Here is a 144,179-nt window from a genome sequence, read left to right as displayed (position 1 = left end):
ACTCTTTAACTCCCCTCCTCCCTCATTTTATGTTTTTGATATCATATCTAACCTCTTTTTTGTGCATTTGTATCTATTACCCTCTTGTCATGGAAATAGATAATTTTTCCTATTTGTAGTCTTCTCTTTTCCCCTTAAATCAGTCACTTTAACATTTCTTGTAGCACTGGTTTCTTGGTGACAAACTCCTTTAATTTTTGCTTGTCTGGGAAATATTTGATGTCTCCTTCCATTTTGGATGATAGCCTTGCTGGGTAGAGTATTCTTGGCTGTAAGTTTTTTCCTTTTAGCACTTTAAATATATCATGCCACTCTCTTCTAGCCTGTAAGGTTTCTGCTGAGAAGTCAGCTGATAGCCTTATGGGGTTTCCTTTGTATGTTACTTGTCTTTCTCCTGCAGCTTTTAGGATTCTCTCTTTATCTTTAATTGTGGACATTTTGATTATGATGTGTCTTGGTGTGGGCCTCTTTGGGTTTATCTTGTTTGGGGCTCTCTGTGCTTCCTATACCTGGATGTCTGTTTCCTTCCTTAGGTTAGGGAAGTTTTCATCTATTCTTTCTTGAAATAGATTCTCTGCCCCTTTGTCTTGCTCTTCTCCTTCCGGGACACCTATAACATGGATGTTAGGTCGCTTGATGTTGTCCCAGAGGTCCCTTAGACTGTCCTCACTCTTTTTAATTCTTTTCTCTTTTACCTGTTCAGCTTGGGTAATTTCTTCTAGTCTTTCATCCAGCTCGCAGATCCGTTCTTCTGTATCCTCTACTCTGCTTTTGAGTCCCTCTAGTGAATTTTTCATTTCCAGTATTGTATTCTTCATTTCTGATTGGTTCTTTTTTATATCTTCCATTTATTTGTTGACATTCTCACTGAGATCATCTATTCTTCTCCCCAGATCAGTGAGCATCCTTAACCCTCTTAGTTTGAACTCTCTGTCGGGTAGGTTGCTCATTTCTGTTTCACTTAGTTCCTTTTCTGGGGTGTTGTCCTGTTCCCTTGCTTGGAATGTCTTCCTTTGCCTCCTCATTTTGCCTCTTTCCCTGTGCTTGTGTCTATGTATTAGGTAGGTGAGCTACGTCTCCTGCTCTTGGATAGTTTACCTTATGTAAGTAATGGCTTAGGAGTTCTGCCATGTGCTTCCCTCAGTTCTCAATGTTCCAAGGTTGACCCCTATGTGGGCTATGTGTGTCCTTCTGTTGTGGCCTGTTTGCTCTCCCTCTGGGCACCCAGGGAGGCCGAGTTATGCTCCTGGCCAGCTGTTGTAATGCTCAGCGGCTTGTAGTTGTTGTGGGCCCTTCAGTCTCTTTATCAGGTGTGGGGAGCCCCAGAACAGTTGGCTGCAAGTTCTAATACCACATTTGTGTTGCAGTATTTCTTTTAAGTGAGTAGGCCCCCAGTGTGGCAGCTTGTTAGGCTCAGGGCCTTACAATTGCTATAAGCCTCCAGCCTTTAGGTCTCTTGTCAGCTCTCTGAGGATTGCAGCTGGGTGGGGCTGGCCTCAGGCACGGGAGGACCCAATTGTCTGAGGCTTTGGAATGTGTGGCTAACCCCCTATGTGGGTCTTTGAGAAGCACAAGTCTTCTGCAGCTGACAAGCCCTGCCACTCACAGGTCCACACACACAGTCAACACAGTCCTGCCCCATGTGCGCGCCCCGACCTCCCCAACGGACCCAGTCTCTCCACGTCGGGAGCCCCACACACTCCACCACCGCCCCACACTGTCCACCCGCTCCTTGTGCATGCCCTGCCCCACTGAAGTGGGCTCAGTTGCCAGGCTGCAGAGAATCCAGTCACCAATCTATACAGGCCCACAAGTTGCCTGAGGGCTTGTTGTTGGGTGGGGCCAGTCTCTAGGGTGGGCTGCCTGCCCTGGCTGATCTGGATTAAGTTGGTGTCTTAGCGTATGGGGCAAACCCTGGGCTAGCAGGCCTCAGGGAAAACTCCAATGGCGTCTGTGTCAGCATGCCCACACCAGGCCACAACAATGGCCGCCGCCACTGTCCCGGTCCCTGGAGAGGTCTCACCTCTCACCGAGATGCACACAGGGCCTATTAGGTGAGTCTCTTTTCACCAAAGCACTGTGCACCTTTCTTTCTGGTGATTTTAGGTTGCTTTCTGAAACGGGTGAGTTTGTGTGTGGGCCCTTTAAGAGCCGGTTTTAATTTCTTTGTGAATCAGCTTTTCTGTGGGTATTCCCCAATGTTTTAGTAGCAGGCAAAGTCAGATATTATGCCACTTGCCTCGATTGTGCTGGGTCCACAAAATGCCCCCAGTGGGGGGGCTCCCAAGCTCAGGGCCCCGCTCCTCCAGGGAGGCTGCGTATCTTTGGGCTCCCCCCCCCCGGTGGCCGTGAGGCGCTGCAGCTTGTGAAGGCAGTGTTTTTCCTCTCCAGAAGGGAGTTTCTGCCTCTTCTACGTTAGTTGGGATTGTCCGTTGTTACAGGAGTTCCTCTTATCCAGTTTTCAGTTCTGTCTCAGGGGTAATTTTTCCACGAGTAGTTGTAAATTGGCTGTGACCGCGGGAGGAGGTGAGTTCAGAGTCTGCCTACGCCACCATCTTGACTTCCTCTCCTGGATATTATGTTTTAAAACAGTTTTTCATTCTTGGTTAACACTAGGGACATTGTTAAATAATCACAGTACACTCATTCGATAGGCCATTATGCACCTATTAATATGGCATTTGTGAGAAATTTGTGTTAACACAAAAATGATGTTTAAATTATGTTAAAATGATTAAGTGAAAACAGAAACAGAAGAGTTACAGCATTGTTTGCAAAACCAAAACCAAAACCAAAACAGGAAAATCTAGACAGAATAGAAAGAATGGAAAGAAATGTCCAGAACATTAATGATTAACTTAGAGACCATTTTTTACTCTTCTGAATTACCCAAATTCTAAAATAAATATGCACTAAGGAAAAAATGTATATAAAAAAAGGAGAAAACCCCTGAAGCAGGTGTCCAATTATGTTAGGAAGATTAACTCAGAGTAAAAAATGTTAGAATAATTTAAATAGTGCAGCGATTGTCTTGGTGTGTAGAGACTACACATTGAGGTTGAGTTCTACTGGTGTGCCCTTGTCCACTTGTCATAGGAACCAGCTACTTCTGGTGGACCTAGAACACTTACTATCCGTGTTCTCATAATCTTCCAGGTCATAGTGTTTATTGTTTTTAGGAGGTACACCAAGATAAAGAACTTGAGTTCTTGACTTAATCATATGATCTCAAAAGAGATTGCAGACCATTGATGCCTAGAACAGAATTGTCACCAGAAGATGAAGTTCTTGTTTGTAAAGGCTCTGAACTGGCCTGGATTCTAGCCATCCTCTAATTCCTGTCTTCCAACCCCTGGTCTTTTGTAATAAATAACCACTCTGTGGTTCAGTGCTCTGGGACTTCATCTGGGCACTGTTTTCATGTTGTTATAGACCTAAGGAAAGTTTGTGATTTTTTTATCCAAGCCAGAAGTCGAACTCTCTAAATTCCTATCAGCTTTTTATTTTGTGATGTTTTATTAACTTAGCTACTTGAAGATCTAATATAAAGTACTAAGATTTTTCAGTGAAAAACACAAAGCATCATACTCTAAATTCTCGATAGAGAAAATAACCCTGTTATCCTCTCTAGCTCTTCTAAAACATCAATTAAGACAATTGATATTGCACAAAGATTAATGGACTTGTGAACTCGCAATTGATAGATTTTCATGAACTCTAACCTTCAATTAATATACCACGAGGAAAGATGTAGTATTTTAGCTCACTAGGAGAAGAGTAATTGACATGTGTGGTTCTGGTATCCTAGTATGTATAAGGCATTTTATAAAATTTTTATCATTTAGTCTTCAAAATAACCCAAATACTATTATGAAAATTTTACATATAGGTAAGTTAATTTTAGGTTTCAAAGGTGAAGTACAATTTTCAATGTCTTATAGTTGGTAAATACCAGAACTATGATTTAAAACCTTGTCTTTATGATCCCCAAATCCCCATTTTTACCACTTTCATACAGTGTTTATTTATAAAACTTTTTCATAAAGCCACAATTTAATATGATGCACTTAAGTTTCGTCACAGATCCAGATGATAAATATACAGATAAAAATATATTTACCTTTTTTGGGGCCAGCCTGGTAGTGTAGTGGTTAAGTCCACATGCTCTGCTTCAGCAGCCCAGGGTTCACAGGTTCGGATCCCAGGCATGGACCTATGCACTGCTTATCAAGCCATGCTCTGGCAGGCGTCCCACATATAAAGTAGAGGAAGATAGGCATGGATGTTAGCCCAGGGCCAATCTTCCTCGGAAAAAAGAGGAGCATTGGCAGCAAATGTTAGCTCAGGGCTAATCTTCCTCACCAAAAAAAAAAAAAAAAACCCAACCAAACAAAATATATATATACATTTATCTCTTTTGAAAAAATTGAAGACATTGATTGTCTTCCACTTATGAAGACATTATCCACAATAATGAATTCAAACGAAAAATATGCCCCACATTCGTTTTGGGTGTGGTGTGGAAAATAAAAGTCTAAGTGTTATTTGCTTTATTATATAAATGAGAATATTTTTTCCTTTGCCCTGGTTGCTTGAGGCTCAGACTAACACTCAGTTATAATTACTTCAGCTCACTGTTACATATTTTTTGCTTCTAATCTGATTTTTGCCATAAACCCCTTTAATTACATGTTTCCTTAAACCCTTAAGGAAACACAATTAATAATGTGTGTGAATAATGTATAAATCACAATCACTCTTTCTCCGGATAATTTTTACTTAAGAGTTTAGTGAACCAGATACTTAAATGTAGTAGCTATTAGCCTATTGTTTATAAGGGTCTGTTGCATTGCAAACAACTTTCTCTTCCTTACTAGTCTTTTTCATGGACTATTTTTGAATTAAAAAAACATTTAAAAATATCCTTGTCTTGGAGATGTTGCTTAGGTTTTTGTATTTTTTTCTTAAATTCGTATATATTTTTTCAAAGTCTCACCAGCAATGATCACCTCAACTCAAAAATCTTTACATTTATTGATAGGATGTTTTTCTTTTGAAATAATTTTCGTGAAAACTTCTATCTTTCTCTTACTTCCGGATTGGTTTTTAAAATCATCCCCACAATTGCATTCTATTAAGTAATAGAACAGTTCCTGGGAATTTGAATTTCATTTGAGTTTTTCAGCTGAGACCAGAAGAGTCTCAATTTGAAAGATGGTTGTTCCTCCTTTCTAAAAAGAAAAATGAGAAAGAATAACCACAATCAGAGAATTTGTCTGTACGTAAATATTCTTAAGAGAGTGTCAAGAAAATAAAATGTATTAAAAATAATGATCAATGATGCAACTCTAGTTCCCCCGATTTGTCCTAAAGTTGACATTTACTCCAGAGAGACTCAACTTTTTTTGGAAGTCATCTTAGCACTCATTTTCACAAACTTCTTCAGTCCCTAAGGCTGAGTTAGAGACTTAAGATTCTCTATAGATAAAGTCCCTGACTTCTGCACATTCCAAAGACCCAATTATCTTGATTTAAAGAAAACTTTCCCCAGCCATACCTTGATCGGAGTATTCATTGTATATGTCTCTATTAGGTGGCCTCATCATAAGTTGGGGCTGGAATCAGAGTATGTCTAAAGATTCTCAGAAAAGGTTAAACCCCAAGAATTTGTTTTTCTTTTTATTCCACAAATAATACTAATAGAGTTACCAATCCTAATAGAATCCTAAATAAGTCATTTCACCTCTTTAAACTCTTATCTTTCATATTTTTGTTAATTCTACACCACACACAATTTTTCTTTACACCGATATAGTTTTGTAGTGTAGGTAAATTTTAATTAGTATTTGCCACTTTATACCAATACTTTTCCGTGATTTTTCACAGTTTTGTTAATGTTCCATTTTAATATTTGAATACTGTTTTATTAAGTGGAATTACTATAGTCCAGCCTACAATTTTAATATTATTGGATAATTTAATTTGTTTCTAATTTTTTTTTTTTTTTTTTTTTTTGTGAGGAGATCAGCCCTGAGCTAACATCCGCCAATCCTCCTCTTTTTTTTTTTTTTTTTTGCTGAGGAAGACGGCCCTGGGCTAACATCGGTGCCCATCTTCCTCCACTTTATATGGGACGCCGCCACAGCATGGCTTACCAAGCAGTGTGTCGGTGCGCGCCCGGGATCCGAACCAGCGAACCCCGGGCCGCCGCAGCGGAGCGCGCGCACTTAACCGCTTGCGCCACCGGGCCGGCCCCTGTTTCTAATTTTTTGAGATTTTGATATGATGACCATTGATATCTATGCATCAGGCTACCTTTTCTGCTTTTCCTTCTACTGCAAATAACGTAAGGTAAATTTCTAGAGGGAGGACCATAAAATGAAAGGATGTGAATGGAGAGTTCTCTGTACACATGCAAAAATATTTTTCAAAACTTAGCAAACTTTACACTGCTGTTGAAGTATTTGCACAGACCATTTTTTGGTATATTTTCTAGAACTTGAGGTATGTATTCTTTCATATTTGCACAAAACATTACTTTGTTTTGGGGCCTGTCTGGTGGCGTAGCGGTTAAGTTAGGTGCACTCTACTTTGGCGGCCTGGGCTTTGCTGGTTCGGATCCTGAGCGTGGAACTACACCACTCATCAGGCCATGCCTTGGTGGTGACCTATATACAAAATAGAGGAAGATTGGCACAGATGTTCGCTCAGGGCCAATCTTCTTCAAGCCAAAAGAGGAGGATTGGCAACAAGTGTTAGCTCAGGGCTGATCGTCCTCACCAAAAAACCCCCCAAAACCATTACTTTGTTTTAGTTTTTCATTCCTAGGATTGCTAGTGAGATTGAACATTTCCTCTATGTTTATTTATTACTTTTATTTTCTCTTTTGTTGTCCATCCACATCCTTTGCTTAACTATCTCTTGGTATTTTGATAGTTTTCCTTTTAATTGGTATGAATGTTAATAGATTAACACTTTGTTCTTCAAATTTTCTACAAAACTTTTCCAACTTGTGGTTTTCTTTCTCATTTTTGACATGCTTTTAAAATTTTCATTGAAGTAAGATTTTCATATGATTCCTGAAAAAAATATGAATGAAAATTTTTTCTATGACTTGATTTTTTTTGTTTCATCTGTATGATAACTATGTGGTTATATGTCTAAGACATGGAACAGACTGATATTTTAAAAATATTAACTAATTTTTCCAAAATACTTTATTAAAAATTTTTTCACACCCTTTCCTGTCTTATTCATTCACCAAGTATTTTGTGAGCACTTGTTATGGGCCAGGCATTATGGTCAACATGGAGATGAACTTGGATATAGTTGATGGAAAAGTATAGGTTCAAAAATTTTAAAGATAGATATGAGAAGCACTATATTATAGGATCTCTCTTTTGCATTATGTTTATAATTTTGCCTGAATCCACAACAGCAAAGCACTCCCTGTCATTTAGGAGGCAGAAGGGTGAGATGGTTGAGAACATTGGATTCTGGAATTAGACAGCCCAGCTTTGTCAAACACTACGTCTATGACCTCAGTGAAATCACTGCACCTCTCTAACACTCAGCTTCCATGTCTGTAAAATGAGGAAATAAAAATTCCTACCCGATGTTGTTAGTCTGAGAATTGATGAGGCAATACGCATGAAGAATTTAATATAGTTATGGATGCAGAGTAGGTACTCAATAAAAGTGCTTGCAACTCTAATTATATTGATGATTTGAAATATGCATCTTGCTATTATAGAAAAAGAATGGCTTTGGAGTTGGATGCACATGTGTTAGGATCCCAGTTTCCTGACTTGTAGCTTGTGAGCTTGACTAACCTATTTAAGCTGTAAAATCAGTATTATCGCCACCTTGTAGGGCTGTTATGTGATAAAGAGTACTTATGTTGGTTCTTGGTATTTAATAGCCACCTTAAAAGACAGCATTATCATATTTGATTACGAATCAGTGAATCTGAGTCTAGTTTGCCTACTACTGATGCTACAAATAATCACTTCCATTTGGTTTTGGCAAATAAAACAGAAGTATAATCATTCTGCTTCTATATGAAGCTATAAAAATCAATAGAAAGAATATCAAAATGAATCACTGCCACCAAGGAATGGAATCTATTCCTTGATGAGTTGGGGAAAATATGAATTGTTTGTAAGAGACAAAATCATATAACATTGAGTTTTATTACACAAAACCTTGACGAGTCATTTAAGATAACTCCATCTAAATCAGAGAAGGCTCTTTTTTCTTGATAAGTATATTCAAGTCAATTTAACTCAACTGCACATTGGCAGACCAAAAAGCCGTGGGCAATACAAAGATGAGTAATGCACAGCTCTGACAAGTCATGAGAGATCGCATTTCTGCACTAGCTTCCTAACTGGTCTCTCAGCTTCACTCTTGCCGTCCTTCAATATTTTCTCCAGACAGCAGCATGGTGGATCTTCTTAAAATGTGATACACATCAAATCACTACTCTGCTTATAGCCTAATATGTCATTCCAGCTGGGTTTCTGTTCTCTTCTATTTGTTCTTGCCATGCCTTATTTGTTAAATATTTTTTTGAATAGCATACCTTGTCAAGGCCCAGTTTCACATTCATACTAAACTGGGAAATAGCCACAACTTGATATCTTGTGAGGACTATCTTCTAGACAGTAAAGTTTGTCTTAAGATGAGAGAAGATGCTGAAGTTTGACTACATGTTCTCTACTTCCATGTGCAGCATAGTTTCCTAAAAAACAAACTGGAGAATATTTGCAAGAAGCAGAGCTCATACTTACAAGAGTCAGGGCTGTCATTCCCATGCTCATCTTTAGGTGTTTCATTTGCAGCCAGGGCTAAGGTAGCATATTTTACTTTTCCTGGAGCTTTGTGCGGAGTGGGGGTGGGTGAAGAGCAGGGTATGACAGGAACACAGGATTTGGCAGGTCAGCATGGCCCGATTCCCTTCTCACTGCAGATATCTGTGTCCGGTGCTACCAGATACCAAAGGGACAGATACTGATAAATTTTTAGTTGTGATGAGTGCTAGATAATGTTAAAAATGACAGATTTATTTGAGACTTTCAAATACGAGTTCTCTAATATTACCAATTTTTACAATATTGCAAATTTGAGCAATCACAAAAAATCCCCAAGAAAAGACCAAGTGGTTTGATCAACTCTAGTGCCCTTAGTCGTATGTGTTATAGTCAGTACACATATACTCTCAATGGATCCTCTCATGGATATCTAAGCATATAACCACTGTTAGTAACTTTGGGCATCCATATATTAAATTTTCTGTAATTGATGCTTGGATATCCAGATGCAGGTCAACAAATAGTTTGTTCATCTGTATCCCCCAAAGAACCCTAAAAGAACAGGTTGCTATTTTGGAGTGGTCATGACTATTCCACAGAGATTCTGCATCAAAGTGATGAACAGCCCCATTACAAAGGTGTGCTGATTAGTATGATTATTAATTCACTATTCTTTGTTTAACTGTCATTTTTCATCTTATTGGTCCTGATTTAAGCACTTTTGCCATATTTAAATATCATTGTAGATTATGTAAATTCAAAGTTAGAAACAAAATCTTGATACTTATTGAATCCTACTCTAGGTAGAGGATCCGACTCAGGATTCTCTTTTATACTGTCCTGACCCATGGTTGTCCTGGATTTATATGGAGAAAAAAGAACTCTCCAATTCAAAAGCTAGATCATTCTATTTCCAAGCAACTATAATGAGTTTCTGAAATCACAACATTAATTATATGCGCCCTCAATTAATTTACCGGGATGAAAATGGACTATCTGCATGATTTCATGTCTTCCGGGCGTCGCAAACAAAAATCTTCAGTGCTCTGCAGTGAATGTTCTTGAGTAAACAAGCTGGGTCTAAAGCAATATGGAGGGGAGGGGTGAGGACTGTGGCAAATCTCTTTAATTCTATGAGACTAAACAAAATGCCTGTGCTATGATATTCCCTTTCCCACCAGTTTATCGTCTCTGACTCTCTACTCGATGTTAGAATATGTCTTCTTTACCATGTCTGATTGCATTTGATGAATGACAGAGTGATGGCAGTGCATGGAGGAGTGCTGTCTCTCCACAGAACAAAATCATTCCACTTTTAGAGTTTTACACATGATGATCTAATGTACTCTTTTCTTTCCTGTTCAGTTGTAGCTGAGGAGAAATGAATTTGCTAGGCACAGCTCCAGATTCCCTCCAGAACACTTGTGGAGGGAGGAGTGTTGTTAAAAAGTTACAAGTTTACTTTAACAAGCTTGACTTTAGCCTGTTGTAAGCACATGGGATCCCATCCCCATGTAACCTATTTGTTCCTTAACGTCAGAGAGAAGTAGGTCAGTCAACTTTTAATGATGTCCTCTGAGATGTAGCTCTCTGCTCAATGTAAATATCAGACTGTGTTTTTTCTTCCTGTGGGAGGGGAATACCAGGCTATGAGAAAGCAACTAGGAAAGAAATGGTGTCTTCCTAGTATGACTGGCCTCTTTGGAACCACCATGTTTTACATGACTAGAGGTCATATAGAGCTGAAAATTGTCGTTTCTCTATTTGCTAAATAAATGGATAGGAAGGTCTTTTAGCAACTGAGATATATGAGAGGTGATGAGAAATGTATGGATTTGGCAGTCTGTTTAGAGCTCCAATCCCTGGTGTGCCACTTCCTAGCTGTGTGACCTAGAGCAATTTGTACAACTTTTTTGGGTCCACAATCCTTTTTGTATAAAATCATGTATATCTTCAGGTTTTTATGAGGATTAAATGTATCTGCAACATTAGCGTTGTTTAGCATGTTCCCTTCCTTCAATTACAGAAGACATTAGTCATGAAGTGGTTGCTTCATTTTTAATTAATCTGTAATAGGTAGGAGGGCTCTTCCTTCCTTTTCCCATTTCTCTGGAAACCTCATGGGTGTTGTTCAGAGATAGTCATAAGATTTCTTATCTGGGCTCAATAAAATTATTGCTCTTTTATTTTTATTTACGGTCTTACTGATCCTATGACAAGTTTGGACTTACCACTGGCGCCTCTTCAGCCGCCCTCAAGGAGCCATTCCTGAACCCACTGGGTCATAGTCCCTCTTCTCCACATTAATATCTCTGATATCGCCAAGGTCCCTATCTCCAATTTCCTTTCTTAGAGTTAGGATTTTCCCTTTTAGGCTTCTTGAGCCCCTCCCTTTTGTGTTCTTGGTGACTCTACACAGACATGCCTCTCTTTCTACCTCTTGGCTGCCTACCTGCCTCTCCTTTTAGTGGTTCTACTTCTGTCTTCCCTAAAAAGTGAGGTGCAGTTAGTAATGGTTGCTCTGCTTTTCTCAATAGTGCAAAGAGATTACCTATTTGCATCAAAAATCACACCATCTACGGCATCAAATGGAATGTCCATTATTAGTGTTTAAATTTGCATCTTCGTATGCTGCCTACATGCTATCAACCTGGTGATCCACCATCACCACAAGCAAACTTGGTTATAGTTGAATTCTCTCTATTCCTCTGGCTCCTTGGTGTTTCAAAGTAAGACCCTTTCTCTAGAGTGAGAGAAGTGCTGTAAAATATGGATGAATGAACTAGTATGTTTAATCCCCACAACAAATAAGACACTGAGGTTCAGAGAAATTAAATTACTTGCATAGGCTATAGATTAGTAAAGTAGATGTGGAGGTGTGATTTCAATCTAAACAGTTTGATTTTACGTCCAGTCTCCTAACCAGTAATGTTTTCTGCTTCCTTTGATAAACTAAAAATTCTCACACCCTAAAAATTCATCTTTCCTAAAGTGCCTCACATTGAAAACCCATAACACTAGGTTTACGGAGCAATTTTCTGGTTGTGTAAACACTTGGTTCCTGATGATTAGTGTCTGTTACCTGTAAGTATAGCGATGTCAATGAGTTTCTTAGGAGGATGATGCAAGACTGGGCTCAAGACAAAGTTAAAGTGCTATCCACTCTTACTCATGGACTTTGCCACAATCATCGAGGACTTGCTCATCATAGTCCCCTGAATTCATCTACGTATCCAGTTAACAGCTCTGGAGAAATTCTGAGGTTACATTTAGTTAGGATATCTTAACTTTCTTGTCCTGTAATATTTTGGATTAATTTTCCTGATTCAGATGGAACTGGACTTCAGGCAGTAGACTAGGAGGCAGTAGAAGAAATAATGTCTTTTTAGAAAAGACTGTGGTTTGAAAACTAGATTTCTAACTTAGAACCTGTATGATTTTAAATTCTGTGAGTCTTAGTCTCTTCATCTATAAATTAAGAGCAAGGAGATATATCTTTTAAAATTATTGTGAAGATCTTGTCAGAAATAATTAGCTGTGAATATTTAGCACAATGCCTTGCATATTGACTTTGCTTTCAAGTTCTATAGATAGTTCCTCATCTTTATCTTCCTTTTCTTTTTGTTTCCTTCCTTCTCTTTCCATTATGGTGCCAAGTTTCCCACAAAATTTAAGTATGAACATTTCCCTCAAAAAACTGTTTTCTCTGTATCAAGTAAATTTTAATTTTCAGTATTCAATTGTATTTCATTTCTTAGCAGGGTTGCTATTGAAAATATTTTACAAAGACTATGGCACAGCTACCAACCAGTCAGAATGGATACTAACTGCAAACAATCAGCACAGCTGTACCAATGGGTACAAACTCAGGCCTGGTTTTAATGTTTTGGCTGTAATTTTTTCTCTGATCTATAAGCAAAGCTGAAATCTACCTGGCATGTATTACTATGGCGACATTGGTTGTTTATGGCAAGTATTCTTTCTGACTTGTTGCATTTGCCATAGAAGTTACTAAACATTTTGAATATCACCACTAGTTATTAGTTATTTAGAAGTGTGTTTTAATTATCTCAGGTTATGGAGCTTTTTAATTAATTAATTGCTGTTAATTTAATGGAGAGCATATGGTCTGTTTAATATAATTTCTTTGAAATTTCCTGATTCTTTCTTTTACCCTAACAAAATATCAGTTTTTATACATATTCCATATGTGCTTTAAAAGAATGTGTATTCCATAATAGCTGGGTTGTTAAGTTGGTTGTTTTATTCAAATCAAAGACTTAACCATATCCTGGTTGTGACTTCGGATATTTCTACGTTTCTGGAACTAGATTTTCTGTCCTGTAAATTTTGGAAAAATATTAATTCCTTGAAGAGTTATCATGAGGCCCCAAAAGATGATCTTGATAAATCATTTTGGAAACTATTTGTAGCCTCCTGAAGATATTTTTCATTCATTTATTTACTTAGTTACGCATTAATTCAACAAATTAACAGAAATAGCATACTGTGTGCCAGGATAGAACTTAGGTGGGTGGTAGGTATGCATTGGTGAAAGAAAAGAGTTATACTTATGTTTCTTTCTCTCAAGGTCCTAGGTTTTTCCCTTCTCACATGTATTTCAGGGTTTGGTAAACTACTCATTGTTTTCCTTTCATATATTCCTATGATTATTATTACGTCATTTTAGAATATACTAAAGAGATTTTCATAATCAATGTTTTAGACACAAGAAAGCAACTGCCGAAGAAACACAAATGTCTTGCCCAGGACCTTCTGTTATTTAGTTGTGATATTTGGACCAAATAGTTATGATAGTCTGACCAAAAAGTATTGCTTATGCTCTATCTGATTCACTACATTTCTCAAGCAGAGAATTACATATTTCATTGCTCTTAAAGATACCTCAAGACAGAGTAGGGGTTTGACAGGGCTGTTTACTTACCAGAACTAAAAGCTGAGTGACAGATTCAAACCTCTGAGGAGATGGCACTGGTAGGTAACTTGTTCTGGGTTATAGAAAAGAAGAAATAAAAACTGAGACCAATACTGGAAACAGCTAAGGAGCTGCCTTGTCATGGCGAAGAACCATAGCTGGGGTGATGGTGACAGGAACAAGGGGCAAATAGGGAGGCTCAAGTCCCTTGTTTTCATCCAACTTTCCATTCTCTTTCTAGCAATTCCTTTGGAAGAGGTTAATAGAAGCCTCATAGCAAAGGAGAAATGTAGTTTTCAGTGTCCCAATCCTAACTCACAAAGCAGAGCATAAAAAAAAAATGGATTTGAAGCTGAGAGACAATAGATTAACAGCATGAAAATTACTCCATAAACATTAAGGATGTGAGCCAGCCCTGAAGGCCTAATGGTTAAAGTTTGGCGCACACCACTTTGGCGGATCAGGTTCGCCTCCTGGTCACGGAAGCACGCAACCTGTCTGTCAGTTGCCCTGCTGTAGTGGCAGCTCACATAGAAGAACTAGAATGACCTACAACTAGCATTTACAACAATAAACTGGGGCTTTGGGAGGCAAAAAAAGAGGAGGGAAGATTGGCAACAGATGTTGGCTCAGGATCAATCTTTCCCTGAAAAGAAAAGAAAAAGTAAGGATGAAAATCTTGTGCCTACTGAAAGCATTATGACATATGAAAGTACACCCAACACTAATAATAAAAAACCAGCCAATGTTTGTTGGACATTTAGGATGTTCTAGCACTATTTAGTGCTATGTATTAATTAAATTCTTTATTCTTATCAAGAAACCGTAATTACCTGTTAACAGTAAAGGAAGATATTACAGCTTACTTTTGCAATTTGGAAGTAGCTATTGTCTTTTGCTTTAGATTTGTGTTCTATATTTCAACTCTCATAGACTCCTCAAAGGGCTAGAAAAAAGGAATGCTTTCCTCTATTGACATATCTAACTCAATTCCTTCAATGGAAGTGGAGCTTCCATTCCTTACATTGGTACTGCTCCACGTGGTTACACTCTTTAGACAATAGATTTTACGTCATTTTGGGGCCATCTTTGTCTTATCCCCCAATGCCCAAAACCCTATAGCTTCTCAGTTCATTGAACAACGTGACTCTTTCTCTTTTGCCACTTCTTATCCTCTTATCTCAAATTTTGTCAGTTACCACTTTTGTCTAGCTCTCCTGCTTATTAGCAGCTATATGGTCCAATGCAGAGAGGGAAAGAAGTCTTCATTACAATCTGATCTCGAAGTCCAAGAGGAATTCTCTGCTACCGTGTTAGCTCTATTTTATCAGATTAAAACTTAGGGTTTATTACTAGGGAACATTTCAGTTATCTTTGTTTCATTATATGCCAAATCCAGAAAAGTTATGCCAGCTGGTAAATAAGACCTGTTTCTCTACATTATACAAAATCACACAAAAAAGAAAAGGTAGCACTTTATTAAGGGAGTTCATGTGACAAAATGCCAATCTAGTTTATTTAGAAAATATTACATTGAATGAAATTTCTTTTGAATAACCTTTTCTTACCTCAGATGTGAGAAATATACATTTCTACTTTTATACATGCTGTACTTTACTTATTTATTCAAAAAATATGTATTGAGCATCTACTATGTGTAACATTCTATTCTAGGTCTTTGGGATGTTGTAGGGTAAGAAACAGACAAGTTCCTACTCCCAAAGAGCTTATATGTGTTGTGGACACAAACAATACTTAAAAGAACAAATTAAAAATGAATATACATCATGTCATGTGCTGATTAATAATCACTTTAAATAATAATTAATAATGTACTTATTTTCGGTTACAAAGTGCTTTTTAGAACACCTTTTGCCTTTATTATTTTCTAAAGTTTTAATAGTGAGGAAATGTTTTGCTGGGATTTCCTAAGAGATTTTCAAATTTTTACATTTCCATTATAGTATTTTTTATAACCACAAGCATGTTTTATTTCTGCAGTTAGGACAAAAACTAATAAGAACAACAGAAACCAAAATATTTCTTTCATATAGTTTTGAATGACACCTGGTGAATTTGTTTTCACATAGTGATTTTCTCTATTTAAATTTCGTGTCTCCAGCAGCTTTGAATACTGAATCACATGGTGTATCAGTATTCATATTCCATCAGAGAAGTGTTTCCTACCCAGCACGCTCATCACAGCAGCTTTTACATCCTTGTTCCTCAGAGTATAGATGAGAGGATTGAGCACGGGGGTCATCACTCTATAGAAGAGTGAGATGAGGGCCTCAACGATGTCTTGATTATCTGTACCAACAGAGCTTTAGACTTGGGCTTTGTGTACATGAAGAAGATGGCTCCACAGAGTATAATCACCACTGTCAGGTGGGCGGAGCAGGTGGAGAAGGCCTTACGTTTTCCTTCAGTGGAAGGGATCCTCAGAATAGTGGCAACAATAAAAATGTAAGAGATGGAAATTACCAGCAATGGAATAACCAGAACAATCAGATTTGACCCTGCCATACTGATCACATTGATTGAAATATCAGCACAGGCCAGTATTAAGATAGCCAGAATTTCACAGACAAAGTGATTAATGACATTGTTAGCACAGAATGGTAATTGCATTGTGAGAAATGTCTGCACCACTGAGTCCACAAGACCAGCAACCCAGGATCCAGCTGCCATGGCCACGTAGGCACTTTTGCTCATGATGACAGGGTATCTCAGTGGGTAGCAGATAAGTGCCATCACACCTAGAAGCATGCACTCTGTGGCCCCCATGGCAAGGGAGAGAAATATTTTCACCGTGCACCCAGAGAAGGAAACACTTTTCCTTCCTGTCAGGAAGCTGTCCAGAATTAGTGGGACAGAGGAGCTTGTGACGCAAATGTTCAGGAAGGAAAGATTACAGAGGAACAAATACATGGGAGTGTGCAAGTGAGAATCATAGATGATTACTGACATGAGGACTCCATTTCCTAGCAGGATCAAAATAGATTAAATCCCTTGCTTTTAAAGATACCTCAAGACAGACTAAAGACTTGACAGGCCTCTTCATTTACCAGAATTAAAAGCTGAGTGATAGAGTCAAACCTCTGAGGGGGTGGAACTGGAAAGAATCCAAATGTGTTTCCACAGGTGAATAGATTAACAAACTGTAGTATATCCATGCAATGGAATACTACTCAGCAATAGCAACTTGGATGAATCTCAGAGGCTTTATGCTAAGTGAAAGAAGCCAGACACCAATGGCTCATATGATTCCATTTACATAACATTCTGGAAAAGGTAAAACTATAGGGATAAAAGGCATATTAGTCTTTGCCAGGATTTATGAGTGAGTGAAAGAGAGTGACCATAAAGGGATAGCACAAGGGAGTTTTAGGATGATAGAAGAGTTCTATGTCCTGGTTGTGGTGATAATTGCATGAAGCTATACATGTTTTAAAATTGATAGTACTGTGCACTAAAAGAGCCAAAATCAATTTTACTGTATGTTTTACTACATGATAATTTTTTAAATAGAATTTAAACATTCCTCTATCTCCCACCAAAAAGAAGATATTTGCATTGTAACAAGACTTCAGATTATTGGGCATTACATGAAATGCACCCAGTTTCTGGGCCATCAGGCAGTCAATAAACACTGGTTGGGTTTATTGCTGACCATTTTCCCATCAGATTGACATACTTCTTTAAAGTGTTTTGATATGTAATGGGTTACTGTTGAGTCTTCCTGACGTAGGAGCTAGGCTGCCTTTGTGAGTTAATTAGCCAAATCTCTGATATAATGCACTCAGTGTTGCTCTTATAGTTCATTAAAAAATCTGGATAATTATGGACCACAAGCAGGCTTGAGTTTGAGCCTAGCCTTTGCTACATATTAATTGTATGACTTTAGCCTTGAAATCTCTTAGCTGAATTTAGTTAAGTTCCCTATCTTTAAAATGATAATAATTTGGGGGTTTAAAAAAGGTAATATGTGAAAAAAACCTCACAAATTTGCTGGCCCAGAAAAAGTGATCAACACGATAGCTTCTCCCTCATACTTCTTTTCCTGTATTGTTTATTTCTTCACTCCTTTCGCTTTTCTCCTCTTCCCCTTCCCTATTTTCTTTTTCACTCCTTCTCATTGGGTTCATGGAAAATTTTTATACACGCGCATTGGTGAACATGGGCTTTTAGTTAGGAAATTACTATTATTATTTTTTTAAATTCTTTGAACGCTTAAAGGTAAAAGAGAGAAAGTGAAATGGAATGAGAAAACCAAACCATTCTGGTAGAAACCATTCTTTTCAAAGGGGCTTTCTGGTGACCCAAGGCTTGAGCTACTTTTTTTTGTGCTCACCTTGATAATGTATGTGGTCATCCTTCTGGGCAATGGCACCCTTATTTTAATCAGCATCTCGAACTTGCACACCCCTATGTAGGAGAACCTCTCCTTCTTGGACATCTGCTACACCACCACCTCCATTCCCTCTACACTGGTAAAGATCCTCTCGGAAAAAAAGACCATCTCCTTCTCTGTCTGCACTGGAGATATCTCTGGACTGTCCATGGGGACAACGGAGTGTGTGCTCCTGGGCATGATGGCCTTTGACAGGTATGTGGCTAACTGCAACCCTCTGAGATAGTCTGTCAACATGAGTAAGAATTCCTATGTGCCCGTGGCAGCTGGGTCCTGGTTTGCAGGAGTTGTCAACTCTGCAGTACAAGCTGCATTTGTGGTACAATTGACCTTCTTTAGGAATAACGTCATCAATCATTTCTCCTGTGAAATTCTGCCTGTTATGAAGATGGCCTGTGCTGACATCTCTGGCAAAGAGTTCATCATGCTTGTGGCCACGACATTGTTCACACTGATGCCCCTACTCTTGATCGTCATTTCTTACTCGTTAGTCATTTCCAGCATCCTGAAGATCTGTACTTCTGAGGGGAGAAGCAAAGTCTTCTCCACCTGCTCAGCCCACCTGACTGTGGTGATCATATTCTATGGAACCGTTCCCTTCATGTACATGGAGCCCAAGTCTAAGGAGACTCTTAATTCAGATGACTTTGATGATACTGAGAAACTTATATCCACATTCTATGGTGTGATGACTCCCATGATGTATCCTTTAATCTACAGTCTCAGAAACAAGGATGTGAAGGAGGCAATAACATATCTGTTTAACCAAAGGTTCTTTAGCAAGTGAATGGAAATGGTATTAGATTGCGAACACATTAAACATTGTTGAAACTTGAGAATTATGTTGCAATTTTTGTTACTTTTACTTTTTTTCCACTTTCATTTATTATTTAAAAAAATTTTATAATGACATATAGCATGTCATTATTATTGAGTGCTCATTATAGAGAATTGGCAAGATACAGGACAGTAGGAGGAGGAACAGAGAGAGAGATCACCTATTACTCTAACTCTAGGAGATGGCTACCTTTAAACATTTTGAACAATATCTTTGATATTCCGTATTTATTTCAGTATTGGAACTGAGTGTTATATGTCTTTTTATGTTTCTTTTTTACGTAACATGATTTCATAGGCAACACTTCATTAAATCTTTCAAAACTAATAAAGTTTTCTGTTGTGAAAAAAGCAAAACAGAAAAACCCCAAAACACTGCACCCAGATTTTCCAGTGGAGAGCCTTGTGAGGTAGTTTCTCATCAATCTCCAAATCCTCCTAAGCCATTAAAAACTTTTCTTGTTCAATATTTAGAATATTTTTCCTGTGGAACCATAAGGAAAGAGCTTGATTGTGAGGGCAAGTAGAGGGATGGTGTAATAGAAAGAGAGATTTCCAGACAGGAAAATTTACAGTAGTATTAAAACTTTAAAAATATTTTTTGTTAAAATTATTTCCAAAACTAATTTAACACTTATTTACTTTCTTTACAAGACAGAATGAAACCTGGTCTCAAATTTTTAAAATTTAATTTAAATTATGAATTTCCAATAGTGTAATTACTAAAATAGTTTACTTGGAGTCTATTCACATATGTAATGCTAATTGTCCTCTGTCTAGGTAGTTACATGCTATTAAACTTTCTGGTTCTACAATAGTCTTAGTTTTACAACTTTTTGTTCATCTCTAACTATGAGGCATTAAATCATTATTCTTTTTTACTTCCAAGATGTCTACTTTGGCATTCTTCTTTCCAAAGACCTTCTGATACGTTGGCTCTAACTGCTTTGGACTTGGAATCAAATAACTGATTTTTAAAGCTGTTTGAAAATTAAATGTAAACAACTTCTGAGCCAAATACCGCTGATAAAGGTAGAGCAAAATTTTTTCCTGTGTCCCATTGGTTCTCCATCAACGAAGTCTGTTTCTGATCCAAGAGGAATCTGTTATAGGGAATGCTGGATCTACCTTCTAGATGGTTTTTACATTTGATTTTTGTCTGGGGTTTATATTTCTTTTCTCTGTTATGGTAACCTTAAACTTTAAAAAAAATTACTTTGATCATTTTCTGTCTTCTTGATCTGAATTTTACACTTCAAATTTTTGTGTTAGATTTTAATGTTTATTTTAGTATTACATACCTTTTATTTTCTTTCCTTGCTATCGTATTAACTTCAGAATTTTTTATTTTAAATTTTGTGTTGTTTAGCTTATATTTCTTTTAGAATTTTAGAAATTTTAAGATGTTAAGTTATTTGGTTTTATTCTTTTATACTGTTCGATTGCTTTAGCTTTTTAATACAAATTAAAATCCCCTGTTATTTAGTTAATTTTTATTTAGATTTTAAAATACTCTTGGTTTTTTATTTAATCCTTTAAAATTTTTTTAATCTTGTTTTTACTTTTAACTGTAAAGTAGAATATCCATTTTTCTCCACTGAGTTCAGAAATGAGGCAATGGGGAGCATTATATAGAACACCACACCACAAAGAGGGAAGTTGAATGGCTCCTTTATTTCATGGCTATTCTACTTCTGTCTCTGTCTCCTTATATCAATCTTTTAGCTCTCTTTGGTAATTATTTTCTGAGAATTTCCCCCAAGATTTAAAGAACCAAGAGTTAATCCTTCCCAGATCCTTTATCTAACTAAAAAACAAAAACAAAAAAAACAACAAAAAAGAAAGACCTAAATGACTTCTGTCTTCCTTTTGGAATGCGTGCTTTCTCAAACTATATGGGGGGATAAAATGTTTTAAGATGTCGTTTCTCCAATATAGTATAAAGCTGTTAGATTTGGATAAACTGAGCCAAAATTTGTCTTAAACCAGAAGCTGTCAGCATACTCAAGGAGGTCATGAAAGATTTAATTGAGATTTTGTATCCAGGTTCAAAGTCTACTTTTACATCAAATATATTTTTTCCAAACCACAGTAGAGATTTTGTATTCTGGTTCAAAGCCTACTTTTACATCAAATATATTTTTTCCCAAGATGAAGTTCTTGGAAATTTCTTTTCTGGAAAGGTCATATATATTATTTTTTGAATTTTTCCTGTGCATTACTTTCTTTCATCATAATGGTCAATGAGAAGCTGGCTAGTACTCAGTTTATCCAAAATAAGATTTTTTAAAAATGGCATCAGAGTTGTTTCACTGATTCAGTTTTCCAACCTTGTTGGATTCAGTACTGGTCATTCTATACCTGCCCAGAAAGTGGAACCACTGTATTGCAGATTGGTCCTTCTTTGGAAAATACTTAGGGAATAGAGAGACCAGCAATTTTTAACCTTTAGTTGACTTTCTTAGGAGAGAACAATGTGCCATGCAGAGAGAGATATAATACCTGCAGTCTCTTCAGAGACTCCTGGTTGTGGCTGATCATCTCTTGTTCCAGACCACTATCTAGGCTTCATTGCTAATCATTTCTGCCTGTTCTTCAATGTCATCGTCATTGAGCAGTTCTTTGTCCAGTTTGTTTCATCCCGTGCATGGATTCACCTTCCTTTCATTCCCTGAACTACAGCTAGCTCTGGGCTTCTGTTTACTAACTGAAGATTTAAGGAAGATACACAAAAGGGAATAACAATACAGAAAAGGAAAAAAGAAAACCCTAACTAGAAATCAGATCTCACTGTTCCTAACCTCCACCATAAGTTTTCATGAAGATCCCTTATCGTCCACCTCTCTCCTTAGCCTCTGGTCTCCTGTTATTTTAACAGAGGTTCATTGTGCCTCTGACTAGAATTATATCTTAAATTTGTTATTGCTCTGACTCCCAGGGCAGAGAAAATTTCCCCAGCCTAACTCCCTGAACTTAGGTCTGATCTTTGGAAGTGATATGTTGTAAGACAAAGCTGAAGTAGTTGCTGTCAGCCAGGACACCAACAGTACTGCTTTGGGGTACTGGTAACAAAGTATGAAGTCTATATTTTCATAAAACATCTTGTGGCATGGGAGCATTATGGCTCTAATGGAAACAATCTTGGAAGGGTGACCATATGTCTCTATTTGCTCATAACTAGTCTAGTTAATACCAGTTGCCCTGGTGTAATTAGTAATAGTTCTCCCTTTCATTGTCAAAAGTGTCCTAGTTTGTATGATATAACATATGGTCACCCTAAACAGTAGGGACTATTAGAGGCAGCAGGAGCATCAGATTCCAGGGAAGTGATAGGAATAGCAGATCATAACATTGTGATGGCAGTGTCCTGAGGGGGACTGAGTGGACCCATAATATTGAGCACATGTGAGATACCCCTGGGGAGTCTTCAAATTAAATAGGTGGGTCTTTCATTGACTTTGGAGACACTCCCTTTGAAAACATACTACAAATTGGATTTTAAATTGTCACTGAAAAATAGTGCGGTACCCACTAGATGGATCTCTAGGCTTTCTTTCAGGCAATAATTCATTAGAATGGTTATTATTTCTGGTAGCTCTTTGTCAGGATAATAAAACTGTATCATCTGTTTATAAAAAAATTGTTTGTCCTTTTCTTCCTTATTATGAAGGGACTGGCAACCAACTCATCTAAAATGATACGTGATCACTAAATAACAAGTTAAAAAATGAGGGTCCAAAACAAAGATTTTCTGTTGTTCTATCTATTTGCGTATCTCATTGCTTAAAGACATGCCTCTATAAGACATCCTTGATATTTTTCTTGCTAATGGCCTTTTAAGGCCATGATAGTTTGCCTATTGTTTTAAAAGCTAAATAACATGGAATCTTCAAAAATGAGATGTCATTTGTGGTTCCATATATTCTGAAGTAGCTTGAAAATGTCAAGATGTGTTTGCCGTGACTCTGAAAAGACTGACATTAAAACCACACTTTCCACTCTCCACTAGATTGGAGAAATAAGATTCTGGAATCTGTATAAACCTTGGACAAAATGTACTTATTTAATATGATCTTGAGTTATCGCATCCCTGAAATACCTTGTGTTCTGAAGGGTAATGAGTTTCTCAAGTTTCTATGAATGGTCTATTTACTGCTTTTTTTAGGTTACTCTGAGGCTCTCTGGAAACTATGCTGCACACAGAGAATGGACGCTGAGAAAAGATCAACTGAGGCTACAAGTAAACTAATAGTTTTTCTTGCCGAATTTGTCCATGGGCAGATGTAGATTTTTGTCCAGAGCCTGCCTGATACCCATGGAAAATATTGGTCTGAAAAATAAAATTTGTCAAGCATTTACCTGCTGTTAAGTTTTGGTAAAATTGGATAGAATTTAATAAAGTAATACATTCATACTTATTGAGGAATATAGGTGTGCTCATTTTTGAATGTTTGGATCCAGTTAGAAGGGATGTCAGCCTACCTTTAATAACACTGACTCAATTAGTGTAGATAAGAACAGTTTCTTATCTTCTCTGGAAATAAATCCTCAGGTAAACTTTTATCATCTTAAGTTTTTAAAAAAACTCTATGATATGTGAAAGCCCATTAACTAGACCCCAGGCAGAAAGTAGCTTTGGACATATAATCTTCAGGACCATTGATCTTGGTCTGTGTTAAGTATATGAAGCTTTCTACCGAGGTCTAGGGCCTCCATCATCTTGACACAAATAATTCTGTCACCAACTAATTGCCCAAGTATCTCAAAGGAGGTTTCAAAAGCACTTAACAGTTTCTCAAAGTTTTTTTTAGTTAGGTTTCAATCACCAACTGCCTGGAACCAGTCCAAATCCCACTACAAGAGCAACAGTTGCACAGATGGGCTGAAAAATGCCCAAAAGTTATCTTTGTTTCATTTTAATGCTAGTGTCTGTGCCCCAGGAGGAGCTTAAGCCTTATTAGCATAACATGTGATATATTCAAAAGCATGCTTTCAAACCATGCCTGAGTGAGCTTCTACCTACCTCTACATGTGATGATGAAAGTTCTCTTTTGAATATTCATTTCCCACCCAAAATTAAAGGCACTTGTTTTTCTTTGCTTGGGAGCCACAGATTTGGAAGTGATTCCCTGTGGTCTCCTTATTTGCTGAAAATAAATTGTATTTTGTGTGACAATTACTTCTGGTGAAGGTTTTGATTTCAACTCACCTAGAAGTGAACCCATTTTGTTTTGGTAACAATTCTATCTCAGAATTGCTCATCTTGCAGATCTATTGGCCTGATCAGATCTACTCAGATAATGTATTATAATGATGTTTTTCACAATTTACTTTGAAATTTGTAATTTACTTTACATTTATTAGACACCGGATAGTGACCAAGTGTTTTTTACTTATTTTTCTTTTCTCTGTTCTATCTCACTAAAATAATTAGAAATGTGTTTTGTAGGATTCCTGGGAGCTCATTTATATCTGGTACTAAGAAAATGAGCTTTATGTTTGCTATACTATTTTGGAGCAAGAAATATTTTATGTTTTCTGCAATCTGCTTGTTTGTGTTACAAGGGGAATCTTGATTTTTAAGGAATCTAAAACCTAGTTTTAAATAGTCCATAGCCATTTTCGGGCAACAATAAATTTTTCAAATAAAGTTGTCTCATATTACCTTATTTTTTTCTCAGCTCCTGAATGCTCTAATGTAATAGTAAATATTGAGGAGCTCTGCAACAGCTATATCCAGGGGTGAAAATTTCTTCCTAATCTACAGTGTCTATTGTAAGCAGAATAGGTTAGCATGAGGGGGCGAATGCTGATATACTCTAATGTAGTAGATGTTGCAGAGAAGAAAGCTGGAAGCAAACTTCTCTTCACAATAGTTCATCTGTTGGGTCCCCAAAAGAGATTTGATTCAATTCAAATATAATTTCTCGTGTCTAATATTTTCTTAGCATTCTTCTAGGAAAAGATGATATATTGGTGAACAGACAAACATTCCTACCCTCCTAGGGCTTACAGTCTAGTCAGGGAGACAGATAAAAAAATGTAAAAGGAAAGTTAACAATATTGAACATCTGAGTGGAGTATCTAATGGTTCCATTAAGAAAAGCAGAAAAGCTGGATAGTATAATTTTTTTTTTAATGAAGACGATTGTTTCTGAGGAAGTCAGTATATGTGGAGATAAGATTCTGGAGAGAGAGGACACTCAATTAAGTGAGCCACGCATTCTGTTCTCTTCTTTTTTTTCTCTTGGGACATTTGCTGATTCTCCATTGTTGCCTGTAGATAGGCTAGAAACTGGGCAGATGCACGCTGCTAAGAGGCAGAAAAGTGAGACAAGAGTTTGACAATATCACGAGTCTGGCAAGAAAAACTTGAATTTTGGACCTGCCGAGACATCCCATTCTGAAACGTAGAGAGACTAAGGTCCTGAATACAATAGAGGTACAGATAAGTGATCCCAACAGTTGTCATTGGTTCTCCACATGAGGCCTTTGCTGATTTTTAGGCTTCTCAGAGTAAGAGGCCTGGGAATAGAGCAAAAAGAGATTAAACACATTAGCTGAGGTTTTGGCAGTTCCGTAGTGCTTTTGAGATAAAAATAAAAATCTGAGACCCATGAAGGAGAAATCTCCCTTACACAAACTCCAGCATCTCTGTTCAGACCCTAGAGGGATAAACCTAAAAAGGGAGGTGAACCAGATTTTGGCTAAGCCTTACAAAATGTGAAATCCAAATCTAAATTATCTCAATCCCTCTTTGATATACGGCAGTCTCTCCCACTCCAGGTTTCTACAAGCGGATAAAGTGAATTCTCTTTCTATAAATAAAACATCACCCAGAGATTCTGCATTTTTTCATACACAATATCTGGCATTTAATAAAAAAAATACCAGGCATACTAAGTTACAGGATCAAAAGACAAAAACAGACAATTGAAGACTCTCAGGTGGTCCAAATATAGGAGTTACCAGGCACAGATTTCAAAGTAACTGAGGTTAACATGTGCCTCAAGATACATAACAAGATGAGGAGTTCACTAGAGAAGAAGTAATTATACAAAAAATCAAGTCGAAACTATGGGTCTCAAGGATACAATTGGAATTAGGAACTAATAGATGAATTTAAGCATAGATTATGCAATATTGAAGAAAGGCTTAGCAAATTAGAATATAGATCAGTAGAAAATATCCAGATTAATACATGGAGAAGATAAAGGAAGGAAAATACAGAAAGGACTGTAAAAGCGATTTAGGACATGTTGGAAAAGGCTAACATATATATAACTGAACACTCAGAGGGAGAGGAGAAAGAGGAAATGAGGTAGAAGAGCAAATGGCTAATACTGAATGATTTTCTCAAACTTATGCAGAAGATCAAGCCACAAATTCAATGAGATCTACAATGTCACGAAGAGCAAGTTAAAAGAAAGCCACATTTAAGAAAATCATTGTAAAATTTCAGAAACTAACAATAAAGATAAATATGACAAATAGCCAAAGGAAAAACAAAGACATTTCATCAAAGAAGCAGCAACAAAACTTAGAGGTAACTTCTTAATAGAAACAATGGATACTAGAATATAAAGAACAGCATTTTTATTTTTATTTATTTTTTAATTCAGAAGGAGATTTATTTATGTAACAAAAATTATGAAAACAGTAATACATAAAGACAGTTCAGGCTGGGTACAATTTGTTTGAAAGACAGTAGTAATATTGGAATAAATAATATAGTTCATGTGCAAGAACATAATATAAGGAATCTTGGACTCCACCAATGAACAAAGAATGTTTAGAAACTTAGTTCTAAGAGTACTTACATTTCCATTTACACAGACTTCAGGTGTTTAATCATATTTCTTAAAAGATAGAAAACTGGTTCCTAAGCTTCAGCCATACCACGTAAATAATGAAGTGAATAATATTGAAGAACAGCGTTTTTAGAGTGTTGAGAGAAAATAATTGCCAACCAATAATTATATACTCAGTGAAAATATCCTTCAAAAGTGAATAAAAAATGAGAACAGTCCCAGACCCTTTCTTCCAACCCCCCCCCCAAACAAACACATTATTCATCTCTAGCAGACTTGCCTTGAAAGAAATCCTAAATGGATAACTCTTCAGGTGGAAGGAAAATGAGCTCAGATAGAAACAAGTATTAAAGCATAATAAGCATGGGGATGGATGAATATAAGGGTCAATCTAAATGAATATCAAGTGTAACAAACAACAATTACAATGTTTTCAGCTTCTCTGTTATATGTAGAAGTAAAACTTATAATAACAATAACACAAAAACTATGAGTGATTAAGTGGAGTTAAATGTTTAGCACTTTTTAGGAAGTGATAAAGTATCAATAGACAAATTATAATCTTAAAATCAAGGATATATATTTTTACCTCTAAGGTAGCATCCCCCCCCTAAATAGTAGGAAAAATAAACAAATGAAATTGCTCCAAAAAAAGCAAGAAAGGAGAGACAAAGGGTAACAGAACATTTGGGACTAAGAAAACCAAAAGGAAAGTGTTAGATAAAAACCCATATATATCAGTATTTATAAAAAATGAAGTAAAAGATGACAAGAATGCATGCTGTATTAATTCCATATCTCAATATGAAAGGTAAAAATGTATGACTTCTAGAAAGCAAGGTAAGAAGCATGGACTATTCAGAATATTCTCCTATGGATAAAAAATGGGATAGACAAAAGAATAAAATTGTGATTCTTTTAAGAAGGGTAAGTGAGTCAATGTTGGATAGGTAATGAAAGCATCTATTGCTATCTCAGCCTTACATTGCTACAATGATGCAGCAGAATACACGATCATAAAATCTCAGTGGCATATCAAAATAACCATTTATTAAAGTCTACAAGCAACGGCTTATCTGGGCTTGAGCCACGTCTTAACTAGATTATCTTTGCCTCTCAAATCAGCTGTGAGTTGGCTTATTGATTGCTTCTGGGCTCACTCATTTGTTGGGGATTGACTGACTGCTGGCTCAGCTAGGGTGGCCTCGGCTGTGGCACTGGGACAACTCACTTCTGCTTAATGTGCATTTCATCCTCCAGTTGGCTAACTGGGATATATTCTCATGACAATAGCAGAAATGGAAGAGAGAGAGCTAACCTAATTGTATAAGTGTGTTACAAGTCTCTGCTTGCATTATATTTTCTAATGTCCAGTGACCAAATCAAGTCACATGCCTAGAGCTAAAATCAGAGTAGGTAGGCCTAGTAAGGAGTGAAGAATTGAGGTCATTAATGCAGTTAATATACCATGACTGTATAAGATCGCTTGGCTAGTCAATAGTTGAACTGAGGTTCAATCCACAACTCTTTTACTTTAAGTCCAGTACTCATTCTAAGGCATTACTTCTTCAGGGATTATTATATAATCTTTATAAAAACACAAATATTGTGCTAGGAACTTAGTCTATTCAAGGGGCATTTGATAGTAATAAATTTTCTGATTGATGAATGCTCTTTCTTCATTTTGTGGCCATTTAAAGCTCGGTAAGGATATCTTCTATTACTCAGATACCTGAGATATTTGGAGAGATTTCTGAAACTAAATAGGTAACTTTACAAGCTCAGAGGCCATATGGGAAGACATTTCTACAGTTCCATTAATTACAATGTTTGCTGTGTAATTCAGGGGCCATTTACAGAAGGAATGGAGTAGGTAAATCGCCTCCTCCAGTTCTGCTTGCACAAATGCTGCTCAAGAATCAGGCTTTTACTGGGAAAAATGACAGGAAATAATTTAAAACTTTTTATATAATTTTTTTGTCCTGACTCAATTAATGTAATTTGGAGAATCACACCCTTGAGAACTGGTAAGTTTCTTAACTGCTTTATGTTTCAGAATTACAAAATTAAATTTTTAAGGGAGTTAGAAGATCTCTAACTTTTGCAACAGGAGACCTTTTAGCAACAGGAGATTTTTGTAGTCTTAGTGCCAGGGATAATCCTTTGGAAGTTTTTCGGAGCAGATCGTAGCTGGTGATTTGGCAGAACAAATCTTCATGTCATGATTTTTCTTAAGAAATTATTTTAAAATTTTTAACTAATAGAAACTATGTATGTTGAGACTTTATGAGTCAGGCAAGGTTTGGATTGATTTTTTGCAAACCAAGACCATCCATATACTTTCTCGTTACAATCTTCTGAATGAAATACCTCTGCACTCCCAACTTTAATATAGTTTTCATAGAATATTATCATAATTACAAAATTCAGAATTTTTCACTATTTTGAGCACTGCACCAGATTCACAAGAAAAGACTGTGCTGAAGATCAACTTTAACTCTAAATACCGAAGCCAAGAAGGCTTCCTTCTTAGCCAAGAAGGAAGATGCTCATCACATGCGCTGAGGTAAAAGGGAGCAGACATTATTTATATCTTTCTGTATTCTTAAATTTACAAAATAAACGGGTCTCAGCTAGGTTATGAAACCAGAGTAGAGATATTTCCATTAAAAAGAAATTCTAGTTGGTAGGAAATATATTGTGTTGAAGAAATGAGTCCTGATTATGGGATACAACTTTTGGCTATAAGGTCCAGATTTTCTTTTACCTCAGTTAAGTCATAAACCCCTCCAAGCATCTCTGAACTTTAAAATGAGAAGGTTGGATAGGAAGTTCTCTGAGTTTATAGTAGCTCTGATATTCTAGGAAAGAAGGAGTGGAATGTGTTGGAAAACATTTAATTATCTTAAATATTTAAGAAAATTAGAAACTCTTTTAGAAAAAGAGAAAGTATCTACATAAAATGACGGGATAGGTGAGACTCTGACAAAGAAATAAGGCAAGGGTACGGGAATGATGGGGACTCAATCTGCATGAGAAAAGGAGAAGACTCCACTGTTTTGTTTCTGGAAGGGTGGAGAGCAGTGTGGTGAAGAGAGATGAGAAAGGGGAGGGCAAGAGAGGAGCCGGAACAAGAAAACTGGGTGCTGGGGGCACAAGACCACCAGAGAAACCCTCAGTGGAAGTGGTCATGTGTGCTGACCAAAATGTACTTTGGTGATCAGAAGTGTCTAACTTTCACGTGTCTGGAGATAATCAGTAAAGTGTTTCACATTCACCCATGATTGGTGGTTGAAATTTTAGTAGATTATGAAGAACATGTGAAGTATTTTGTCTGTGTCAGTGTGAGCCAGCACTGGAGCATCGTATAGGTAATTATGGTTCTGGAAATCAGGGAGACCATGAAATCACAAATCCTTTGTGATTTTTTTGAAATATTAGAGAGGCCATGGTATTAGGGTGGTTGAGGGAGAATTTAAAACAAATGGGTCTAGATCTCTGAGATCTGCACAAGATAGGAATTATCATCCTCCTTTTATAGTCTAGACAACCAGGTTTCAAAGAGGCCAAGTGATTTGCCTCATTTTGCATACCTATAAGTAGCATGGTTGGATTTGGGGTCCAGATCTCACACTCTGAGGACAGTGCTCTAATTCCCTACAGAGGAGGATTGTTTCAGAACCGTTTCTATCCCTTCTCAGAGTACAGGTGGTCATTGTCTTTTCCCCCTCTCACTCTACATCAAATGTTTAAAGCTAAGAGCACCTGACCTCTGTTTCTTAATTAAGCTAATTCTTTAATGTCGCAGATAAGATTGCAGACGTACACGACAAGTTGAGAAATCTTCAGGCTTTTATGTCGATGCAGAGAGCTATAGCGAAAATGTACTTTTTTAAACGTATCAAAAACTTACCATGTTCAAGGCAGCAATGTGTTATTAAAAATCTTAAATGTAACTATTACCTGGCTAGTATTATGGAGAATAAGCTCTTGAGAAGCACACAGTCCGGTGTTGGGAGCAGTAGGCAGGTTCACATATGGCTACAGTCCACTGTGCTACACTTGACTAACGTAAGTATGTACAAAAAACGAAGCCATACTTAAGGCTATGTCATATAGTTCTGATGATTGCATAAAATAGGGAATAAAGACAAGATTGGAACTGGGAAGAAAGGGCACTCCAAGTAGATAAGTTGTAGATTAAAGACAAAAAATATAAAATAATATTTTATATAAAAATATAAAATAAGTCCTTATTCAAACACAGCTCTCATGGATGCCAGCTGGATTTGCCACTGTGCTACTATGACATGCCAGTAGCATTTTCTTCAAGGAACTAAAACCCATTTATGGTGGCACCATTGTTGCTGGTAGCTCAATTCTTGTAGGAAGCAGACTAAGACAAACAAACTCTGTTTCCTGAACTCACCCCATTTTAAATGATAAGGAAGCAAAGATAGAAGGATTGTAGCATGCGGAGTCACAAGCTGGTTGTTGTTTCAGACCAGAGTGTGGAGTAGAGTGCGGGGAGATGAGGGTGGAGAATTAGGCAATGATGAGAATGGGAAGCTTGTGTATCTGACATATTTCATTTGAACCCTATCTTGTAGGACAGTGGTTTTTAAACACGTCTCCATATGTGATCAATTATGAGATATATTGCAAGTAATTTGATTTGCAGTATAAATACTTAGTTTTGAGAATGATTTTCTTTTTAAGAAAGTATGGGTTCAAGTTTACTCCTTATTCAAAAATGTCTTCTTGGAGACAGAAATCAGGTAGTGTCATAGTGATTGGACTCTTGTCTATCTTCTATTTCTTTTCCTTAGTGTGCAGCATATCCATCTGTTATCTTAGATAATTTGCAGCTTTATGAAGTGCAACCAAATCCTTTCTCATTGTAAACTTTTACAAAACATTTTTCTTTGCCCAGCAAACCTCCCCTGGTCCTTAAGTGATAAGGTCCAATGCATTTTTTTTGTGTGTGTGTGTGTGAGGAAGATCAGCCCTGAGCTAACATCCGTGCTAATCCTCCTCTTTTTGCTGAAGAAGATTGGCTCTGAGCTAACATCTATTGCCAATCCTCCTCCTTTTTTTTCCCCAAAGCCTCAGTAGATAGTTGTATGTCATAGTTGCACATCCTTCTAGTTGCTGTATGTGGGATGTGGCCTCAGCATGGCCAGAGAAGCGGTGTGTCGGTGCATGCCCAGGATCCGAACCTGGGCTGCCAGTAGCAGAGCGCGCGCCCTTAACCAGTAAGCCACGGGGCCAGCCCCCCAATGCATTTTTTATTGAGCCAGTTTTCAAGTGTCTCACTGAGTAGCACTCCCAACATAGAGTTAGGATTCTTAATCTGTGTTTGCTTACTACCCTGGGACATACTTATATCAAGTTATTATAATTATTTACTTGACTGAGTCTTTGTATTTTATCGTGAGTTGCCTGAGAGCTGCTTTTGTGTAATTCAGCTCTAGGTCTTCAATAACTTATAGTGTATTCAACAAATGTTGGATGCATGAATGAATAACTAATATGGTATTGCCAGGATAATGATCATTTTTTGTTTTGGTAAGGAAGATTGGCCCTGAGCTAACATCTGTCGTCAGTCTGCTTCTTTTTGCTTGAGGAAGATTGTCCTTGAGATAACATCCATGCCAATCCTCCTGTATTTTGTATATGAGATGCCACCACAGCATGGCTTGACAAGCGGTGCATAGGTACACACCTGGGATCCGGGCTACAGAATTGGAGAGCATGAACTTAACCACTACGCCCCTGGTCAGGCCCTGATAATGATCCTTTTAAAGTATCCCTAACAGACACCTCTTGAAAGTTGGTAGAGCTTAAAATTTTATATCTACAATGTATACTTTTATCCACTACTGCAGATGAACAAGAAGGAATAAAGTGGTCACAACAAACTTGACAGTCATTTCAAATTTTATTTTTCTGAGATTTACTCACTACCCCAAAGGTGAAATCACTGTGTCTGTGCTGTGCTTGCTGATGTACTTGATCACCTTGCTGGGTAATATGATTCTGATCTCCATCACCATCCTGGATTCCCGCCTACACACACCCATGTACTTCTTCTTCACCAGCCCCTCCTTTCTTGACATCTGGTATATTTCTCCTGCTCTCCCTCCAATGCTGGCAAACTTTGTTTCAGGGAGAAACACCATCTCATTCTCAGGATGTGCCACTCAGATGTACTTCTCTCTTGCCATGGGCTCTACTGAGTGTGTGCTCCTGTCCATGATGGCGTATGACCGGTATGTGGCCATCAGCAATCCCTTGACATATTCCATCATCATGAACAAGAGAGTTTGTGTGCAGATTGCAGCTGGGTCTTGAGTGACAGGCTGCCTCACTGCCCTGGTGGAAACCATGTCTGTGCTGCATAGGTCTCTCTTTGGAAATAGGATCACGAATCATTTCACTTGTGAAATCCTGGCTCTTTTGAAACTAGTTTGTGTAGATACTTCCGAGATGTAGTTAATCATGCTGGTGATCAGCAGACTTCTTCTTTCTATGCATATGCTCCTCATTGGTATCTCTTATGTGTTCATCTTCTCCAACATCCTAAGAATCAGCTCAGTGGATGGTTGAGGCAAAGCCTTTTCAACATATGCAGTCCAATGACTGTGGTGGTTTTGTCACAGGACAGCTCTTTCCATGTACCTGTTGCCCTCGGTTGTAGATTCACAGGAAATAGATAAATTTATGGCTTTAGTATATGCTGGATTAACCCCCATGTTGAATCCTATCATTTATAGTCTATGCAACAAAGAGATGAAAGTGGCTGTGAAAAAATTGCTGATTAGGAACCCTCTTTGTGCTCTTTTAATCACTAGTAGCAAATAATATCAATAAACATTTATCTAAGGGATAAGTTGTCAATATACACTAGAACATTGGGATACTGGAGAAAGACACTCATTTTAAATGAGGTGTATGATTTCCTAAGTCTCTTCCTTGACCAACCACTGAAACTCTAAAATAATATAGATATATCTTACATAAGCATATCTGATATCTTAAACACATAGGTCTCATGATGAAATTTTAAATTTTTGTTTCCGTTTATATAGTGTCAATGTAACTTTAAGCATTGTTAGTGTATTTTTAAATATTTAAATTGTATACATGTAATATACCAATGTAAGGACTCTAGTAGATTTTTTAGTTAATTTATGACTAACCTCTGTTTTAGGCTGAATTGTGTCCCTCCAAAATTCTTATGTCGAAGCTCTAACTCCCTAGTACCTCAGAACTTGTCTGTTTTTGGAGATATGGCCTTTAAGGAGGTTGACAAGTAAAAATGAGGCTGTTAGTGTGGGCCCTCATACAATCTGAGTTGTGTTATTGTAGGAAGAGGAAATTTGGATACACATAGGTACACCACGGATGCTCGCGCACAGAGGAAAGGACATAGTGAGAAGGTGGCTGTCTGCAAGTCAAGGAGATGTCTCAGAAGAAATCCAACCTGCCAACACCTTGATCTTGGAATTTTAGCCTCTGGAGCTGTGAGCAAATAAATTTCTGTTGTTTAAGCCACCCAAGCTGTGGTATTTTGTTATGGTAGCCTCAGAAAACTAATACAACCTCTTTTTCAGCATAGTTAAGTTTAACGGAAATAATCAAATATTCTGTAAATGTGTAGCTGTGTTTTCCATGTGTGGACATATTTGTGCGTGCAGATATTTGTGTGATGCATATGTCTATGTACAAATGTAAAAGGTCTGCACAAATATATCCTGAATAAAAGTGGGGTGGAGGAGTGCCTCTCAGGAAAAAAATATCGGAGTTCAGTAGTATGTTGTTGGTATTAGGATGCTGATGTTATTTTGTAAATTCAAAGAATCTACAGGGTGTTTCAGTGAACTACTAGTACCCTTTTTTATTGTGCCCTTCCCTGACGCCTGGTTCCTTAAATTCAAGGGTATAAATGAACCCATTGCACTTAGAAAGAAAAGACACGATATCTATGTTATAGAATTGATAATACCCCAAACCCACTAAGTTGGTATAAAATATTGAAATATATGAATATACCTTATTATATAAACCACAATATACAAAGAATTAAAAAATGTACTCTCAGCAGCTTTCATAGTGTTTCTATATCCCCTCTGGACCCGATGACTAAATGTGAAGTCGATGTGCAAAACTTATTTGCTCTTTATCATGGAGTTGTCACCAGAGTCAGTAGAATTGTTGTGATGGCTTGGACCCAGGTGAAGGTTGCCCACTGGTGTAGAAGAAACAGACAGAAGATGTTCTGGGATTAACTTCAGGGCATGTGAGAAAATCATACCAAAGATTTATCTAGTCTGTCCAGAGGGTGACAACCTCTTCAAGGCAGTAGTTATATTGGGGTCAATGTATTGATCATCATTATCCAATGAGAGTCCTTGAAAGCAATGATCTATGCTTACTGGAAGAGTAATAGAACAGTGAGAGAATGGAGGTAACAGAAAGAAGAAGGAGGGTATGCATAAGTAACAGCTAACACAGTAATAAGACAATGCAACCAGTCATATTCACTAATTCTACCCTCATTCAAAGATTTGACCTTCACTGCTTGGATAATGGCAGGGTGAAACTGATCTATGGATCAGGAGGTAGAAAGTATTCAAGACTCATAAGCCTCTATTTCTATATGCAGCCTTTCTAAGTAAAGTTTGCATTCCTTTTAAAATATTCTGTTATCTGGCCTTGGGTTTACTATCTCCAAGTGAGTACTTCTTTGCAATTGACTTCACTATCTACCTTTAAGCTTTTGGTGATGCCCTCACTTTATGAAGACCTCTTAGGACTTTTGAAAGGATCATAGGCATTAGTATTGTGGTTTGCTTTGCCTGATTTGTGTCCACTTCAGTAGCACGCACACTAGATCACCATGGATCTCTCATTCTTTTATTGCCTATGACTAGTTTTCATATTTCGTAATTGGTTATTTTAATACGTGTAGTATCAGGATGGGATTAGCATTACTTATTACTTTTTAAACACGATGAAAAGGAGAGTGGTGAATTCCAGATTAATTGTATATTCCATATAAGAAATAATCAATGCCTTTTAAAGTCAAAACATAGAAGGCCTCTATATTGAAGAAGCAGTAGGAGCATAGCATGATAAATAAAAAGTTCGTGAACAAAGTGAAGAGCAGTGTTCATATGGTAACGGATATTATTTTTAAAAATCCTGTTTATTATCCTTTCCACTGAACCTTCATTAGCGCAATAAAGTGTATGACAACCAGGTTCTCAGTTAAAATCACAAAGCATATGATTCTACCTAATGTTCTACATATTCCCATTGAAAACAGAAAAAAATTGTGGAAAAAATATTCTCTTTTTCATTTACAATATCAGTAATTGGCCATTTAGTTGCTGCTGCAACAGGAGTGGTGATGTGATATTTTGAAAAATAATGGGCTTTAGAACCAAAGAACTAAAGACTGAATTCCTACTCTTCCACTTCTTATCTGTGTGACCTTGGAAAACTGAACTTGACCTCTCAGTATGTTGGTTACTTCATTTGGAGGATGGATATAGAAATGTCTACATGACAAGGTTGTTGTGACAATCAAATGAGAAAATAAATTTAAAACCAGCAACAAATTGCTACTAATATTTGTTATCAAAGGAAAGGGAAGGGAGAGATTCTCTCAGGACTACTAATTAGCATTCATTTAAAAGATGAAGGTGAAATAGTTTGAGGAGGCTAGATTTTCAAGAATCTTGTACTACTGAGCTTTATTCTGTAGAAAATGGAAAGTCAGTGAAGATTTTCTTGCACTCCTGTGATGTGATCAGGTTAAGCTCTGAGGTTAGAAAGATTGGTCCTGTGACAGTAGGGAGGATTGATTGAGAATAGGAGAGATGACTTAGAGGTACACTGCAACAGTACCCATAGAGGCAACGAAGACTTAAACAGAAAGCAAAGGGATGAAGAAAATAGGATGAATATGGGAATTACAGGGTTACAGGATTGGATTTAACGATCTCTCAGATATGGACAGACAATCATCAAAGATGATTCCGTTGGTCTAAGTGAAGAACTTACCATGCAGCCATTGATTGGATGAGAGGAGAAGATTGATGATGACTTCACAAAGATAAGGATGTAAGTTGGTTGACTGGGTGACTATGTGTTGTTGGTCAGACTTCCAGGTGAAGACAGTCTAGTGAAGTCCAGGAGAGAAATCAGGACTAAAGCTATACGTTGGGAAGTCCTTTGCACAGAGATGAAAGTAGAGCCCTAGGTGTGGATGAAGTTGTCTAGGAAGAAGTTTAGGACAAATGTCTATAGAATGTTGGCTATGTTTCCCTATAATTGGTCTGAGCTGTGGTATAGAGGAAAGAAGAGTACACTTGGGATCTGGAGTAAAGAATTTTGATTTGGTTTTTCTATACAAGCTGAGTGATCAGGCAATTTCTTAAACATCCTAGTCTAATTTTCTCTTCTATGGAATTGGAATAATTTATTTAATACATTTATACTTATTATTTTAATGTATTTATGATAATTATTTTAAAGTTCTTGCTTGCTAATTCCAAAAGACCACCTGTCAATCAGCTAGAGTAATGAGCTTACACTTTGATGCAATCACTTTTTGATATTTTTTTCTAGCTAGACTCTAGTTTCATTTAGTTTGAATTTACCTGTTGTTTTAAATATATTGAGCAACATCTATTAGTGTATTACAAGGCTAGGCCTATCACTCTGCAGCATTTAGAGATAGAAGCATAAGGTACCCCAGGATCTTTCTCTCTCTCTCTCTCTCTTCCAGCTTTACTCTACAGCCATCCACACTAGAATATACTAAAAAAGTTCTTTTGGGGAAAACAGCTGAGGAGGATTTCTAATTCTGCTTCTGACCAGGATGGAGTAACAGGAATCAGAATTGCCCTTTTACCTGAAACAATAAAAATAAAACAGAACAAATACATGAAAAAATAATTTTAAGATATTGGACATCAAGCAACAGAGGACAATGATCCCTGAGAGATGAGAAACGAATGAAATGAGCCCTATAATTTTCCCAGTTTACTTCCTTGAGTGAGTTTCCAGGTAATAAGATAAGGAGAGGGAACCCATGTGGAGTTTCCCTGAGTTTAGAGGAAGGAGTTGAGTGGCCAAGGATGACAAGGAAGCTAGTTTTCAACACCAGAGAGGGGGAAGCTACAAAGAATAGAACTCTGGAGATCTAAGGGGATGCCCCTTGAGTCTTCAACTGAGTCTTGATCAGGGCAGGTGTGTGAGGAAATTAACTGGGGCTTGGAAAAGAATCACTCAGGAGAACTAGAGGAAATGATTTTCAGAGCTCACACCAGGCTGGGAATAAAATTAGCACATCATACACCTTTAAAAAGTCATGTTATAAAACCTAAGTAGATAAAATTTTTATTTGTTAATCCTACTTCAATAAAGCCGAAAAAAACAAAGTAAATTTAAACTAAAACAGACACAGAAATGATGCTGATAGAATTACTAGACAGGCACTAAAAAATTATTCTAACTATGTTCCATATGGTAAGAAGGTAGAGAAAAATGCAAGCATGTCATTTGAGATATAGAAGATTACATTTAGAGATAGAGAAGATATTTTAAAAAGACAAAATCTAAAATTTAGAAATGAAGAATACATCTAAATGAATATACCCAATATACCTTGGATGGAATAAAATAATTGGACGCTACAGAAGAAAATCTTGGTGAACTTGAAATCAGAGCAATAGTAACTCTTCAAAATGAAACACAGAGAGAAATAGACTGAAAAAAGTGAACATATCATTATTGCTGTCAGACAACTTTAAGTGGTCTGATATACATATAATTGGACACCAAAGGAGAAAGTGGTGGCAGACTAATATTTAAAGAAAGATGTAATGGATGGAAATTTTCTGAATTTGCTGAGAACAATAAACATGCAGACACAAGAAGCTCAATAACCAAAAGAATAACAAACAGGAAGAACACTTCACCAAAGTACATCATAATTATAATTAAAATCAGAAAAAAAGATATGTTGTATTCTTCATAGAGATCTTTGTTCTTCTCTGGAATGACGGGAGTTCCCCTTGGACAGTGCACGCCAGAGCAGCATCATTATGTACTGAAAGAAAAACCTGTCAATGTAGAATTCTATACCCAATGTACCTGCCTTTCAAAATCAAGATTCTTCCCTTCACCATTTCAAGAATCAGCCCTGGTTCCTTTTTAGTGGAAAACTGCATTTAGAAATCAAGATCAGGTAGTAGATCAGGTACAAGATCACGTACCAGATGTACAATTAGTATTAGCACATTACTGCTCCCAGGCCCTCTCACTGGGCATATCTGGGCACTAAATGTATGATTTTATACGTATGTATGTATGTTATATGTATACACACACACATTTACATCCATATTAATTTCTATATGTATACCTATACATAGCCATGATCTATATTTATCTTTCTATATGATATGTACATCACTCTATTATCTATATATACTGAAAACCATGAGCTCACTGTCTCTAATTCTAATCCAACACCACAGGTTTTATTCTAGTTTCCCCCCTTTCCATATTTGTAACTCCTCTGACAGTGAGAAACCTGGCTCTCATTATATCTAAGATGTTTACTTGTTTTTCCTTTTATCTCCTGTATGTAACTGATCTCCCATTTCTTTTGCTTCACATTACTCTCTATCACTCCACTCCACTAACGTCCTTTCTAAGTTACTTGAGATCTGACACTTCAGTCAAGGTCGTCCCACTTCAAGGAAGCCTGCTTCAGCCTGATCTGGTGCTGACACACTTGACAATCTTCCCCTCCTCAGGTGTGCCCTTCTCACTCCATTCACTCACTCTTTCTTCAGGGACTCGCTCTACACGTCTCTCGGGCTTAGCCATCTATGATCTGAATCACTCCCCTGTGGACATCTTCCTAATCTACTCAGGCTCTGACAACTCACACCCAGCTACCTGCCCCACTCCTTTCCCTGGCAGCCTGATACTTTCCTTAACCTGCTGTGTTCTAATATGTTCTGCCAGATGCCTTCCTTTGCACGTGATCCTCAACCAGGTGCTGGCATCCACACCCCTCTCTTGTGTGTATGCCCCTTTCATCCTGCTTGGGCTCTGACAACCTGAGCTGAGCCATTCCCTTCCATGTTAACATTTCACTCACTTCATTCATGATCCAAAGCATTGTGCTGGCCGGAACAAACAAGGATGCACTCCTGAACACTACTGGGTTACTAAAACCTTTGCTGGGTGGCCCTTGAGCATAGGTGCTCTCCTTATCCAGTTCAGGCTGTGACAGTGTATCGGGCCAGCTCAACTATATATCACACAAATATATGTGATATGAGATTATACAGAAAGTGCAACCATATATTGTTACTCACTAGCAATTTCAAGAGGATTTTGTTAAAGGAAAATATTTGAAATGAGATTATTGCTTCTGAAGGAGTGAAATTGTCAGTGTTCTTTAACAAGGATTTATGCAATTGACATATTTTTCTCAGCAATCGCTTATTAGAGAATAAAATATAGTAATATGATTTTTGTCTTATCCAGCTCAAATGACCTGTTCAGTATATTTTATTCAATATTTTTTCTGCCCTTATTTTCCATACATTTAAAATTAGTTGATGGTTTACAAAAGCTTTTTGATTTGTCATTGGGTATGTGAAATAATACATAACTTAATGTTCACTTATCTCCCTGTATTATGTCAAGTACTTGGACTATATCTCACTATCCTTTTAAAGGTTTCATTTCTTAATTAATTCAACAGTTAACTATTGCCATTATTTTAATTAATTTGACATTGCGCTTCCTACAGAGAACAGTTAGTTCTGCCATTGGGAGATTTCAGAAGCTAACGAATGATTATAGTATGAAAGGAAAATTGCTATAATGAAGATCAAGTTCAAGGCAGCTTAGGGGAAGGAATAACTAACTCTGGGTAAATTTTAGAAGGATTTTCAGAAGAAATAACACTTGAATTGTCTTCAATGAGTTTGCTAGGATGTCACCATAGAAGGAGAAATGTGATGATGGGGAGGAAGTGGCATATGCTATTGTCCTTAGGTGTGAAAGAACATGATGTAATTGGATAACTACATAGTGAATGGAGCGCAGCATGTGCAAAGGGGGTGGAGGAAGATTGGAGAGGGGAAAAAGAAGAGGAAATATGTACCTGAAAAATTAGCTTAGGGCCAGATCAAGTCCCCGGGTAAAAAAAACAATTCAATAATAAACAAACAACCGGAAAAACATGGACTCAAATAATTCTCTCAAAAAAGGGGAATGAAAAATACTAGTTAACTATACATGTATACTGGATTTTGTTGGAAAAGTTTAATTTCAATTTGTTTCTTGTTTCTAAAAGTTTACTCTTGCTTCTCAGACCAGCTCTCCATACATTTTTATAGGAGTCATTTTCATAAAAAGATAAAGTTAGATTATCATCTTGAAATTTCTTTCCAAATCTTGAGTTCTGTGATTCTACATATTACTTTTATTTCTTTTCTTCTCTTTATGGTAAAAATCTTTGCCTCCAATACATGAGCTTATATTGCACATGAACTCAAAGACGAAGTTTCTCATCCTTTCCTCCAGAACCAGTATCTACTTATCAATTTTCTCATAGCTCCATGCACCTCTGTATTCCTTAGGCTATAGATGATAGGATTGAGCATGGGTGTCACTACTCCATAGAACAGGGCAATCAGTTTGTCAGAAGCAGAGTCTGTGGACTTTGGCTTCATATACATGATGAGGATTGTCCCATAAAACACAGTCACCACTGTTACGTGGGCTGAGCAGGTGGAAAAGGCTTTTTTTCTTCCTTCTGCTGAATTGATTCTTAATACAGTAGAAAGGATGAAAATATAGGAGATACAAATCAACAGTAATGGGGTAAACAAATATATTACATTGCCCAACATTATAGTAATCTCATTCAAGGAAATATCTGTGCAAGCCAGCTTGACTAAGGCCAATATTTCACAAACAAAATGATTAATGACATTTTTTCCACAGAAGGGTAACCATATTGCGAGAATAGTTTGTGTCAATGAATTGAGAAAACCCAATCCCCAAGAGATAGCCACCATCTGAATACAAAGTGCCTTGCTCATGATGATGGGGTATCTCAGAGGCTTGCAGATGGCCACGTAACGGTCATATGCCATCACTGCTAGGAGCACACACTCTGTGCACGCCATCGTGAAGGAGACAGACATCTGAACAACACATCTAGTGAAGGAGATGGTTTTTTTCTTGGATAGGAAGTGTATCATTGTTGAGGGAATAAAGGAGGATGTGTAACAAATGTCTAGGAAGGAAAGATTACCAAGTAAGAAGTACATGGGTGTGTGGAGGCGGGAATCCAGGAGAGTCAGGATGATCAAGGTGCTATTCCCCAGGAGGATCACCAGGTATGTCACCAAGAACATCACAAAAAGGAGTTTTTCAGCTCTTGGGTACTCAGCAAGTCCCTGCAGAATGAACTCAATCTCAGTCCAATTGGTCCTTTCCATTTACTTTGGAGTAATTTCCACTACCTGGAGTAATTCAGAAGAGTAAACTGCATGTGAATTTAAGGAGTCTGTACAGTATTATCACATGAAGAAAGAGATCCCTGGAGTAGGAGGGGCAGCAAGTATGTCAGCCCTACCTGGGGTGGTGGTCACAGCTGTGAATTTAGCTGTTCGGATTCCTCTTGTAGCTATTGAGGCAGGGGATTGAAGACAGATAATAATTACCTTGGTAGTTTACTAAAATACAGGCTTCTGTATTCCATTTCCAGAGATTGTGATGCACAAGTTCCAAGGCAGGGAAAAACTATTTGCATTTTTAACAAGCATCTGTTAATTCCAATTCAGTTGACGCACAGGCCCCACTTTGAATATCATTATGTTGTAGAGAGTGTCCTTAATCTGTTTTTAAAAATCTATTTGATTTGATACCATGCCAATCATTAACAATACCATTGGTTTACGGTTTTATAATTTATAAATATGTTCACACATATTACTCATTGTGTAATCTCTATAATTCTCTGAGGAAAATGAATTTCATAGATGTAAAATATAAATATAAACACATTTAGTGATTGAGCTACTATTCAAATGTGCATATTCTGACATTTAATCCCTTTTTTTTAAACTACACCTAACTGCTCTCCCAGAATTATGCATGATGTCTAAGGAGTGTGAATCAGGCATCTTTTTTAAATAATGCCCTCCAGGTGATTCTAATGTGTCACTCAGAAGGAGAACCAGCTGTCTTGTGGGGTGCGTCCAAATTTTAGTATACAGATGAATCACATGGGGAATCTTTGTAAAATATTCTGAATCAGTGGGTCTGAGGTGGGTTGTAAGATCTGCATTTATTACCGTGTTCCCAGGGCTGCTGATGCTGTTTGTCTATAGAATACACATGAGTAGCAAGACCTTTTAGACCATCTCTCCTCAACACCACTGGAGAGTGCTATTGGTGCTTCAGTGGTGTGTAGGATTGTAATTGAATAGTAGACAATGAAAAACTGAACATTCTGGTGTCACTTGGAGGTGAGATTTCTTTCTAAATGTGTTGCAATCAGTTTTGTGTTTTTTAGATTTTTAGACATATGAGCAACCAAATTGCATACAGAAGAGCCTGCCTTTTATTTCTGTCCATATGAAAGTTATTCCTCTTCTAATTGTTGAATTTCCAAGTAGACTCAATATTTTCCAAAAAGGAAATTTGAGGTCAACTCAGGCATCTGAGTTGTGCACCAAAGAGCATGAAGGAAATGACTGTATTTTGAAAATATTTGAAGAGTAAATATTAGTAGGTGATATTCTTCTTTATAGTAAATAAGTTAAAGAATATAATTTAGAAAACACCTCTTCATCCTCAAGGTATTCTAGCTAGCTTTAAATATATTCCCAGAGGAAAAAATAATTAATCCAATGGATGAGTTTCTACTTAGTGTTTTCAAACTATAGCTGTGTTTCTGGTATAGGATTTGCCATTTCTCTCTATGATAGTCATTTGCCAACAGGTTATGCTGCTTTCTATGAAAACTCCAGTTTACAATGGTGAGACAATTTAATCAGCATAATGGAATGTTAATATATCCATTGGCTATGGAAAGGAAGATTCTCATCCATTTTAAGCTGCACCCTAATTCATAGGCATACATTCCAAAGAGGGTAGGAAGGGTTGCATAGGGCAGGATACACTTCTATTTGGTGTTAAGTTTGGAATTTGATTGACTGTAGGGGCATATATCAACCTACTCAATCTGGGAATAAAATTATGATAGAAGATTTGCAGGAGCATCAGTGGTCTAGGGTCTGTACTGCAGGTTTTGCATGGATGATGTGAATCAGGTCAAATGCCCTCTCTTTCCTTTTCTAGGAATCTCCTAAAAGTTGATTCCTATTTGGGAATTACTTGCAGAAAATAATTATTATGTGCATTTGGTACCCTAACAGCCCAAGACAGTTGCTGCAAAACATTTCACTTGTAAACACTTATAAGAGAAACCACCAATCCACTTTAATGCTTTCAAAGGAGGGAAAAAAAGATAATGGAGAGTATAGAGGAAATTATTTTCATTACTCTTGCAATGCTGGTGTAACTTTTAAGCATCAATCAACAAACACTCTGCTAAAGAGTACTCTGCCTGGAATTTCTTCTCCGTACAACTTTACTTCCCTAAAATTGACTCCAAAAATCTGGGAACAAGGGAATGAAGATGTTTCAGATTCATGATACTTCCTAATAAATCACTTTCCATGGTATATGTATATTGGATAATTCCATTTTTTTCTAGATCTTTGCCATTATTGGATATTATCTTTTAAAACAGTTTTTCATTCTTGGCTAATTCTAGGGAAATTGTTAAATAATCACAGTACACTCATTTGATGCGCCATTATGCACCTATTAATATGGCATTTGTGAGAAATTTGTGTTAACACAAAAATGATGTTTAAATTATGTTAAAATGATTAAGTGAAAACAGAAACAGAACAACAGTTACAGCATTGTTTGCAAAACCAAAACCAAAACCTAAACAGGAAAATCTAGACAGAACAGAAAGAACAGAAAGAAATATCTAGAACATTAATGATTATCTTAGAGATGGAGTGTTTTTACTTTTCTGAATTACTCAAATTATAAAATAAATATGCGTAAGGGAAAAATATATGAAAAAAGGAGAAAAGCCCTGAAGCAGGTGTCCAATTATGTTAGGAAGATTAACTCAGAGTGAAAAGTGTTAAATCACTTTAAATAGTGCAGGGGTTGTCTTAAGTGTGTAGAGACTACACGTTCAGGCTGAGTTGTACTGGTGTGCCCTGTCCATGGGAAATACCATTTCTGGTGAACCTAGAACATTCATAATCTTCCAGATCATAGTGTTTATTGTTTTTAGGAGGTACACCAAGGTAAAGAACTTGACTTCTTGACTTAATTGTATGATCTCAAAATAGATTGCAGACCACTGATTCCTACTACACAATTGTCACTAGAAGATGCAATTCCTATTTGTAAAGGCATTGAACTGGCCTGGACACTAGCCATCCTCTAATTCCTGTCTTCCAACCCCTTGGTCTTTTGTAAGAAACAACCACTCTGTGGTTCAATACTCTGGGACTTCGTCGGGGCACTGATTTCATGTTGTAATAGACCTAAGGAAACTTGGTGACTTTTTCATCCAAGCCAGAAGTTAAGCTCTCTAAATTCCTATAAGTTTTTTGTTTTGTGATTCTTTATTAATTTAGCTAGTTTAAGATGTAATATTTAAAGTACTAAGTTTTTCAGTGAAAAACACAAAGCATGGTACTCTAAATTCTCAATAGAGAAAATAATCCTGTTATCCTCTCCAATTCTTCTAAAATATCAATTAAGACAATTGATATTGTGCAAAGAGTAATGGACTTGTGAACTATCAATAGATAGATTTTTATGAACTCTAATCTTCAGTTAATATACCAAGAGGAAAGATATATTATTTTAGCTCACTAAGAGAAGAGTAACTGATAACATGTGTGGTCCTGGTATCCTAGTATGTATAAGGCACTTCATAAAATTTTTGTCATTTAATCTTCAAAATAACCCAAATATTATTATGAAATTCTTACCTTTAGGTAAGTTAATTTGAGATTTCAAAGGTGAAGTACAATTTTCCATATCTTATAGTTGGTAAATACCAGAACTACGATTTAAAACCTTATCTTTATGATCCCTAAACCCCTATTTTTACCACTATAATACGTTTAGTTATTTATAATGCCACAATTTAATAGGATGCACTTAAGTTTCATCAAGGATACATATGATAAATATACACATAAAAATATATTTACCTCTTCTGGGGCGGGCCTGGTGGTGTAGTGGTTAAGTTCGCGTGCTCTGCTTCGGCAGCCCAGGGTTCGCAGGTTCGGATCCCCGGTGCGGACATACGCACTGCTTATCATGCCATGCTGTGGCAGGCGTCCCACATATAAAGTAGAGGAAGATAGGCACAGATGTTAGCCCAGGGCCAGTCTTCCTCATAAAAAAGAGAAGAATTGGCAACAGAAATTAGCGCAGGGCTAATCTTCCTCACCAAAAAAATGTATGTATATATATATATATATATATATATATATATATATATATATATATATTTACCTCTTTTGAGAAAATTGAAGACATTAATTGTCTTCCACTTATGAAGATGGTATCCACAATAATGAATTCAAATGAAACATATGCCTCAAATCCTTTTGGGTGTGGTGTGGAGAATAAAGGTCTAGGACAGTGTTATTTGCTTTAGTATATAAATGAGAATATTTTTTCCTTTGCCCTGGCTGCCTGGGGCTCAGACTAACACTCAGTTATAATTACTTCTGCTCACTGTTACATATTTTTTGTTTCTATTCCGATTTTTACCCTAACCACCTTTAATTACATGTTTCCTCAAACACTTATTGTGCACAGTTTATGTGTCAATAATGTATAAATCACCATGAGCTCTTTCTCCAGATAATTTTTACTTAAGTGTTTAGTGAACCAGATACTTAAGTACAGTAGCCATTAGCCTATCATTTACAAGGGTCTGTTGCATTGCAAACAACTTTCCTTACTAGTCTTTTTCATGGACTATTTAGAATTAAAAAAATATTTCAAGAATATCCTTGTCTTGGCGATGATGCCTGGGGTTTTGTATTTTTTTCTTGATATACATATTTTTTTTGAAAATCCCACCAGCAATGATCACCTCAACTCAAAAATCTTTATATTTATTGATATGATGATTTTCTTTTGAAATAATTTTAATAAAAACTTCTCTCTTTCTCTTACCTCCTGATTTGTTTTTAAAATCATCTCCACCATTCCATTCTATTAAGTAATAGACAAATTCCTAGGAAGTTGAATTTCATTTGCATTTTTCAGATGAGACCAGAAGATTCTCAATTTGAAAGATGGTTGTTCCCCCTTCCTAAAAAGAAAAATGAGAAAGAAAAGCCACAATCAGAGAATTTGTCTGTACATGAATCTTCTTAAGAGGGTGTCAAGAAAACAAAATGCATTAAAAATAATTATCAATGATGCAACTCTAGTTTCCCATGATTTTTCCTAAAGCTGACGTTTACTCCAGAGAGACTTTTTTTGGAAGTCAACTTCGCACTCATTTTTACAAACATCTTCAGTCTCTAGGGTTGTGAGTCAGAGACTTAGGATTCTCTAGAGATAAAGTCCCTGACTTCTGCACATTCCAAAGACACAATTATCCTGACTTAAAGAAAACCTCCCCCAGACATACATTTCTTGGAGTATTCATTGAATATGTCTGTATTAGATGGCCTCAACATAAGTTGGGGCTGGAATCAAAGTAGATCCAAAATTCTCGGAAATGTTGAACTTTCCCCAAGCATTTGTTTTCCTTTTTATTCCACAAATAATACTAGACCTATCCTAATAGAATCTGAAATAAATCATTCCACCTCTTTAAACTCTTATCTTTCATATTTTTGTTAATTCTACACCACACACAATTTTTCTTTATACTGATATAAGTGTAGTGCAGATAAATTTTAATTAGTATTTGCCACTTTATACCAATAATTTTCTGTGATTTTTCATAGTTTTGGTAATATTCCCTTTTAATATTTGAAGACTGTTTTATTAAGTGGAGTTAATATAGTCTAGCCTACAATTTTAATATTATTGGATAATTTGATTCATTTCTAATTTTTTGAGATTTTGATATAATGACCATTGATATCTATGCATCAGGCTACCTAATCTGCTTTTCCTTGTACTGCAAATAACTTAATGTAAATATCTAGGAGGACCATAGAATGAAAGGATGTGAATGGTAGGTTCTTTGTACACATGTAAAAATATCTTTCAAAAATTAACAAACTTTACACTGCTACTGAAGTATTTGCACAAACCATTTTTTGGTATATTTTCTAGAACTTGAGGTGTGTATTCTTTCATTTTTGCATAAATCATTACGTTATTTCAGGGCCAGCCCAGTGGCATAGTGGTTAAGTTAGGTGCAGTCCGCTTCAGTGGCCCGGGGTTGCTTGTTTGATCCTGGGTGCGGACCTACACCATTCATCAGGCCATGCCTTGGCAGCGACCTATATACAAAATACAAAAAAAACAAACAAAAAAAACCCCCAAAACTATTACTTTGTTTTAGTTTTTCATTTCTATGATTGCTAGTTAGACTGAAAATTTCCTCTATCGTTATTTATTACTTTTATTTTCTCTTTTGTTGTCCATCCACATCCTTTTCTTAACTGTCTCTTGGTAGTTTGATAGTTCTCCTCTTAATTTCTATGAACTCTTAATAGATTAACACCTTGACCTTCAAATTTTCTGCAAAACTTTTCCGACTTGTGGTTTTCTTTCTCTCTCTCTCTCTTTTTTTTTTTTTGGTGAGGAAGATAAGCCCTGAGCTAACATCTGATGCCAATTCTCCTCTTTTTTGCTAAGGAAGACTGGCCCTGGGCTAACATCCGTGCCCATCTTCCTCCACTTTATACGGGACACCGCCACAGCATGGCTTAACGAGCAGTGCGTCAGTGCACGCCCGGGATCTGAACCGGTGAACCCCAGGCTGCTGCAGTGGAGTATGCACACTTAACTGCTTGCGCCACCGGGCCGGCCCCTTCTTTCTCATTTTTGACACGCTTTTTAAATTTTCATTGAGGTAAGATTTTCATATGATTCTTGAAAAAAAATGAATGAAATTTTTTTCTATGACTTGATTTTTTTTGTTTAATCTGTATGATAACTACGTCGTTATATGCTTAAGACATGGAACAGACTGATATTTGAAAAATATTAACTAATTTTTCCAAGATACTTTATTAAAAAATTTTTCACACGCTTTCCCGTCATATTCATTCACCAACTATTCATTGAGCACTTGTTATGGGCCAGGAATTATGGCCAACATGGAGGTGAACTTGGACATAGTTGATAGAAAAGTATAGGTTAAAAAATTTTAAAGATAAACATGAGAAGCGTTATATTATAGGATCTCTCTTTTGCATTATGTTTCTAGTTACTGATTTTTCCTGAATCCACAGGAGCAAAGCATTCTCTGTCAGTTAGGAGGCAGAAGGGTGAGATGGTTGAGAACATTGGATTCTGGAATTAGACAGCCCAGCTTTGTCAAACACTACGTCTGTGACCTCAGTGAAATCACTGCACCTCTCTAACACTCAGGTTCCATGTCTGTAAAATGAGGAAATAAAAATTCCTACCCGATGTTGTTAGTCTGAGAATTAATGAGGCAATGAGTATGAAGAATTTAATATAGTTATGGATGCGGAGTAGGTACTCAATAAAAGTGCTTGCAACTCTAATTATATTGGTGATTTCAAATATATGAATATATGAAATATGAATATATGAAAAAGTATGGCTTTGGAGCTGGATGCACCTGTGTTAGGATCCCAGTTTCCCGACTTGTAGCTTGTGAGCCTGACTAACATATTTAAGCTGTAAAATCAGTATTATCGCCACCTTGTAGGAATGTTATGTGATAAAGAGCACTTATCTTGGTTCTTGGTATTTAATAGGCACCTTAAAAGACAGCATTATTATATTTGATTATGAATAAGTGAATCTTAGTCTAGGTTGCCTGCTGTTGATGCTACAAATAATCACTTCCACTTGGTTTTGGTAAATAAAACAGACATGCAATCATTCTGCTTCAAATGAAGCTATAAAAATCAATACAAATAGTATCATAATGAATCACTCCCACCAAGGAATGGAATCTATTCCTTAGTGAGCTGGGGAAAATATGAATTGTTTGTAAGAGACAAAATTTTATGACATCGAATTTGATTACATGAAGTTTTGGCAAATCATTTAAGATAATTCCATCTAAGTTAGAGAGGGTCTTTTTCCTCATAAGTGTATTCAAGTCATTTTAACTCAATTGCACATTGGCAGACCAAAAAGCCGTGGGAGAACAAAGATGAGTAACGCACAGCTCTGACAAGTCATGAGAGACTGCATTTCTGCACTAGCTTCCTAACTGGTCTCTCAGCTTCACTCTTGCCGTCCTTCAGTATATTCTCCAGACAGCAGCATGGTGGATCTTCTTAAAATGTGATACAGACCAAACCACTACTCTGCTTATAGCCAGTATGTCATTCCAGCTGGGTATCTATTCTATTCTATTTGATCTTGCCTATGCCTTATTTGTCAAATATTTTTTTGTATAGCATACCCTGTCAAGGCCCAGTTTCACATTCATACTAAACTGGGAAATGGCCACAACTTGATATCTTGTGAGGACTATTTTCTAAACAGTAAAGTTTGTCTTAAGATGAGAGAAAATGCTGAAGTTTGACTACATGTTCTCTACTTCCATGTGCAGCATAGGTTCCTAAAAAACAAACTGGAGAATATTTGCAAGAAGCAGAGCTCATACCTTCAAGGGTCAGGGCTAGCATTCCCATGCTCATCTTTGGGTGTTTCATTTGCAGCCAGGGCTAAGGTCGCACATTTTACTTTTCCTGGAGCTTTGTGTGGAGTGGGGGTGGGTGAAGAGCAGGGTACGGCAGGAATAGAGGAGCTGGCAGGTCAGCATGGCCCAATTCCCTTCTCACTGCAGATGCCTCTGTCCAATGCTACCAGATACCAAAGGGACAGATGCTGATAAATTTTTAGTTGTGATGAGTGCTAGACAAAGTTAAAAATGACATGTTTATTTTAGACTTTCAAATATGAGTTCTCTAATATTACCAGTTTTTACAATATTGCAAATTTGAGCAATCATGAAAAATCCCCAGGAAAAGACCAAGTGGTTTGATCAACTCTAGTGTCCTCACTCACATTTGTGTAATAGTCAGTACACATATACTCTCAATGGATCATCTCATGAATATCTAAGCATATAGCCACTGTTAGTAACCTTAGGCATCCACATATTAAATTTTCTGTAATTGATGCTCACATATCTAGACGCAGGTCAACAAATCGTTTGTTCATCTGTATCCCCCAAAAGACCCCTAAAAGAACAGGTTGCTCTTTCGGAGTGGTCATGACTATTCCACAGTGATTCTGCATCAACATGATGAACAGTCCCGTTACAAAGATGTGCTGATTATTATGATTATTTATTTATCATTCTTTTAATTTCCATTTTTCATCTTATTGGCTCTGAGTTAAGCACTATGTCATATTTAAATATCATTGTAGATTATGTAAATTCAAAGTTAGAAAACAAATCTTGATACTTATTGAATCCTGCTCTACATAGGATGATCCAACTAAGGATTCTTTTTATACTGTCTGGACCCGTGGTTGTCCTGGATTTTCATGGAGAAAAAAAGAATTCTCCAATTCAACAGTTAGATCATTCTATTTCCAAACAACTGTAATGATTTTTTGAAATCACAACATGAATTACATGGACCCTCAATTAATTTCCCAGGGTGAAAATGGACTATCTGCATGATTTCGTGTCTCTGGGAGTCATGAACTCAAAAATCTTCAGTGCTCTACAGTGAATGTACTTGAGTACAACAAGCTGAGTAAAGCAATATGAAGGGGTGAGGACTGTGGCAAATCTCTTTAATTCTATGTGACTGAAGAACATGCTTCTGCTGTAATATTCCCTTTCCCACCAGTTTATTACCTCTGACTCTCTACTCAATGCTTTCATTAGAATGTCTTCTTTACCCTGTCCAGTTGCATTTTATGCATGGCGGAGTGATGGCAGTGCATGGAGGAGTGCTTTCTTTTCACAGAATAAAATGATTCCACTTTTAGAATTTTCCACTTGATGATGTCATATACTCTTTTCTTTCCGGTTCAGTTTTAACTAAGGAGGAGAAATGAATCTGCTAGGGACGGCTCCAGATTCCCTCCAGAAAACATGTGGATGCAAAAGTGCTTTTGTTAAAAAGTTACAAGTTTACTTTAACAAGCTTGACTTTAGTCTGTTGAAGGCACATGGGATCCCATCCCTATCTAATCTATTTGGACTTTAATGTCAGAGAGAAGTGGATCAGTCAACTTTTAGTGATGTCCACTGAGATGTCATTCGCTGCTCAGGTGTAAATGTCAGACTGTGTTTTATCTTCCAGGAGATTACCAGGCTATGAGACAGCAAGTAGAAAAGAAATAGTGTCTTCCTAGGTCAACTGGCCTCTTTGGAACCACTGTGTTTTCATGGCTAGAGGTCATATAGGGCTGAAAATTGTCCTTTGTCTATTTGCTAAAGAGATGGATAGGAAAGTCTTTTAGCCACCAAAAAGACTGAGATATATGATGAGGTGACAGGAAGTGTATGGATTTTGGAGTGTGTTTGGAGCTCCAATCCCCAGTGTGCCACTTCCTAGCTGTGTGACCTACGGCAATTTGTACAACTTTTTTGGGTCCACAATCCTTTTTGTATAAAATCATGTCTATCTTCAGGTTTTTATGAAGAATAAATTTATCAGCAACGTAAGTGATGTTTAGTGTGTCCCCTTCCCTGAGCTACAGAAGACATTGGTCACTGAAGTGGTTGCTTCATTTTTGATTAATCTGTAACAGGCAAGGAGGCTCTTCCTTCCTTTTCCCATTTCTCTGGAAACCTCATGGGTGTTGTTCAGAGACAGTCATAAGAATTTCCCATCTGCGGTTAGTAAAATTATTGCTCTTTTATCTTTGTTTAGGGTCCTACTGATCCTCTGTCTACTTACTTTGTCTACACTGGTGCCTCTCCAGCCTGCCCTAGAGGAGCCGTTCATGAACCAACTGGATCATTGGCCCTCTTCTCCGCATTAATATCTCTGATATCGCCAAGGTCCCTATCTCCAATCTCCTTTCTTAGAGTTAGGATATTCCCTTTTAGGCTTCTTGAGGCCCTCCCTTTTGTGTTCTTGGTGACTCTACACAGACATGCCTCTCTTTCTACCTCTTGGGTGCCTACTTGCCTCCCCTTTTAGTGGTTCTATTTCTTTCTTCCCTAAAAAGTGAGGTGCAGTTAGTAATGGTTTCTCTGCTTTTCTCATATACTGGAAAGAGATTACCTATAGTATTTGCATCAAAAATCACGCTATCCACAGCATCAAATGGGATCATTAGTGTTTAAATTTGCATCTTCATATACTGCCTAGAGGCCATTAACATGGCAATCCACCATCACCACAAGCAAATCTGGTTATAATTGAATTCTCTCTACTCCTCTGGCTCCTTGGTTTTCAAAGTAAGACCCTTTCTCTAGAGTGAGAGAAGTGCTGTAGAATGTGAATGAATGAACTGATATATTTAATACTCACAACAAGTGGCACACTGAGGTTCAGAGAAATTAAATTACTTGCATAGGCTATATTAGTAAAGTAGATGTTGAGATGTGATCTTAATCTCAACAATTTCACTTTACATCCAGTCTCCTAACCAGTAATATTTCATGCCCCGTTGATAAATAAAAAATTCTTGCACCCTAAAAATTCATCTTCCCTAAATTGCCTCACATTAAAAACCCATAACACTAGATTTATTAAGCAATTTTCTAGTTGGTTAAAGCACTTGGTTCCTGGTGATTAGTGTCTGTAACCTGCAAGTATAGGGATATCAATGAGTTTCTCAGGAGGATGATGCAACACTGGGCTCAAGACAAATTCAAAGTACTATCCACTCTTAGCTCATGGCCTTTGCCGCAATCATTGAGGACTTGATCATCATAGTCCCCTGAATTCACCTATATGTCCAGTTAACAGCTCTGGAGAAATTCTGAGGTTAAATCCAGTTGGGATATCTTAACTTTCTTGCCCTCTAATATTTTTGGATTAATTTTCCTGATTCAGATGGAACTGGACTTCAGAATATTTCCCTCCTGTAGAGGAGGTAGTAGAAGAAATATTGTCTGTATAGAAAAAACTATGGTTTCAAAACTAGATTTCTCAGAACCTGCATGATCTTAACTTCTCTGCATCTTAGTCTCTTCATCTATAAACTAAGATCAAGGAGATATACCTTTTAAGATTATTGTGAAGATCTTGTAAGAAATGATTAGATGTAGCACAATGCCTGGCATATTGGCTTTGCATTCAAATTCTCTAGATAGTTCCTTATCCTTATCTTCCTTTTCTTTTTGTTTCCTTCCTTTTCTCTTCCTTATGAAGCCAAGTTTCCCATAGAATTTAAGTGTGAAATTTACCCACAAAGAATTTTTTGTTCTGTATCCAGTAAACTTTAATTTGCAATATTCAATTGTATTTCATTTCTTAGCAAGGTTGCTATTTAAAATTTTACCAAGACTGTGGCACAGCTAACAACCAATCAGAAAGGACACTAACTACAACCAACCAGTACAGCTGTGCCATTGAGTACAAGCTCAGGACTTATTTTGGGGTTGTAATTTTTTCTCTGATCTATAAGCAAAGCTGAAATTTAACTGGCATATGTTACTATGGCCACGTTGCTTGTTTATGGCAAGCGTTCTTTCTGATTTATTGGAGCACTTGCCACAGAAGTTGTTAAATATTTTGAATAGCACCACTAGTTATTAGTCATTTATAAGTATGTTTTAATTATCTCAGGTTATGGAGCTTTTTAATTAATTGCTGTTAATTTAATTGAGAGAATATGGATGGTTTAATATAATTTCTTTGAAACTTGCTGATTTTTTCTTTAAGCCTAACAAAATATCAATGTTTGTACACGTTCCATATGTGATTGGGAAGAACGTGTATTCCATATTGTTGGGTTGTTAAGTTTGTTAATTGTTTTATTCAAATCAAAGACTTAGCACATCCAGGTTGTGACTTCGGATATTTCTACATTTCTGGAACTAGATTTTCTGTTGTGCAAAATTTGGGAAAATATGAGCTCCTTGAAGAGTTCTCATGAGGGTCCAAAATATGATCTTGATAAATCATTTTGGAAACTATATGTAGCCTCCTGAAGATACTTTTCATCCATTTATTACTTACTTATGCGTTAATTCAATAAATTTATAGAAATAGCATGTGGTGTGCCAGGCATAGAACCTAGGTGAGTGCTAGGTATGCCTTGGTGAAAGAAAAGAGTTATACCTACATATTTACATACTTATGTATTTCTTTCTCTCAAGGTCCTAAGTTTATCCCTTCTCTCATGTATTTCAGGGTTTTGTAAACTTCCCAATGTTTTCTTTTCATATGATCACATGATTATTATGTCAGTTCAGAATATGCTAAAGAAATTTTCGCAATCTGCATTTTGGACACAAGAAAGCAACTGCAGAAGAAACACAAATGTCTTGCCCAGGACCTTCTATTATTTAGTTGTGTATGGAAATGATGGTCTGACAAAAAGTATTGCTTATGCTCTTTCTGATTCACTACATTTCTCAAGCAGAGAATTGCATATTTCATTGCTTTTAAAGATACCTCAAGACAGAGTAAAGATTTGATGGGACTGTTCATTTACCAGAAGTAAAAGCCGAGTGACAGATTCAAACCTCTGAGGATGTGGCACTGGTAGGCAACTCGTTCTGGGTCATGGTTACAGAAAAGAAGAAATAAAAACTGAAACCAATACTGGAAGCAGCTAAGGAGCTGCCTTGTCATTATGAGGAACCATAGCTGGGGTGACGCTGACAGGACAAGAAGCAAATATGGAGGCTCAAGTCCCTTGTCTTCATCCAACCTTCCACTTTCTCTCTAGAAACTCCTTTGGAAGAGTTTAACAGAAGCCTGCTAACAAAGGAGAAATGTAGTTTTCAGTGTCCCAATCCTAACTTGTAAAGCAGAGCATAAAAAAAAAATGGATTTGAAGCTGAGAGACAATAAATCAACAGCATCAAAATTACTCCATAAAAATTAAGGATGTGAGCCAACCGTGATGGCCTAGTGGTTAAAGTTTGGCGCACACCACTTTGGCAGCTCTGATTTGCTTCCCGATCACGGAACCGCACAACCTGTCTATCCGTTGCCCTGCTGTGGTGGCAGCTCACATAGAAGAACTAGAAAGAGTTACAACTAGCATTTACAACCATATACTGGGACTTTGGGGAGCAAAAAAAAGTGGGGGGAGAGATCGGTAACACATGTTGGCTCAGGTTGACTCTTTCTCTGCAAAAAAAAAAAATATGGCTGGAAATCTTGTGCCTACTCAAAGCATTATAACCTATTAAAGTACACCCAACACTCTTAATAAAAAAAACAGCCAATTATTGGACGTTTAGGATGTTATAGGCACTATTTAGTGTTATGTGTGAATTAACTTTAATCTTATGAAGAAACCATAATTACCTGTTAACAAGAAAGGAAGATATTACGGGCTTACTTTTACAATTTGGAAGTAGCTATAGTCTTTTACTTTAGATTTGTGTTCTATGTTTCAACTCTCATAGACTCCTCAAAGGGCTAGGAAAAAGGACTGATTTCCTCTATTGCCATATCTAACTCCATTCCTTGGGGCTTCCATTCCTTACGTTGGTACTGCTCCACATGGCTGCACTCTTTAGACAATAGAGATTATGTCATTTTGGGGCCATCTTTGTCTTACCCTCCAATGCCCCAAACGCTGTAGCTCCTTAACTCTTGACTCTTTCTCTTTTGCCACTTCTTATCCTCTTATTGCAGTTTTTATCAGTTACCAGTTCTGTCTAGTTCTCCTACTGATTAGGAGCTGTATGGTCCAATGGAGAGAAGGAAAGAAGTCTTCATTACAACCTGATCTCAAAGTCCAAGAGGAATTCTCTGCTACCATGTCTCTATTTTATCTATTTTATCAGGTTAAAACTTAGAGTTTATTACTAGAGTACATTTCAGTTACCTTTGTTTCATTATATGCCAAATCCAGAAAAGTTATGGCAGCTGGTAAATAAAACCTGTTCCTCTACGTCATAATACACATCACACAAAAAAGAACAGGTAGCACTTTATTAAGGGAGTTCATATGACAAAATTCCAATCTAGTTTATCTAGAAAATATTTCTTTTGAATAACCTTTTTTTACCTCAGATATGGCAGATATACATTTCTATTGTATACATGCTATAGTTTAATTATTTATTCAAAAATATTTATTCAACATCTACTATGTGTTACACTCTATCTAGGTCTTTGGGATGTTGTAGGGTAAGAAACAGACAAGTTCCTACTCTCAGAGAGCTTATATGTGTGGTGGACTCAGACAGTAAAAATAATGAACAAATTAAAAATGAATATACAATATATCATGTGCTGATTAACAATCACTTTGAATAATTAACTAATAATGTACTTATTTCAGGTTACAAAGTATTTTTTAGAACACCTTACTCCTTTAAGAATGATTATGTTTTGCTGGGACTTCCTAAGAGATTTTCAAATTTTTACATTTCCATAATAGTATTTCGTAAAAGCACAAGCATGTTTTATTTCTTCAGTTAGAACAAAAACTAATAATAACAGCAACGAAAATATTTCTATCATATAATTTTGAATGACACATGGAGAACTTGTTTCCACAGGGTGATATTCTCTATTTGAATTTTGTGTCTACACCAGCTTTGAATACTGAATCACATGGTGTAAATCAGTATTCATATTCTCTCAGAGAAGTTTTTCCTACCCAGCATGTTCTTCACAGCAGCCTTTACATCCTTGTTTCTCAGACTACAGATGACAGGATTGAGCATGGGGGTCACGACTCCATAAAGAAGAGTGAGATGAAGGCCTCAACCTTGTCTTGAGTATCTGTACTAACAGAGCTTTTAGATTTGGGCTTTGTGTCCATGAAGAAGATGGTTCCATAGAATATAATCACCACTGTCAGGTGGGCGGAGCAGGTGGAGAAGGCCTTACCTTTTTCTTCAGTGAAAGGGATCCTTAGAATAGTGCAACAATAAAAATGTAAGAGATGGAAATTGCCAGCAATGGAATAACCAGAACGGTCAGATTTGACCCTGCCATACTGATCACATTGATTGAGATATGAGCACAGGCCAGTTTTAGGATAGCCAGAATTTCCCAGACAAAGTAGTTAATGACATTGTTAGCACAGCATGGTAATTGCATTGTGAGAGATGTCTGCACCACTGAGTCCACAAGACCAGCAACCCAGGATCCAGCTGCCATGGGCACGTGGGTACCTTTGCTTGTGGTGATAGGGTATCTCAGTGGGTAGCAGATGGCCATGTAGCAGTGAAGTGCCATCATGCCTAGAAGCACACACTCTGTGGCCCCCCCATGGTAAGGGAGAGAAGCATTTGCACCATGCACCCAGAGAAAGAAACACTTTTCCTTCCTGTCAAGAAGCTGTCCAGAATTAGTGGGACAGAGGAACTTGAGACGCAAATGTCCAGGAAGGAAAGATTACAGAGGAAGAAATACATGGGGGTGTGCAAGTGAGAATCATAGTTGATTACTGAGAAGAGGACTCCATTTCCCAGTAGGATCAAAATAGCTTAGATTCATACCTTTTCAAGATACCTCAAGACAGACTAAAGAATGACAGGGCTGTTCATTTACCAGAATTAAAAGCCGAGTTATAGAGTCAAACCTCTGAGGAGGTGGAACTAGAAAGAATCCAAATGTCATTCCACAGGTGAATAGATTAACAAACTGGAGAACATCTGTACAATGGAATACTACTCAGCAATAGCGACTTAGATGAATCTCAGAGGCTTTATGCTAAGTGAAAGAAACCAGACACCAATGGCTTATGTGATTCTATTTACGTAACATTCTGGGAAAGGTAAAACTACAGGGATAAAAAGCATGTTAGTCTTTGCCAGGATTTATGAGTGGGTGAAAGGGATAGCACAAGGGGGTTTTTAGGGTGATAGAAGAGTTCTATGTCCTGATTGTGGTGATAATTGCATGAAGCTATACGTGTTTTAAAATTCATAGGACTGTATTCTAAAAGAGACAAAATCAATTTTACTGTATGTTTACTGTATGATAATTTTTAAAATAAAATTAAAATATTACTCTATAACCCAGCAAAAAAAAAGGTATTAGCATTATAATGAGAAGACTTCAGATTATCGGGTTTTACATGAATTTCACCCAGTTTCTGGGCCATCAGGCAGTCAATAAACACTGGCTGGGTTTATTGCTGACCATTCTCCCATCAGATTGGCACACTTCTTTGAGGTGTTTTGATATATAATGGGTTACTGTTGAGTCTTCCTGATGTAGGAGCTAGGCTGCCTTTGTAGGTTAACTAGCCAAATCTCTGATTAATGCACTCAGTGTTGCTCTTACAGTTCATAAAAAAATCTCAGATAATTATGGACCACAAGCAGGCTTGAGTTTGAGCCTAGGCTTTGCTACAGGTTAATTGTATGACTTCAGGCTTGAACTCTCTTAGCTTAATTTAGTTAAGTTCCCTATCTTTAAAATGATAATAATTTGGGTGTTTAATTGAGGTAATATGTGAAAAAAAACTCACAAAGTTGCTGGCCCAGAAAGAGTGATCAACATGATATCTTCTCCCTCATACTTCTCTTCCTGTATTGTTTATTTCTTCACTCCTTTCGCTTTTCTCCTCTTCCCCTTCCATATTTTCTTTTTCCCTCATTCTCATTGGGTTCATGGAAAATTTTTATACACGTGCATTGGTGAACTTGGACTTACCATATTTAGAAAATGATAATTATTTTGTTTTTAATTTCTTGAATGCTTACATGTAAAAGAGAGAAAGTAAAACAGAATAGGAAAACAAAACCTTTCCAGTAGAAACCGTTCTTTTCAAAGGGGATTTCTGGTGACCCAAGGCTTGAGCTATTCTTTTTTGTGCTCGTCTTAATAATGTATGTGGTCATCCTTCTGGGCAATGGCACCCTTATTTTAATCAGCATCTTGAACTTGCACAACCCTCTGTACTTCCTGGAGAACCTCCCTTGCTTAGACATCTACTACACCACCACCTCCATTCCCTCTACACTGGTGAAGATCCTCTTGGAAAGAAAGAACATCTTCTCTGGCTGTGCAGTGCAGATATTCCTTGGTTTGTCCTCGGCTTGTCATGGGGAAAACAGAGTGTGTGCTCCTGGGCATGATGGCCTTTGACCGGTATGTGGCTAACTGCAACCCTCTGAGATAGTCTGTCAACATGAGTAAGAATTCCTATGTGCCCATGGCAGCTGGGTCCTGGTTTGCAGGAGTTGTCAACTCTGCAGTACAAGCTGCATTTGTGTCACAATTGACCTTCTGCAGGAAGAACGTCATCAATCATTTCTCCTGTGAAATTCTGGCTGTCATGAAGATGGCTTGTGCTGACATCTCAGGCAATGAGTTTATCATGCTTGTGGCCACGACGCTGTTCACATCGATGCCACTGCTCTCGATTGTCATCTCTTACTCTTTAGTCATTTCCAGCACCCTCAAGATCCATACTTCTGAGGGGAGAAGCAAAGCCTTCTCCACCTGCTCAGCCCACCTGACTGTGGTGATAGTATTCTATGGAACCGTTCTCTTCATGTACATGAATTCTGAGTCTAAAGAGACTCAATTCAGATGACTTTGATAATACTGAGAAACTTATACCCACATTCTATGGTGTGATGACTCCCATGATGTATCCTTTAAGCTACAGTCTCAGAAACAAGGGGGTGAAGGAGGTGATAAAATATCTGTTTAACCAAAGATTCTTTAGCAAGTGAATGGAAATGATATTGGATTGCAAATACATTAAACATTATTGAAACTTGAAAATTATGTTGTAATTATTTTACTTTTACTTTTTTTGCGCTTTCATTTATTATTTAAAAATTTTTATAATGATATATAGGATGTCAGAATTATTGCATGCTCATTATAGGGAATTGGCAAGATACAAAACAGTAGGAGGAAGAAAAGAGAGAGATCATCTATTACTCTAACGTTAGGAGATGGCCACGTTTGAACATGCTGAACAGTATCTTTCATGTTCTGTATTTATTCTAGCATTGAAATTGGGTGTTATATGTCTTTTTATGTTCACTTTTTTACATAACATTATATCATAGGCAACACCTCATTAAATCTTTCAAAATTAATAAAGCTCTCTGTTGTGAAAAAAGCAAAAGAGAAAAACCCTAAAACACAGCACCCACATTTTCCAGTGGAGAGCCTTGTGAGATAAGTTTCACATTAATCTCCAAATCCTCCTAAGCCATTAAATACTTTTCTTGTTCAATATTTAGAATATTTTTCCTGTGGAACTGTAAGGATGCTAGGCATTTAGGACTATTTAGAGAATGGGTAAGTGAGGCTTAAGGGCAGGCCTATACAATCACTGTAATATCCTTATTTTATCTCCTTTCTTTGTTTCAGTTTATTTGTTTGCTTTAGCATAGAGAAAATTTTGCAAAATTAAAACTGAGTTTGAAAACCAGTATACTGGTCCAGATAATAGTAGACAAGTGCTGGTTTGGATGGGGGGGGGGTCATATCATTGCCCATTTAGAAGAAGCCAGATTTCTTAGATATCCTGAGGAAATTCCAATACTTTTCCAAATCTCAGTAGAGTATCCAAGCTCTTGATTTGTAGTGAGTGGACCTGCATTCATGTCCTCTTTCTGTTACTAACTACCCTTGTGACTTTAGTGATCTGAGGAGCAGAGGACTGGGGGATGTCCGACAGGAAGTGAAATTATTTGATTTTCCTTTGCTTTCTTTTCTAATTTTTACTCTATCTGAAGAACACTTCTAATTTACAGCCCAAGATGAATGAGAGAGTGTGTTCAGGAGTGAGCCACGTTGTAGGAAATCCATTTGCCTGGATGAATTTTATATTGATGGATCAGTGCAGTCAGAGGATGTTGTGCATAAATATATTTTACATAGACAAATAAGAGTTAAATGTTTGTGGAATTTTAGGTATATTGATTTAATTTTTCCAAAATCACTTTTTAATTTTAGTGGCAGGAATTTCAAACAGTCATGAACCATATTTAATTACCTCTAGCTTCCATCACAGTTATTCACAGATTAAATCTGATAGTAAAGGCCGAGACCATTGATGTATCAGATTCACACCCTGACAACATTGGCTATAAGAACCTATTAATTCTCATACACCAGATCACAGGATTTTTACCCTCTAAGAATTCCAGGAATGCAGAAGACCTCTGGAGTCAGACATACTATGTTTGACCCACAGGCCATCTTGGATACTCAGAGTCTAATTTTGTTATTTTTCTCACAGCTTAAGTCCAACTGCTTCTGCAAACTCTCTGGGATGACTGATCATCAAATTATTTTAAAATTTATGTCAGATTTATAACATTTGATAGAAAACTAATTAAAGCAAGTAGAAATTTTAATATGCATATTTTTCCTCACCAGAGAAGACTGGGAGTGTTTGTCCTCCCTCACAGCGTTGTAGAATCAAAGTCTGAAGAAAAGAAAGGCAAGTCACCTGTCTTGATATCCCCATGTATTCAGATTTTCTAGGCAAATACACTATTGTTATAATACTGATATGCTTTATTTAATACTTTAGCTTCTAGAGGGCTTCTCATTCAGAAAATTTACTTTGAAAGCTTTTTATGTTTTTCTGATTTCTGACTTAATTTTTCTTAGGATTTGTGATTTGGAAAATATAAATTTTCTGAGAATTCTGGAAAGAAAGTACTGCCTGAAAACACTCCCAGACTATCAGTTAATAATAATACAAATGAAATAATCTGCTTAAACAATCCAGAGTGTATTCTGTTGTTTGTAACTCAGCTCTGGTTGACACTGATGGCATATGAGGCCCCCGTTGCTGTGGTCTGTTTAATTTCATCTTCCACCAACCCCCATCTGCCTCTCTATGTTCCTGTGATGCTGCGTTTATTTTTATTTTCCTGCCTTCATCATGCTATTTCTTGTCTTTCACCATTGGTGTTATGGTTTCCTCTTCCTGGAATATCCTTCCCTGTATTACTTGCCTCTCAATTTCTCACTCACAAATTCAGAATCAGTTCAGGTATCATCTCTCCTAGAAATTATTTCCTGATTCTGAGTTACTTGTCACTTATTCTTCCACAGCACGCTGCACCATCATTTTTATTGCACATTTACCAGCTTTTCTTGAAATCATCTGATTACATAGATATTTTTCTCACTACTTATGGGATTCTTGGAGGTAGGGACTGTATCATGGGCATTTTTATATTCACAGAGATTCTTACTATGAGCTTCATTGAGTATGTGTTCAATAAATTTCATTTAAACAGAAGTGATTAGAAAATCTAAACCACAAATAGAATTATGAGTAGAGGACATGAGTGTATAACACATATAAAGGAAAATACAGCTATTTAAGACATATAAAAAAGTTAAATATGTCTAATAATTAACAATGTAATTTAAAGCAATGTGAGATATCATTTTAAGCCCTTTAGATTAGAAAAAAAATCTACACAATTGACAATATCCAATGACAATAAGAGCAAGAGAAAATCAGCAACACCATCCCACTGGTGGGAGCATGTTAGTATTATCTTTTGGATTCATAAAAATCTTCAATTATTTTTGACCCACTCATTTCACATCTAGAATTCAATCTGGACAAAATAATTTGAACTTATTTTGTTAAAAATAAATTTATGAGGAGAGGAAGTCAAGATGGTGGCGCAGGCAGACTCTGAACTCACCTCCTCCCGCGGACACAGCCAATTTACAACTACTCGTGGAAAAATTACCCCTGAGACAGAACTGAAAACTGGATAAGAGGAACTCCTACAACAACGGACAATCCTGGCTGAGGTGAAAGAGGCAGAAACTCCCTTCTGGAGAGGAAATACGCCGCCTTCACAAGCCACCAGCTTCACTGCCGCCCGGGAGCAGCTCACAGGTACGCAGCCTCCCTGGAGGCACGGGGACCGGAGCCAGGGAGCGCCCCCGCTGGGGGCGTTTTGTGGACCCAGCACAATCGAGACGAGTGGCATAATATCTGACTTTGCCTGCTACTAAAACATTGGGGAGAACCCCCAGAAAAGCTGGTTCACAAAGAAATTAAAACCGGCTCTTAAAGGGCCCATGTGCAAACTCACCCGTTTGAGAAAGCAACCTAAAATCACCAGAAAGAAAGGTGCACAGTGCTGTGGTGAAAAGAGACTCACCTAATAGGCCCTGTGTGCATCTCGGTGTGAGGTGAGACCTCTCCAGGGACTGGGACATTGGCAGCGGCCATTGTTGTGGCCTGGTGTGGGCATGCTGACACAGACACCATTGGAGTTCTCCCTGGGGCCTGCTAGCACAGGGTCTGCCCCACCCGCTAGAGCACTGATTTAATCCAGCTCAGCCAGGGCAGGCAGCCCACCCTAGAGTCTGGCCCCACCCAACAACAAGCCCTCGGGCAACTTGTGGGCCTGCATAGATTGGTGACTGGATTCTCTGCAGCCTGGCAACTGAGCCAACTTCAGTGGGGCAGGGCATTCACAAGGAGCGGGTGGAGAGTGTGGGGTGGTGGTAGAGTGTGTGGGGCTCCCGCCATGGAGACTGGGTCTGCTTCGGGAGGTCGGGGCACACACATGGGGCAGGACTGTGTTGGCTGTGTGTGTGGACCTGTGGGCGGCAGGGCTTGTCAGCTGCAGAAGACTTGTGCTTCTCAAAGACCCACAAAGGGGATTTGCCCCACCTTCCAAAGCCTGAAACAATTGGGTGCTCCCATGCCTGAGGCCAGCCCCACCCAGCTGCAATCCTCAGAGAGCTGACAAGAGACCTAAAAGCTGGAGGCTCATAGCAATTGTAAGGCCCTGAGCCTAACAACCTGCCACGCTGGGGGCCTACTCACTTAAAAGAAATACTGCAACACAAATGTGGTATTAGAACTTGCAGCCAACTGTGCTGGGACTCCCCACACTTGATAAAGAGACTGAAGGGCCCACAACAACTACAAGCAGCTGAACATTACAACAGCTGGCTAGGAGCATAACTCTGCCAATCTGGGCACCTACAGGGAGAGAAAACAGGCCACAACAAAAGGACAAACGTTGCCCATATAGAAGTCACCCCTGGAACATTGAGAACTGAGGGAAGCACACGCCAGGCCTCCTAAGCCATCACTTACATAAGGTCACCTATCCAAGAGCAGGAGACGTAGCTGACCTACCTAATACGTAGACACAAGCACAGGGAAAGAGGCAAAATGAGGAGGCAAAGGAAGACAGTCCAAGTAAGGGAACAGGACAAAACCCCAGAAAAGGAACTAAGTGAAACAGAAATGAGCAACCTACCCGACAGAGAGTTCAAACTAAGAGTGTTAAGGATGCTCACTGATCTGGGGAGAGGAATAGATGAACTCAGTGAGAATGTCAACCAAGAAATGGAAGATATAAAAAAGAACCAATCAGAAATGAAGAATACAATACTGGAAATGAAAAATTCACTAGAGGGACTCAAAAGCAGAGTAGAGGATACAGAAGAACGGATCTGTGAGCTGGACGAAAGACTAGAAGAAATTACCCAAGGTGAACAGGTAAAAGAGAAAAGAATTAAAAAGAGTGAGGACAGTCTAAGGGACCTCTGGGACAACATCAAGCGACCTAACATCTGTGTTATAGGTGTCCCGGAAGGAGAAGAGTGAGACAAGGGGGCAGAGAATCTATTTCAAGAAATAATAGATGAAAACTTCCCTAACCTAAGGAAGGAAACAGACATCCAGGTACAGGAAGCACAGAGATCTCCAAACAAGATAAACCCAAAGGGCCCCACACCAAGACACATCATAATCAAAATGTCCAGAATTAAAGATAAAGAGAGACTCCTAAAAGCTGCAAGAGAAAGTCAAGTTACATACAAAGGAAACCCCATAAGGCTATCAGCTGACTTCTCAGCAGAAACCTTACAGGCTAGAAGAGAGTGGCATGATATAATTAAAGTGCTAAAAGGAAAAAACTTACAGCCAGGAATACTCTACGCAGCAAGGTTATCATTCAAAATGGAAGGAGAGATAAAAAATTTTCCCAGACAAGCAAAAATTAAAGGAGTTTGTCACCAAGAAACCAGTGCTACAAGAAATGTTAAAGGGACTGATTTAAGGGGAAAAGAGAAGACCACAAATAGGAAAAATTATCTATTTCCACGATAAGGGGGTAATGGATACAAATGCCCACAAAAGAGGTTAGATATGATATCAAAAACATAAAAGGAGGGAGGAGAGGAGTTAAAGAGTAGAGCTTTCAGACAGAGGTCAAACTAAAGAGACCATCAATTCTGTATAGAAGAAGATAGGAACAGAGAAGGACTACTAAAACACTGAGAAAAACAAAATTTAAAAAATGGCAGTAAGTACATACTTATCAATAACTACTTTAAATGTCAATGGACTAAATGCTCCAATTAAAGGGCATAGGGTGGCTGATTGGATAAAAAAACAAGACTCATATATATGCTGCATACAAGAGACACACTTCAGACCTAAAAACACTCACAAACTGAAAGTGAAGGAATGGAACAAGATACTCCATGCAAATGGCAATGAAAAGAAAGCTGGGGTAGCGGTACTCATATCAGACAAAATAGACTTTAAAACAAAAACTGTAAAAAGAGACAAAGAAGAGCATTACATAATGATCAAGGGAACAATCCAACAAGAGGATATAACACTTGTAAATATCTACGCACCCAATGTAGGTGCACCTAAATATATAAAGCAATTATTAACAGACATAAAGAGAAATAGACAGTAACACAATAATAGTAGGGGACTTTAACACTCCACTTACACCAACGTATAGATCATCCAAACAGAAGATTAATAAGGAAACACTGGCCTTAAACGAAACACTAGAACAGATGGACCTAGTAGATATATACAGAACATTCCGTCCCAAAACCGAAGAATACACGTTCTTTTCAAATGCACATGGAACATTCTCCAGGATTGATCATATATTAGCCCACAAAACAAGTCTCCATAAATTTAAGATGATTGTAATAATACCAAGCATCTTTTCTGACGACAACGGTATGAAACTAGAAATCAACTATAGGAAGAAAATCAGAAAAGCCACACGTAAATGGAGATTAAACAAAATGCTACTGAACAACGACTGGGTCAACGAAGAAATCAAAGAAGAAATCAAAAAATACCTGGAGACAAATGAAAATGAAAATACGACATGCCAGCATTTATGGGATACAGCAAAAGCGGTTATAAGAGGGAAGTTTATAGCAATACAGGCCTATCTCAACAAACAAGAAAAATCTCAAATAAATAATCTAACAATGCACCTAAAGGAACTGGAAAAAGAAGAACAAACCAAGCTGAAAATCAGCAGAAGAAGGGAAATAATAAAAATCAAAGCAGAAATAAATGAAATAGAGACCAACAAAACAATAGAAAAAAATTTATAAAACCAAAAGCTGGTTCTTTGAAAAGATCAACAAAATTGGCAAACCTTTAGCTAGACTCACTAAGAAAAAAAGAGAGAAGGCACAAATAAGTAAAATCAGAAATGAAAGAGGAGAAATTACAACAGACACCTCAGAAATACAAAAGATTATGAGAATACTATGAAAAGCTATATGCCAACCAATTCGACAATCTGGAAGAAATGGATAAATTCTTAGAATCATACAACCTTCCAAAACTGGATCAAGAAGAAGTAGAGAATTTGAATAGACCAATCACCAGTAAAGAGATTGAAACAGTAATCAAAATCCTCTCCAAAAATAAAAGTCCAAGACCAGATGGCTTCCCTGGTGAATTCTACCAAACATTCAAAGAAGACTTAATACCGGTCCCTCTCAAACTCTTCCAAAAATTGAGGAGGGGGGGAAGCTCCCTAACTCATTCTATGAAGCCAACATTATCCTGATACCAAAACTAGACAAGGACAACACAAAAAAGAAAACTACAGGCCAATATCACTGATGAACATCGATGCAAAAATCCTCAACAAAATAGTAGCAAATTGCATACAACAATACGTTAAAAAGATTATACACCATGATCAAGTGGGATTTATTCCAGGTATGCAGGGATGGTTTAACATTCACAATCAATCAACGTGATACACCACATTAATAAAATGAAGAATAAAAATCACATGATCATCTCAATAGATACAGAGAAAGCATTTGACAAGACATAGCATCCATTTATGATAAAAACTCTGAATAAAATGGGTATAGAAGGAAAGTACCTCAACATAATAAAGACCATATATGAGAAACCCTCAGCTAATATCATCCTCAATGGTGAAAAACTGAAAGCTATCCCTCCAAGTACAGGAACCAGACCAGGATGCCCACTGTCACCACTCCTATTTAACATAGTACTAGAAGTCCTAGCCAGAACAATCAGGCAAGAGAAAGAAATAAAAGGGATCCAAATTGGAGAGGAAGAAGTGAAACTGTCACTATTTGCAGATGACATGATTTTATATATAGAAAACCCTAAAGAATCCACCAGAAAACTTTTAGAAGTAATAAATGAATACGGTAGATTTGCAGGATACAAATGCAACATACAAAAATCAGTTGTCTTTCTATACACTAACAACAAAGTAGCAGAAAGAGAAATTAAGAATACCATCCCATCAAACAATTGCAACAAAAAGAGTAAAATACCTAGGAATAAACTTAACCAAAGAGATGAAAGAGCTGTACATGGAAAACTATAAAACATTGCTCAAAGAAATTGAAGAAGACACAAAGAAATGGAAAGATATTCCGTGCTCTTCGATTGGAAGAATTGACATAGTTAAGATGTCCATACTTCCTAAAGCCATCTATAGATTCAATGCAATCCCTTTCAAAGTTCCAACAACATTTTTCACAGAAATAGAGCAAAGAATCCTAAAATTTATATGGAACGACAAAAGACCCCGAATAAGTAAAGGAATCCTGAGAAAAAAGAACAAAGCTGGAGGTATCACACTCCCTGATTTCAAAATATACTACAAAGCTATAGTAACCAAAACAGCATGGTACTGGCACAAAAACAGACACACAGATCAATGGAATAGAATCGAAAGCCCAGAAATAAACCCACACATCTATGGACAAAGGAGCCAAGAACATACAATGGAGAAAAGAAAGTCTCTTCAACAAATGGTGTTTGGAAAACTGGAGAGACACATGCAAAAAAACGAAAGTAGACCCTTACCATATACCATACACAAAAATTAACTCCAAATGGTTTAAGGAGTTGAATGTAAGACCTGAAACTATGAAACTTCTAGAAGAAAACATAGGCATTACACTCTTCGACATTGGTCTTAGCAACATATTTTCAAGCACCATGTTTGACCGGGCAAGAGAAACAATAGAAAAAATAAACAAATGGGACTACATCAAACTAAAAAGCTTCTGCACAGTAAAGGAAACCATCAAGAAAATGAAAAGACAACCTAACAATTGGGAGAAGATATTTGCAAACCGTACATCTGATAAGGGCTTAATCTCCAAAATATACAAAGAACTTATGCATCTCAACAACAAAAAAACTACCAAGCCAATTAAAAAATGGGCAAAAGACCTGAACAGAGATTTCTCCAAAGAGGATATACAGATGGCCAACAGACACATGAAAAGATGTTCAAAATCATTAACTATTAGGGAAATGCAAATCAAAACTACAATGAGATATCACCTTACGCCCGTCAGAATGGCTATTGTTACAGGAAACAACATGTGTTGGAGAGGATGTGGAGAGAAGGGAACTCGCATACACTGCTGGTGGGAGTGCAAACTGGTGCAGCCACTATGGAAAACAGTATGGAGATTCCTCAAAAAATCAAGGATAGAACTACCATATGATCCAGCTATTCCACTGCTGGGTATTTATCCAAAGAACTTGAAAACATCAATGCATAAAGATACATGCACCCCTGTGTTCATTACAGCGTTATTCACAATAGCCAAGACTTGGAAGCAACCTAAGTGCCCATCAAGGGACGAATGGATAAAGAAGATGTGGTATATATACACAATGGAATACTACTCAGCCATAAGAAACGATGATATCCAGCCATTGTGACAACATGGATGGACATTGAGAGTATTATGCAAAGTGAAATAAGTCAGAGGGAGAAAGTCAAATAACATGATTTCCTTCATTAAGTGGTAGATAATAACAACAATAAACAAACACATAGAGACAGAGATTGGATTGGTGGTTACCAGAGGGGAAGGGGGGACGGAGGAGGGCGAAAGGGATAATTCGGAACATGTGTGTAGTGATGGGTTGTAATTAGTATTAGGGTCGGGAACATGATGTAATCTATGCAGAAACAGAAGTATAATGATGTACACCTGAAATTTATACAATGTTTATAAACCAATTTTACTGCAATAAACAAAAAATTGAAAAAAATAAAAATAAATAAATTTAAGAAAAGAAAGAAAGAAAAAGACAAAAGAGAAGAAAAAGAAGAAAATCATTGAAAAGTGTCTATCCTTAAGGTGCCTCATTGGATACTCAGGAGAGAGGGGCGAATGATTTTAGCCTGAGTTATTATATTGTTTTACAACGAAGATCAGGCTCCTTTTGAACTATGGCTTATCATTAGGTTAATTATAATTTATCTTCAGTCTTGTTCTTTACATCTCTGTATACTGCCTGAGGATATGATTTCTTTCCTTGTCTTGCCTTCTTTTCCCTTCTCTTCCCCCCTTCCTTCCTTTCTTCTTTCCTTCCTTAAAAAAGAATTCTTTTTTCTTTTACACTTAGTGTGTATTACTGTTGGAATATTTACAATATAAATGTTTATTTAAAAACTTTTACTGTAAGCTAAATCTGTAGAGTGAACAGAAAATTTGTACAGTAAATAATCAATTATACTTCAAAAATACTGTGTTTGTGTGTGTGTGTGTGCGTGTGTGTGTGTGAGAAAGAGAGAGAGAGGAGAGAAAGAGAGAGAGAGAGGACAGAAAGAGAGAGAGAGAGAGAGAGAGAGACAGGGAGAGAGGGAGACATTGGGAGTTTGAGAGACTGAGAGAGAATTCACCTGGGAAAACTTGGATGACAATAGAGGAGCCCTCTTCTGATTTTGTGTATGAAATAGAGTAACAGGCCTGCTATAATTAGGTCTTTAGGGCTTTATTTCTGAAGTGTCATAAGTTTTATACATATTTCCTTTCTGAAGCAATTTAAAGTTGTGCCTAGAGATTCTTAAGAACCTTTAAATTGTGTCCTAACGCCTGAAGCAGATTCTTTAGGTATTTGTGGGTCTCCACAGTGGGACAATGTTTCAGCCCGGGCTTCGGGGTCAAATTTCCCTATTCCTAAAATTTATTGCTAAATTTTAATTTTCTTTCTATTTTGAACTAGAGGAATCTAATGATGCTTTTTCTGAACTAGAGGAATTTATCCTAGTAATCACACCCATAACAATCTTGATGCTATAAATGTCAATAAATCTATGAATTTCTATGACAAAATGATTACTCACCAGTAGCTGTCTCTTTGGAGGTCCAGCTGCTAGTGAGGAGTCGTGAAGATTGGCTGCACATAGAAAACCAAGATGAGAATATCTGTCATTGCTGCAACCTAGAAAGAAAGGCAACCTCTGATTTGGAGGTAAGGTACTGCAAAGACAAGAGACAGATTTTTGTCAACTATAAGGAAGAGTTGGACTGATGGGTTAAAGGTGTCAAGTTTGAAAATGGGATGTTTTTCTCACTGAGGAGAGAATGATTATTGGAAATAGAATTTATAGTCTATTCACTGAGATGCAGTAGGAACAAAAAGGGCTATGAGACTAAAAGAGCAGCTCTGCATGCAAAGACACTTGTGCAACAAACTGAAAGGAGTTTGCCCTGCAGGTGTGAATTACTTTGTCTCAACATGTAACTTTTTAGTGCAGTACCAAGTATTTGGGTGCTCCGCCATCTGCTTTAGCTAATTGAGGCTCACTACACAGTGGACAGTTGACTCTGTGTTCTGTAGGATAAAATTCTTAACAAACAAATCTTTGCTGGTCCCCTTGCAACAACTCAATTCCATTTGGTTCAGTCGACTGGGAACCAGGTGAATTATGTGCCAGGTACCGTGCTAGAGACTCTTTTTACAGAGGTAACATGTGAAGAGGATAACATGTGAAGAGGATACTATGACCAATTTGGATTAAAAAAAAAAACAACTGAACATAATCATTTTCTGAAATCTGGAAAAGATAATTTACCAAGGCAATGAATAACCATAAAGAGACCTCCTTGGGCATTATCCTACTGTGTTTGCATGCAAAATTGGTGACTATTTTGAATATTTGCTTTTCTATTAATAGGTTATTATGGTAAAAGTGAGTGATTTTCCTTTTCTTTTTTATGTTAAAAGGCTTGCTAAAAATGTTAAAATATTCTTAGTCAAAAAAAAAGTTAGCCATATATTATAAGACAAGGAAAATGCTGACACCTTTCTAAAACCCTATTTTTCTTAATGGATTTAATTAACTCTTGAGTGATTTTTCCTTTTTGCCACCTAATTTTCTGGCATCCAAAGGATTGGAGTGAGTGTGATAAAGTATATTAGGATTTGTATGTGAGATGAAAATAATACCATTTATCAGAACACTGTGTATGATCTGTTTAAGCTTTTAAGCTACATATACCTGACCTCATGGAAAGACAATGATAACTGCTTCTGGGATGTCAAAAGACTTAACAGAAAGAAGAACCATAAAAGAGAGGCAGAAAGGAAACTACTAACGATGGGAACCATTATTGTGCTAATTGAATTACGTATACCATCTCGTTTAATCTTATTAAGAAATATATGGTATAGGTGCATCTTTATCTTCATTCTATAGTTGGGGACAGTGATGATCAGGAACATTCTCCGGTCACCTAGTTAGTAAGAGGCAGAGATGACGTTTGAAGTAAGCCTACCTCTAAAGCCTCTTGACAATATTACGGAACGTGATTGATAGAATATTGGGTAGCACAGAGGTAGCTCATGGAACAATGGTTTTTGCAGAGAAGACTTTTACAGGTGCATGTATAACTTCCATTATTCAATGAACTCCACATGTACCTAGTGCTCTTTGGGATTTCAAGTGGTTTACACCCTAACCCAGAAAATCTGAAAAATTCTATAAAATGCAAATTTTATATAAAGCTACCGAATGTTAAGAGCTGGAGACAGAAAGAGTTGTTATTGTCATTAGTGCCCTCCAGTCAAAATTCCGACTCCTAGCGACCCTGTGTACCGCAATGTGGAACTCTACCTGGTCCTTTGTGCCATCCTCTTACCTTCTGGTCCTGTATCAGGCAATGCTCTGCTGCTATTCATAGGGTTTTCATGGCCAATTTTTTCAGAAGTAGATGGCCAGGTCCTTCTTTCTAGTATGTCTTAGTCTGGAAGCTCTGCTGAAACCTGTCCACTGTGGGTGATCCTGCTGGTATTTGAAATACTGGTGGTATAGCTTTTAGCATCACAACAACACTCAGGTGCCACAGTATGACAACTGACAGATGGGCAGTGTGATTCCCTGACTGGGAAGCAAACCTGGGCTGCGGGTGATGAATGTGACAAATCTTAACCACTAGGCCACCAAGGAGAAGATTAGAATAGGGAAATCAGGTTGGGTTTGGAGTGACCCTATTATGTCCTGAAATTGAGAAGATGGACCTGAGATTTAGAGCAAAGTACCTCATAAAGTTAGGTGGACAAAGGATTCTGAAGAGGGAAGGCTCTTTGGACTTGAGAATGGAACAAGAATAATAGCTAACATTTGTTGAGCTGTAATTTTGTTCCAGGAATTTTACTAGCTCATAAAAGCAATAACACATCGAATGGAAAGGGAATGATATGGGATAGAAGGATAGACCCTTAACCAGGTCAAAGAACAGCTTACAGCTGGATGGTAGGATAGAAGATGCATATGGGCCTGGAAATCCTAAGGATACCATGTAAAGTGTATTGCGTATTGAGAATGTGACGATGTCTAAAGTACCCACTAGTCTTCAGTAATTCCCATTTAGTGTGTGATACTGAACAAGTTAGAACAAGTTTCAAACATATGTGGTTGTGTTCTGTGGCAGTGGATGGGTTTATGTAGTGTACCATTGGAAAACTGAAAGGAGAAAGGTTGTGAATCTCACAGGCAAGAACTCTTTAGCTTAAATGCTATTTACTTTATAAATTGGTAATATATTCACAAGGTTCAAAATTTTAAAAAGGTACTAAAGGATATACTGTAAACAGCCTATATTCCATTCCTGTTATTAAGTTATCCATTTCATTTCCTAGCAATAACAAACTATTCTTGTTTATTTTTCTAGAGATATTCTCTGTGGGAGCAAATCAGATTTATGTATATATACACACACACACACACATATATAATCGCTTTTACACAAATTTTAGTGTGCCATATAATCTGTTCTGAACATTACTTTTCCACTGAATATTTCTTGAAGATCTTTCTATATCAATGCACATAAAGCTCCTTATTCTTTTTTATCAGCAGAATAGTATTCCGTTATTTCTATGTCCCCTTTTCATGGAAATTTAAGTTGTTTTCACCTCTGCTATTACAAACAATACTTTAACGAATCAATTTGTATGTAAATCACTTTACACATGTGCCAGCATGACTGTGTGATAATTACCTAGAAGTAAATCTGTGATCAAATGTTATATGTATGCATTTGTGATTTTGATACACCTTGCCAAATTGTCCTCCACAGAGGATGTATCAATTTGTGTGTCTGCTGAGAATGTATAGGTGTGCCTATCTCCTCATCCTTAGGAGGCAAGGTCATTAGAGAGGAAACCATGCCTCATCCCTATGAGATATCAGTGTATAGCCACCTGAAGAATAGGTCACAGTCAGAGGTGTTAGGAAATTTCTCTGTTCGGAAATTCCCTGGGATTTTGGTCGCTGAGTTTTTTAAACACCCTTTTCAGCTAATGTATGTACATATATTTATGTATGTAAACTTTAAAGTTCCAAATAGAATAAAGGACATCAATTAACAATAACAGTCACAATTCATATGTGCATATGTATGTATATAACTAGTATATATTTTTGACATATATTTATATGTTATGTACTATACATAAACTTGTTGTATATAACTATACATTGTATATAATTTATAATCATGTATATTATTTCCCTAGGATATATTCTTAGATGTAGACTTTATAGGTCAGAATTCATGCACCTAAATAAACAGGTAAAAAAGAAGATATTTGATGATCTATAAGAATTCAGATAATATATTACTCACATTTTCATCTGAGGAAAATTCTGTAAGTATACTCTAAGCCAACCAAAGATAAACTAAAATACAGTCCTCAAGAGAATAAAAGAGAAAGAGAAGAGAGAGATACCAATGGTGATCAATGAGTAGATATATACAGAGGTAGGTATAACGATAAATAAAGACTGACTGTCCAAGTTTGTGTAATGTAAGGGTCCACGAAGAACTCTCAACAAGACATAATATAAGGAAATTATAAACACTTCTAAATGATCCCAGTAACATGCAGGAATTTGGGGATGGGAATAGAAATGGAGGAATAAGAGTAATCTTTTGTTCTATCTTCATTTAGTGTTTGAGGGATAATTTAGGAGATTAGACAGCTCTCTAGTGGAGAAAATAGTTAATCTTTACGAGTGAATGGCTGGGTCCTGCAAGTCAAATTATGAGAGTAGAGAAAGAGGAGGTACCAGTTTTGGAATGGAAAAACTGAGCAAAATGTTCAAATTAGTGAAAACAAATAGTGAATGACAATTTAACCAGAAAAGATAAGGAAGTAGGAAAAAAAGAGCATGCAGTAATAATGCAAAATAAGTCTTAATAAAAATAATGTATGTGGAAAGAAAAATTGAAGTACATTAATAATTATATTTTATAGTGAATGGACTGAATACTCTCATAAAAGAAACTGTAAAACATGTACAAAGGTAATCTATCCTAAACCTTTTGTTTTGGAGAAGACCTATAATATAGGAAACCCCCTTGTGACAATAACAAAGAAAAAAAAAACAGTTAAGAATAGTAATGAAAAAGGAGATAGAACTTCTCATACAAGGGAGACCACAGAATTATAAGGATTAAATGCAAATCCATGACAACACATTTGTTGTCATTCTATGAATAATTTCCTAGCAAAATATAAAGTATCAAAATCAACTGCTCTCAAATCGCCATGTAGAAATCTTGCTTCTTTCTGACCGATCAGATTTTTTGGTCTGATATTTCTTTTGGCATGTTGATACTGTCAATTAGATGACAAAGTATTGTAGCCTGTGAGCCAAGTTCTCTGCAAAATGAACAATTAAGAGCTTGTACTCTGCAGCCATATATCTTGGGCTTAAGTCCTGGCTCTACCACTTATTTAGCTACGTGACCTTGGCCTTAAGCACATTACTTAACTTTTCTGTGCCTTATTTTCCTCCTCTATATGATGAGGAAGATGATGATAATGATAACAGCAATTGCCTAATAGGGTTGCTCTTCAGACTAAATTAGGTAATGCACAAAAAAAACAATTAGTAAAGGATTGGTACAGAGTAAGAAATGTTAGTCATTATTTTGTCATTGATTTTATTCATTTATTCAACAAATATTTTTGAACATCTGTCTCTGCGTCCTCTCTATTGTAGATATTGGGACTGTGGCAGTAAAGAAGAAAAAGATAACCTGCCTATATAAAGTTCACATGCTACTGAGAAAGACCAATAATAAACATAACCGTATAATTTCAAGAAGTGACAGGATCATTATCTATTGTGTGGTGGTCTGTAGCCAATAAAAATGGTTTATTGATCAGTTATACATAATACAATACTCATTTTTATTATAAATTTTAGTTAACATATGTGATGACAAGTATGACAAAAAGCTCAGGCTTCAGCAAGGAAGACTTAGGTTTGAATATTAGCTCTGCTGTATATGTACCTTTAGTCAAGTTTCCTTAAGATTTCTGCTTTTATTATCTATCTGTAAGTGTGGATAATAATACCTCTCTCCTAGAACTGGGATGAGATTAAATGAATTACGTGGCATGTTGCATGTAGCTTGAAACATGTGAGTTACCTCTTCCCATCCCTTTCTCCAGTCATACCTTCCCCCTCTTCAGTCCACTTTTCTTTATTTCTTCTCTTCTTTCTTTGGTCTTTTATTTTTTTATATTTTTTCCTCTGGGGGTGTATGGTACTTGTGCATTGGTACACAGTTGAAAGTAACCACAGTAAAATACATACTTTGTTTTAACATACGCTGATGTCTTACAGGTAAAAGAGAAACAGTAAAATGGAATGGGAAACCAAACCATTCTGGTGGAATTTTTTCTGAAGGGGCTTTCTGGTTACCCAAGGCTTGAGCTACTCTTTTTCGTGCTCATCTTAATAATGTATGTGGTCATCCTTCTGGGCAATGGCACCCTTATTTTAATCAGCGTCTTGGACTCTCACCTTCACACCCCCATGTACTTCTTCTTGGGGAACCTCTCCTTCTTGGACATCTGCTACACCACCACCTCTATTCCCTCAACGCTGGTGAGCTTTCTCTTGGAAAGAAAGACCATCTCCTTTACTGGCTGTGCAGTGCAGGTGTTCCTCGGTTTTGCGATGGGGACAACAGAGTGTGTGCTCCTGGGCATGATGGCCTTTGACCGGTATGTGGCTATCTGCAACCCTCTGAGATATTCTATCATCATGAGCAAAGATTCCTGTGTTCCCATGGCAGCTGGGTCCTGGATCATAGGAGTTGTCAACTCTGCAGTACAAACTGTGTTTGTAGTACAGTTGCCTTTCTGTAGGAATAACGTCATCAATCATTTCTCCTGTGAAATTCTGGCTGTCATGAAATTGGCCTGTGCTGACATCTCAGACAATGAGTTTATCATGCTTGTGGCCACAACATTGTTCACATTGACACCACTGTTCTTAATCATTATCTCTTACGCATTAATCATTGTCAGCATCCTCAAAATTCGGTCTTCTGAGGGGAGAAGCAAAGTCTTCTCTACCTACTCAGCCCACCTGACTGTGGTGATAATATTCTATGGAACTATTCTCTTCATGTACATGAAGCCCAAGTCTAAAGAGATACTTAATTCAGATGATGTGGATGCTACTGACAAACTTATATCCATGTTCTATGGGGTTGTTACTCCTATGATGAATCCTTTAATCTACAGTCTTAGGAACAAGGATGTGAAGGAAGCAGTAAAACACCTACTGAGAAGAAAAGTTTTTGACAAGTAAACAGGAAAGGGACAGGAAATTTTTATAATCACAATGTGGAAATCAGTTAGGGAGACCCAAGAGTCATATAGCTAGGTTCTCGCTGCTGTGTCAAATTCACCTCTGAAGGCTCTCAAGTTCCAAAATATTCTTTTTTGTACAGTGCATAGTGAAAATTAAAATTTCAGTGTTTTAGGAGTCAATGATTGTAGTTTCTTGTTGTCATTGTCAAGGATCTTGATTGTGAGGGTAACTAGAGGGGTAGTGTAATAGGGAGAGAGATTTCCAGACGGCAAAAGTTACGCTAGTATTAAAACTTTAAGAAATTCTTTTTCATAAAATTAATTTAACAGTTTTTACTTCCTTTCCAAGACAGAATGAAACGGTTTCAGATTTTTAAAACTTAATTTAAATTATGAATCTCTAATAATGTAATTGCTAAAATAATTTAGTTTACTTGGAGTCTATTCAAATATGTAACGCTAATTGTCCTCTGTCTGCATGGTTGAATACTATTAAAATTTCTTCTTCTAGAATAGTATTATTTTCATAACTTTGTGTTCATCTCTAACTATGAGACATTAAATTATTCTTTTCTGCTTTCAACATATCTACTTTGGCAGTCTTCTTTCCAAACACCTTTTGATACATGGGATCTAACTGCTTTGGACTTGGAACCAAATAACTGATTTTTAAAGCTGTTTGAAAATTAAATGTAAACAACTTTTGAGTCAATTACCTACTGATAAATGTAGAGCTATATCTTTCCCGGGTCCCATTGACTTTCTGTCCACAAAGTCTATTGCTGATCCAAGAGGAATCTATTATTAGGGAATGCTGGATCTACCTTCTAGATGGTTTTTACATTTGATTTTTATCTATGATTTTTATTTCTTTTCTCTGTTATAGTAACCTTCAGGTTTTAAAAACATTTACTTTCATCATTTTATTTCTTCTTGATCTGAATTTTACACTTCAAATTTTCATGATAGATTTTAATGTTTATTTTAATATTACATCTCTTTTTTTCTTTACTTGTTATCATATTAGCTTCAGAATTTTTTATTTTAAATTTTATGTTGTTTAGCTTATGTTTCTTTTAGAATTTTAGAGAACATTAAGATACTAAGTTACTTGATTTTGTTCTTTAATATCTGTTTGATGGCTTTCACTTTTTAATGCTAATTAAAATCCCACATTATTTGTTAATTTTTATTTAGATTTTAAAATATTCTTGGTTTTCTATTGTCTCCTTTAAAAAATATGTTAATCTTGTTTTACTTTTAACTGTAAATTAGAATATCCATTTTCCTCCTTATAGTTCAGAAGTGAGGCAGCAGGGAGTGTTATATAGAACACCACACCACAAAGAGGGAAATTGAATGGCTCCTTTATTTCATTGTCATTCTACATCTATCTCTGTCTCCTTGTATCAATCTTCTAGCTTTGTTAGTAATTATTTTCTGAGAATGTCCCCCAAGATTTAAAGAACCACAAATTAATCCTTCCCAATTCCTTTATCTAACTTAAGAAAAAAAAGACCTAAATGACTTCTGACTTCCTCTTGGAATGGTGTGCCTTACGAAACTATACGCAGGATAAAATGTTTTAAGATGTAGTTTCTCCAATATAGCATAAAGCTGTTAGATTTGGATAAACTGAGCCAAAATTTGTCCCAAACCAGAAGCTGTCAGGATACTCAAGGAGGTCATGAAAGATTTGATTGACAAACCACAGTAGAGGTTTTATATCCAGGTTCACAGCCTACTTTTGCATCAAATATATTTCTTCCCAAGATGAAGTTCTTGGGAATTTCTTTTCTGGAAAGGTCATGTATGTTATTTTTTTGTGTTTTTCCTTTGCATTACTTTCTTTCATCATAATGGTTAAGAAGAAGCTGACTAGAACTCAGTTTATCCAAAATAAGATTAAAAAAAATGGCATCAGAGTTGTTTCACTGGTTCATGGTTTAGTGACCTTGTTGGATTCAGTACTGGTCATTGTACACCTGCCCAGAAAGTGGACCCATTATATTGAAGATTGGTCTTTCTTTAGAAAATACTTAGGGAATAGAGAGACCAGCAATTGTTAACCTTTAGTTGACTTTCTTAGGAGAGAACAGTGTGCCATTCAGAGGGAGATAGAATACCTGAAGGATGACTGAATGGAAGTCTTTAGATACTCCTAGATGTAGATCACTCCTGATCATCTGTTCTGGACCACTATTTAGGCTTCATTGCTAGTCATTTCTTCAATGTCATCAATATTGAGCAGTTATTTTTCCAGTTTGTTTCATCCCATGCATGGATTTACCTTCCCTTCATTCCCTGAACTACAGCTAGCGCTGGGCTTCTGTTTAATAACTGAATATTTGAGGAAGATACATACAAGGGAATAACAATGCAGAAAAGGAAAAAAGAAAACCCTAATTACACATCAGATCTCACTCTTCCTAATCTCCACCATAAGTTTTCATGAAAATTCCTTATCATCCAACTCTTTCCTTTGCCCCTGGTCTCCTGTTATGTTAACAAGGTTCATTGTGCCTCTGATAAGAGTTATATCTTAAATTTGTTATCACCCAGAGTCCCACAGAAGTGTGATATCTGTCCAGGGATTGTTTCCCCACCCTGACTCCCTGAACTTAGGTCTGGTCTTTGAAAGTGATCTCGTGCAAGACAAAGCTGAAGTAGTTGCTGTCATCCAGCCCACCAACAGTACTGTTTTGAGGTGCTAGTAACAAAGTATGATGCCTACTTTTTTTTGTAAAACATCTTGCGGCTTGGGAGCATTATGGCTGTAATGGAAACAACCCGAATGGTGACCATACATCTCTATTTGCTCATAACTAGTCTAGTTAATATCAGATGCCCTGGTGTAATTAGTAATAGTTCTCCCTTTCATTGTCAAAAGTGTCCTAGTTTGGATAATCTAACGTGGTCATCCTAAACAGTAGGGACTATTAGAGGCAGCAAGAGCATCAGATTCCAGGCAAGTGATAGGAATAGCAGATCATAATATTGTGATGGCAATGTCCTGAAGGGGACAGAGTGGACCCATAATACTCAGCACATGGGAGATACTCCCAGGGAGTCTTCAAATTAAGTAGGTGGGTCTTTCATTGAGTTTGGAGATACTCCCTTTAAAAACATGCTACAAATTGGATTTTAAATTGTCACTGAAAAATTGTGTAATGCCCACCCATAATAATAACTTTAGATGGATTTGTGGACTTTCTTTCAGGCAATAATTCCCTAGAATTGTTATTATTTCTCATAGTTTCTTGTCAGGATGAATAAAACTATATCATCTGTTTATTAAAAAATTGTTTGTCCTTTTCTTCCTTATTATGGAGGGACTGGCAACCAACTCATCTGAAATGATATGTGATCATTAAATAACAAGTTAAAAAATGAGGGTCCAAAACAAAGCAACTCGGTGTTTTCCCACTGGAACATGTTGGCTTTTTCATCAGAAGATCACTCTTATTGGCTCTGTCTCTTCTGAGATGAGGAGTAGGTAATGGGAAATCTATTTTGAGCTTTAACCTTGGCCTATTACTCATCTTTAACATTAAATATTAAAATATAATGGAGTAATATCTACAGGCAAATAGGAATAATTTCAAATACTTCACTATTCAACATCTTTGCTAGGGAGTCAACAATTCTCTTAAGGTAAAATTGCCCAATGGTCACACATCAGCACATAGATTTTCTTTTGTTCTATCCATTTGTGTATCTCACCACTTAAAGTCATTTTTTTATAAGACATCCTTGATATTCTTCTTGCTCACGGCCTTTTACGGCCATGATAGACTTGCCTATTATTTTAAAAGCTAAATAACTTGGAATCTTCATAAATGAGATGCCATTTGTGATTCCATAAATTTTGCGGTAGCTTGAAAATGTCAAAGATGTGTTTGCCATGACTCTGAAAAGACTGACATTAAAACCACACTTGCCACTCTCCATTAGATTGGAGAAATGAGTTTCTGGCATCTATATAAACCTGGAACAAAATGACTTATTTAATATGATGTTGAGTTATCACATCCATTTAATATCTTGAATTCTTAAGGGTAACGAGTTTCTCTATTTTCTATGAATGGGCTATTAACTGCCTTCTTTAGGTTATCATGAGGCTCTCTACTATGTCCCACATAGAGAATGGACACTGAGGATAGATCAACTAAGGCTATAAGTAAAGTAATAGTTTTCTTCCTGAATTCTTCCATGAGTCATAAAGAGCATTACTCTGGACAGATGTAGATTTGTGTCTACAGCCTGCCTGATAACTTGTGGAAAATATTGGTCTGAAATATAAAATTTGTCAAGCATTTAGTGTATGTTAAATCTGGTAGAATTTGGTAGAATTTAATAAAATAATAGATCCATACGTATTGAGGAGTATAGGTGTGCTCATTTTTGAATGTTTGGATCTAACTAGAAGAGGCGTCAGCCTATCATTAGTAACACTGATTCAGTTAGTGTAGATCAGAGCAGTTTCTCATCTTCTCTGGAAATAAATCCTCAGGTACATTTTTGTCATCTTAGGTTTTTATTTATTTTATTTTTATTTTTTGTGAGGAAGATCAGCCCTGAGCTAACATCCATGCCAACCCTCCTCTTTTTGCCGAGAAAGACTGGCCCTGAGCTAACATCCATGCCCATCATCTTCCTCTACCTTATGTGGGACGCTGCCATAGCATGGCTTGACAAGCGGTGTGTTGGTGCGCACCCGGGATCTGAACCTGGGCCGCCAGCAGTGGAGCGCGCGCACTTAACCACTACGCCACGGGGCTGGCCCCCATCTTAGGTTTTTAAACAAGCTCTATGATATGTGAGTGCCCATTAACTGGACCCCAGGCAGAAAGTAGCTGGGGATATATAATCCTCAGGACAATTGACCTTGGGTCTTTGCTATAATATATGAAGCTTTCTACCAAGGTCTTCGGCCTCCATCCCCTTAACACAAGTAATTGTGTCACCAACTCACTTGCCTGAGTAACTCAAAGGAAGTTTCAAAAGCACCTAACTATTTCTCAAAGTTTTTTTTTTTTTAGTTATGTTAAGAGATGGATTAACCAAGTGCCCTGAACCAGTCCAAACCCCACTGCAAGAGTGACACATGTGAGAAATGAGAAGCGACCACAGATCACCTTCGATTCATGTTAATGTTAAGATCTCTGCCTCAAGAGGAGTTTAAGCTTTGTTAGCATAACATGCAATGTATACCAAAGACTGTTTGCCTGTTTTCAAACTATGCCTGTGCAAACTTATACCCACCTCTACATGTGATGACAAAAGTTCTCTTTTGACTATTCACTCCCCATCTGAAATAAAAGGCACCTGCTTTGCCTTGCGTAGGGAGCCACAGATTTGGAAGTGATTCCCTGTGGTCTCCTTTGAGACTTTTGATTTCAACTCACCAAGAAGTGAACCCATTTTGGTTCAATAACAATTCAATCTCAGAATTTCTCACTTTGTATATCTATTGGACGGATCATATCTACCCAGATACTCTATTATAATGATGTTTTTCACAATTTACTTTGAAGTTTGTGATTTACTTTACATTTACTAGACACCAGATAGTGACTTTTACTTTTCTTTTCTCTGTTCTGTCTCACTAAAATAATTATAAATATGTTTTATAGGATTCCTGGGAGCGCATTTATACCTGGTACTAAGAAAATGGACTTTACATTTGCTGTAATATTTTGGAGCTAGAAGCATTTTATGTTTTCTCCAATCTACTTGTTTTTGTTACAAGGGTAATCTTGATTTTTAAGGAATCTAAAACCTAGTTTTGAATAGTCCATAGGCATTTTCAGGCAACAATAAATTTTTCAAATAAAATTCTCTCACTTTACCGTATTTTTTTCTCAGATCCTGATACTCCACTGTAATAGTAAATATTGATGATCTCTACAACAATTATGCCCAGGGGTAAAAATTTCTTCCTAATATAGAATGTCTATTGTAACAGAATAGGGTAGCACAAGGGGGCAAACACTAATACAGTCTAAAGTAGTAGTTGTTTGCAGAGCAATAAGCTGGAAGCAATCTTCCTTTCACAATAGCTCATGTATTAGATCCCAAAAAGACATTTGATTCAATTCAAATAAATTTTATGGTATCTAATGTTTTCTTAGCACTCCTCCAGGCACATACGATATATCAGTAAATATAACAGACAAATATTCTTGCCCTCATAGGGCTTACACTCTAGTCAAGGAGATGGATAAAAGATGTAAAAAAAAAATGTTAACAATATTGAACATCTGAGTGGAGTATCTAATGGTCCCACTAAGAAAACTAGAAAAGCTGGATACTATAATTTTTAAAAAATGAATTAGATTGCTTCTGAGGAAGTCGGGATATGAGGATCTAAGATTCTGGAGAGAAGGAAAGCTCATTTAAGTGATCCAAACATTCTATGCTCACCTTTCTCTCTCTTGGAGCATTTGCTGATTCTTCATTGTTGCCTGTTGGTAAGGTAGAAACTGGGCAGAGGGATGCTGCTATGATGCAGAAAAGGGAGAAGAGATTTTGACAATCTCACGGGTCTGGGAAGAAAAACTTGAATTTTGGACCTGCTGAGACATCCCATTCTGAAATGAAGGGAGGCCAAGGTCCTGAATACAAGAGAGGTACAGATAAGTGATCCCAGGAGTTGTCATTGGTTCTTCACATGGGGCATTTGCTGATTTTTAGCATGCTCAGAGTAAGAGGAAATTAAGCACAAAGGGGTTAAACACATTAGGTGAGGTTTCAGCAGTTCCACAGTGGTTTTGAGATAAAAGTCAAAGTCAGAGATGCATGAAAGAGAAATCTCCCTTACACAAACTCCATCATCTCAATTTGGACCCTAGAAGGATAAATCCAAAAAGGAGATGAACCAGATTTTGGCTAACTCTTACAAAATGTGAAATCCAACTCTAAATTATCTCAATCTCTCTTTGATATAAGGCAATCTCCTCTACTCTAGGTTTCTATCAGAGAGTAAGGTAAATCCTCCTAGTATAAATAAAATGTCATCCACAGATTCTGCATTTTTTCATATATAATAGATGACATTTAATAAAAAATTACTAGGCATACTAAGATACTGGATCAAAAGACAAAAACAGACAATTGAAGAAGACTCTCAGATGGTCCAAATACAGGAGTTACCAGACACAGATTTTCAAGTAACTCATATTAATACGTCCCTCAACATATATAAAAAGATGAAAAGTTCACTGGAGAAAGGGAAATTATACAAAGAAATCAAGTAGAAAATATAGACTGGAATTAGGAACTAAATAGATAAATTTAAGCACAGATTAGACAAGGTTGAAGAAAGGCTTAGTAAACTGGAATATAGATCAGTAGAAAATATCCAGACTGATACCTGCAGAAGAAAAGGGAAGGAAAATACAGAAAGGACCATAAGAGCTACATGGGACATGCTAGAAAAGTGTAACATATGTATAACCTGAACACTCAGAGGGAGAGGAGAAAGAGGAAATGAGGTAGAAGAGCAAATGGCTAATACTGAATGATTTTCTCAAACTTAAGCCACAAATTCAAGGAAATCTACAATGTCAACAAGGGTAAGTTAAAAGAAAGCCAAATTTAATAAACTCATTGTAATATTTCAGGAACTAACAATAAAGACAAATATGAAAAACAGCCAAAGGAGAAAACAAAGACGTTTCAACAAAGAAGCAGGAACAAAACTTAGGAGTAACTTCTTAACAGAAACAATGGATACTAGAATATAAAGAACAATATTTTTTAAGAGTTGAAAGAAAATAATTAACCAATAATCATATACTCTATGAAAATATCCTTCAAAAGTGAAAAGAAAATGAGAACATTTCCAGACCGTTTCTTCCAAATCCCCCTACACACACACACACACACACACACACACACACACACACACACTCACATATCATTCATCTCTAGTGGACTTGCCTTGAAAGGAATCCTAAAGGGATAACTTTTCAGATGGAAAGAAAATGAGCTCAGATGGAAACAAATATTAAAGAATAAAAAGCATGAGGAGGGATGAATACATAAGTGTATCTAAATGAATATCAAGTATAACAATCAACAATCATAATGTTTTCAGCTTCTAAGTTAACGTAGAACTAAAATTTATAATCTCAATAACACAAAAACTAGGAGTGGTTAAGAGGAGTTAAAGGTTTAAATTTAGCATTTTCTAGGAAGTGATAAAAGTATCCTCTGTATAACCTTACAGTCAGGAATATAGATTTTTATCTCTAAGGTTAGCATCACCCCCTACATAGTAAAAAGAAAAAAAAATAAATGAAGGAGAAATGACAAATGGCTGCCAAGAAAGCAAGAAAGGAGAGAAAAAGTACTACATAGAACATTTGGGATTAATAGAAAACAAAAAGTAAACTGTTAGATAAAAACTCACAAGTATCTGTATTTATAACAAGTGAAGTAAAAAATGACCAGAATGCATGCTGTCATCAATTATATTCACTTATATTGTACTAGAATTCATAATCAGTACTATAAGTAATGACAAAATACATAAACGAGAGAATAAAAGTCTGTCATTATTTACAAATGACAGTATCTGTACATAGAAAATCCAAATGGTCTACAAGCTATTGGAATTAATAAGTGAATTTAGCAAGATTGCTGAATACAAATTTTGCATAGAAAAACCATTACATACCAATAATTAAAAAGTAGGAAATGGAATTTAAAGCACAATTTATAATAGCATCAAAAACATAAAAATATATGAATAAATCTAACATAGTACATGCAAGACATTTCTTCAAGAAAAACCAACACATTATTGACAGAAATTAAAGAAACTCTAAATAAATGGAAGACTGTATCTTCCTAATAGATTAGAAGATTCAATAATATAAAGATATCAATTCTCTTTGAATTGACATGTAAGTTCAAGGCGATCCCAATCAAAATTCTAGCAAGTATATTGTGAAAATTGATAAGCAGATGCTAAAATATATGAATGCCAACACCAGCCAAACTATCCATAAAGAAGAAAAAATTTACAGCACCAGAAATCAAGACTTATTATAGAAGTATAGTTAATAAGTCAGTGTACAATTGGTACAAGATAGAAAAATAGGATGGTGGAATAGGACAAGAGGCCCCAAACAGATCCACACATATATGGTCAATTAGTTTATGTCAAAAGTGACACTGCAGTGCAGTGGGGAAGGGATCTTTTCAATAAATCATATTGAGTCAAATAGTATCCACATAGTGAAAAATAAATCTTGACCCTTGCCTCATACTATACACAAAAACTAATTCCAGATGGATTGTATTAATTCCATATCTCAATATGAAAGATAAAAATGTAAGGCTTCTAGAAAGTAAGATAGGAAGCTTGGACTACTCAGGCTATTCTCCTATAGATAAAAATGGGATAGACAAATGAATAAAATTGTGATTCTTTTAGGAGAATAAAGGCCTAAGTGAGTCAGCGTTGGACAGGTAATGAAAGCATCTATTGCTACCTCAGTCTTACATTGCTACAATGAAGCAGCCTAATAAACAACCATAAAATCTCAGTGGCATACCAAAATAAACATTACTAAAGTCTACAAGACACAGCTTATCTGGGCTGGAGCCAGGTGATCTCACCTGGATTATATTTGCATCTCAAATCAGCTGTGAGTTGGCTTATTGATTGCTTTTGGGCTCACTCATTTGTTGGGGATTGACTGACTGCTGGCTCACCTAGAATGGCCTCAGCTGTGACTCTGGGACACCTCAGTTCTGCTTAATGTGCATTTCATCCTCTAGTTGGCTAACTTGGACATGTTCTCATGACAATAGCAGAGATGGAAGAGAGAGGGCTAACCTAATTGTGTAAGTGCTTTACAAGTCTCTGCTTGCATTATATTTGCTAATGCCCAGTGACCAAATCAAGTCACATGCTTAGAGCTAAAATTAGAGTAGGTGGGCCTAAGAAGGAGTGAAGAATTGAGGTCATTAGTGCAGTTAATATACAACGACTGTATAAGATCACTTGGCTTGTCAATAGTTGAACTGAGGTTCAACCTGCAACTCTTTTACCTTACATCCAGTGCTCATTCTAATGCATTATTTCTTCAAGGATTATTATAATCTTTATAAAAACAAATATTGTGCTAGGATCTTAGTCTATTCAAGGGGCATTAGATAGTAAATTTTCTGATTGATCAATGCTGTTCTTCACTTTGTGGCCATTTAAAAGCTCAATAAATGTGTTTTGTCTTCTATTACTCAGATAATGGAGATAATTCGAGAGATTTCTGAAAATAAATAAGTCAGTTTACAAGCTCAGAGGCCACAGTTCTGTTAATTGCAGTGTTTGCTGTGTAATTCAAGGGCAATGTACAGAGGGAACGGAATAGGCAGATCATCTCCTCCAGGCCTGCTTGCAGAAATGCTGCTCAAGGACCAGCTTTTACTGGGTGAAATGACTTGAAATGATTTAAAACTTTTTTTAAACCTATTTTTTTTTTTTGTCCTGAATTAGTTAATGTAACTTGGAGAATTACACCCTTGAGAACTGGTGAGTTTCTTAACTTCTTTATGTTTCAGAATCACAACATTATATTGTGGAGAGAGTTGGAAGGTCCCTAATAGCGACAAGAGACTTTAGTAGTCTGAGTTCCAGGGACAACACTTTGGAAGTTTTTTGGAGCAGATCATAGCTGGGAATTTGGCAGAAGAAATCTTCAAGTCATGATTTTTCTTAAGAAATTATTTTTAAAATTTTACTTAATAAGAGCTATGTATGTCGAGACTTTGTGAATCAGGCAAGATTTGGGTTGATCTTTTGCAAACCAAGACCATCCATATCCTTTTTCATTGCAATCTTCTGAATGAAATACCTCTGCACAACCAACTTTAATATAGTTTTCATAGAATATTATCATAATTACAAAATTCAGAATCTTTCACTATTTTGAGCACTGCACCAGATTTATAAGAAAGACTGTGCTGAAGATCAACTTTAACTCTAAATTACCTGCTTACCAACTTTAGCTCTAAGTTACATTAAACAAGAAGGAAGATGCTCATCACATGTGCTGAGGTAAATGAGAGCAGACATTATTTATCTCTTTCTGTATTCTCAGATTTATGAAATTTATTGATAGATCTCAGGTAGATTATGAAACCAGAGTAGAGATATTTCCATCAAAAAGAAGTACTAGTTGGTAGGAAAAATATTGTGTTGAAGAAATGAGTCCTGAATGTGAGATACAACTTTTGGCTATAAGTTTCACATTTTCTCATATACCTCAGTCAAGTCATAAACCCCTCCAAGCATCTCTCAACTTTAAAATGAGAAGGTTGGATCAGAAGTTCTCTGAGTTTATAGTAGCTCTCATATTCTATAAAAGAAGAGCTGGAATGTGTTGGAAAACATTTAATTATCTTAGCGATAATTACTTACTTAGAGAAAGTATCTACATAAAATGACTTGGGATAGTTGAGATTCTGACAAAGAAGTAAGACAAGGGTATGGGAATGATGGGGACTCAGTCTGCTGGAGAAAAGGAGAAAGACTCCATTGTTTTTGTTTCGGAAAGGGAGGACAGGAGCATGGTAAAGAGAGAAGAGAAAGGAGAGGTCAAGAGAGGAGCCAGAGCTAGAGCAAGAATACTGGGTTCTGGCTGGGAAAGACCAGTAGAGAAACCCTCAGTGGAAGTGGTCATGTGTGCTGACCAAAATGGACTTCGAGGACCAGAAATGTCTAACTTTCACCTTTCTGGAAATAATCAGTGAAGTGTTTCACATTCATCTGATTGGGAGTTGAAATTTTAACAGATTATGAAGAAGGTGTGAAGTTTGTTATTTGAGTCAATGTGGGCGACTGGAGCAGCATACAGGCAATTATGGTTCTGGAAATCAGGGAGACCATGAAATCATGAATGCTTTGTGATTCTCTGAAATATTAGAGAGGCCATGGAATTGGGGTGGTTGAGGGACAATTGAAAACAAGTGAATCTAGATCCCTGAGATCTGCACAAGATAGGAATTATTGTCCTCCTTGTATAGACTAGACAACCAAGTTTCAAAGAGGCCAAGTGATTTGCCTAATTTTGCATACCGGTAAGTAGCATGGTTGGATTTAGAGTCCAGGTCTCACACTCTGAGGACAGTGCTGTAATTCCCTACAGAGGAGGATTGTTTGGGAATCATTTCTACATCTTCTCAGAGTACAAGTGGTCATTGTCTTTTCCCCCACTCACTCTACGTCAAATATTTAAAGCTAATAACTCATCATCTTTGTTTCATAATTCAGCTAAATCTTTAATGTCACAGATAAGATTTCATATGTAAATGACAAGTTGAGAGGTTTTCAGGCTTTTATGTCGGCACAGAGAACTACAGGGAAAATGTACTTATTTTTAACATGTATCAAAAATTTACCATGTTCAAGGCAGCAATGTGTTATTAAAAATCTTAAATGTGAGTTATTACTTTGCTAGTATTGTGGGGAACAAGCTCTTGAGAAGCACACAGTTCAGTGGTGGGAGCAATAGGCAGGTACACATTTGGCTATAGTTCTGTGTGATATACTTGAGTAACATAAGTATGTACAAAGATAAAGCTGCACTTAAGACCATGTCATACAGTCCTGATGATTGAATAAAACAGGCAAGAGAGACAAGATTGGAACTGGGAAGGAAGGGCACTCCAGGTAGATAAACTGTAGATTAAAGACATAAAAATGTAAATAATATTTCATATAAAAATATAAAATAAGTTCTTATTCAAACACAGCTCTCACTGATACCAGCTAGATTTGCCACTGTGCCTACCTTGATGCCTCAGTAGCATTTATTCAAGGAACCAAAACCCACTTATGATGGCACCATTGTTGCTAGTTGTTCAATTCTTGTGGGAAGCAGACTAAGACTAACAAACTCTGTTTCCTGAACTCACTGCATTTTAAATGATAATGAAACAAAGATAGAAGGATTGTAGCATGAGGAACCACAAGATGGTTGTTGTTTCAGACCAGAGTGTTGGGAGATGAGGTTGGAGAAGTAGACAATGATGAGAATGTGAGGCTTGTGTATCTGACTGATTTCATTTTAACTCAATCTTGTAGGACAGTGATTTTTAAACACGTTATCTGTATGTGATCAGTTGTGAGATATGTTGCAAGTAATTTGATTTGCATTATAAAATATTTAGCTTTGAAAATGATTTTCTTTTCAAGAAAATATGGGTTCAAGGTAATCACATATTCAAAAATGCCTTTTTGAAGACAGAAATCAGGTAGTGTTGCAGTGTTTGGACTCTTATCTATCTTCTATTTATATTCCTTAGTGTGCAGCGTATCCATCTGTTATCTTACAAAACTTCAGCTTTACAAAGTGCAACGAAATCCTTTCTAATTGCAACTTTTACAAAACATTTTCCTTTGCCCAGAAAACCTCCCCAGTCCTTAACTTGATTAGATCCAATGCATTTTTTTATTGAGCCAAGTCTTAAAATGTCTTGCTGAGCAGTGCCCCAACAAAGAGTTAGGATTCTTACTCTGTGGTTGCCTAGTACCCTGGGGCATACTTATATCACATTATTATAATTATTTATTTACTTGACTGGATCTTGTACTTTATTGTGTGTTGTCTGAGAGGTGTTATTATGTAATTCAGCTCTAGATCTTCAGTGACTATAAGTGTACTCAATAAATGTTGGATGTCTGAATGAGTAATTAATATGGTATTGCCAGGATAATGATCCTTTTAATGTATCCCTAGCAAAAACCTCTTGAGAGTTGGTAGAGCTTAAAATTTTATATCTGCAATGTATACTTTTATTCACTCCAACAGATGAACAAGAAGGAATAAAATGATAAAGACAAACGTGGCAGTCATTTCAAATTCTATTTTTCTGGGATTTACTCACTACCCCAAAGTTGAAATCACTGTATTTGTGCTGTGCTTGCTGATGTACCTGCTCACCTTGCTGGGTAATATGATTCTGATCTCCATCACCATCCTGGATTCCCGTCTACACACAGTTGTACTTCTCTCTTGCATGATCTCCACAGAGTGTGTGCTCCTGTCCGTGATGGCATATGACTGGTATGTGGCCATCTGCAACCCCGTGAGATACTCCATCATCATGAACAAGAGAGTTTGTGTGCAGATTGCAGCTGGCATCTGGGTGACAGGCTGCCTCACTGCCCTGGTGTCACAGCACCATCTGTGCTGCATCGGTCTGTCTGTGGAAATAGCATAATCAATCATTTCACCTGTGAAATTCTGGCTGTATTGAAACTAGTTTGTGTAGACACTTCCAAGGTGCAGTTAATCATGCTGGTTATCAGCAGACTTCTTCCTCCTATGCCGATGCTCCTTGTTTGTATCTCTTATGCATTTGTCTTCTCTAACATCCTGAGAATCAGCTCAGTGGATGGTTGAGGCAAAGCGTTTTCAATGTGTGCCACTCACCTGACTGTGGTGGTTTTGTTCTACGGGACAGCTGTCTCCATGTACCTGAAGCCCTTGGCTGTAGATTCACAGGAAATAGATAAATTTATGGCTTGGGTATATGCTGGATTAACCCCCATGTTCAGTCCTATCATCTATAGTCTACAAAACAAAGAGGTGAAAGCAGCCGTGAAAAAATTGCTGATTAGGAACTCTCTTTGTGCTCTTTTAATCCATAGTAGCAAATAATATCAATAAACATTTATCTAAGGGATGTTTAGTGGTGAGTATATGCTAGAACTTTGGGATAATGGGGGAAGACACTCATTTTAAATGAGATGTGTGATTTCCTAAGTCTCTTCCTTGACTGACTACTGAAAAATCGAAGATAATATAGATATATCTTACATAGGCATATCTGAAATCATATATAAATAGGTCTCATGATGAAAATTTTAATGTTCGTTTTGGGTTATAGAGTGTCAATATTACTTTAAACATTATTACTGTGCTGTTGAGTATTTAAAGTTGTATGCATGTAATATACAAATGTAATAACTTGAGTAGTTTTTTAGTTAATTCATGATTAATCTCTGTTTGGCTGAATTGTGTCCCTAGACACATTGTGTCAGAATGTGTCTGTATTTGGAGATATGGCCTTAGAGGAGGTGATTAAGTTAAAATGAAGCTGTTAGTGTGGGCCCTCATACAATCTGAATTCTTTCATTATAAGAAGAGGAAGTTTCTACACACATACACCAGGGATGCTCACACAGAGGAGAAAGGACATAGCAGGAAGGTGGCTATCTGCAAGTCAAGGAGAAAATCTTGGACTACGAGCCTCCGGAGCTGTGAGCAAATAAATTTCTGTTGTTTAAACTACCCAATCTGTGGTATTTTGTTATAATAGCTTAAGAAAACTAATACAATCTCTTTTTCAGCCTGGTAAATTTAATGGAAATAATCACATATTTTATAAATGTGTGGCTGTGTTTTCCATGTGTGGAACTGTTTGTGCATGCAGATAGATGCATGTGATGTGAATGTCTTTGCTCAAATGTACAAAGTCTGCACAAATATATCCTGAATAGGAGTGGGGTGAAGGAGTGCCAGTCAGGCAAAAAATATCAGTAAGTGCAGCAGTATGTTGCTGGTCTTAGGATGCTGACCCTATTTTGTAAATTCAAGGAAGCTACAGGGGGTTCAGTGAAACTGTTAGTACCCTTTTTTATTGTGCTTTTCCCTGATGCCTGGTTCATAAAGCCAAGGGTATGAATGAACCCATTGCACTTAGAAAGAAAAGACATGATATCTGTATTAAGAATTTATAATACCCCAAGCACACTAAATTGGTATAAAATACTGATATATATGAATATATCTTATTATGTAAACCACAATGTACAAGGAATTAAAAATGTAATCTCAGCATCCTTCACAGTATTTGTGTATCCCCTCTGGACCAGATGACTAAATGTGAGGTCAGTCTTATGCTCTTTATCATGGAGTTGTCACCAGAGTCAATAGAATTCTTGTGATGGCTTGGAATCAGGTGAGCATTGCCCATTGTTGTAGAAGAAAGATACAGATGATGTTCTGGGATTAACTTTAGGGTATGTGAGAAAATCATACCACAGATTTATCTAGTCTGTTCAAAGGATGACAACCTCATCAAGACAGTAGTTAGACTGGGGTTAATGGACTGACCATTCATTATTCAATGATAATCCTTGAAGGCAATGATCTATGGCCATTGGAAGAATAATAAAAAAGTGAGAGAATGGAGGTGATAGAAAGAAGAAGGAGAGTGTACACAAGTAACAGCTAATGCAGTGATTAGACTTAAGGAAATTATTACTTCCAACTAGTCATATTCACTCATTCTACCCTCATTCAGTGACTTCACCTTCATGCCTGCACAAGGGCAGGGTGAAACTGATCTATGGATGAGGATGTAAAAAGTATCCAAGACTCACAAGCCTCTATTTCTATATGGAGCCTTCCTAAGCAAAGTTTGTATTCCTTTAAAAATTTCTGTCTTTTTTTATTATCTCCAAGTGGGTACTTTTCTGCAATTGACCTCAACAAATTTCTAAAAGCTTATGATGGTGCCTTCGCTTTGTGAAGACCTTTTAAGGCTTTTGATAGGATCATAGGCATTAGTATTGTGGTTTGCTCTGCCTGATTTGAGTCAACTTCAGTAGCACACACACTAGATCACCATGGATCTCTCATTCTTTTATGGCCTATGACTAGTCTTTTTTATATATTATGATTGGTTTCCTATACACATAATTGGTTATTTTAATAAATTTATTAACAGGATGGGGTTAGCATTACTTATTACTTTCTAAATACAGTGAAAATGAGATATTAGAAGTCAAGATTTTTCCTATATTCCATATTGGAAATAATCAATGCCTTTTAAAGTCAACATATAGAATGCCTCTGTATTGAAGAAGCGATAGGAGCATATCATGACAAATAAAAAGTTTTGTGAACAAAATAAGGAGCAATGTTCAGATGGTAAAGGATATTAATTCAAAAAATATTTTGTCCTTTCTATGAAACCTTCTTTAGCACAATAAAATGAAATATATAAGATCCTGATTCTCAATAAAAATCACAAAGCATATTATTCTACCTAATGTTCTATATACTCTTGTTGAAGAAAGAAAAATTTGAGGAAAAAAATTGTGGAAAAATTTACAATGTCGATACTTGTCAACTTATTTATTGCTGCAACAGGAGTGGTGATGTGGTATTGCGGAAAATCATCAGCTTCACAACCAAAGAACTCAGTTCATTGAATTACCTACTCTTCCACTTCTTAGGCGTGTGACCTTGAAAACCTGAACTTGGCCTCTCTGTGCTTTGCTTACTTCAATAGAAGATGGACACAGAAATTTCTACATCATGAGGTTGTTGTGACAATCCAATGAGAAAATAAATTCAAAACCAGCAACCAATTGCTACTAATTTTTGTTATCAAAAGCAAAGGAAGGGAGAGATCCTTTCATGACTATTGATTAGCATTCATTTCAAAGATGAAGGTGAAACGGTTTGAGGGTGTCAGCTTGTCAAGAATCTTGTATTACTGAGCATTATTCTGTAGAAAATGGAAAATCAGTGAAGATATGCTCACAGTCTTGTGATGTGATCAGGTTAAGCTCATAGGTTAGAAAGACTGGTCTTGTGACAGTATGGAGGATTGATTGAGAATGGGAGAGATGACTTAGATGTCCATTGCAACAATGTCCGTAGAGGCAATGAAGACTTAAACAGAAAGCGTTGGGATGAAGAAGATAGGATGAATATGAGAATTAGAGTGTTGTAGGATTGGATTTTAGGATCTCTCAGATATTGACAGTCAAGAAAGATGATTCCTTTGGTCCAAGTAAAGAACTTACAATGCAACCATTGATTGGATGAGAGGAGAAGTTTAAGGATGATGACTTCACAAAGGTACGGGTGTAAGTTGGTTGACTGGTTGACTATGTATTGATAGTCAGACTTCCAGGTGAAGAGAGACTAGTGAAGTTCAGGAGAGAAATCAGGACTAGAGCTATACATTGGGAAGTCCTTTGCACAGAGATGAAAATAGAGCCTTAGGTGTGGATGATGTTGTCTAGGGAGAAGTTTAGGACAAATATCTATAAAATGGTTAGGTATGTTTTCCTATAATTGGCCTGATCTGTGATATATATGGAAAGAATACACTCATGATCTGGAGTAAAGAATTCCGGTTTGGTTTTCTATACAAGCTGAGTGATCTTAGGCAATTTCTTAAACATCCTAGTCTAATTTCCTCTTCTATGAAACAGGAATGATTTATTTAATATATTTATAATAATTATTTAAATGTATTTATAAAAATTATTTAAAAGTTCTTGTTTGCTAATACCAAAAGACAACCTGTCAATCAGCTAGGATGATGGGCTTACCACTTGGATACAATCAGTTTTTGATCATTTGTTCCCGGCTAGACTCTAGCTTCAATTAGTTTGAATTTAACGGTTATTTCAAAGATAGTGAGCAACATCTATTAGCGTATTACAAGGCGAGGCATGTCACCCTGACAGTACTTAGGGACATAAGCATAAGGTACCCCAAGTTCTCTCTCTCTCTCTCTCTCTGTGTCTCTTTCTGTCTCTCTCTCTCTTCCAGCTTTACTCCATAGCCACCCACAATAGAATATACTAAAAAAAAAAAAATAGATTAGAATAGATTTCTGCTTCCGACCAAGATGGAGTAACAGGGACTGGATTTGCCTTTCTTCATGAACCAATAAAAAAAAATTAAATGTCGCATTGTACAACTTAAATAGATAGAAGTTTTATTTGTTAATAATACTTTATTGAAGAGTGAAAAAAAAGAATGCAGATTTAAAATACGTACACAGAAATGACACTGATAGGATGACTAGACAAGGTGTTAAAAGTTATTCTAACTATATTCCATATAGTAAGAAGTTAGAGAATAATGCAAGCATGTCATTTGAATTACAGAAGATTACCTGTAAATATATGGAAGATATTTAAAAAAGACAAAATCTAAGATCTAGAAATGAAGAATACATCTAATATTAACATACTCACTATACATTGGATGGAATTAAAATAATTGGATATTGCAGAAGAAAAGATTGGTGAACTTGGAATCAGAGCGATAGTAACTCTTCAAAATAAAACATAGAGAGAAAAAAAGACTGAAAAGAAGTGAACAGAACTTTAGTTGCTGTCAGACAACTTTAAGTGATCTGATATATATGTAACTGGAGTCCAAAAAGGAGAAAGTAGTGGCAGAATAATATTTAAAGATATAATGGATGGAAATTTTCTAAATTTGGTGAAAACAATAAACATAAGAAGAGAGACACAAGAAGACACAATAAGCTCAATAACCAATAGAAACAGGAAGAAAATCACATTAAGGCGCTTCATAATCAAGTTGCTTAAAACAAGAAAAAAAAAAAGGTATGCTATATTCCTGAGAGAGACCTTTGTTCCTCTCTAAGAATGATAGCAGTTCTCCCTGGACAGTGCAAGCCAGAGACAATGGAGTTGCGTCACTAAAGTACTGAAAGAAAAAACTGGCAATCTAGAATTCTATACCGAATGTACATGTCTTTCAAAATCAAGATTTACCCCTGCACCATTCCTAAAATAAGCCCTGGTTCCTTTTTAGTGGAAAACTGCATTGATAAATCAAGATCGGGTACCAGATGTGCAATTACTATTAGCACATCACTGCTCCCTGGGCATATCTGGGGACTAAATGTATGATTTTATAGGTATGTATGTATGGACGTGTATATACACACACATTTACAAACATTGCATCCATACTACTTTATGTACATATACCTGTGTCTAGCCATCATCTCTCTATTATCTTCCTTTATCTATGTGTATATCAATCTATATATTTATCTATATTGCAAACTATGAGTCCGCACTATCTCCAATTCTAATCCAACACCCAGGGTTTATTCTAGTTTCCTCCTTTTCCATATTTGTAACTCCTTCTCTGACAGTGAGAAACCTGGCTCTCATTATATCTAAGATGTTTACCTGTTACTTGTTTTTTCCCCTTTATGTAACGGATCTCTCATTTTCTTTGCTTCACATTACCCTCTATCACCCCATTGTCTCCACACTAACATCCTTTCTAAGTTACTTGAGACCTGACACTTCAGTCAAGGCCGTCCCACTTCAAGGATGCCTGCTTCAGCCTGACCTGGTGCTGACACGCTTGACCATTTCCCCCCCCTCAGATGTTCCCTTCTCACTCCATTCAGGTCTTTCTTCAGGGACTCAATCTACACCCCTCTCAGGCTTAGACATTCATGATCTGAATCACTCCCCTGTGGACATCTTCCTCACCTACTCAGGCTCTGATGACTTACGTCCGGCTACCTGCCCCACTCCTTTCCCTGGCAGCCTGATACTTTCCTTAACCTGCTGTGTTCTACTATGTTCTGCTGGGTGCCTTCCTTTGCGTGTGATCCTCAACCAGGTGCTGGCATCCACACCCCTCTCTTGTGTGTATGCCCGTTTCATCCTGCTTGGGCTCTGACAACCTGAGCTGAGCCATTCCCTTCCACATTAACATTTCACTCACTTTGTTCAGGCTCCAAAACATCATGCTGGCCAGAACAAGCAAGGATGCCCTCCTGAACACTATTGGGTTACTAAAACCTTTGTTGGGTGGCCCTTGAGCATAGGTGCTCTCCTCATCCAGCTCAGGCTATGACAAGGTATCAGGCTGCTCAGCTATATATCATACAAATATATGTGATATGAGATTATACAAAAAATAAAACTATATATAATTACTAACAATGTCAAGGGAATTTTTTAAAGAAAATATTTAAAATGAGACTATTGCTTCTGAAAGAGTGAAATTGTCAGTGTTCTTTAAGAAGGATTTATAGAATTGATATATTTTTCTCAGCTATTACTTATTAGAGAATAATATACACTAATATGATTTCTGTCTTATCCAGCTCAAATGACCTCTTCAGTATATTTCATTCAATCTTTTTCCTGCCCTTATTTTCCCATACATTTAAAATTAGGTGATATTTTATGAAAAGCTTTTGAATTTGTTGTTCAGTCTATAAAATAATACAAAATTCAAGTTCTTTTATCTTTCTGTATTATATAAAGTACTTGGAACATACTTTACTATCCTTTAAAAATTTTAATTAGTTAACTAATCCAACAGTTACTACTGTTTTTAATTAATTTGACATTGTACATCATACAGAGAACAGTGAGTTCTGCCATTGGGGAGATTTCAGAAGCTAACAAATGAGTATAGTATAAAAGGAAAACTGCTATAATGAAGATAAAGTTCAAGGCAGTGGAGAGGAGGGAACAACTAATTCTGGGTAAATTTTAAGAGGCTTTGCAAAAGATAAAACACTTGAATTGTCTTTAGCGAGGTTGCTAGGATGTCACCATAGAAGGAGAAATGTGATGATGGGGATGAAGTGGCATATGCTATTGTCCTTAGGTGTTAAAGAACATGATGTAATTGGGTAACTACATAGTGAATGGAGCGCAGCATGTGCAAAGGGCGTGGGGGAAGCTTGAAGAGGGGAAGAAGAGGAGAAATATGTACCTGAAAAGTTAGGTTAGGACCAGATCAAGTCCTGGGTGAAAAAGAAACAAAAAATCAGTATAAACAAACAAACAAACAGAAAAAGACCAACTCAAGTAGTTCTCTCAGAAAAGGGATTAAAAGTACTTGTTTTATATGTTAAGTAGTCACATGCACTGGATTTTGTTGGAAAAGCTTTATTTCAATTTTTTTCTTGTTTCTAAAAGTTTACTCTCACTTTTTAGACCAGCTGTCCCTACATTTTTATAGCCGTCATTTTCAAAAAGTTATAAAGTTAGATTATAATCTTGAAATTTCTTTCCAGCTCTTAAATTCTGTGATTCTACATATTACTTTTATTTCTTTCCTTCTCTTTATATTAAAAATATTTGCCTCCAATATATGAGCTTATTTTGTGCATGATCTCCAAGATAAATTTCCTCATCCTTTCCTCCAGAACCAGTGTCTACCCATCAGTTTTCTCATAGCTCCGTGTACCTCTGTATTCCTCAGGCTATAGATAATAGGGTTGAGCATGGGTGTGACTACTCCATAGAAAAGGGCGAACCGTTTGTCAAAAGCAGAGTCTTTGGACTTTGGCTTCATATACATGAAGAGGATTGTCCCATAAAACATAATCACCACAGTTATATGGGCTGAGCAGGTAGAAAAGGCCTTTTTTCTTCCTTCTGCTGAATTGATTCTTAATACACTAGAAAGGATGAAAATGTAGGAGATACAAATCAACAGTAATGGACAAAACAAAAATATTACATTGCCCAACATTATAGTAATCTCATTTAAGGAAATATCTGTGCAAGCCAGCTTGATCAAAGCCAATATTTCACAAACAAAATGATTAATGACATTTTTTCCACAGAAGGGCAACCGTACTGCAAGAATAGTTTCTGTCAATGAGTCAAGAAAGCCCAATCCCCAGGAGAGAGCTGCCATCTGAACACAAAGTGCCTTGCTCATGATGATGGGGTATCTCAGAGGCTTGCAGATGGCCACGTAACGGTCATATGCCATCACTGCTAGGAGCACACACTCTGTGGAGCCCATTGTGAAGGAGACAGACATCTGAACAACACATCTAGTGAGGGAGATGGTTTTTTTCTTGGATAGGAAGTGTATCATTGTTGAGGGAATAAAGGAGGATGTGTAACAAATGTCTAGGAAGGAAAGATTGCCAAGGAAGAAGTACATGGGTGTGTGGAGGTGGGGATCCAGGAGAGTTAGGATGATCAAGGTGCTGTTCCCCAGGAGGATCACCAGGTATGCCACCAAGAACATCACAAAAAGGAGTTTCTCAGCTCTTGGGTACTCAGAAAGTCCCTGCAGAATGAACTCAATCTCAGTCCAATTGGTCCTTTCCATTTACTTTTTTATACCTGGAGTAATTCAGAAGAGAAAACTGCACGTGAATTTAAGGAATCTGTACAGTATTATCACATGAGAAAGAGATCCCTGGCGTAGGAGGGGCAACAAGTATGTCAGTACTAGCAGGAATGGTGGTCACAGCTGTGAGTTTAGCTTTTCAAATTCTTCCTGTAGCTCATGAGGCAGGGGCTTGAAGACAGGTAATAATTACATTGGTAGCTTATTAGAAATACAGGCTTCTGTATTCCATTTCCTGAGATTGTGATGCACAAGTTCCGAGGTAGGGAAGAACTATTTGCAGTTTTAATAAGCATCTTTTATTTCCAATTCAGTTGATCCACAGACCCCACTTTGAATATCATTATTTTGGAGAGAGCCTGCTTAATCTGTTTTTAAAAATCTATTTGATTTTGTATTATGCCAATCATTAACAATATCATTGGTTTAGGATTTTATAATTTACAAATATGTTCACACACATTACTCATTGCATAATGTCTAGAATTCTCTGAGGAAAATGAATTTCATAGGTGTAAAATATATATATAATCACATTTAGTGAATGAGTTACTGTTCAAATGTGCATTTTCTGACTTTAAATCCCTTTTGTTAAACTGCACTCTATAGCTGTCCAAAAATTATGCATGTTGTCTTAGGAATGGGAATCATGCATCTTTTTTAAAATTTGCACTCCAGGTGATTCTAATGTTCTCTGAGGAAGAGAACCACCTATCTTGTGGAGTGCTTGCAAAGTTTAGTATATGGATGTATCACATGAGGAATCTTTGTAAATGATCTGAATCAGTGGGTCTGAAGTGGGTTATAAGATCTGCATTTATGACCATGCACCCAGATGCTGCTGATGCTATTTGTCTATAGAACACACATGAGTAGCAAGTCCTTTTAGACTATCACTATCCAATACCCTTGGAGAGTGCCTTTGCTGCTTCAATTGTGTGTAGGATTGTGATTGCACCAGAGTACAAAACTGAACACTCTGGTGAGACTTGGAGGTGAGATTTCTGTCTAAATGTATTACAATCAGTTTTTTTCTTTAGAGTGTAGATATACAAGCAACCACATTGCATACTGAAGAGCCTGCCCTTTATTTCTATCCATAGAAAAGTCATTCCTTTTCTAATTGTTGAATTTGTGATTAAGGTCAATATTTTACCAAAAGGAAATTTGAGGTCAATTCAGGCATCTGAGTTCTGCAGCAAAGAGAATGGAGGAAATGACTTTATTTTGAAAAAAAGTAAAGAGTAAATATTAGTAGATAATCTTCTTCCTTAGAGTAAACAAATCAAAGAATACAATTTTGAAAACACATCTCCATCTTCAAAGTATTCTGTCTAGCTTTAAAAATATTCCTAGAGGAAAAAAGAATTGACCCGATGGATGATATTCTACTTAGTGTTCTCAAACATGGTTGTCTTGGTGGAGTGAAGTCAACATCATGGTGGAGGGAGCTGTTCCCTTAGCCTCTCCCCCAAAGATACAATCAAATGGACATTCATTAGCCAACAGAGGACACCCACACAGCAAGTAGGATATCTGAGAGATCCACGCAGCCATATGTCTGAAGGTGGGGGTGCTGGATCACCAAGAAGCAATAGAAGGAGGTGAGCAGATCTCCTCCTCCTCCCCAGTCGCAGCGATCTGAGGCATGGGTCCTCATGCTGTGACGAGTGCGTGACTCTGGAAAGAAATGGGGCAGCAGGCAGGCCTCTGTGGGAACACTTTCACTTTTGGAATTGCATCCCAGCTGGAGGGAGTGCTCCACACTAGGGTGGCTTGGCTCCTGCTTGGGTGCTCCCACCAAGACCAGTAGCCCAGGGGGGCCGCCAGTGAGTGTAGAGCAGGCTCACGCATGTGAAAGAAAGTGTCCCTCCTCTCCCCTACCACCTGGAGCACCAGCTTAGCCAGTCAATCAGGGTAGTTGATCTGCGCCAGAGCGCTGGTGCTTGCATGTCAGACCCACCAAGCCGCAGCGGCCAGCAAATGCAGATGAGCCCTACCAGCACAACTTCCAGCAGATGGGCACAACTCCCAGAGGATGAGGCAGGTTCAGAAAACATAGCTCTTGTGCCCTACCTCCAGTGGTGGCAGATGGAATGCTACCAGATACTATGACTATGAGCCAGCAAATGTCCACTTTATCAAACACTATGAAGAAATACATTAACACTCCAGATCAGAAGGAAAATGACAAGACAGAAACCAATTCTGAAGACATAGAAATTTATAATCTAAGTCATAGAGAATTCAAAATAGTTATCATAAAGAAACTGAACAAGTTATAAGAAAACTCAGAAAGACAGTTCAATGAACTCAGGAATAAAATTAATGAGCAGAAGGAGTTCTTCACAAAAGAGATTGAAACTCTCAAAAAAGAAACCAAACAGAAATGCTGGAGATGAAAAACATAATGAATGAGATAAAAAGCCATATAGAATCCTTAAAGAACAGAGCTGACATTGTGGAGGACATAATGAGTAATTTAGAGGACAGAAATATAGAAATGTTTCAGGTGGTGGAGGAGAGAGAACAAAGGTTAAAAAAAACTGAAGAAATTCTCCAAGAAATATCTGACTCAATTAAGAAATGTAACATAAGGATTATGTTACATTTATATAATCTATGTTACAGATATAGCTTCTCCAAAGGGATAGAAGTGAGACAAAGGAACAGACAGCTTGCTCAAATAAATAATAGCTGAGAACTTCCCAAACCTGGGGGAGGAACTGGAATTATAAGTACATGAAGCCAATAGAACTCCAAATTACATCAATGCAAAAAGACCTTCTTCAAGGCATATATTAGTAAAACTGGCAAAAGTCAAGGACAAAGAAAAATATTAAGGGCTGCAAGGCAGAAGAGAATAATCTACAAGGAAATCTCTATTGGGCTTCCAGCAGATTTGTCAGTGGAAACCTTACAGGCCAGGAGAACGTGGAATGATATATTCAAAATACTAGAAGACAAAAACTTTCAACCAAGAATACTCTAGCCAGTGAAATTACCCTTCAGATAGGACGGAAAAATAAAAATTTTTGCAGGTAAACAAAAGCTGAGAGAGTTCATCGCCACAAGACACTCCCCACAAGAGATGATCAAGACCCTCATACTTGAAACAGAAAGGAAAAGTTTTACAAAGCCTTGAGCAAAGAGATACATAGACAGACAAAATCAGAAAATTGCAGCTCTTTATCAGAACAGGTTAGCAAATACTTAATTATAACATTAAAGATAAAGGGAAGGAAAGCATGAAAAATTACTATAAACACTTCCTTTTAATCACAAACTCACAACACAAAGGGGAATAATTTGTGACAACAATGACATAGACAGGGAAGAGGAAAGAGATGGAACCTGATTAGGCTAATTGTGATAAGAAGCTATCAGAAAATGGACTATCTCATCTATGAGATCTTTTATACACACCTCATGGTATAACAACTAAACAAAAAATCAGAACAGAGATACAAATGATAAATAAAGAGAAAACTGAGAACACCACCAGAGAAAATAATGAAACTGAAATGGCAGTCAGAAACACATGTGAAAAGAAACAAGGGAGATATAGAACAACTGGAAAACAAGAGCTAAAAAGGCCATATTAAGCCCTCATATATCAACAATCACTCTAAATGTAAATGGATTCAATTCTTCAATCAAAAGACACAGAGTGTCTGGACTCAAGACTCAATAATATGCTGCCTCCAGGAAACACATCTGAGCTCTAAAGAGAAACACAGGCTCAGAGTGAAAGGATAGAAGTAGATACTGCATGCAAATGGCAAACAAGGGAAAGCAGGTGTTGCCATACTTATACCAGACAAAGCAGACTTCAACATAGAAAAGGCAATGAAAGACAAAGAGGGGCAGTATATAATGATAAGAGAGACAATCCACCAAGAGTACATAACACTTATGAATATATATGCACCTAACACAGGAGAAACGAAATACATAAAGCAACTATTAAGAGACTGAAAGGGAGAAATTAACAGGAACACAATAATAGAAGGGACCTCACCACCCTACTTACGTCAATGGAAAGATCATCAAGGCAGAAAATCAACAAGGAAATAGTGGAATTAAAAGAAAAACTAGACCAGATGGACTTAATAGATATATATAGAACATTCCATCCAAAACCAGAAGAATACACATTCTTCTCAAGTGCTCATGGAACATTATCAAAGATAGACCACATGTCAGGAACCAAGGCAAGCCTCAACAAATTCAAGAAGATTGAAATCATATCAAGCATCTTTTCTGACCATAATGCTATGAAACTAGAAATCAACTACCAGAAAAAAGCTGGGAAAGTCACGAACATGTGGAGACTAAGCAATATGCTACTGATCAACAATTGGCTCAATGGAGAAATCAAAGGAGAAATAACAAAATATCTGTAGACAAATGAAAATGAAAATACACCATACCAACTCTTATGGGATGCAGCAAAAGCAGTACTAGAGGGAAATTCATAGCAATACAGGTACGTCTCAACAAACAAGAACAGTCTCAAATAAGTAATATTAAACTACACCTAACTGTAGAAGAAGAAGAACAAAAAAAGCCCCAAGTCAGCAGAAGGAGGGAAATACTAAAAATTAAAGCAGAAATAAATGAAATAGAAACCAAAAAAAAAAAAAAGTAGAAAGTATCAATGAAACTAAGAGCTAGTTCTTTGAGAAGATAAACCAAATTGACAAAGTATTATCCATATTTACTAAGAAAAAAAGAGACAAGGCTGAAATAAATAAAATTAGAAATGAAAGAGGAGAAATAACAACAGATACCACAGAAATACAAAGGATAATAAAAGAATACTATAAAAAACTATGCCAACAAATTCCATAACCTAGAAGAAATAGATAAATTCTTAGACTGATATGACCTCCCAAAACTGAATCTAGAAGAAATAGAGAATCTGAATATACCAATCATAAGTAAAGAGATTGAAACAGTAATCAAAAACCTCCCAAAAATCAAGTCCAGGACTAGATGGCTTCTTTGGAGAATTCTACCTAACATTCAAAGAAGATTTAATACCTATCCTTCTCAAACTATTCCAAAAAATTGAAGACGACAGAATGCTTCCTAACTCATTCTATGAAGCCAACATCACCCTTATCACAAAACCAGACAGGTATAGCACAAAGAATGAAAATTATAGGACAATGTTGCAGATGAAAAATTGATGCAAAAATCCTCAACAAAATAGTGGGAAACTGAATACAGCTATACATTAGAAGGATCATACACTGTAGTCAAGTAGGATATATACCAGGGATGCAGGGATGGTTCAACATCCGCAAATCAATCAATGTGATACACCACATTAAGAAAATGAGGAATAAAAATGACATGATCATCTCAAAAGATGCAGAGAAAAGCATTTGACAAGATCCAACATTTCATTTATGATAATAACTCTGAACAAAATGATTATAGAAGGAAAGTACCTCAATATAATACAGGTCATCTATGACACCCACAGCCAACATCATATTCAACAGGGAAAAACTGAAAACCATCCCTCTGAGAACAGGAACAAGACAAGGGTGCCCACTCTCACCACTCTTATTCAACACAGTACTGGAGGTTTTGTCCAGAGCAATTAGGCAAGAAAAAGAAATAAAAGGTATCCACATTGGAAATGAAGAAGTGAAACTCTCACTATTTGCAGATGACATGCTACTATACATAGAAAACCCTAAAGAATCCACCGGAAGACTATTAGAAAAAATCAACAACTACAGCAAAGTTGCAGGGTACAAAATCCACTTACAAAAATCAGTTGCATTTCTATACTCTAATAACAAACTAGCAGAAAGAGAACTCAAGAATACAATCCCATTTATAATCTCAACAAAAACAATAAGACATCTAAGAATAAATTTAACAAAGGACGTGAAAGACCTATACACTGAAAACTATAAGACATTATTGAAAGAAATCGAAGATGACATAAAGAAATGGAATGATATTCCCTGCACATGGATTGGAAGAATAAACGTAGTTAAAATGTCTGTATTACCTAAAGCAATCTACAGATTCAATGCAATCCCCCCAATGCAAATCCCAAGAAACCCAATGACATTCTTCACGGAAATAGAACAAAGAATCCTAAAACGTATATGAACAGAAGACCCAAATACCAAAGGCAATCTTGAGAAAAAAAGAACAAAGCTGGAGGCATCACAATCCTGGACTTCAAAATATACTGCTAAGCTATAGTAATCAAAACAGCATGTTACTGGCAGAAAAACAGACACACAGATCAATGGAACAGAATTCAAACCCCAGAAATAAAACCACACACCCATGGACAGCTAATCTTAGATAAAGGAGCCAAGAACATACAATGGAGGAAGAAAAGTCTCTTCTATAAATGGTGTTGGGAAAACTGGACAGCCACATGCAAAAGAATGGAAGTAGACCATTATCGTATGCCATGCACAAAAATTAACTCAAAATGGATTAAAGACTTGAATGTAGGATGTAGGATCTGAAACCATAAAATTCCTAGAAGAAAATATAGTCAGTACTCTCTTTGACATCGGTCTTAGCAGCGTCTTTTCAAATACCATGTCTACTCAGGCATGGGAAACAAAAGAAAAAATAAACAAATGGGAATACATCAGACTAAAGAGCTACTGCAATGCAAAGGAAATCAAGAACAAAAGGAAAGACAACCCACCAAGTGGGAGTAAATATTTGCAAATCATATATCTGACAAAGGGTTAAATATATATGGAACTCATACAACTCAAGAACAAAAACGAAACAACCCGATCAAGAAATGGGCAGAGGATATGAACAGACATTTATCCAAAGAAGATATACAAAGGCCAACAGGCACATGAAAAGATGTTCAACATCACTAATTATTTTATTTATTTATTTTTTCCCCCCAAAGCCCCAGTAGATAGTTGTATGTCACAGCTGCACATCCTTCTAGTTGCTGTATGTGGGACTCGGCCTCAGGATGGACGGAGAAGCGGTGCCTCGTTGCGCGCCCGGGATCCAAACCCGGGCCACCAGCATCGGAGCGCAAGCACTTAACCACTAAGCCACGGGGCCGGCCCCAACATCACTAATTATTAAGGAAATGCAAATGAAAACTACAATGAGATATCACCTCACACCTGTCAGAGTGGCTATAATTACAAAGACAGAAAATAAATGTTGGAGAGGATGTGGAGAAAAGGGAACCCTCACACACTGCTGGTGAGAATGCAAACTGGTGCAGCCGCTATGGAAAACAGTATGAGAATTTCTCAAAAAATTAAAAATAGAAATAACATATGATTCAGCTATCCCACTACCGGGTATTTATTCAAAGAACTTGAAATCAACAATTCAAAGAGACTAATGCACCCCTATGTGCATTGCAGTATTATTCACAAAAGCTAAGATTTGGAAGCAACCCAAGTGACCTTTAACTGATGAACGGATAAAGATCACTTTATATACAATGAAATAACTACTACTCAGCCATAAAAACAACAACATCGTCCCATTTGCAACAATATGGATGGACCTTGAGGGTATTATGTTAAGCAAAATAAGCCAGACAGAGAAAGACAAACACTGCATGACTTCACTCCTATGTAGAAGATAAACAAACATATGGACAAAGAGAACAGATTAGTGGTTACCAGAGGGGAAGGATGTTGGCGTGTGGGCGAAAGGGCTAAAGAGGCACATATATATGGTGACTGGTAAAAATTAGACTGTTAGTGGTGAGCACAATGCAGTCTATACAGAATACAGAATAATAACGTACGCTGAAATTTCACAATGTTATAAACGATTATGACCTCAATAAAAAAAAAAGGCTGTGTTTCTGGTATAGGATTTAACATTTCTCTCTGTGATAGTCATTTGCCAACAGGTTATGCTGCTTTCTATGACAACTCCAGTTTACAATGGTGAGACAATTTAATCAGCATAATGGAACGTTAATATATCTATTGGCTGTGGAAAGGAGAACTCTCATCCAGTTTAAGCTGCACCCTACTTTGTAGGCACACATTCCAAAGAGGGTAGGAAGTGTTGGGTAGGGCCGGACATATTTCTATTTGGTGCTAAGATTGGAATTTGATTGACTGTAGGGGCATATATCAACCTACTCAATCTGGAAATAAAATTCTGATAGAGACTTTGACGGAGCATCAGTTGTTTAGGGTGTGTACTGAAAATTTTCAGGGATGATGTGAATGAGGTCAAATGCCCTCTCTTTGCTTTCGTAAGAATCTCCTAAAAGTTGATTCCTATCTGGAAATTACTTGCAAAAAATAGTTATGATGTGCGTTTGGCACCCTCACAGCCCTGAGATAGTTGCTGCAAAAAAAATTCACTTGTAAACATTTATAAGAGAAACCATCAATCCACTTTAATGCTTTCAACTGGTGGTGGTGGTGGTGGGGGATGGTAATGGACAGTGTAGAGGAAATTATTTTCATTATTCTTGCAATGCTGGGGTAACTTTTAAGAGGCAATCAACAAACACTCTGTTAAATAGTTTTCTGCCTGGAACTTCTTCTCCATTTTTTAAGTACTTCCCTAAAATGCATTCCAAAAATCTAGGAACAAGAGAATGAAGATTTTTCAGATTCTTGATACTTTCTAATAAATCACTTGCCATGGGATCTGTATATTTGGGATAATTCTGTTTTCACTAGATCTTTGCCATTATTGGATATTATCTTTTGAAACAGTTTTTCATTCTTGGCTAATGCTATGGAAATTGTCAAATAATCACAGTACACTCATTTGATGAGCCATTATGCACCTATTAATATGGCATTTGTGAGAAATTTGCATTAACACAAAAAAATGATGTTTAAATTATGTTAAAATGATTAAGTGAAAATAGAAACAGAACAACAGTGACAGCATTGTTTGCAAGACCAAAACCAAAACCAAAACAGGAAAACCTAGATGGAATAGAAAGAATGGAAAGAAATATCCAGAACATTAATGATCATCTTAGACACATGTTTTCTACTTTTCTGAATTACCCAAATTCTAAAATAAATATGCATAAGGTAAAAATATAACAAAAATGAGAAAACCAATGAAGCAGGTGTCCAGTTATGTTATGAAGATTAACTCAGAGTAAAAAGTGTTAAAACACTTTAAATAGTGCAGGGATTGTCTTAAGTGTGTAGAGACTGCACATTGGGGCTGAGCTGTACTGGTGTGCCCTGTCCAGTTATCCACGGGAAACTACCATTTCTGGTGGACCTAGAACACTATCTCTATTCTCATAATCTTCCAGGTCACAGTGTTTATTGTTTTTAGGAGTCAAGAACTTGAGTTCTTGACTTTATCCTATAATCTCAAAAGAGATTGCAGACCACTGATGCCTAGAACAGACTTGTCGCTAGAAGGTAAATTCTTGTTTGTAAAGGCTCTGAACTGGCCTGGATCATAGCCATCCCCTAATTTCTGTCTTCCACCCCCTGGTCTTTTGTAATAAACAACCACTCTGCGGTTCAATGCTCTGGGACTTAATCTGGGTGCTGTTTTCATGATGTAATATACCTGAGGAAAGTGTGTGATATTTTTTATCCAACCCAGAAGTCAAGCACTCGAAATTCCTATAAATTTTATTGTGATGTTTTATTAACTTAGCTACTTGAAGATCTAATATATGAAGTACTAAGATTTTTCAGTGAAAAACACAAAGCATCGTACTCTAAATTCTCGCTAGAGAGAATAATCCTGTTATCCTCTCCAGGTCTTCTTAAAAGATCAGTGAAGACAATTGATAATGCACAAGGATTAGTGGACTTGCCAACTGTCTATTGACAGATTTTTATGAACTCTAATCTTCAGTTAATATACCATGAGGAAAGATGTATTATTTTAGCTCACTGGGAGAAGAGTAACTGACAACATGTGTGGTCCTGGTAGCCTAGTATGTACAAGGCACTTCATATAATTTTTACCATTTAATCTTCAAAATAACCCAAATATTATTATGAAATTTTTACCTATGGGTAAGTTAATTTGATATTTCAAAGGTTAAGTACAATTTTCAATATCTTATAGTTGGTAAATACAAGAACTATGATTTAAAATCTTAGCTTTATGATACCCAAATGCCCATTTTTACCACTATCATACAATGTTTAGTTATTTATAAAATTTTTTTATAAAGCCAGAATTTAATATGATACACTTAAGTTTCATCAGGGATCCATATGATAAATATACACATAAAAATGTATTTACCTCTTTTGAAGACACTGATTGTCTTCCACTTCTGAAGATATTATCCACAATAATGAATTCAAATGAAAAATATCCCCCAAATTCCTTTTGGCTGTAGTGTGGAGAATAAAGGTCTAGGACAGTGTTATTTGATTTATTATCAAATGAGAATATTTTTCCTTTGCTCTGGCTGCCTGAGGCTCAAACACTCAGTTATAATTACTTCTGCCTGCTGTTACATATTTTTTGTTTCTAATCTGATTTTTACCCTAAACACCTTTAATTACATGTTTCCTCAGACCCTTATTGGGCATAGTTTATTTTGTGAATAGTATACAATCACCATGGGCTCTTTCTCCAGATAATTTGTACTTTAGAGTTTAGTGAACCAGATACTTAAATACAGTAGCTATTCGCCTATTATTTATAAGGGTCTGTTGCATTGCAAACAACTTTCTCTTCCTTACCAGTCTTTTTCATGGACTATTTTAGAATTAAAAAAATATTTAAAGAATACCCTTGTCTTGGAGATGATGCCTGGGTTTTTGCAATTTGTTTCGTAAATACATATATATTTTTTCAAAATCCCACCAACAATGATCACCTCAACTCAAAAATCTTTATATTTAATAATACGATGTTTTCTTTTGAGATAATTTTAATAAAAACTTCTCTCTTTCTCTTACCTCCCGATTGGGTTTTAAAATCATCCACACCATTCCATTCTATTAATTAATAGAAAAATTCCTAGGAATTTGAATTTCATTTGCATTTTTCAGGTGAGACCAGAAGATTCTCAATCTGAACGATGGTTATTCCTCTTTCCTAAAAAGAAATATGAGAGAGAATAGTCACAATCAGAGAATTTGGCTGTACATGAATTTCTTAAGAGGGTGTCAAGAAAATAAAATGTATTAAAAATAACGATCAATGATGAAATTCTATTTTATCGTAATTTGTCCTAAAGTTGATGTTTACTCCAGAGAGACTCAGCTTTTTTTGGAAGTCAACTTACCACTCATTTTTACAAACTTTTTCAGTCCCTAAGGTTGTGAGTCAGAGACTTAAGATTCTCTAGAGGGAAAGTCTCTGACTGCACATTCCAAAGACCCAATTATCTTAACTTAGACAGACTTAGAGAAAACCTTCCCCAGCATTACGTTTCTCGGAGTATTCATTGACTATGTCTCTACTAGACAGCGTCAACAGAAGTTGGGGCTGGAATCAGAGTACGTCCAAAAGTTCTCAGAAAAGTTAAACTTTCCCCAAGAATTTGTTTTTCTTTTTATTCTACAAATAATACTAGACCAATCCTAATAGAATCCTAAATAAGTCATTCCACCACTTTAAACTCTTATCTTTCATAATTTTGTTAATTCTACACCACACACAATTTTTCTTTATACCAATATAATTGTAGTATAGATAGATTTTAATTAGTATTTGCCACTTTATACCAGTAATTTTCTGTAAGTTTTGATAATATTCCCTTTTAATATTTGGTAATATTCCCTTTTAATATTTGAAGACTGTTTTATTAAGTAGGATTACTATAATCTAGCCTACAATTTTAATAGTATTGGATATTTTATTTTGTTTCTAATTTTTTGAGATTTTGATGTAATGACCATTGATATCTATGCATCAGGCTACTTAATCTGCTTTTCCTTCTACTGGAAATAACTTAAGGTAAATCTCTACAGGGAGGACCATAAAATGAAAAGATGTAAATGGAGAATTGTTAGTACACATGCAAAATTATTTTTCCCAAACTGAACACTTTACACTACTACTGAAGTATTTGCACAGACCATTTTTTGTATATTTTCTAGAACTTGAGAAGGTGTTTATTCTTTTCTATTTGCATAAAACATTACTTTGTTTTAGTTTTTCATATCTATGATTGCTAGGTAGACTGAACATTTCCTCTATGTCTATTTATTACTTTCATTTTCTCTTTTGTTTTCCATCCATATCTTTTGCTTAACTATCTCTTGGTATTTTGATAGTTTTTCTCTTAGTTTGTATGAATTCTTAATAGGTTAACAATTTGCTCTTCAAATTTTTGGCAAAACTTTTCCAACTTGTGGTTTTCTTTCTCATTTTTGACATGCTTTTAAAAATTTTCATTGAGGTAAGATTTTCATATGATTGCTGAAAACAATATGAATGAAATTTATTTCTATGACTTGATTTTTTTTTGTTTCCTCTGTATGACAACTATGTGGTTATATGTCTAAGACATGGCACAGACTGATATTTTAAAAATATTAACTAATTTTCCCAAAATACTTTGTTAAAAATTTGTCACATCATTTCCCCCCTTATTCATTCACCAGGAATTTATTGAGTACTTGCTACGGGCTGGGCATTATGTTCAACACTGAGGTGAACTGGGACATAGTTGATAGAAAAGTATAGGTTCAAAAATTTTGAAGATAAACCTGAGAAGCATTATATTATTGGTCATAAAGTTTCTAACTTTATCTGTAATTTGTTTCTTCTTATGCTTAACACTATATCATAAGCAGTTTTTCACATACCATCCAATACTCAGGGAACACATGCATCTTGCTCTTGTAGAAAAAGATGGCTTTGGAGTTGGATACACATGTGTTAGGATGTCAGTTTCCTGACTTATAGCTTGGTTACCATGACTAAGATATTTAAGCTGTAAACTCAGTATTATCACTATCTTGTATGGCTGTTATGTGATAAAGAGTGCTTATAATGCTTCTTGGTGTTTAATAGGTGTTCTATAAAAGACAGCATTATTATATTCGATTACGAATCAGTGAATCTAAATTTATTTTGCCTACTGTTAATGCTAAAAATAATCACTTCCAGTTGGTTTTGGTAAATAAAACAGACATGTAATCATTCTGCTTCTAGAGGAAGCTATAAAAATCAATAGAAAGAGTATCAAAATGAATCATTACCACCAAGGAATGGAATCTATTCCTTGATGAGTTGGGGAAAATACAGATTGTTTGTATGACACAAAATTATATAATTTATTGAATTTGATTATATAAAGTCTTGACAAGTCGTTTAAGCTCATTCCACCTAAATTAGAGAAGGCTCTTTTTTCTTGATAAGTGTATTCAAGTCGATTTAACTCAACTGCACATTGGCAGACCAAAAAGCCATGGGAGACACAAAGATGAGTATTGTACAGCTCTGACAAGTCATGGAGAGATCGCATCTGCAGTAACATCCTAACTGGTCTCTCATCTTCACTCTTGCCATCCTTCAATATATTCTCCAGACAGCAGCACGGTGGATTTTCTTAAAATGTGATACAGATCAAACCACTACTCTGCTTACATTCTATTATGTCATTCCAGCTGGGTTTCTGTTCTGATTTGTTCTTGCCTATGCCTTATTTGTTAAAATTTTTTTGAATAGCATACCTTATCAAGGCCCAGTTTCACATTCATACTAAACTGGGAAATGGCCACAATTTCATATCTTGGGAGGACTATCTTCCGGAGAGTAAAGTTTGTCTTAAGATGAGAGAAGATGCTGCAATCTGACTACGAGTTCTCTACTTTCATGTGCAGCACAGGTTCCTAAAAACAAAGTGGAAATATTTGCAAGAACTAAAGCTCATACTTTCAAGGATCAGGGCTGTGATGCCCATGCTCATTTTGGGTGTTTCATTTGCAGCCAGGGCTAAGGGCGCACATTTTACTTTTCCTGGAGGTTTGTGTGGAGTGGGGGTGGGTGAAGAGCATGGTATGACAGGAATACAGGAGTTGGCAGGTCAGCATAGCCCGATTCCCTGTTCACTGCAGATGCCTGTGTCCAATGCTACCAGATACCAAAGGGACAGATGCTGATAAATTTTTAGTTGTGATACACATACAGTTCCATCCTTGGGAGACAGCAAGCGAAACATATTTGGACCATGAAAAAGTCAACTCCATCCTGGATCTAGTTGTTTAGAGAAGATGACTCTTGCAGAAGCATCTGAAATCTGAGGACACTCTCTAGGCCTGTAGTGATCCATCCAGGTGGGATAAGGCCATTTTATTGGGTTTTGCCTCTGGATGGCTGGTTGGCCTGCTCCACAGGCAATAATTAGCTCATCTACATCCCTCAAAAACACTGATAGACAAAGTCATTGAATAAAATATCACACCCACTGGAGTTTGATGAGGCATGAAACTTTAATTTCAATACTTTGTTTACAGATTTTCTTTTCACCCATATAAGCAAATAAGACGAATATGTATAGGCTCAATGTTTGTGATTACCTGCAATCAGTGTTTGTTGTAAATGATTGTAGAGATTGGGTGGGTAATAGGGTTAACGCTCCTTGCTCCTCTTCAAATAACACCATCACACAATGGTCGTTGTTGTCTGGTAGTGAAATGTTTAAATAAAGATGAAAATCAGAATAGCCGTGTTGCTTTTACTCATGATACAAATTCTTAGTCCCTACATTTGGAGAGATTCTGAATTGATGGACTGGGCATCTAATAACTAAGAAAGAAAAAAGTTTTCTCATGTACACTAAGGGTACTTGGATTAAGAACACCGGCACAGTGCCTACTCATTGAATCCTTTCCACCTATATGGTTCCTTCATCAGTCCATTCACCTTCACCTGAATCATTCCTTGCAAGCGCTGTCATGTTCAGGCTGGGACCTTCTGTGATAATTACAATTGTCTCACCTCCTCTAAACCTAAGGCTCAGGGAGATTATATCTATGCTAGCAGCAATCACCTTCTCCATTGAATAAAGCCATCATCCACATATATCCAAGGAAACTTCTGTGACAAAGAGGAAGTAATGTGTACACTTCAGCCTTATTATTCCCCAGCTCCAGTGAGGGTGGAAAAGACAAAGAGAAACTCATCAATATCCAGTATTGGTGAAATTATCATTTATGTAATTTTGTTCACGTATATTAAATATATCCATGAATCTTTTCCCACAGTATGTGTGTACATGAGTAAATCATTTCTTTTGCAATGTAATCTCTAGGGGGTAGGAATCTTTTCTTTCTCAGCCTTAGTTGATCAATTCAGCATGCTGTAAGAAAAATAGTAACATGGGGGGTGTGTGTTGATGAATTCACTGAGACATTCAAAGTACAATATGAGAGTATTCTGACATTATAATCATAGATACTTCAAGACCTCCTGAATGCTGTTCCTTTACTGCACTTCATGTACAGGATTACAATTGTGCAAATCCTTGCCATGATGTCTTTGCATAAACACGGTATTTACTCATGCTCCATATACATATCCCAAAGAATCAAAATTATTTATCGTATAGTTCATCAAATCTAAAAGCATGTTTTTCGTATTTTAACATTTAGAAACTAAGAAAAGTTCTAAAGTTGATGGCATCTCGGTTTTATGAATTATGATATATATATAACTTGAGTTATATCCACACTTATGTAAAAATACCTATTTCTTCCTAAATTCAGACACAATTGCGAATCCCATAAGGATAAATTATTTCAAAATTTACTAGGTTTAAAATTTTACACTCTTGGTATATTAGTTATTATCATGGTGATGCTAGAGTTGAACTCTTAGATGATATAGCAAGTCAAACATGAAACAATAAGCAATTGTCTAATTTTAATGTTATGTTAATAGTGAATAAATGCTTAATACTTTTCTGGAAATAGAATTCATTCTGCATAAGTGATTCATTAATAAAAAGAGTTTTATTTACAATGTCAATCAAGATATCAGGCTTAATGTTGAGCTCCTGTTGAAAAATGAGCATTTTCCAGGGTTTGATTTCAGCCATCTATTTTGCAGCTTTCTGGATAGTGTTGGAGATTATCCAGATGAGTGTGCTTGCTCTAATGTTCTTTAAGGACAGAAATTAAGACAGGACTAAAGGATTTCTAATCAGCAATTTTTTCACAGCTGCTTTCACGTGTTTGTTTCGTAGACTGTAGATGACGGGATTCAACATGGGGGTTAACCCAGCATATACAAAAGTCATAAATTTATCTATTTCCTGTGAATCTACAGCTGAAGGCTTCAGGTACATAAAGAGAGCTGTCCCATGGAACAAAAGCACCACAATCAAGTGGGCTGCACATGTTGAAAAGGATTTGCTTCGACCATCCGCTGAGCTGATTCTCATGATGTTGGACAGAATGAGTGCATAAGAGACACCAATGAGGAGCATTGACATAGGGAGAAGAAGTACGCTGATCACCAGCATGATTAACTGCACCGTGGAGGTGTCTACACAAACCACTTTCAAGACAGCCAGTATTTCACAAGCAAAATGATTGATGATGCTATTACCACACAGAGACAACTGCAGCACAGACACTGTTTCCATCAGGGCAGTGAGGCAGCCCGTCACGCAGCAGCCAGCTGCAATCTGCACACAAACCCTCTTGTTCATGATGATGGGGTATCTCAGGGGGTTGCAGATGGCCACATACCGGTCATATGCCGTCAAGGACAGGAGCACACACTCAGTGGAGCCCATGGCAAGAGAGACGTACATCTGAACAGCACAGCCTGAGAATGAGATGGCGTTTTTCCCTGAAACAAAATTTGCCACCACTGGAGTGAGAGCAGGAGAAGTGTACCAGATGTCTAAAAAGGAGAGGTTGCTGAGGAAGAAGTACATGGGTGTGTGTAGGTGGGAATCCAGGATGGTGATAGAGATCAGAATCATATTACCCAGCAAGGTGAGCAGGTACATCAGCAAGCACAGCACAAATATGATGATCTCAACTTTGGGGTACCGGGAAAATTCCACGAAGAAAAAAGTTGTTACAGATGTCGAATTTGCCTGGAATATTTTATTATGTCATGTTTATTTGTATACATGCATAGAAGGATTAACATCACATATTATATAAAAACATAAAATCTCCTTCCTTCGTATTTTCTGTTATTCTTTCTTCATATAAATTTGTGGTCTGTGCTTAAATGCTTCTCCAGCTTGGTGATAATATTAATAATATATGTTTGAAGAAATTTGTCATTAACGTGAAAATTTCAGGCAGGAAGTCAATAGATAAAAATCCTTAAGCTGCTATTTTTGCTACAAGAATTTTTTTGGCAATGTTGGGGAGGGGGGAAGGTTTATTTCATAAACATCATGAGAGAGAGAGGAAAGAAACAGTCTTATGTGTTTTTTCATTTTCCAAAACCACATTTATAACTGATCTATGGCAAAGTCATTCATTTACCTCTGAACCATTGGAGTGATCTTCCTCCTCTTGTTTGGTAACTTACTTAGGAACTGTTTTGCTTTCCAATTTCACAGTTTCTTCTGCCACTCCTGGAGGTCTGTCCAAAATACTTTGGGAGATTCAGTGAGTAAAAAGAGATACAGATTTCTGCAGCTACAAATTAATTAACTGAAAACCTTGAACATATAGACTCAAGTTCAGAGTTTCTGTCTCAAATCCAGAAAGATGGTGGCAGATATTGTCATCGTGAGAGACACTGGCAGAGATTTCCTTCATAGCCAGAGTTGCCCTGACATCTGTGCTCCCGAAACGTTTTTGAAAAGACCAAGCGTTGGCATTGTAAAGCAGTTTTAAGTTATTTGTTGCTTGTGAAAAGTTTCTAATTCATGCAGTAAATTAAAGTTATAAATGTCTTTTTGCAGTATTACAAATTCTGAAACTCCAGGGACAATGTCCCATAGATCCAATGATAGTCAGTATCTGGTCTGTTCTAATTGCAGTGTTATTCAAACAGTAAATAAACATGTTTCTGACTATGCTGTCTTTGGGAAGGGGAACTTGGCTCTGTTCCTGAATGTGTTATGAAATCAGTCAAGCTGGTTAATTAAAATAAAGTTAAGGGGAATAAATAATGTTCACAGTTTCTCCTTTCAATTGAAGGAGGGTCTCATAATACATAATATAACGTTATAATATGGAGCCCACCAAAGATGGAGGAAGGAGAGTTTGAGTAACTGTTCTATTGCTCATCATGGCTTAAAGATAAGACTTATGAGATAGCAAATGTTCTTTGTGGAGCTTGAAGAGCCATTTGTTTTAAGGAATACTTCCTTCAAGGTAGAGCCCTTTTGAGAAGATAGCTTCACTGTATAAAGGCATTTTGATCCTTCAAAAATCCACTGAACACTCTATTTATTTGAGTGATCCTTTATAACCTCTGTTCACAATTTTACCACTTTCCAAGTGACGGACTAGTGGTGAATGGTGTGTGGTGGTGTGGAGAAAATGTGCTGTCAATTTCATCACTGTACAACTGTGATCGGATGATTTGTTTTTTGGTAACAGATTGTAATCACGGTTATAACTTAATTATTTGTATCACATCAAATATGTCCTCATTCTCAGAGAAGATTATAAATTTGAACTATTGCCAATACTTTTAAAAACACAACCAGAAATCCCCTTCTCCCTGTCTAGTTTATTGCAATCAGAATGCAGCCTTGGGGTCTTTCATTTACTCTGTTCCAATGGGGATACAACATTTGAGGCCCTGGGATGATGCATATGATTCACTTATTTAACTATAGGAAAGCTTGGTGCACAGGAAAGGCTAAGGCTTTAGTGTTACAAACACTTTCCACTTCACCACTTCAGTTTTGTCTCCTAGAGCAAGTTGATGATGCTCACTGAGATTCAGCTTATTTGTAAAAGGACAATGACAATGTTTCTTTATCAGAGTTGTTGTGAGGAATAGAGATATTTTAAGAAAAAAATTAACATAATAAGTACCTGATATATATACAGTAGGTATTTATAGATAATAGACTTTTCTCCCTTCTATGGTTTTCTACTTGCGTCTTCAATCTTCTTCGTTTTTGTCTTTATTTCTCCTTCTCACCGTTTCCCTCCTTGGTGGACTATGGCAATGTCTTTGCTTTTCTTTCCTCATTTAGACACGATTCACTGCAACCACAACACTAATGGTTGAAACAAAAGTGTGAAAAGAAGTTGACTGATATCTGGTCCCAAGGTCTCACTTCCCTCTGAACTTTTTACCCAGTACCATTCCCAACTCACTTGTTCAATTCCTATAGACCAAGGCTTGTGAGGCTGGAAGCAAATCATTTAGCTTGACCTAACTGTGCCTAGGGGCAAAGGTCAGAAGAGGATTCTACATTAGGGCTGCTCCCAGAAAGACTCAGAATGAGATAGTGACCAAGACCGAGGAAGATTGCCGACTTGTCTCCCCACTATGTATAAAGCACCAGAACACCCTTCAGCTTTGGAGATACCTCAAAGCACGCTGAAAAGAAGAGAAATTCTGAACCTCCACGGAATTTTGTGTCTAAAAAAGAAATAGCCAAAATCTAGGCAAGTTTCCTGATGCTATGAGTCTCTAGTCTTCTCCACCTCCATTAATAGCACTAGCACTTACTCACATACTAGGCCAAAAAACTAGAAGTAATCCTTGCTTCCTTTTTTTCTCTCTTATCCCACATCCAGTACAAAGGAAATCTGTCAGATCTTCCTAAAAAGTATATCTCAGACTTCCAACTTCTAGTAATGATAGAGTATCTTGTGGCGGACTAGCTTAGATCAGACTAACCTTCCTACTACTAACAATTGTAAACCAGAAATCAAGTATAACAACTGCTTGAAGGCCCTGGAGAGTGACCTGGAGAGCAGGCAGAACAGGAAGGGATTCAACCTCCGAAGGAAGGGATTCAACCTCCGAAGGAAGGGAACCACACTGGGTGAGATTTGCATTTATATAGCTTTTCCTTTGAGGGCACTCCCACGTCTGGGTAGCAGATGGCACTCATGCAGAAAATAGCAGTCTTATTGATCTGAGAAGTCAGAGATTAGCGTTTGGGGCTTCCAGAGAAGCTGAAAATTTAGGAAGAAATCCTGGAAAAGAGGGAGCCATAAAGAAGGAAACTAAACTATATGTAATATCTCTCATCAAATCCTGACTGACCACTGAGTTGGGCATGAAGATACTGAGACTTCTTGGAATCCGAGGAAAAGTGACAATTAGAAGGCTGAAAGGGTTGAGCAGAGATTTTAACAAGAAGCTCATGGCAGGGGAGACAGAGTTTGGCATTCATGTCCCACCAAAGGGAGGGTTTGGGTAAATATTTCTAGATTTCCATTGAAGCCCAGGTTGTTTCTCCATGCATCAGACAGGCACACAGCCCAAGCATAATGGACGTAGTCTTAAGTGAGATTTGCAGTTACCTCACACAGAGCATTTTAGTTAAGATGCATCTCATTTTATATCCTAACACATTGTGTAGCATATGAAACATTCTTCAGGGAGCCATGTATTATACAATAATCTGTAACCCCAAAAGGGTTTATTTACTATAAGTTATTCTTTATCCAGGGACACTCTGAAAAAGGCATTGATTAGATAAAGTCACTTGATCCCAGCAACCATTATTAGTCTCCACTCAGATCCAGTTGATAAGGAGCCTACACTGGGCAACCTGATTTCTTCTCTTTCCTCTGAGAGATTCCTCCTGGTAAAGGGAGTGAATGGATCACAGGTCAGTTGCTTTAACTCTTTCATTCTTGGGCAAATGGAAATTTTCTGCCATAAGGTTTTTATAATTTACATTAGGTGATTTAATATTAATTCACTCAGTGAAAGAAGTTGAGGAACTATACTGAAACCCTGAGAGCAATCACTATAAATACTAAAAATAGATTTAGCTTAAAAGCTAATGGAGGAGAAACAATGGAATAAAAATACTAATAATTTAAAACTTCATTAATAAAAAATACAGAAATAAAAGAAAAAGAGAGGGGACAAATGGAAAGCAAACAGTAAGATGATACATTTAAAGAAAAACATATTAATCATTGAATTAAATATAAGTAGACTAAAAACTCCAATTGAAAGACAGAGATTGTCAGACTGGATAAAAAAAGGAAGACCCGATTTTATGTTGTTTTAAAAAATAGACTTTGGACAAAGATACAGGTAGGTTGAAAGTAAAAGGATGGAGAAAGATATAAAAAATCAAAGACTAAATGAAAGTCAGAATGGCTATATCAATAACAGGCAAATTAACTTCAAGAATTAGAGTATTGCCAGAGATAAATGATAAAAAGGTCAAATCATCAAGAAAACATTAAAATAAAATTTAAATGTGTATTCAGCTAATAGCATAGTTTAAAATCATGAAGCAATAATTAGACATAACTAAAGGGAAAATAGACAAATTATCTTAAAAATCTGGAGATTTTTAAGACCCACCTTAAGTAATTGGTAGATGAAGTAAACAAAAATTCAGCAAGGATTTAGAAAATTGAAAAACACTATCAAAGAAATTCGTCCATTGACATTTATAGAACATGATTCAACAATTGCAGAATAACGTTTTTTTCAAGTGAGTGTGGAACATTCACCAAGATAGAGATATGCTTCTTCCTAAAACAAGTCTCAATAAATTTCAAAAGACTGAAAATATACAGAGAATGCTCTCTGACCACTACAGAATGAAAATTTAAACCAATATCAAAATAATAACTAGCAAATTTCAAAATATTTGTAAATTATGCAATATACCCCTAAATAAACAATGTGTGTCAAAGAAGAAGTCACAAGGGAAGCAGAAACATGTTTTGAACTGAATGATCCTGTAAATAGAATATGTCAAAATTAGTGGGATGCAGGTAAAGCAGTGTTTAGACAAAAGAATAGTTTTAAATGATTATAGTAAGAAACAAGGAAGGTTTTAAGTCATTTACCTAAGATTTCAACTAAAGAAGCCAGAAAAAGAAGACCAAAGTAATTCAAAGTAAGTCGAAGGAAAGAATAAAGAGCAGAAATAAATGAATTAGAAAACAAAACAAAAAAAAAAAAAAAAAGAGAGAGAAATGAACAAAGCCAGAAGTTGGCTATTTGAAAATATTAATAAAATTGATAAATCTCCAGCTAAGTGATTAAGAAAAAAAAAGTGAAAGCACAAATTAAACCTTTCAGGAATGAAAGGGGATATTACTGCAACCTGGACTGCTTGGTTAGTGAAGTTTATCAGTTTAAAGAGTAAGCAATATTAATCTTACAGAAACATTTGTAAAATAAAATACACTCAGCAAAATAGCAATAAAAGGACACTTCCACGAGGACATCAGCAAGATGGTGGAATTGGAATTTCCAGATCTTGTCCCCTCACAGAAATGTCAGCTTGAACAACTATCTGCAAGTGAAAAATACCTTTACAAGAGCTAAGGATTCCAGGTGAGAGATTACAGATTGGTAAATACGTCTGGATTTCCATTGAAACACAGTACAGAAATAAGAAAAGATGCATTGAAGAGAGTAAGAACAACAGTTTCACGTTACCCATGTCATCCATCCCCTAAGCCCAAGCAGTGCAGTGTATAGAGAGACACCCGCCTCGTGGGGAAAGAAGAGTGAAGTGAAAAAAAAGGCATCCAAATTGGAAAGGAAGAAGTAAAATTGTCTGTTTGCAGATGACAGTTTCTTAAAGACTCCACCAAAAATCTCTTAGAACTAATAAACAAATTCAGTCAAATTGCAGGAGACAAAACTCAACATACAAAAATCAGTTGCATTTCTATATAGTGACAATGAATTATCAGAAAGAGATATTAAGAAAATAATATAATTACAATAGCATTAAAAATAATAAAATACTTAGGAATAAATTTAACCAAGGCGGTAAAAGATATGTACACTAAAAATTATAACACATTGATGAAAGAAATTGAAAAAGACACAAATAAATAGAAAGATATTCCATGCTCATGGATTAGAAGAATCAATATTGTTAAAATGTCCATACCACCCAAATCAATCTACAGATTCAATGCAATCCCTATTAAAATTCCAATGGCACTTTTCACAGAAATAGAAAAAATAATCCTAAAATTTGTATGGAACTACAAAAGACCCCCACCAGCCAAAGCAAATCTTGAGAAATAATAAAACCAAACACATCACACTTCCTGAATTCAAAATATACTACAAAGCTGTAGCAATTAAAACAGCATGGTATTGGCATGAAAACAGACCCATAGACCAATAGAACATAACGAAAGGCCAGAAATAAATCCTTGCATTTATGGTCAAGTGATCTTCGACAAAGGTGCCAAGCTCATACAATAGGGAAAGGACAGTCTCTTCAATAAATTTGTTTGTAAAATCCATATGCAGATGAATGAAATTGGACCCTTACCTCACACCATATACTAAAATTACCTAAAAATTATTTAAAAACTTAAATGTAAGACTTGAAAGTGTAAAACTACCAGTAGAAAACAAAAGGAAAAAGTTTTCTGACGTTAGTCTTGGTAATGACTTGTAGTTATGACTCCTAAAGCACAGGCAACAAAAGCAAAAATGGGCAAATGGGATTGCATCAAATTAAAAAGTTTCTGAACAGCAAAGAAACAATCGACAAAGTAAAGAGTCACCCTGCAGAATGGGAGAAAATATTTGTAAACCATACATATAATAAGAGGTTAATATCAAAATAGATGAGGAACTCAAACAACACAACAGCAAGAAAACAAATACCCAGTTAAAAATGGCAAAGGACCTGAATAGACGTTTTTCCAAAGAAGACATACAAGTAGCCAATAGGTATATGAGAATGCTCAACATCATCATTTTGTCTATCAAAAACTACATTGAGATATTACCTCACATCTGTTAAAATGGCTATTATCAAAAAGAGAAAAGATATGTATTGGTGAGGATCTGGAGAAAAGGGAATGCTTGCTCACTTTTGGTGGGAATATAAATTAGTAAAGCCATTATGGAAATTAGTATGGAGGATCCTCAGCAAACTAAAAACAGTACCACCACATGATCAAGCAATCCCACTTCTGGGTACATATCCAAAGGAAATGAAATACTTATTTCGAAGAGATATCTTCACTCCCATGTTCATTGTAGCATTATTCACAACAGCCAAGATGTTGAATCAACCTAAGTGTCTCTCAGTGGATGAATAGATAAAGAAAATATGGTATATTCATACAATGGAGTATTATTCAGCCTTAAAAGAGAAGAAAATCCTGTCACATGCTACAATAAGGTCACATGCTACAATAAGGATGAATCTCAAGGACATTTTACTAAGTAAAATAAGCCAGGCCCAGAAAGACAAATGCCACGTGATCTCACTTATATGTGGAATCTAAAAAAGTCGAACTCATAGAATCATAGAATAGAATGGGGCCAGGGGTTCAGGTTAGGGGAAATGAGGAAATGTTGGTCAAATGGTACAAAGTTTCAGTTATGTAGAATGAATAAGTTCTGGAGACCTAATGTACAGAATGGTAAGTATAGTTAATAATACTATATTTTATACACACACAATAGATGATAACTATATGAGGTGATGGATAGACATGTTAATTAGCTTGATTGTGGCAATCATTTTACAATATATACCCATTTCAAAACATCACGTAGTACACTGTAAATATATAACTTTTTATTTGTCTATCATACCTATATAAAGCTGGAAAAATATAGCACCTAATAACAACGACAAAAAACGATACGTCCAAAACATGATAAAGGGCGTTTGTGGAAAACTTGAGCTAACATCAAGCATAATGAAAGAAGAGCTGAAGTTTTTAGTTTTGAAAATCATAAAATTTGAATTTTTCTCTTATAGATGGTGATATTTTTTTATTTTATCTAATAAATCTTTGCCTTCCCAAGGGTAAAATAATATTCTGTGTGCCCACAAGAGAGTTTATAGATTGAATGTTTTTGTTTAGGTCTATGGTCTACTTCAAATACATTGTTGTGTATGATGTGAGATATTGATATACAGTTGTTCCAGCATTATTTATTGAGAAACTATGCTTTCCCATTGAATTACCTTAACATCTTTGTTGTAAATCAATTAATCATATATGTATGGGTTTCTTTCTTTACACTTTATTCTGTTCCATGGATTTATTTGTCTTTCTTTATATCAGTATCACAGTGACTTGGTTATTACGATTTATAATAAGTTTAATAATGAGGTAGTGTAAATCCTCCAACTTTATTATTTTTCAAGATTGTTTGGCTATTCTAGGTCCTTTCTATTTCCATATCAGCTTTAGAATCATCTTGTCAGTTTCTCCAAAATCTCTGCCTGGATTTTGAATGGGTTGGCATTAATCTGGAAATCAATTTGGGAAGAACTGATATCTTAATAACATTAAGTCTTTTTTTGTGTGTGTGAGGAAGATCAGCTCTCAGCTAACATCCATGCTAATCCTCCTCTTTTTGCTGAGGAAGACCGGCTCTGAGCTAACATCTATTGCCAATCCTCCTCTTTTTTTTTCCCCAAAGCCCCAGTAGATAGTTGTATGTCATAGTTGCACATCCTTCTAGTTGCTGTATGTGGGACACGGCCTCAGCACGGAGAAGCGGTGAGTCGGTGCGCGCCAGGGATCCGAACCCAGGCCGCCAGTAGTGGAGCGCGCACACTTAACAGCCAAGCAATGAGGCCCGCCCAATATTGAGTCTTCTAATCCATGACAAGGCATCTCTGTAATAGATCTTCCTTAATTTCTCTCGACAACGCTTTGTAGCTTTCAGTACACAAGTCTTACACATATTCTATTAGTTTTCTCTCAGTATTTTATAATTTTAATCTATTAGAGATGGTGTTTAAAAATATATTTTCCAACTGTTTTTTGTTGGTAAATAGAAATGCAATTGCTTTGTGTGATCTGACACATCCTGATAGCTTAGTAAATTCTCTTATTAATTTTATTAGTTATTTTGTGGATTTCTTGGGATTTTACACAATCTGTTTGCAAATAAAGACAGTTTCCTTCTTTCTTTCCAATTGTAATGCCTTTTTAAAATTTCCCTTGTCTTATTGCACTGCCTAGCACACCCAATACAATGTTATACAGAAGTGGTGATGGGGGACATTCTTGCTTTGTCCTTGATCTTAGAAGGAGAACATTCAGTCTTTTAACTGACTTATGCTACTGTTTCGCCTTGGACATATCCCCACATGCAGCCCCTTTTTTCTTGTCTTTAAATGGAGGGGTTCAAAATAGATCATCTTTTACTTTTATTTGTGGAAAACTTGGTTAAATTTACCATCTTAACCAATTTTAACTGTACAGTTCAGTTGTGTTATATATATTCACATTATTGCGCAACAGATCTCCGGAAATTTTTCATCTTGCAAAAGACGAAACTATATTTACTATACACTAATTCCTCCCCACACCTTGGGCAATCAACTTTCTATTTTCTGTTTCTATGATTTTGATTACTTCATATGACTGGAAATCATACAGTAAAAGACCTAAGGAAAATTTGTGACTTTTTAATCCAAGCCAGAAGTCAAGCTCTCTAACTTCCTATAAGCTTTTTGTTTTATGAACTTAGCTACTTGAAGATCTAATATTTAAAGTACTAAGATTTTTTAGTGTTAAACACATAGCATTGTACTCTAAATTCTCGTTTGAGGAAATAATCTTGTTATCTTCTCCAGCTCTTCTAAAAGGATCAATTAACACAATTGGTATTGCGCAAAGATTAATGGACTTGCCAACTCTCAATTTATAGATTTTAGGAACTCTAGTCTTCAACTAATGTACCACGAGGAAAGATGTACTATTTTAGCCCACTATGAGAAGAATAATTGACAACATGTGTGGTGCTGGTATCCCAGTATGTATTAGGCACATCATATAATTTTTATTTTTTTATTCTTCATAATAACCCAAATATTATTATGAAATATTTACATATAAGGAAATTAATTTGAGATTTCAAAGGTTAAGTACAATTTTGGATATCTTATCGTTGGTAAATACAAGAACTATGATTTAAAATCTTATCTTTCTGATCCCCAAGCCTCCATTTGTACCACTATATTACAATGTTTACTTATTTATAAATTTTTTTGTAAAGCCACAATTTAATATGATGCACTTAAGTTTCATCAAAGATCCATATGATAAATATTAACATAAAAATCTATTAACATCTTTTGAAAAAATGGAAGACATTGATTGTCTTCCACTTATGAAGGCATTATCGACAACAGTGAATTCAAATGAGAAATATGCCCCAAATCCCTTTTAGGTGTGGTGTGGAGAATTAAGATCTATGACAGTGTTATTTGATTTATTATAAAAATGAGAATACTATTTCCTTTGCCCTGGCTGCTTAGGGCTCAGACTAGCACTCAGTTATAATTACTTCTGCCTGCTGTTACATATTTTTTGTTTCTAATCTGATTTTTACCCTAAACACCTTTAATTACATGTTTCTTCAAACTCTTATTGGGCACAATTTATTGTGTGAATAATATATAATCACCATGAGCTCTTTCTCCAGATAATTTTTGCTTAAGACTTTAGTGAAACCAGATACTTAAATACAATAACTATTAGCCTATTATTTATAAAAGGGTCTGTTGCATTGCAAACAACTTTCTCTTCCTTACTAGTCTTTTTCATGGACTATTTTAGAATTAAAAAAATATTTAAAGAATATCCTTGTCTTGGAGATGATGCCTGGGGTTTTGTTTTTTTTTTTATTATATATATATATCTTTTCAAAATCTCACCAGCAATGATCACCTCAACTCAAAAGTCTTTATATTTATTGATACGATGTTTTTTCTTTTGAAATAATTTTAATAAAAGCTTCTGTTTTTCTCTTACCTCCTGACTGGATTTTAAAATCATCCCCACCATTCCATTCTATTAAGTAAGAGAACCATTCCTAGGAATTTGAATTTCATTTGCATTTTTCAGCTGAGACTAGAAAATTCTCAGTTTGAAAGATGGTTGTTCCTCCTTCCTAAAAAGAAATATGAGAAAGAATAGCCACAATCAGACAATTTGTCTGTACATGAATCTTCTTAAGTGGGTGTCAAGGAAATAAAATGTATTAAAAATAATGATCAATGATGCAACTCTAGTTTCCCACGATTTGTCCTAAAGTTGACATTTACTCCAGAGAGACTCAGCGTTTTTTGGAAGTCAGCTTAGCACTCGTTTTTACAAACTTCTTCAGTCCTTAAGGCTGTGAGTCAGAGACTTAGGGTTATCTAGAGATAAAAGTCCCTGACTTCTGCACATTCCAAACACCCAATTGTCTTGACTTAAGGAAAATGTTCCCCAGCCATACGTTTCTTGGAGTATTGATTGAATACGTCTGGATTAGATGACTTCAACATAAATTGGGGCTGGAATCAGAGTAGATCCAAAATTTCTCAAAAATGTTAACGTTCCTCCACGAATTGGTTTTTCTTTTTATTCCAGAATAATACTAGACCAATCCTAATAGAATCCTAAATAAGTCACCTGTTTAAACTCTTTTTTATCTTTCATGTTTTTGTGACTTCTACACCACACACAATTTTTCTTTAAACCGGTATAATTGTAGTCTAGTTGAATTTTAATTAATATTTGCCACTTTATATCAATAATTTTTTGTGATTTTTCATATTTTTGTTATATTCCCTTTTAACATTTGAAGATTGTTTTGTTAAGTGGAATTACTATAACCCAGCCTACAATTTTAATATTATTGCATAATTTAATTTGTTTCCATTTTTTTTGAGATTTTGGTATAATGACCATTGATATCTATGGCCCAGGCCATCTAACCTGCTTTTCCTTCTACTGGAAATAACTTGACGTAAATCTCTAGAGATAGGAGTATAGAATGAAAAGATGTGAATGGAGAATTCTGAGTACACATGCAAAATTATTTTTCCAAAACTGAACACTTTACACTGCTACTGAAATATTTGCACAGACCATTTTTGTATATTTTCTAGAACTTAAGAAGATGTTTATTCTTTCATATTTGCATAAAATATTACATTGTTTTAGTTTTTTTTCTATGATTGCTAGTTAGAGTGAACATTTCCTCTATGTTTATTTATTACTTTTATTTTCTCTCTTGCTGTCCATCCACATCCCTTGCTTAACTATCTCTTGGTATTTTGATAGTTTTCCTCTTAATTTGTATGAACTCTTAATAGATTAACACCAAGCTCCTCAAATTTGCTGCAAATACTTTTACAACTTGCTGTTTTCCTTCTCATTTTTGACATGCTTTTTAAATTTTCATTGAGGTAAGATATTTGTATGATTCCTGAAAAAAATACGACTGAAATTTTTTTCTATGGCTTGATTTTTTTTGTTTCATCCATATGATAACTATGTCATTATATTGTCCAACACGTGGAACAGACTGATGTTTTAAAAATATTATTAATTTTTCCAAAATACTTTATTAAAAATGTATCACATCCTTTCCCCCTCTTAGTCATTCACCAAGTATTTACTGAGCACTTGTTATGGGCCAGGCATTATTGTCAACATTGAATTCAACTTGGACATAGTTGATAAAAAGTATAGTTTCAAAAATTATAAAGATAAACATGAGAAGCATTATACTATAGATCACAAAATTTCTACCTTTATCTATAATTTGTATGTTCTTATGCTTAACACTATATCATAAGAAGTTTTCCACATATCATCAAATACTCAGGGAACACATATTTTTAATGGCTGTATAGTATTCTATTTTAAGAACGTTTCAGGATTTATTTAATCTATTCTCAAATAATGGGCATTTACCTTGCTTTCATCTTTTCTTCCTATTATAAACAATGCTGCAACAATGATTATAATGTATTCTTTAAGGGGAATGTTTATATTTTATTTATTTTTGGAATTATCTCAATCACTTTCATAATGAATTATGCAAGTAGAGGTAAACATTCAAATGCATACTCTTATACAATCATACCAGTGAAATAGTCAAATTCTAAATGATTGAATGTACAAGGTAGAAATTATCTTAAAATTAATCTAGTTCTAAGCCTTATGAGATAACAGAAACATATCTACAATATGGTTGATGTTTATCTTGCTTCTTCTCCCAAATCCAGTGATGGGTAGAGCACTTTATGAGCTCACACAGGTTATTTTTGGGCAATTCTCATTATTAGAAAGTTCTTTACATTTAACTATATATATATCACTCTGTATGCAACTGTCATCTTTCCCTGTGGAACAACAAAAAATAAGTATACATTCCTTTTTTGGTGATGATATTTTAAGTTTCATTTACAGATTGCTATTTCTGAGTCTTTCTTGTACCAGGCTACAATTCTTTGTTCCTTCAGCCATTCCCCATGAGTTTTGCTAAAATAATTAAGAACATATATTGCTGAAGAGAACATTTTAGGATTGTGAGGTTCTCTGTGATAAATAAGTATTGCTCTTTTGCGTTATGTTTCTGGTAACTGATTTTGCCTGAATCCACAGGAGCAAAGCATTCTCTGTCATTTAGGAGGCAGAAGAGTGCGATGGTTTAGAACACTGGATTCAGGAGTTAGGCAGCCCAGCTTTGTCCAATACTATCTCCATGACCTCAGCGGAGTCACTGCACCTATGTAAAACTCGAGTTCCATCTCTGTAAAAGGAAGAAATTAAAAATTCCCACTTGATATTGTTAGTCTGAGAATTAATGAGGCAATGTGTCTGAAGAATTTAATATAGTTGTGGATGCAGAGTAGGTACTCAATAAAAGTGCTTGCTACTCTAAATATATTGATGATTTCAAATATGCATCTTGCTATTACAGAATAAGAATGGCTTTGAAGTTGGATGCATATTTGTTAGCACCCCAGTTTCCAGACTTGTAGCTTGTGACCTCGAGTCAGCTATTTAAGCTGTAAAATCAGTATTATCCCTACCTTGTAGGGCTGTTATGTGAAAAGAGTACTTATCATGGTTCTTGGTATTTAATAGGCACTCTATAAAAGACAGCATTATTATATTGGATTACAAATCAGTAAACCTGAGTCTAGTTTGCCTACTGTTGATGGTACAATTAATCACTCCCAGTTTGTTTTGCTAAATGAAACAGAAATATAATCATTCTGATTCAGTTTGAAGCTATAAAAATCAATAGAAAGAGTATCAAAATGAATCAATGCCACCAGAGAATGGAATCTATTCCTTGATGAGTTGGGGAAATTATGAATTGTTTGTAACAGAAAAAATTGTGTACCTTACAGTTTGATTACACAAGGTCTTGACAACTGATTTAAGATAATTCCTCCTAAAGTAGAGAAGGCTCCTTTTCTTGACAAATGTGTTCAAGTCAATTTAACTCAACTGCACATTGGCAGACCAAAAAGCCATGGGAGACACAAAGATGATTAATGCACACCTCTGACAAGTCATGAGAGATCGCATTTCTGCACTAGCTTCCTAACTGGTCTCTCAGCTTCACTCTTGCCGTCCTTCAATATATTCTCCAGACAGCAGCATGGTGGATCTTCTTAAAATGTGATACACATCAAACCACTACTCTGCTTATAGCCTAATACATCATTCCAGCTGGGTTTCTGTTCTGATATGTCCTTTCCTATGCCTTATGTGTCAAATATATTTTTGAGTATCATCCCTTGTCAGGGCCCAGTGTCACATTCATACTAAACTGAGAAGTGGGCACTCCTTGATATCTTGTGAGGACTATCTTCTGGACAGTAAAGTTTGTCTTCAGATGTGACAAGATTGCAGCTGAAGTTTGACTACATGTTCTCCACTTTCATGTGCAGCACAGGTTCCTAAAAAACAAATGGGAAAATATTTGTAAGAAGCAGAGCTCATACTTTCAGGGGTCAGCCCTGTCATTCCCTCGCTCATCTTTGCGTGTTTCATTTGCAGCTAGGGCTAAGGTAGCACATTTTACTTTTCCTGGAGCTTTCTGGGGAGTGCAGGTGGGTGAAGAGCAGGGTAAGACAGGAACAGAGGAGTTGGCAGGTCAGCATGGCCCGATTCCCTTCTCACTGCAGATGCCTGTGTCCAATGCCAAAGGGACAGAGGCTGATAAATTTTTAGTTGTGATGGGTCCTAGATAATGTTAGAAATGACATATATATTTGTGACTTTCAGATATGAGTTCTCTAAAATTAGATTGCAAATTTGAGCAATCATGAAAAATCCCAACAAAAGATCAAGAGGTTCGATCAACCCTGCTGCCCTTACTCACATGTGTTACGTACAGCAGAAATATACTCTCATTGGATCATCTGATGGATATCTGAGCATATAACCATGGTTAGAAAACTTGGGCATCCACATATTAAATTTTCTATAACAGATGCTCACATATCTAGATGCAGATGAACAAATAGTGTGTTCCTCTGTATCCCCCAAAAGAACCCTAATAGAACAGGTTGCTCTTTGGAAGAGATCATGACTATTCCATAGTGATTCTGAATCAACACGATGAATAGTCCTGTTACAAAAGTGTGCTAATTCGTATGACTATTTATTTACCATTCTTTGTTTACTTGCCATTTATCATCTTATTGGCCCTGAGTTGGGCACTTGGCCATATTTAAATATCATTGTAGATTAAGTAAATTCAGAGTTAGAAAAAAATCTTAATACTTATTGAATCCTGCTCTAGGTGGGAGGAATCCTCCTCACGATTCTCCTTTATAGTGTCCTGACCCATGGTTGTCCTGGATTTATATGAATTTTGGAGCAAACATTACTCTCCACTTCAAAAGTTAGATCACTCTATTTCCAAACAACTGTAATGATTTTTTAAATCACTACACTAATTATATAGGCCCTCAATTTTTTCTCAGGATGAAAATGAACTAACTGCATGATTTCTTGTCTTCTGGGAGTCACAAACTCAAAAATCTTCAGTGCTATGCAGTGAATGTACTTGAGTAAATAAGCTGGGTCTAAAGCAATATGGAGGGGTGAGGACTGTGGCAAATCTCTTTAATTCTATGTGACTAAACAAAATGCATGTGCTATAATATTCCCTTTCTCACCAGTTTATCACCTCTGACTCTCTACTCGATGTTTTCTTTGGAATGTGTCTTCTTTACCCTGTCTGGTTGCATTTTGTGAATGATGGAGTGATGGTAGTGCATACAGCAGTGCTTTCTCTTCACAGAATAAAATGATTCCACTTTTAGAATTTTCCACGGTGATCTAATATACGTTTGTCTTCCAGTTTAGTTTTAACTAAGGAGGAGAAATGCATCTGCTAGGAACAGCTCCAGATTCCCTCCAGAAAACTTGTGGAGGGAAGAGTGTTGTTAAAAAATTACAAGTTTACTTTAACAAGCTTGACTTTAGCCTGTTGCAAACACATGGCATTCCAACCCTATGTAACCTATTTGTACCTTAACATCAGAGAGAAGTAGGTAAGTCAAATTTTAATGATGTCTTCTGAGATGTAGTTCCCTTCTCAGTGTAACTATCACTGTGTTTTATCTTCCTGTGAGAGGACATTACCAGGATATGAGACAGCAAGTAGAAAAGAAATCACGTCTTCCTAGGTCAACTGGCCTCTTTGGAACCACCGTGTTTTCATGGCTAGAAGTCATAGAGAGCTGAAAATTGTCCTTTGTTTATTTGCTAAAGTGATGGATAGGAAGGTCTTTTAGCCGTCAAAAATATTGAAATGTGGTGTTTGGAAGTGTATGAATTTTGGAGTCTGTTTAGTTGTTCTCCAATCCCTACTGTGCCACTCCTAGCTGTGTGACCTAAGGCAATTTGTACAATTTTTTTTGACACCACATTCTTTCTTGTGTAAAATCATGTACATCTTCAGGTTTTTATGAGGAATAAATGTATCTGCAATGTAAGTGATGTGATGAATGAACTGGTACATTTAATCCTCACAACAGAAGAGAAACTGAGGTTCAGAGAAGTTATATTACTTGCATACACTATAGACTAGTAAAGTAGATATGGAGGTGCGATTCCAATCTAAACAGTTTGACTTTACATCCAGTGTCCTAACTAGTAACGTTTTCTGCTTCCCTTGATAAACTAAAAGTTCTCGCACCCTAAAAATTCATCTTCCCTAAAGTGCAGCACATTGAAAATCCATGACCCTAGGATTATTCAGCGATTTTCTGGTTGGTTAAAACATTACGTTCCTGGTGATTACCACCTGTTACCTGTAAGTGTAGAGATATCAATGAGTTTCTCAGGAGGATGATGCAATACTGGCCTCAAGACCAAGTCAGGCACTATCCACTCTTATTCATGGCCTTTGCTGCAATCATTGAGGACTTGATCATCGTTGTCCTCTGAATTTGCCTATGTATCCATTTAACAGCTCTGGAGAAATTCTGAGGTTACGTTTAGTTGGGATATCTTAACTTTCTTTCCCTCTAATATTTTTGGATTAATTTTTCTGTTTCAGATGCAAATGGACTTTGAGATATTTCCCTCCTGACTAGGAGGCAGTAAAAGAAATAATGTTTTTTTAGAAAAGACTATGGTTTGAAAACTAGATTTCTCATTTAGAATGTGTGTGATCTTAACTTCTCTGCATCTTAGTCTCTTCATCTATAAATTAAGAGCAAGGAGATATACCTTTTAAGATTATTGTGAAGATTTCGTAAGAAATAATAAGATGTGAATATATAGCACAATGCCTTGCATATTGGTTTTGCATTCAAGTTCTCTAGATAGTTCCTTATCCTTATCTTCCTTTTCTTTTTTGTTTCCTTCCTTTTCTCTTCCTTATGAAGCCAAGTTTCCCATAGAATTTAAGTGTGAAAATTTCCCTCAAAGAACTGTTTTTTTCTGTATCTAGTAAATTTTAATTTACAGTGTTCAATTATATTTCGTTTCTTAGCAGAGTTGCTATTGAAAATATTTTACAAAGACTATGGCACAGCTACCAGCCAATCAGAATGGACACCAACTACAAACAACCAATACAGCTCTACCAATGAGTAGAAGCTCAGGTCTTATTTTGAGTTGTAACTTTTTGTCTGATCTATAATCAAAGTTGAAATTTAGCTGGCATACATTACTATGGCCACATTGCTCATTTATGGCAGGCGTTCACTCTTATTTATTGGAGCACTTGCCATAGAAGTTTTACGTATTTTGAATATCACCGCTAGTTGTTAGTCATGTAGAAGTGTGTTTTAACTATCTCAGATTATGGAGATCTTTAATTAATTAATTATTGTTAATTTATTTGATAGAACATAGACTATTTAATATAATATTTTTGAAATTTGCTGATTCTTGCTTTCAGCTTAACAGAATATCAATTTTTATATGTTCTATATGTGTTTTAGAAGAATGTGTATTCCGTAATAGTTGGGTTGTTAAGTTTGTTAACTGTTTTATTTAAATCAAAGACTTTCCATTTCCTCGTTGTGACTTCACATATTTCTACATTTCCGGAACTAGACTTTCTATTTGTAAAGTGGGGGAAAATATTAGCTCCTTAAAGAATTATTAGGAGCCAATAACATGAACTTGATAACAATTTTGGAAACTATATGTACCCTCCTGAAGATATTTTTCGTTCACTTATTTAGTTACTTATACATTAATTCAACAAATTTATAGAAATAGCACTCTATGTGCCAGGTGGAGAACTTAGGTGGGTGCTAGCTATGCACTGGTAAAAGAAAAGAGCTATACTTATGTTTCTTTCTCTCAAGGTCCTAAGTTTTTCCCTTCTCGCGTATGTATTTCAGGTTTTGGTAAACTACTTACTGTTTTCCTTTCATGTACACCTATGATTATTATTACATCATTTTAGACTATACTAAAGTGATTTTCTTAATCTACATTTTAGACACAAGAAAGCAACTGCAGAAGAAACACAAATGTCTTTCCCAGGACTTTCTGTTATATAGTTGTGTATGGAAATGATGGTCTGACCAAAAGTGTTGCTTTAGGTCTATCTGCTTCACTACATTTCAAGCAGAGAATTGCATATTACATTGCTTTTATAGATACTTCTAGACAGAGTAAAGACTTGACAGGGCTATACATTTACCAGAAGTAAAAGCTGAGTGACAAATTCAAACCTCTGAAGAGGTGGCACCAGTAGGCTACTGGTTCTGGGTTACAGAAAAGGAGACATAAAAACTGAAATCAATACTGGAAACAGCTAAGAGCTGCCTTGTCATGGCGAAGAACAAAAGCTGGGGTGATGTTGACAGGAACAATGGGCAAATAGGGAGGCTCAAGTCCCTTATCTTCCTCCAACCTTCCATTCTCTCCCTAGCAACTCTTTTGGAAGAATTTAACAGAAGCCTGCTAACAAAGGAGAAATGTGGCTTTCAGTGTCCCAATCCTAACTCACAAAGCAGAGAATAGAAAAGTGGATTTGAAGCTGAGAGACAATATATTAACAGCATCAAAATTACTACATAAAAGCAAGGATGAACATCTTGTGCCTACTCAAAGCGTTATGACCTATTAAAGTACACCCAACACTAATAATAAAAAAAAAAAAAACAGCTAATGTTTATTGTACATTTAGGATGTTCTAGGCACTATTTAGCACTGTGCATGAGATAACTTATTTAATCTTACCAAGAAACCATATTTCCTGCTAATAGGAAAGGAAGATATTATGGATCTACTTTTACAATTTGGAAGTAGCTATAGTCTTTTACTTTAGATTTGTGTTCTATATTTCATCTCTCATAGACTCCTCAAAGGGCTAGAAAAAATGAATGCATTTCTCTGTTGACATATCTAACTCAATTCCTTCAGTGGAAATGGGGCTTCCATTGCTTGCATTGACACTACTCTACATGGCTGCACTTTTCAGACAATGGAAACTATGTCTGTTTTGGGCCATCTTTGTCTTATCATCCAATGCCCCAAACCCTGTAGCTCCTCAGTTCATTGAACAACTTGACTCTTTCTCTTTTACTACTTCTTGTCCTCTTATTAAATTTTTGTCAGTTACCAATTCTGTCTAGTACTCCTATTGATTAGCAGCTGAAAGGTCCAATGCAGAGAAGGAAAGTAATCTCACCCAACCTGATCTCAAAGTCCAAGAGGAATTCTATACTACCATGTCGCCTCTATTTTATTCGGTTGAAACTTAGGGTGCGTTACTGGTGGTTATTTTTAGCTTTCTTTGTTTCATTATGTACCAAATCCAGAAAAGTTATGGTAGCTGGTAAATAAAACCTGTTCCTCTACATTATAATGCACATCACACAAAAAAGAAAAGGTAGCACTTTATTAAGGGAGTTCATATGACAAAATTCCAATCTAGTTTATTTAGAAAATATTACATTGAATCAAATTTCTTTTTGAATAACCTTTTTTACCTCAGATATGACAAGTATACATTTCTACATTTCTACATGCTCTGTTTGACTTATTTATTTGAAAATATTTATTGAGCATCTACTATGTCACATTCTATTCAAGGTCGTTGGAATGTTGTAGGGTAAGAGACAAGTTCCTACTCCCAGGGAACTTATATGTGTTGTAGACACAAACAGTAGTTAAAAGAATAAATTAAAAATGAATATACAGCATGTCATGTGCTGATTAATAATCACTTTAAATAATTAATTGATAATATACTTATTTTTGGTTACAAAGTGTTTTTTAGAACACCTTTTGCCTTTATTATTTTCTAAAGTTTTAATAGTGATCATGTTTTGTTGGGACTTCCTAAGAGATTTTCAACGTTTTACATTTCCATAATAGTATTTTTTAAAACCACAAGCATATTTTATTTCTGCAGTTAGGACAAAAACTAATAATAACAACAGCAACCAAAATATTTCTATCATATAGTTTTGAATGATGCATGGTGAGTTTTTTTTCACATGATCATTTTCTCTATTTGAATTTCATGCCTGCAGCTGCTTTGAATACTGAGTCACATGGTGTAAATCAGTATTCATATCCCATCAGAGAAATGTTTCCTACCCAGCATGTTCTTCATCGCAGCCTTTTCATCCTTGTTCCTCAGACTACAGATGAGAGGATTGAACATGGAGGTCACCACTCCATAGAAGAGAGAGATGAGGACCTCAACGATGTCTTGATTATCTGTACCAACAGAGCTTTTAGACTTGGGCTTTGCGTATATGAAGAAGATGGTTCCATAGAATATAATCACCACTGTCAGGTGGGCTGAGATGGTGGAGAAGGCTTTATGTTTTCCTTCAGTGGAAAGGATCCTCAGAATAGTGGCAACAATAAAAATGTTAGACACGGAAATTACCAGCAATGGAATAACGAGAACAATCAGACATGACCCTGCCATACTGATCACATTGATTGAAATATCAGCACAGGCCAGTTTTAGGATAGCCAGAAATTTACAGACAACGTTGTTAATGACATTGTCAGCACAGAATGGTAATTGTATTGTGAGAGATATCTGCACCACTGAGTCCACAAGCCCAGTAACCCAGGGTCCAGCTTCCATGGCCATATAGGTACCTTTGCTCATGTTGACAGAGTATCTCAGTGGGTAGCAGATGACCACATAGCGGTCAAGTTCCATCATGCCTGGAAGCACACACTCTGTGGCCCCCATGGCAAAGGAGAGAAACATTTGCACCCTGCACCCAGAGAAGGAAACCATTTTCCTTACTCTCTCAGGAAGCTGTCAAGAAATAGTGGGTCAGAGGACCTTGTGTAGCAAATGTCCAGGAAGGAAAGATTACAGACGGAGCCAAAGGATTCAATTCAGACCTAAAATTAGTGCCGTTTCCTGAATAAGGAGAAATGGCCTACATCTTAAGCGCCTGTTTGTTTTGTGAATGAATTAGAGTACTTTCAATGGATTCTGTGTCTGTGAACAAGGATATTACTGGAAATATGTGTGTGTGTGTAAGTGTGTGTGTGTGTGTGTGTGTGTGTGTGTGTGTGTGTGTTGTGTGTGTTTGGGGGAGGCACTGTTTCTGAGGAAAAATTAAAAGGAATGGTCTGAGACTTTATGAGGCAAGGTCTTTGTATGCAAAACCTACTGTTTCTGCTCCCTGTGTGATGGCAGTGGCTATTTCCTTGAGGAACAACCCAAGACGAGAGGTGTCAAAGAACTGCTCTATTGCAATATGTCTGTTTCTTCATAGTCTTTCTGTGTGTCCCCATCAATTGGACTTAAGCAGAAACCAATTAAAATGGCAATTAAAGCTGTTTATATTAAGAGAATGAGAAGACAAGTCACAGACTTGTAGACAATAAATGCAAGTCATATATATGACAAATGATTCATAGTCAGAATATATAAAGAACTCTCAAAACTCAATAATAAGAAAACAAACAACCCAATTAAAAATGGGCAGAAGCAATGAATGCCACTTTACTAAAGAGAGTAGAAAGATGTCCAAAAAACCCACCCTTAGTCGTGAGGGAAACACAAATGAAAATCATGATGAAATATCACTATATACCTATTAGAACAGGTTAAAAATATGTATACTGACAGCACCAAGTGTTGATCAAGAAGGGAAGCAACTAGACCTTTCACACATTTCTAGTGGGAATACAAAAATGATACAGCCGCTCTGGATAACTGTTTGGCAGTTGCTTTTTTTGTGTGTGTGTGAGGAAGATTAGCCCTGAGGTAACGTCTGTTGCCAATCCTCTTCTTTTTGCTGAGGAAGATTGGCCCTGGGCTAATATCCATGCCCATCTTCTTCTACTTTATATGGGATGCCACCACAGCATGGCTTGACAAGAGGTGTGTCGGTCCGCACTCGGGATCTGAACCTGAGAACCCCCAACCACCGAAGCAGAGCACGTGAACTTAACCACTATGCCACCATGCCGGCCCCTGGAAGTTTCTTATAAACTTAAATATTCATGCCTGATATAACCCAGTATGCCACTCCTGGATATACACCCTAGAAAAATGAAAACTTGTGTTCACACAAAAATCTGGGCATAAATATTTATCACAGCTCTATTCCTAATTGCCAACAACTGAGAAGAACATAAATGTCTTTCAACAGGTGAATAGATAGACAAACTGTAGTATATCCATGCAATGGAATACTACTCAGCAATAGCAACTTGGATGAATCTCAGAGGCTTTATGCTAAGTGAAAGAAGCCAGACACCAATGGCTCATATGATTCCATTTACATAACATTCTGGAAAAGGTAAAACTATAGGGATAAAAGGCATATTAGTCTTTGCCAGGATTTATGAGTGGATGAAAGGGGTGGCTACACAGGGATAGCACAAAGGAGTTTTTAGGGTTATAGATGAGCTCTATGTCCTGATTTTGATGATAGTTACATGAATTTATACATGTTTTAAAATTCATAGAACTGTACACTAAAAGGCACAAAATAAATTTCACTGTACGATAATTTTAATTTAAATAAAAATTTAAAAATTACTATATCTCCCACCAAAAAAAATATATTTGCATTGTAACAAGAAGATTTCAGATTATCGGCCTTTACATGAATTGCACTCACTTTCTGGGCCACCAGGCAGTCAATAAACACTGGTTGGGTTTATTGCTGACCATTCTCCCATCAGATTGGCACACTTCTTTAAGGCGTTTTGATGTGCAATGTGTTACTGTTGAGTCTTCCTGACCTACGAGCTAGACTGCCTTTGTAAGTCAACTAACCAAATCTCTGATATAATGCATTCACCGTTGCTTTTATAGTTCATTAAAAAACTCAAATAATTATGGACCACAAGCAGGCTTGAGTTTGAGCCTATCCTTTGCTACATGTTAATTGTATGACTTCAGGCTTGAACTCTCTTAGCTTAACTTAGATAAGTTCCCTATCTTTAAAATGATAACAATTGTGGGGTTTAAATGAGGTAATATATGAAAAAAACCTCACAAATTTGCTGGCCCAGAAAGAGTGATCAACACGATAGCTTCTCTCTCATACTTCTCTTCCTGTATTGTTTATTTCTTCACTCCTTTCCCTTTTCTCCTCTTCCCCTTCCCTATTTTCTTTTTTCCTTCTCCTCATTGAGTTCATGGAAAATTTTTATATGTGTTCATTGGTGAACTTGCACTTACTATAGGAAGGAAATTATTATTATTTTTTTATTTTTTTGAATTCTTACAGGTAAAAGAGAGAAAGTAAAATGAAATGGAAAAACCAAACCATTCTGGTCGAAATCATTCTTTTAAGGGGCTTTCTGATGACCTAAGGCTTGAGCTACTCTTTTTGTGCTCATCTTAAAAATGTGTGTGGTCATCCTTCTGGGCAGTGGCACCCTTATTTTAGTCAATATTTTGGACTCGCACACTCTTGTGTATTTCTTCCCGGAGAACATCTCCTTCTTAGCCATCTGCTACACCACCACCTCCATTCCCTCCACACTGGTGAGATTCCTCTTGGAAACAAAGACCATCTCCTTCTCTGGCTGTGCAGTGCAGATGTTCCTCAGCTTGTCCATGGGGACAACAGAGTGTGTGCTCCTGGGCATGATGGCCTTTGACCGGTATGTGGCTAACTGCAACCCTCTGAGATATTCTGTCATCATGAGTAAGAATTCCTATGTGCCCATGGCAGCTGGGTCTTGGTTTGCAGGAGTTGTCAACTCTGCAGTACAAGCTGCATTTGTGTCACAATTGACCTTCTGCAGGAATAATGTCATCAATCATTTCTCCTGTGAAATTCTGGCTGTCATGAAATTGGCCTGTGCTGACATCTCAGGCAATGAGTTCATCATGCTTGTGGCCACGACATTGTTCACACTGATGCCCCTGCTCTTGATTGTCATCTCTTACTCATTAGTCATTCCCAGCCTCCTGAATATCTGTAGTTCTGAGGGGAGAAACAAAGTCTTCTCTACCTTCTCAGCCTACCTGACTGTGGTGATCATATTCTATGGAACCATTATCTTCATGTACATGAAGCCCAAGTCTAAAGACTCTCTTAATTCAGATGACTTTGATGATACTGAGAAACTTATATTCACTTTCTGTGGTGTGATGACTCCCATGATGAATCCTTTAATCTACAGTCTCAGAAACAAGGGTATGAAGGAGGTGATAAAACATCTGTTTAACAAAAGGTTCTTTAGTAGGTGAATGGAAAAGATATTGGATTGTGAACACATTAAACATTATTGAAACTTGAAGATTATGTTGGAATTTTGGTTACTTTTACTTTTTTGCACTTTCATATATTACATGAAAATTTTTAATAATGACATACAGCATTTCAAAATTATTGCATGCTCATTATAGAGAATTTGAAATATAAGGATAGTAGGATAAGGAAAAGAGAGAGATCACCTATTACTTTAACTCTAGGAGATGACCACCTTTGGACATTTTGAACAATATCTTTCATATCCTGTATTTATGCAATATTGGAATTGAGTGTTACGTCTTTTTATGTTCACTGTTTTATACAACATTATTTCATAGGCAACACTTCATTAATCTTGCAAAATTAATAAAGTTCTCTCTTGTGATAAAACAAGATAAAACAAAACAGAAAAAACCCAAAACACTGCACCCACATTTTCCAGGTGTGGAAAGCCTTGTGAGGTAGTTTCACATCAATCTCTAAATCCTCCTAAGCCATTAAATACTATTTTCTTGTTCAATATTTAGAATATTTTTCCTGTGGAAGCATAAAGAGGCCCACATTTGGTATTATTGAGAGAATGGGTAAGTGAGGCTTAAGGGCAGGGCCTGTGCAATCAGTCACGGTACGCTTGTCTTATCTCCATCCTCTGTTGCAGCTTACGTGTTAGCTTTAACATAAAGAAAATTTTGCAAAATTAAAACTGAGTTTGAAAACCAGTCTACTGGTCCAGATAGTAATGTGGACAAGTGTTCGGTTGGATAGGGGGTCCTATCATTGCCCATTTAGAAGAAGCCAGATTTCTTTAATATCCTGAGGAAACTCCAATACTTTTCCAAATCTCAGAAGAAGAATATCCAAGCTCTTGATTT

The 144,179-nt window shown here is 36.5% G+C and overlaps 4 protein-coding genes and 8 pseudogenes across 4 annotated transcripts; 6 read left to right on the top strand and 6 right to left on the bottom strand.

The window, feature by feature from the left end:
• Positions 1-15,907: 15,907 nt before the first annotated feature.
• On the bottom strand, positions 15,908-16,746 carry LOC131393792 (olfactory receptor 13C8-like; annotated as a pseudogene).
• A 1,261-nt stretch (positions 16,747-18,007) lies between these two features.
• LOC131393182 (olfactory receptor 13C9-like) lies at positions 18,008-18,950 on the top strand (annotated as a pseudogene).
• A 13,723-nt stretch (positions 18,951-32,673) lies between these two features.
• On the top strand, positions 32,674-33,675 carry LOC131393176 (olfactory receptor 13F1-like; annotated as a pseudogene).
• A 7,745-nt stretch (positions 33,676-41,420) lies between these two features.
• On the bottom strand, positions 41,421-42,359 carry LOC131393184 (olfactory receptor 2S2-like). The gene has a single exon (XM_058523691.1). It carries the CDS (start codon positions 42,357-42,359, stop codon positions 41,421-41,423), a length of 939 nt encoding a protein of 312 aa, XP_058379674.1.
• A 15,479-nt stretch (positions 42,360-57,838) lies between these two features.
• On the bottom strand, positions 57,839-59,322 carry LOC131393791 (olfactory receptor 13C8-like; annotated as a pseudogene).
• Positions 59,323-59,962: 640 nt separating this feature from the next.
• Positions 59,963-60,904, top strand: LOC131393186 (olfactory receptor 13C9-like; annotated as a pseudogene).
• Positions 60,905-77,437: 16,533 nt separating this feature from the next.
• Positions 77,438-78,388, top strand: LOC131393676 (olfactory receptor 13C2-like). The gene has a single exon (XM_058524726.1). It carries the CDS (start codon positions 77,438-77,440, stop codon positions 78,386-78,388), a length of 951 nt encoding a protein of 316 aa, XP_058380709.1.
• Positions 78,389-92,235: 13,847 nt separating this feature from the next.
• LOC131393790 (olfactory receptor 13F1-like) lies at positions 92,236-93,068 on the top strand (annotated as a pseudogene).
• Positions 93,069-100,367: 7,299 nt separating this feature from the next.
• On the bottom strand, positions 100,368-101,306 carry LOC131393675 (olfactory receptor 13C9-like). Its single transcript, XM_058524725.1, has one exon. It carries the CDS (start codon positions 101,304-101,306, stop codon positions 100,368-100,370), a length of 939 nt encoding a protein of 312 aa, XP_058380708.1.
• Positions 101,307-117,193: 15,887 nt separating this feature from the next.
• Positions 117,194-120,589, bottom strand: LOC131393789 (olfactory receptor 13F1-like). The gene is given in 2 exon segments (XM_058524820.1): positions 117,194-118,437; positions 120,542-120,589. Coding segments are annotated over 2 exon segments (1,080 nt in total). The 3' UTR covers positions 117,194-117,405.
• An 18,589-nt stretch (positions 120,590-139,178) lies between these two features.
• On the bottom strand, positions 139,179-139,975 carry LOC131393788 (olfactory receptor 13C8-like; annotated as a pseudogene).
• A 2,376-nt stretch (positions 139,976-142,351) lies between these two features.
• Positions 142,352-143,303, top strand: LOC131393674 (olfactory receptor 13C9-like; annotated as a pseudogene).
• The last annotated feature ends 876 nt before the right edge of the window (positions 143,304-144,179 follow it).

The sequence above is a fragment of the Diceros bicornis genome, chromosome 28 (genome assembly GCF_020826845.1).
Source record: "Diceros bicornis minor isolate mBicDic1 chromosome 28, mDicBic1.mat.cur, whole genome shotgun sequence".
NCBI classification, from domain to species: domain Eukaryota; kingdom Metazoa; phylum Chordata; class Mammalia; order Perissodactyla; family Rhinocerotidae; genus Diceros; species Diceros bicornis.
This window is presented reverse-complemented; position numbering and strand designations above follow the sequence as displayed.

Coding starts and splice junctions, on each gene's coding strand:
- LOC131393184 (XM_058523691.1), bottom strand. CDS start 42,359: ATGGAAAGGACCAATTGGACTGAGATTGAGTTCATTCTGCAGGGACTT.
- LOC131393676 (XM_058524726.1), top strand. CDS start 77,438: ATGGGAAACCAAACCATTCTGGTGGAATTTTTTCTGAAGGGGCTTTCT.
- LOC131393675 (XM_058524725.1), bottom strand. CDS start 101,306: ATGGAAAGGACCAATTGGACTGAGATTGAGTTCATTCTGCAGGGACTT.